Source organism: Nomascus leucogenys, chromosome 9, assembly GCF_006542625.1.
Source record: "Nomascus leucogenys isolate Asia chromosome 9, Asia_NLE_v1, whole genome shotgun sequence".
Lineage (NCBI taxonomy): Eukaryota > Metazoa > Chordata > Mammalia > Primates > Hylobatidae > Nomascus > Nomascus leucogenys.
Window position 1 is genome coordinate 48,983,313 of NC_044389.1, and position 144,179 is coordinate 49,127,491.

At 39.2% G+C, this 144,179-nt stretch overlaps 1 protein-coding gene and 2 pseudogenes across 2 annotated transcripts; all 3 read left to right on the top strand.

Moving 5' to 3' along the window:
- The first annotated feature begins 11,870 nt into the window (after positions 1-11,870).
- Positions 11,871-73,283, top strand: CHIC2 (cysteine rich hydrophobic domain 2). 2 transcript variants are annotated; one of them, XM_030818943.1, is made up of 6 exons: positions 11,871-12,385; positions 27,553-27,607; positions 27,748-27,819; positions 66,443-66,499; positions 66,666-66,725; positions 70,424-73,283. In XM_030818943.1, exons 1-6 carry the CDS (start codon positions 12,267-12,269, stop codon positions 70,472-70,474), a joined length of 414 nt encoding a protein of 137 aa, XP_030674803.1. In that variant the 5' UTR covers positions 11,871-12,266; the 3' UTR covers positions 70,475-73,283. The 2 variants fall into 2 exon arrangements, with proteins under 2 accessions (XP_030674803.1, XP_030674802.1); XM_030818942.1 differs by having other exon boundaries at positions 27,748-27,903; positions 70,424-72,193.
- A 19,516-nt stretch (positions 73,284-92,799) lies between these two features.
- Positions 92,800-94,180, top strand: LOC115836697 (annotated as a pseudogene).
- A 40,318-nt stretch (positions 94,181-134,498) lies between these two features.
- Positions 134,499-144,179, top strand: part of LOC115836661 — an 11,049-nt pseudogene continuing 1,368 nt past the window's right edge.

The window sequence follows — 144,179 nt, forward strand, 5'->3', positions numbered from 1 at the left end:
AATTAATTAATTAATTAATTAATTTTTTGAGACAGATTTTCACTCTATTGCCCAGGCTGGACTACAGTGGCATGATCATGGCTCACTGTAGTCTTGGCTTTCCTGGCTCAAGCAATTCTGCCTGAGCCCCCCAAATAACTGGGACTACAGCTGTGCCCTACCACGCCTACCTAATTTATCTGAATTTTTAGTAGAGACAAGAACTTGCTATGTTGCGTAGGCTGTTCTTGAACTCCTGAGCTCAAGCAAACCTCCTGCCTCAGCTGCCCAAAGTGCTAGGATTACAGGTGTGAGCCACCATGCCCAGTCTGAGTAAGTCATTTAACTTTTCTCTGAAATTTATAGAATGGGATGAATATCTGTTTACAACACTGGGGTATGGTGAGGGTCAGATGTGACATTGCAAATGAACATGTTTTATAAAATATTAAGCAGTATGTAAGTACTGATATAAATATGGCCAGCACAGTGGCTCACATCTGTAATCCCAGCACTTTGGGAGGCCGAGGCAGGCTTGAGGTCAGGAATTCAAGGCCAGCCTGGCCAAAATGGTGAAACCTCATCTCTGCTAAGAATACAAAAATTAGCCGGGCATGGTGGCAGGTACCTGTAATCTCAGCTACTCAGGAGGCTGAGGCACGAGAATTGCTTGAAACCAGGAGGCAGAGGTTGTGGTGAGCTGAGATGGAACCACTGCATTCCAGCATGGGTGATAGAGCGAGACTCAGTCTCAAAATAACAATAAAAATAAATAAATATTATTTCTACTTTTTTCTTTGCCTGATTTTTCCCCTTATTTTTCTGAATAAAGATATTGCATTCCTTTACATACATATTCATATGCAAATGTCCTCCAAATGGTGTGATTAACTATAGCATAAAAAGATAATAGCAAGATTTCTGAAGACGTTCACTTAAAACTATTTTGTTTCTCCAAAACTAAGTTATTCTTCCAGTAACTAACGTGTATTTAGTTTTCTGGACCTTCAGATTACCTCGTAGTCCATTACAGCTTCAAAGGACACATTGATATCTTTAAATATATCAAGTGCAGAGTCACCAGATGATCCTCAAAGCTCGAATTCAGGTATCTCTTTATGTGCTTAATGTCACTGAGAGCAAGGTTATACCCTGGATACTGACACCTTAAATAAAGTTAACTGACTTGAGAGAATTTATTTTATTTTATTTTTATATATTTTTGGAGACTGGGTCTCACTCTGTTGCCCAGGTGAGTGCAGTGGCACAATCACAGCTCACTGCAGCCTTGATCTCCCTGGCTCAAGTGATCCTCCTGCCTCAGCCTCCTGAGTAGCTGGGACTACAGGTGCATGCCACCATACCTGGTTAATTTAAAAATTTATTTTTGTAGAGACAGGGTCTCACCATGTTGCCCAGGCTGGTCTCGAACTCCTGGGCTCAAACAATTCTCTTGCCTTGGCCTCACAAAATGTTGGGATTATAGGCATGAGCTACTGTGCCCAGCTGAGAATTTTTTAAAACATTTTAGTTCTACATAAGAGTCACTCAGGTTAAGAAGAGGTTGAGATATACTAGCCAATAAAGTAGAAAAGAAAGAAATTTGAAAAGTATGAATTAAAAAAGTAGACATATTCAGAAAAAAAATCACATAAATATAAGAAAAAATAAAAAATAGGAAAGAAACACCATAGTAAGGCCTGTGTGTGTGTGGAGTGGGGGGTAGGTGGAGGTGGCAGTGGGAGAACATAGAAATAATTTCTCTTTTGAGTTCCCAGATGAAGCTCGGTACTTCCTAATCTCAATTAAGTGAGAAGCCCAACATAATTATAACTATTAAATCCAACTTTTCCCTGTACCATGTGCAAAGAACTACAGAAAACCTTAACACTGGTGTGTAAGAAGGCCATTGGCTTCAAGTGAGAGTTCCAAAGGATAAAGAGTAGATTTTCTCAGCATGCATTCAGGGGCCAAAAAAAAGTGTTTGTGCCTCTCAGATCTTAAAAGTGAAAACCAGCGTCTTAAAAGCCATGTTTTAAGTGTCTATGTAAGTTAAGTATGGCAATTAACAAAGACATAAAACAACTTAATTAAAAATATCCCTTAAGAAATTTTACACACAGACACAGAAGAGAAAAAAACCTGTGATTTTTTTTTTTTGAGATGGAGTTTCCTCTTGTTGACCAGGCTGGAGTGCAATGGTGTGATCTTGGCTCACTGCAACCTCCGCCTCCCAGGTTCAAGCGATTCTCCTGCCTCAGCCTCCTGAGTAGCTGGGACTACAGGTGCGCACCACCACGCCTGGCTAATTTTTGAATATTTTTTAGTAGAGACAGGGTTTCACCATGTTGGCCAGGATGGTCTTGATCTCTTAACCTTGTGATCCGCCCGTCTCGGCCTGCCAAAGTGCTGGGATTACAGACATGAGCCACTGCGCCCGGCCTAAAACCTACGACTTTAAAAATTAATAGTTTGATTTATTTTTCTTTGTCTTTCTACTGTTTCTTATGATATCCAGGGTCAGGAAGAAAGGGCTAAGTCCCTCTTTCTTCTAGCCTTGCTGTATTAGTCATCTATTGCTACATAACCAATTGCCTCAAAACTTGGTAGCTTAAAACAACAATAAACATTGGTCATTTCTGACAGTTTCTGGAGGTTAGGAATTGGTGAATGGCTGGGTGGTCTGGGGTTGCAGTCAAGATGTTAGTTAGGGCTGCTTGGCTGGGGCTGGAGGATCCAATTTTAGGGTGGCTCACTCCCATGAGTGGCAGAAAGCCTCAGTTCCTGTTCATGTGAGTCTCTCCATAGGCCTGTTTGAGTGTCCTCATGACATGGTGAGTGGCTTCCTCCAGAATGAGTTATTTAACGGAATAAGATAAAATGTGTCATGTCTTTTATAACTTAGCTTTGGAAGTCATATACTGTCACTTTCACAAATCCTGTTGGTCACAAAGGTCACCTCTATTCAGTGTGGGAGGGAACTATAGAATGGCTTGCACACAAGTTGATGAGTCTCTCAGGGACCATCCTGAAGGCTGGCTATCACACTAGTTAAGTCACACCATCTAGTCAGAGCCCCAAATGTTAAGAAGGCTGTTGACCAAACCAAGGCTGATGGGAGTGAGAGACTGCCTCTGCAAAGAGGCAGAGTAGAAACTCCCTTCCAGGAGGAAATATGGTTGAAGTAAATGGGCATGTTTAGTTCACAAACAAAAAAGATTTGGGATGCGAACATCTTTTTTTTTTTTTTTTTTTTTTTTTTTTGAGATGGAGTCTCGCTCTGTGGCCCAGGCTGGAGTACAGTGGCACGATCTCAGCTCACTGCAAGTGCGGCCTCCTGGGTTCACACCATTCTCCTGTCTCAGTCTCCCAAGTAGGACTACAGGCGCCCGCCACCATGCCCGGCTGATTTTTTGTAGTTTTAGTAGACACGGGGTTTCATCGTGTTAGCCAGGATGGTCTTGATCTCCTGACTTTGTGATCCATCCGCCTCGGCCTCCAAAGTGCTGGGATTACTGGCGTGAGCCACCACGCCCAGCCATGCACATTTTAACATATTTGAAGGACCATCATATAGAAGAAGTAGACTTGTTTCGTGTGTCCTCAGAGACAGGAATCAGAACTAACAGATGAAGATGTATTGAACGACTCTTGGATTCCAGGCGATAGTCAAGGGCTTAGACTACAAGAATAACGAAGTCACAGTTCTAGACATTAAAGAATCTAGTCTTTTGCGTGGAAGAACATAATATTTTTGTATATGTTCAATATGCTATAGATATTTAATACAATTATTGTAGTTGTTCAGCTAAAGGAGGAAGTACTGTGTGATGCAGACTGGTACATGGTTTTGAAGGCCAGTGTGGGCCAGATGACTTTTGGGTTCATTCTGGTTTTATGAACCTATGATTCTAGTAGTAATCTCCAGATCGTTGTGAACTTAAAAGATGGTAGTGAAGAGAGTTAAGTACAACTTGTGTTTTATATTTATGGTGTTGGTTTAAAAGATACTTTTTTTTTTTTGAGACGGAGTCTCGCTCTGTCGCCCAGGCTGGAGTGCAGTGGCGCGATCTCGGCTCACTGCAAGCTCTGCCTCCCGGGTTCACGCCATTCTCCTTCCTCAGCCTCCCGAATAGCTGGGACTATAGGCGCTCAGCACCACGCCTGGCTAATTTTTTGTATTTTTAGTAGAGACGGAATTTCACTGTGTTAGCCAGGATGGTCTCGATCTTCTGACCTTGTGATCCGCTGGCCTCGGCCTCGCAAAGTGCTGGGATTACAGGCGTGAACCACCGAGCCTGGCCAAGATACTTTTTTTTTTTTTTTTTGAGATGGAATCTCGCTCTGTCACCAGGCTGGAGTGCAGTGGCGCAATCTCGGCTCACTGCAAGCTCCACCTCCCGGGTTCAAGCAATTCTCCTGCCTCAGCCTCACGAGTAGCTGGGACTACAGGCACGCGCCATGACGCCCAGATAATTTTTGTATTTTTAGTGGAGATGGAGTTTCACCATGATGGCCAGGATGGTCTAGATCTCCTGACCTCGTGATTCGCCCGCCTTGGCCTCTCAAAATGCTGGGATTACAGATGTGAGCCACCGCACCCAGCCTAAATTAGATACTTTATAGGTATCATTATTATTTAGATTTAGATGTTACTTCAGGGGAATCTAAGAGAAACCACATGGATTTCATAGATTTATTATAACAACATTTTAGGGACCAACTTTGAACCAAATGTGTACATATAGTGTGAAATGATCTGGAAAATATGATTTTATACATGTAGCCATCCATGTAGTATTTATTTTTAGTACAGATGGGGTTTCACCATGCTGGCCAGGCTGATCTCGAACTCCTGACCTCGTGATCTGCCTGCCTCGGCCTCCCAAAGTGCTGGGATTACAGGCGTGAGCCACTGCGCCTGACCCCATTTAATATTTATTAAGCACTAATTATATGGCAGGCACTGTTGTAGGTGTTAGGAAGACTGATGTAAGGAACCCAGATATTTCTCTAGTGGTGTTTAAGACCAGTGTAGCATAGTGGTAAGATTATGGGATGAGGAAAGATCCTATTTTAGTTCAAGTTCTGGCTCTACCACTTCCTAGTTGCGTGGCCTTGGCCAAGTTACCTAACTTCCTTGTACTTCAGTTTTATAATGTCTAAAACAGGGATGAAAATGGTACCTATGTTATAGGGATGTTTATAAGGCTTATAAGGCTAAGTGGGTTGATTTGTACAAAGTGCTTAGAACAGTGCTTGGAATACTATATGTGCTATACAGGTTGTGTATCCCTAATCTAAAAGTCCAAAATCCAAAATGCTTCAAAACCTGAAACTTTTTGAGTGCTGACATGACACTCAAAGGAAAAGCTCATTGGAACATTTCATGTTTTGGATTTTCAGGTTAGGGATGCTCAATCTATATATGCATTTAGCTTTTTCTCCAAGCATAATTGGTTCTGCTCTCAGGAAGCTCCCAGCCTAGTTTAGATCATCTTCCTTCCCTTTCCCTTAGTGGCCACAGTTGTATGGAAGCCAAAGAGGATCTCTGTTGCTCCCTAAAGGCCTTTTGCATAGTTGTATTGCACATACATTAACGCTAAAGCATTGGAGCAGTAGTGCTATTTTCTATTACTTACACCGTGGGCACCAAAAACTCTAAGGTTGGGGCACAACCTGCAAATTTTAGGTCAGATGCCCGCTCTTAGAATTGGAGATATGGTCAGCTTAACCTAATCACATGTACTGAGGATGGAGGGGATATGATTTACTGAAAATCCTGAGAGTGTTGTTACAGAATGTGTGCCATTTACAGAAGAAAAGGCTGGGAAGTGGTGCATGCAGGCTAGGTTGGACTACTGTTCTCCCACTTAGGGGTTTAAAAATACACATCTGGCCAGGCCTGGTGGCTCACGCCCATAATCTCAGCACTTTGGGAGGTCGAGTTGGGCAGATCACCTGAGGTCAGGAGTTCAAGACCAGCCTGGCCAACATGGTGAAACCCCGTCTCTACTAAATATACAAAAATCAGCCGGATGTGCTGGTGTGTGCCTGTAATCCAGCTACACAGGAGGCTGAGGCAGGAGAATCGCTTGAATCCGGGAGGTGGAGGTTGTAGTGAGCCGAGATTGTGCCATTGCACTCCAGCCTGGGCGACAAGAGTAAACTCCGTCTCAAAATACATAAATAAATAAATAAATAAATAAATAATAAAAATGCACGTCTGATAATGTCACTGCCTGGCTTCACGCCCTCGGCTCCTTTACTTTTGGCATGCATTTAAGATTTCTTACAAAGGCCATCAAGGTTCCACCAGCCTCTTTGACTTCAACTCCAGTCTGGCTCTGCCTTCCTCACTATGATCCACCCACACTGGCTTTGTTTTGTACCTCATTTGAGCTGTGCTCTTTTCTCCTTCAAGGTCTTTAAACATGCTATTCCCACTGTCTGGAGCTTTCTCCTCTCTTCTCTCTACTTCCCTATCTCCATACCTTTGCTTAGCTCATCAGCTTACATGTCATTTTCCACAGAATAAATTCTGATTTCTTGGAGTGAGTTAGGTGGGTTTACTGCTCCCATGGACCCCCGTGCTTCTCCACAGAACTGATCACAATTCTAATAGTTATTTATTTTTATAATTATCTGTCAGTCCTCCCCAGTGGACTTTATGCTCACAAAGGCAGAGGCTGTGTTTGGTTTACTGCTAAATCCCTAGTTCCTGGCACACTGTGTGTCACATTAGATGCATTCAATGCAAATTTGTTGAATGAATGAATGAGTGAACAAATGAGGGTTTATATGCTTTCTCAAGTCAGCTTGGGCTGTGTGATATTGGGAAATACATATTTGGTTTTTGACCCTGTTTCCTGGCATACAACACCTAAAATGCTTAGAAACTCCAAAGCAATGTCTTTCTGTATTCTAGTGAGTTGACTGTAGGCTGGCAGCTCCTAGGTAGCTTCAGGATGACAGCTGGTCACCAGAAGGGGCTGAAGATTAAGTCAATAGCCAGTGGTTTAATCAATCATGCCTACGTAATGAAGCCTCCATAAAACCCCGAAGGAACAGGGTTCTGAGAGCTGCCAGACAGCTGAACACATGGAGGATTACAGGGAGGTGAACAAGAACTCATACATGTGTTGGGAAAGCAGAGCACCCCGACTCCGTGGGGAAGAGAAGCTCCTGCACCCAGGACCCTTCCAGACCTCACCCTCTGTGTCTCTTCATCTGGCTGTTTATCTGTAACCCTTAAAAGATCCTTCTTGGCTGGGTGTGGTGGCTCATGCCTATAATCTCAGCACTTTTGGGAGGCCAAGGTGGGTAGATTACCTGAGCCCAGGAGTTGGAGACTAGCCTGGGCAACATGGTGAAACCCCATCTCTACAAAAAATATAAAAATTAGCTGGTTGTGGTGGTGCATGCCTGCATTCCCAGCGACTTGGGAAGCTGAAGTGGGAGCATTGCTTGAGCCCAGGGAGGTTGAGGCTACAGTGAGTAGTGATTGTACCTCTGTCTCAATAAATAAATAATAAATAAATAACTATTGGACTGCAGTGAATGGTGACTGTACCTCTGCCTCAATAAATGAAATGAAATGAAATGAAATGAAATGAAATATCCTTCTTAATAAACTGATACACCTGTTTCCCTGAGTTCTGTGAGCCGCTCTAACAAATTAGTTGAACCTGAGGAGGGTGTTGTGGGAATCTCAATTTACAGCTGGTCAGTCAGAAGTTCTGGAGACCAGGACTTGTGACTGGTGTTTGAAGTGGAGGGTGCAGTCTTGCGGACTGAGCCCTCAACCTGTGGGATTTGATGCTATCTCCAGGTAGAGAGTGTTGGAATTGACTTAGGACATACAGCTGGTGCCCACTGCAGAACTGATTGCTTGCTTGTTGGTGGGGAAAACCCCCCAATGCATCTGGTCACAGAGAGTCTTCTGTGTTGGTTGTTGTTGTTAAGTGGGAGAATAGGAAAAAGCACATTGAGTATATTTTGTTTCACACAAATAGGTTGCCATACAAAATACCATAGACTGTGTCTTAGTCCTTTTGGGCTGCTATAATCAAATATCATAAACTAAGTGACTTATAAACAAACATTTATTTCTCATAGTTTTGGAAACTTGGAAGTCCAAGATCAAACGGCTGGTAGATTTGGTGTCTGGTGAGGGGCTTCGTCCTTGTATAGATGGTTGTCTTCTTGCTGTGTTCTAAGATAGTGGAAGGGGCAAACCAGCTCTCTAGGGCCTCTTTTATGAGGGCACTAATCCCATTCATGAGGGCTCAGCCTTCATAAATTAATCACCTCTCAAAGGCCCTAATATTTCCTAATACCATCACCTTGAGGGCTAGGATATCAAGATACAAATTTGTGGGCATGTAAACATTCAGTACATTGCAGTCTGGGTGGCTTAAACAACAGAAATTTAGCTCACAGTTCCTGATGATTTGGTTCCTGGTGAGAGTTCTTTTCCTGGCTTGCAGATTACTGTCTTCTTGCTGTGTCTCCATGGCACAGAGAGATCACAAACTATCTAGTATTTCTTCTTATAAGGGCACAAATTCCATCATGAGGGCCCCAGCCTCTTCACCTCATCTCAACCTAATTACCTCCAAAGGCTCCATTTCCAAATACCATTACATTGAGGGTTAGGGTTTCAACATATGAATTTGGGGGTGGGGGACACAATTCAGTCCATAGTACATGCATGATCTCATTTGATCCTCCAGAAACCCATGACATAGTTTCCATTTGAAGATGAAGAAAAGGAAGCTTAGAAAGGTGAAGCTGCCAATGGCCACTCTGCTAGGTAGAAATGGAACTGGGAAGTTTTCAAATCTAAGGAATTAACTAAGGAATATTTGCCTTAAAAACAAGTCTTGCTGACTCCTGAGGCCTGGAGACATTATCCAGTTTGGTTTTGAGCCATTTGGTCTGAAGGTAAATATGAAAATATGTGAGGCAAGAATGTAAAGAGAAACCCAATGAAGAAGAGGCTATGGAGGGATGGGCACTTAGCAGCGTGCAGGGGAGTACCTGGACACAGAGGTAGAGGATCCTGGAAAAGAGGCTTATCTCCAGGAAGAAATTGGGGGAGGAGTTTTACAGGAAACTGGATCTTGGAAGGTTGGCGGGGTGGAGGTGGGTGATTGGAATTATGATGTCAACTCTCATCAGAAAAATGTTTGACTCATGTTCGCTCACCCCTTTGGCCTTGTTCCTAGGTCCCACACCCTTTTGCTGGCTCTGACAGGTTTTTCAGAGCAGGAAAAAGAAACACACACACACACACGCATACACACACAGAAAGGAAAAAAGAAAAAGAAAAGGCAATTCCCTCCCTCCACCGTATACCCAGGCAGTGGGAGTTACAAAGATCTCTCTGTTGAATAGATCTTAGAATAAGAACATTTCTCCCACATCGAGCCAGTGTGAAGATAAGGGTGAGGTTCTCACAGTCCTCTGAAGCCTAATTAAGTCATAGTGTTCTGGAAAGAGCACTAGTAACACTATATCTCAATTCAGATAACATTTATTAAGCTCCTTTTCTGAAGCAGGAACTGTGGAAGGTGCTAGAGTTCTAAGGAGCTCTGTGTGGCTTCCTCTGTCTTTGGGAAGTTGTCAGCTATGTGATGATTTAGATACTTTGGGGCACTAGCCCCTTATCTTGGCCACTGTTTCTACATAAAGGTGAATTCTCAGCCACAGCCAGGTGTGGGCTGTGCCAGGACATATGACCTTATTTCCTCTTATTCTCTTTCTTATCTTCCCATTTGCAGCCGTTCCTTTGACTGAGTGCAGCCACTAGTCTCCTGGTTCCTGCCAAGAAGGAAATTCAGAGGCTAAGGAGGGAGGATCGCTTGAGCTGAGGAGTTCAAGGCTGCAGTGAGCTATGATGGTGCCACTGCACACCAGCCTGGGTGAGAGAGTGAGACGCTGTCTTATAAAAAAAAAAAAAAAAGACATTCAGGAAAGCTTGGCCCACCAGTACACTAAATTAGACCATTAAATCTTAAATCGTCACATGGCCTTTAGAAAGCCACATAGCATCTCTGAAATATAGCATATCATAGCATCTCTGAAACATAGCATATCTGAAAATAAATACACCCTCTTTGCTTACCTCACAGGTTCTTGGGGGAATGTTAAATGATATATTATCCATGTGCTTTATAAGCAGTAAAATATTACATAATACTGTGGTAACCCTCATAGGGTTGATAAGCTGGGGAGCCTTAAGCATCACCTATTATCACCCCCTATAGTGCCTCTTCTAGGCACTTCACAGATCTTAAGCCCTTGAATCTGCTGAGCATCCCAGTGGGGCAGGTACTGAACAGGGAGGTTAAGTGACTTGTCTAGGGTCACACAGTAAGTGGCAGAGCTGAGATTCAAGGCCAGTTAGTCAGGTTCCAGAACACACATTGTTAAACACCAGACCAAGCTGCCTCCTGTGTGCCCCACTGACACTCCCTGTGTCCTCCTCCATGAGCCCCTGGCAGAGATGACAATTGCTTGCCTTAACAATAGATAAGCTACCAGAAGGCAGGGCCCGTGCCTCATTCACACACGCCCACAGTGCCTGCCACATAGCTAGAGTTCAGTAGATATTTGTTGAATGAACAAATATCCTCCAGGGGAGGGATACAATAAGTCTCATACAACTACTTTATTTTTCCTTCATCTTTTCTTGGCTAACCACACTCATTTCCTTCAGTTGTTTTCAAAAGGAGGTTGGCATTTCTCGCTGTCCTCACTGACCTCCTTTGCACTTTCTTCACGTCAACAGTGACCCATCTAAAGCCGACTACTGTGACATGAACACTGCACTTGGAGAAGAGCCTGACCAGCGCTGGGCTCAGTAGAACTATCCTCCCTTCTCCCATGGTGTACCCTCACTGTCCAGGATTCTCTTCTAAGAAGCCCACTCCTTCCCCTGTACTGTTTATATGCTTAATGAAACCAAGGACCCAAAGTGACCCTTCAACTGTTACTAGGCAGCTAAGTAGACTCCATTAAACCTTTTCCTTCCTTCTTCCCCTTCTTCCTTTTTTCTCCCCCATTCTTCTTTCATTCTTCTCGTCCTTCTTTCTATCCTTTCTTCCTTCCTGCCTCCTTTTCTTCTCCTCCTCCCTTTCTTTCAGGTCTTTTTTGTGGTAGGAACTGGTAAGAAAAGGAGAGGAATTCCCTAAGATTTTAAGGAAACAACAACAAAAACCAGGTTATGTTTGGTGAGGGAGTTGGGGCAAGAAACTGCATCTTCTAATATGGAATCCAGGTAATTTATCAGTTTTTTTTTCATAGCATGACTACGGTGAGATTTCTTGTAAGAAAAAAAAAAAATACCAGCATCGTTGGCCTCATATATTGGATTATACTTAAGTGGATCAAGGGACAAGATGTTTGAATTTGGAGATGTCTTGGAAAATCCTGTGGTGGGCACAAATGTTTGCAGTGTCTCTGCTGGACTCCTCAAATTGAGAAAAAAGAGACTCTGGTACTCATCCTAAGACTCAAAACCTGAGGAAAAGCGAGATGCGATTATTAGATAAACTGGCAATGACACGCACAAAAATGTGTCTATTCCAGCCAGGGCTTTTCTTTTCAGTTGTTTGTTTTGGTTAGAGATGACTTTGGGGAACTGCATGTCCCACTGGACACTCCCAGCTGCGTTGTCGGAGTCGCAGGTCGCGGCCTCCAGTCAGCGGAGCCGCCGCCCCCAGGGTACGCCACCCAGAAGCCGGCGGGCGGGGCCGCGCCGGCGGGAGCGCGCGCCCCAGTAGCCGTCGGCTGGTGGAAGCAGAGGAAAGACGGCGGCCTGGGAGCGCGCGAGGCCGCACGTGCGCGCGCCCGCCCGCCCGCCAGCCGGTGCGCGCGCCCACGCGCCCACGCACGCGCCCGCTCGCCCGTTGGCCCGGGAAGTCTCGCGATGCCGTAGCCGGCTGCTCCCCTGCGGGTGGCTCGGGCTGTTGCTGTGGTTGCCTGAGTTGCTGCTGCTACGGCGGCGGCAGCGGCGGCTGTGCTTGTGGAGGTGTCGGCCTCTGGGCGGATGTTGACATTGTGTTGTTGTTATTGCTGATGGTAATGGCGGCGGCGGTGGCGGCGACGGTCCAGACCCCATCTCCTCTGTAGCCGGAGCCTAGACAGCCGACAGCGAACTCCGCGGCCTCGGAGCCGGCGGCAGCGGCGACTCCCCTCAGCCTCCGCTGTCTCGCCCGCCGGTACCCCGGCGCCAACCCCAGGAGTCAGGCCCTTTGGGCAGGGGAGCTCGGAGGCTCAGGATGGCGGATTTCGACGAAATCTATGAGGAAGAGGAGGACGAGGAGCGGGCCCTGGAGGAGCAGCTGCTCAAGTACTCGCCGGACCCGGTGGTCGTCCGCGGCTCCGGTCACGTCACCGTGTAAGGCCCAGAGGAGGGCGAGGGCGGGAGGTGCGGGCTGGGGTGGGCCCCGTTACTCCACGGGAGCCCCGTTTCCCCTGTGTCCGTCTGGTGTCGGGGGCCTTCGGAAAGAGTAGGCGACCAGGAAGTGAGAACTTGGCTTATTTTCATTTGTTTGGGTCCCCGAAGTGGGGACGGACGCTGTCCTTCCTCCTCCACACACCCCTTTAGCAGGCCCTACAGGCCCGGGCGATGTGACGATCCCAGAAGGCACGGGTTTTCATTAGGGTCTGCCCTGCGGGCCACCTTTCCCCTTCAAGGTGGAAGTACGTGTATTGACGGGGAGCCTCCTTGTTTTCTCGCCCAGTTATCCTGTGGTTGTCTGTGCCTTTGCACCCAGTGACATGGCTCAGAGGCCAGATCTGGGCCGTGTGAGACCCCGGTGACAATTGGCAGCGAAGCTCCGTTTCGTCTATTTCACACGTACCCACAGGTCTCCCAGTTTTTCCACAAATTTCCGCAAAACTAATGCAAGTTCTTGCAATTGTACGTGATAAAAATATATAGTTGAACACAAATTTAAGATATACAGAGAGAAATATGTTTATAACAACAACAACAACAACAAAACGACATGAGGGACATACACTCTGCTCAGGTTACTGAGGGAAAATTGTAGTCCTGAAGCTCCTCCTTGGGGCACGAACTTGGGGCTTCTTAATTTGGAAAGTCCCACTAGTAACATTAAAAGTCTGGTGTTAATAAGGAATGAAAGCTTTCGGAAAGACCATGACAAATAAAGGAATGTGAAGACTTGAACCAAATAATGAGCTGTCCGGAAGCAGGAAGTTTTGTAATGTTTCTCTATGAAGTCCACAGTTTTGTACCACTTGATATATTGATACTCTCTCATTTTAGATCTCTTGTTCAAATCATAGATCAAACTTCCATACTTGTCAGGTATCTGTGTACTTCTTCACCTTTTCAGTAAAATAAAAGAGCCAGCAAGTCTGAGAATGTCTGGAATAGTCTTCATTATATTTTGGTGAAGAGTGAGTGGGATGTGCTGTGCATAACTTAGGGAAACAGTAAGACTTCTCGTATAAGTTTGTCAGCAAAATAATTGCATTTCTCATATGACCAGCCATATTGTTGTTTGAGTATGCTTATGTAATGCTTTGATTTTTTAGCACCTGTTAGTTTATATTCAGGTGACTTAACAGGGTAAAAAACACTGCATAATTGCCATCACAGCACCGTGACAAGACAGTGGAATTTAATTCACCACAATAGTACTTTCTTAGTGTTGTCACCAGCTTAAGAAATATAACCAAATATCATGGATATTAAACTTTTAACATATATCACAGAATTCATAACCTGCCATTTGATTTTATTTTGACTTTAGGACCTTTTTGCATTGTTTTAAGCCTAAGGAGTATGTGGATGCTTAAAGAAGTGATTTCCAAACTTTGTCATGCCGTCTATCCCTCCTTCTACATTCCTCATGTCAAAGAAAAGCTAGAGAATTTTGTCATTTAAAAAGGCGCCACTGTAGTTGTAATGTTTCCTCTGTTAAGAAAAGCTAAGCACTTTGTTGGGCAAGTGGAAAATGCAATAGTGGGCAAAGTGCTCAGAACCTAGGTAATCAGTAAACTTGATTGTAGTTGGCTACGTGAGAGGTTAATAGGGTAGAAAATAATTATTAATGGTTTTCAAACTTAGCTGTCCATTAGAATCCTGGGTGTCTTTCAAAAAAGACCCTTGTCTTTGCTCCACCCCAGGCCGGTTGAAGGCCAAATACTAAGCGAGGGTCCTAGGCATGGATAGTTAAAATAATAAATAAATAAATAAATAAATAAAATCTCACAGGTGATTCTAATGTGTAGCCAAGATTGAAAACTATTCCAGGTTATAGGGAGGGACTATCCATCATCAATAAACAGTATGCCTTTCTATATTGTGAGTTAAATCTCTGATTTTCCTCAGCAACTTCCTTCTTCTCCCATTTATCTTGGTTCTAGGCTCTGGGTTAAAATCTATCTCAGCTACTTCCTGGATAAATTGTTTATTCGTGACCTTTAGTTGAGATGGGGATAGTTACAGTCGATACCTTTTAAGATTATTAAGGATTGAATGAGATAGTACATGAAAAGAATTTATTGCAGTGTGTGGTACTATGTTCAATAGATACTAGTTTTTATTATTCTCCTCTTCAGATATAGTTTTCCACTTAGAGAAACAGATGTAAAACAAAGTACTGAAAAATTAGAACTGCCATTGTCAAACATAACAGTGATTCACCTTAGTCTTATTTTTCCATTTCTAAGCAATGTGTACGTGCTTAAATTACTGGTTTGAAGTATTTTGATGACAGTAAGGATCTTTCTGCATTGAAAACTTAAGCCTGTTTTGTGGAGACAGAGGTAGTAATACAAAACTTTTTTTTTTTAAACATGGCTCTGTCATGCATAATTCCCAGGCACACTAGCACACCATGCCAGTGGGTAGCCCAGTTAGCACCTATAAAGGTTTTTAGAATTGGTGCATATGTGTTACTATAACTGTTGAGCACATTCAATTTTTCTTGCTTTAAATATAAATGGGAAGAGCTATTAGAACAGTTGTAGTAAGACTGGCTAAATGTAACACCCCCTCCCCCACCTTTTTTTTTTTTTTACTAGGTGCTGATCAGAGCAGTCTTCCCTTACCAATTTGAAAGTAATTGACCATGTAAACTGAATCATCTGTACTCTAGATCAGTCTAGAAGGATATAGATCAATCCATATGTTTTTCACAGATGTAACTTTTGAGTAGCCCTTTACAGTTGACTATTTCTGCTCTTTTTTTCTACTTTAATATATTACAATATTACTGTTTATTTTAGGAACTTGTATTCTCACGTGATGTGATTGGCATGTCATTGTGGTGATGCGAGAAAGTAAGTTGCCTTCATTCTCTAGGTTAGTCTCTAGGCATAATCAGATTTTGTGACGTAGGATGCAACATGTTTAATTTGCCTAAAGTCTGCTTTAAAGTGGCTTTTAATACAAATGTTTTCCTTTTTTTTTAATACAAATGTTTTCATCTTGACCCCCAAATCAGACTTATTTTTTATACCTCTCTCATGGTCAGTATTCTTTTCTGACATTCTTCTGTTTAAATGTATTTCCCTTCATTGTTAGATTTCTAGGTAGCAATATGGGGAAATCTTGTGCAGAAGCATATTTTGAGGAAAGTGGTATTGGAAGGAAGGAAAATAAATGATAAATTCCTATTATTGCGTAATATTTAGGTACATGTAACCTAAAAGGCTTACACTCACCATTCAATTAAAAGTAGATTTCCTTTTTGCTTTCGTGGTGACTTCTTATATAATTGACGATGAGGAAAAATATTTCTAAAATAAACAGTAATACTGTAAAAAGACTACCAGTCTTGACCAGATTGGTTAATATTTTAAAATTATGGAGTTCCTTAAGCTTCAAAATGTATTTGTAAAATATGTTGATCATTATTGAAGAGTTTCATTTTTCACAGTGATAACTCTAAAGGATGTGTCAGTCTAAAAGTTAGAATTTATAAGTAGTTTTAGGCCAATATTTCCTAGGTAATCTATCATTATAACAGACATTATTTGCTCCCATCTCCACTTTCTACCCTTCTTGTATCAGAATCAAACTTGGGGCTTTCCTAGAGTATGTATAATCTTTGACTTCTAACTCAAGCCCTGTCCTAGAGCCAAATTATTTTGCTGAGATTTGTTTCGGATGTTATTCTCTTGTAATTTTACCATGCCTTCATGTACCCTCTTCTGAGGTGTAATCTCACCATCTCCACAAATAATTCCTTATCCTTCAACACCAGTTTTTATCAATGGCTGTCGGAAACCACTTTTTGCTTGTTTTCATTCCAGATATGTTATGGAAGATTAAAGATTTAGAAATGTGACTTGAAAATGTTTGGGAACTACATTGGGATGGAATATGATTTTTGAATAAGAGACATCACAAGTACACCTTAGTGTTTATTGATCTTTCAAATGGTAGAGTTAGTAAAAAATTGTCTTGAAATGTGTCAGTATTTCAGGACTGCTACTAGATGCTGTGGTTAGCAGTAAGAGACCTGAATGTGAGTTGCCAAATTACAGAATCATTTCAATAAAACAATTTTGTTAAACTTTATAATTCCTACTTCTTTCTCCCACCCAGCATAATATTTAAGACATATTCTATTTATTTCTAAAGATTAAGCTTTCTGTTTTGAAATTTTTGAAGGCTTCATTGATATATCTCCACAGGCTATAAGTTCTTGAGGGCAGAGGTCATGTTTATTGATCTTTCTTTACTATTTAATATAGTGTCCAGAATATTATAGTTCCTATAATATTTTCTAAATGAATGAAGTAATTGTATACATCTTTGGATTTTGTCAGAATTGCCAAATGAATCACTGTTTTCTTCTCTTTCTGCACCTCCTAACAAAGGCAAACAATATTCTATTATAGAATACTTATCACATTGAAAAGATAAATGGCTCCTCTGTTTTAAAAAATGAAATCTGGTAATTGTGAGGAAATTATCAAATTAAGGTAGATTTTTTTTTTTATAACTCTTTTTTTTTTTTTCTCCAGAGATTTTTGTTTTCTTTTTTTATAGACAAAATCTTGCCCTGTCACCCAAGCTGGTGGGCAGTGGCCTGATCACAGCCTACTGTGGCCTTGACCTCCTGGCTCTAGTGATCCTCCTTTCTCAATCTCCCAAGTAGCTAGAACCACAGGTACACGCTGCTATGCTTAGCTAATTTTTTTTTAAATTTTTTGTAGAGATGGGGCTTCACTGTGTTGCCCAGACTGGTTTTGAACTCCTGGCTTCAAGTGTTCCTCCTGCCTCAGCTCCCCCAAATGCTGGGATTGTATGTATAAACCACCATGGGTGGCTTCCCAGAGATTTTTCTTATTCCATATAGTTTGAGAGGAAATTAATTTGATTATAATTTGATAATTTGATATAATACATATCTTTGGTAATATGAAGAAAAAATTCTATGCATTTTATTTGTACCAACTACTAAAACTTCTTAATGCATAGATTTTCTTGAAGAAATGAGACATATGATAATTAACTGAGGTTTCAAAGTTTTTACTGTATTTGAATTTGAGAATTTATATGACATTTGGTCCAAAGAGTTCAGTGTTGGATTTTTGCCTACCAAGGGATATGAAATTGATTAGTACTTAAAATTTTATATGACTAGCTAAGTGGAAAAGAGGGATTAAATGGTGAAAAGTAAATTATATGTAATTATTATGATACTAAATAATCAAATACTATTCTAAATGATTTAAATAATAATATTACTCTAAAGCAGAATTCCAGCTGGAGTTTATATTGTCAACAGGTTAAAGGTCCAGGATATTAGGCCAGCTGTATACTCAGAAAGAAATCTTTCAAATCTCTAATAGCTATGTCTGGCTTAGGTTTCTAATCTGCTATAAAGCTGTTTAGATTTTATTCTTAATAAAATTAAGCTTTAAATATAACATGTAGCAACAGATGCTCTTAAGTATCCTTCTAGTGTCTTCTGTGTGAGATTGTGTGTGTGTGTGTGTGTGTGTGTGTATGTGTGTATGTGACTTTTGACCCAGTCAGAATATTGGGTCTGGAAGGGAAGAGTCTAGGGATTTTTATTTTTGGTAAGAGTGTTATGTGATTCTATCAGACATATTTGGAAAGTAATAGATGGTACTGTGGAAAAAGTGTGGTCTTTGATATCAGGCAAATTGGTTTCAATTCTCAGTCACTTCCTAACAGTAACCATAAGCAAATTAACCTTTCCGAACTTCAGTTTTTTCATCTGCGAAAGAGGATAATATCCACCTTAGAGGTTACATGTGAGAGTCAGAATTTATCTAATTAATAGGCATTCAACAAATTGTTACTTATGACATATTTTGATGTTTAACCCTGCATGCACATTTTTTGGTTACTCTTTACCATTTTGTGGGAAGTCAGTCTAAAATGTGATGTATGCTTTTCTGCTTTCAAACAAGATTCTGAGCATAGATCAGAATTATCTAATTGACTAGAGGAATCATTTAATCAAAAGCGGCTATCAGATTGATACACAGTGATGCCTTAGTGGACCTGAGGTATGTTGGAGTTTGAGAACCTTCTCTAAATGGCACTTTCATTTAAATTTCATATGTGGGCTGTTCTTTTTGGTTTGCTTTCTTCTGTCTTTGTAATTGGTCAGCTGTACTTGGAAGCAAAACAACCAACCAGCCTTACTAGAACTGCATATAAAGTAAGAGAAGTTCATTCTGATTGTTGAATGTAGATGCTTGGGTTTCGATGCTTGGGTTTTAGTACTTGGGTTTTACAATATTTATTTTGTTTTCTCAGAGTATTTTTTGCTTAATCTTTGATTATCAGCTGTCTTATTGAGGTTTCCTGATAAGTAATTTAATGAGTATTTGTTAAATGCCCATTTTTCTGCCAGGTATTGCACAAGGCTCTGGGTATATAATGAAACCCAAAATGAAACACACATAGTTTCTGCCCTCATGGAGTTTACAGCTAGTAGACAAATTTTATCTGATAAAATTGCAGTGAAGGAAATGGATGAGATCCTGTGATTGAAAATAATGTGATTAGGAAGAACCTCTCTGAGGAAGCTAACATTTAGGAAGGATGAGAGTCCTGTCAAGAGCCCCTGGATCTGGAGAACAGCAGGTGCCAAGACTCCAAGCCAAAACAAGCTTGACTTGCCTGAGGAACTGAAAGGATACCTCTATATTATGGCTAGAATATAGTGAACAAAGGGGATAATGTCTTAAAATAAGGTTGGAGAGTTCAGTAGGGGCCAGAAAGGATTGTAAAGGGATTAGGATGAAATTTAGAAGGTTATTGAAGCAGCCTCCATAAGGTATGGTAGTGGCCCCAGCTAGGGTGTTGATCTCTAGATTAATGGAGTTATTACAGTTCTGGGTATAAACCATCAAATTTCACAGCTTTTCCTATGAGGTATGGAAATACATAGCAATGGCCACTTTTGCTGTCTAATTCCTCAGTTGTTATGTGTGTTTTGGTCTATTTTTTAATTTTAGCTTTGTGTAGGCTGAGGTTAAATAACTGGCTACCCTTACTGTTCACTGGGAATGATTTTGATGGCATACCTGCACTTTCTGTTCTGCTGCTGGGGCAGCTAGTTTGCCAAGAGAATAGCACGTGCCAAAAGTAGAGAGTCTTTCCCACAAGATCATAGATTTTGAAGTGGGAACCCTCGTAAACGTGATATCCTTTAGCTATAAAGTGTGTGGTATGTGACAGCCCTCAGTACATGATTCATTAGATTTGAGGAAAAAATTGTGTTTTTTGAATCTTACATTTAAAACCCAGTTGCATCCATAGGAGCTGAAATGTTCTCACAGTGTCCCTGAAGAATAGTTTTTTTGTTCTTAAGCTTTTTTTCTGTCCCACTATCTACTTAGGATAGAGTTGGTTGGACTTGAAGGTAACCTAACTTTGTTATTTTGATTGATAAAAAGTGAATGTACTATATATAGTGAGCTTCCTGCAAGAGCTTCTTGTTTTATTCTCTTTGATCTTGCATTGTAGTCATAATGTGGGCCTTGGTTAGTTCAGTGGTGGAGTTCCTATGTACCCAGTCTCTTTTCTTGGTCTTTTCTAAACTACTCAATTATAAATGTTACTTGAAATGAATATTTTTGTTAGTCTATATTGTAAACCAATTCAACCATATATTTTGCTTAAATGAACATAATTTAGCACCATTATTTTGCTCTTAAGATTTATAGAAGTATGAAGAATATTCTAAAATATGTATAAATCAGATATACAAAAACCTTTTTTCTTTAGTACAGAAAATTTAAAAGTTGTTAAGTTAGATCAGCTGCATCCCTATATTGCCAGAAGTTAGTTATACTGTGCATTGGTGTACACTTACATAACTTTTACTGCTTAACAACATATTTAATCTGTTAATAATGGAAATTATAACCTTAATAATTAAAAATTGATAAAATGCTAATGCTAGATTATTATAAGACTATGTGTAATAATGAGATTTATGATAAAGTAAATTTAACACATGCTTTAGAGAATTAAGTCTTTGATTTCACTAGTTTCCTGAATGAGATTAAACTTTCATAAAACCAGATGAACTCAAATATTGTTCAGAATATGGTTATGAGTTAAAATTTTTAGAATTATTCTGAAACCCAAATATACGTCTCCAACTCCAGGGTTTCTGTATCTTTTGGATAAATAGAGTGTACTTTCAGTTAGATCCCATCCTCCTTGAGCTACATTGATATTCAGACATATGTTGAATCAACCAGATAAACTTAAAGCATGATTTATATGCATCAAAGCCTGTTAATTTTTTTCCATAGTTATGACTTTATCTCCAAAACGAGCTAAAAATTTGAGTTCATTGAGCTCAAAGTTCAACATTAGGAAATAAGCACTCGCTTCATGTGCCATCTGCATAACCAGTGTGTTCAGTTTGAAATTTCTAGTTCATATGCTCATAGGTCTTGTCATATCTGTAGGAACATAAAAATTCTCTGTATCTATAGATTTGTACAGGTTGAATGTCTCAGAATCCAGAATATCCAAAATGGAATTCATAATCTACACCCCAAATCAGCTTCAACAGCAGCCTTCCATTCTCAGTTGATGGCAGATCGAGGACCCTGTTTGTTTAGATCAAAAACTTTTTGATGTATTCTTGATTTTCCTCTTTCTCTTTCACTGCATCCATTCTGTCTTGACATCTTGGCTCTGTCTTCAAAATCTGGCCCTATTTTGCCACCTACATGGCTGGAGTGAATTGCCAGTCTCCCTTCTGCCTTACACTTAATGTATTTCTTAAGTCAGGCATGGTGGCATGTACCTATAATCCCAGCTACACGGGAGGCTGAGGCAGAAAGATCACTTGATCCCAGGAGTTTGAGACTACCCTGGGCAACATAGCAAGAATCTATCTAAATTACAAAAAATATATATATATTTTTTTCTTCCCCGTCTCCACCTTTCCACCTTTGCCTCTCCTCTTATACAATCATTTTGGTAACATCTGCTATAGTGATCCTTTTAAGACATAAGTCAGTTCAAGTCTTTTCTCTGTATCAGGCCCCTTAAAGGTTCCCCATCTCCTTCAGAGTCCTTTTAATGTTCTACAAGACCCTCCCCGATCTGGCCCATCATTACTTGTCTGCTGATCTCAGTTTCTGCTTACTATTGGCTTCAGTTTATTTTGACTTCTTTTTTTTTTTTTGAGACCGAGTCTCGCTCTGTCGCCCAGGCTGGAGTGCAGTGGCGCAATCTCGGCTCACTGCAAGCTCCGCCTCCCGGGTTCATGCCATTCTCCTGCCTCAGCCTCTCCGAGTAGCTGGGACTACAGGCGCCCACCACCACGCCCGGCTAATTTTTTGTATTTTTAGTAGAGACGGGGTTTCACCATGGTCTCGATCTCCTGACCTCGTGATCCGCCTGCCTCGGCCTCCCAAAGTGCTGGGATTACAAGCTTGAGCCACTGCGCCCGGCGTTATTTTGACTTCTAATTATCGATGGCTTTACTACATCTTGACTTCAATTTAAGCCCTCTCTCTGTCAGCTCTGCGTGTTACCATCTATTTGTCTTATGTTCAGATACCTCAAGAGAGAGCTGATTGAATTAGTTAATGTTATCTAAGTTAGGCAGGACTGTTTGGCCTTGCCATTCCATGTGCTGCTGCCCAGCCCAGGCATTAGCTGTTCTTAAAGCAGATGCCCACTTGGTGATCTAATTAGCCAAAGTATAGGGAGTTCCTAGTTAGGCATGCGGAGTAACAGACTACTCTCTTTACATGGTTTTGAGCTGTGTAGCATCTTTTTAGATTGTTGTATTATAATTAATTTAATTATAAGATATTTCTGTTTTAAAAATTTCACTGTTAAAAATATCACTGTAACTCAGAAGAAAAGAAACATCGAACATATATTTTTGATTAAGGGCAAAACAAGTTGAAGCAGTGGATTCTTGCATTTCTGCATTTAAAAAGCAAAATTCGTTATGAGTTCAAAACATGTCTTAATTTAAAATGATAGTTCAGTAGTGAATGCCAAGAGACATTGTTAATATGAGGAGATACAAGGAACATAGAAGAAGTTAAAACTGAAGTAAGAAGGACAGAGGATCATATGGACTTGCACTATGGAAAACATTGAAATGCGTTCGAGAAAACTATTGATTAGTGAACCTGAATTTCCTTGTTTACTTATCTTAAAATACCTAGTTAATACCAAATAAAATATTCAAATAAGAAAACAAAATTAGGATGATATTGTACATTATAAAATATTTGTCTGCCGGGTGTAGTGGCTCACACCTGTAATCCCAATACTTTGGGAGGCCAAGGCGTGCGGATCACTTGTCAGGTGTTCGCAACCAGCCTGGCCAACGTGGTGAAACCCCGTCTCTACTAAAAACGCAAAAATTAGCCCATCATGGTGGTGAGTGCCTGTAATCCCAGGTACTTGGGAAGCTGAGGCATGAGAATCGCTTGAACCTGGGAGGCAGAGGTTACAGTGAGATGAGATCACGCCACTGCACTCCAGCCTGAGCAACAAAGGGAGACTCTGTCTCAAAAAAATAAAATAAAATACTCGTCAGTTATTTAGTTAGCAACAACTATACATTACTGAAAAATAGCTCTTATTTAAAAAAACAACAAATGACACAAAATGTCTTTAATACTCCCTCCCTAAAATAACACTACAGAATACTTGATTATTCATTAACATATCTGTGCCACTGCAGCTATTTTCTCTTGATACATTTCTGGAAGTAGAATTACTGGATCAAAGGGTAGGAATTTTTTTTTTTTTTTTTTGGAGACTGAGTCTCACTGTTGTCGGCCTGGGCTGGAGTGCAGTGACGCAATCTCGGCTCACCTCAACCTCCGCCTCTGGGTTCCAGCAATTCTCCTACCTCAGCCTCCTGAGTAGCTGAGATTACAGGTGCCCACCACCACATCCAGCTATTTTTGCATTTTTAGTAGTGACGGGGTTTCACCATGTTGGCCAGGTTGGTCTTGAACTCCTGACCTCAGGTGATCCACCCGCCTCGGCCTCCCAAAGTGCTGGGATCACAGGTGTGAGCCACCGCACCCAGCCAGGGTAGAAATATTTTTTAAGACCCCTTTTACATACTACCAGATGGCACTCCCGAAAATTCTATCAACTTGCAAGAGTTTTGTTCTTTTCAGTTAATATCACGGTATATTGAATTTTCTTCTTCAACATTTTCCTCCTTTGAGAAAGATGGTAAAAATACTAAAGATACATAAATAAATCTAAAAATGAAAGGGAGGGAAGGTAAATAAGTTTATGTTCAATGGTATTTCCATGTTTTTAGTTTGCAAATTTCATTTTTAATGGTTGTTTAATATTCTGTTATATTGAGATAAGATAATTTTCTTAACCATTCCTAAAATGCTATAAATAGATACATATTTATATTTGTGAATAAAGATTCAATGAACTTGTTTATGCATAAATTTAATCCACATTTCAAATTATTTTTAAGGTAATATTACATTTCTAAAGAGAAAACACTATGACAAAGGTATAAATATTTTCAATGCCAAATTAATCTGAAATGGTTGTAACAATTTGTAGTTCCATTGACAGTGTGTGATATTTTTCCATCTTGACCTTCTTGCCAACATAAAATATTTTTTTAAATTTAATTAGTCTTGTAGATAACTGAATTAAGATGCCACCTACTTTAAATCATATTTTTAAAAATTATCCAAGTGCTACTTCTAGCTTTTTGGATTAGTAGAATGTTTGGTTATTAGAGTCTGAAGGGGGTTCAGCTTCCTACTCAATGCAGGAATCATTGCTCTTCTTTCAAGTACATCAAATTATTATTTTATGGGATGGAACTTGGCCTTTCTAATACTGTGCTGAGCCAATTGTACTTTATCTTAGAATAAAGGAAATTATTTTTACCATATATAAAAACTTAATGTAAACTTGTAGGTACATTTATAATGCTGTCAATTGAAAACAAAACATATATGCCATTTTCATTCTAACAATCTCTGCCTCCTGCTGAACTTAAAAAAGAAGCCAGAACTAAGGTATTGTCAAAATTAAGTGGTTTATGTCAAAAGTAAATCATTAGAGGTGATATTTTACAGTTATATTATCAAACAAGAAGTGTGACTTTTCTTATCCATTTAATAAAATAAGATGGTCTTGCTAAAATTCTGCCTGATACTATTATTTTGGTTGGTCTAGATTTGGATTAAAAAACAAAAAAGAAGGTTTTGGCAGGGATGAAAAACATAGCAAAGGAGATATTTGCTGTGGCCTGTGCCAAATAAGAAATTCTGACATTCAAGCTCTTTGCCAGGAGAAAGCATGCTATATGAAAGAAGACTTGCTGAAAAGAGTTGTTTTCAACTACTCTGATGAGAACAGTCTTATTAGTAAAGAAGTGTGTAGGAAAGCCTGGATTGTGGTAGTTTGAATAATGAATAATGTAAAGATAGTTAATATAAAGGAGTCTTTCAAAACATTAATTGAGGAAGGAAAGAAATAGATGCCATCAGACATTGAGAGAGAAGAAGAAATAGGGATTCACATCCTCAGATGGATAGACTAATTCAGGTTTGTCGGCTATGTTTAAGGAGCCTGAAGTGAGGTAGAAATACAGTGAATTGCAGAGGAGACTGGAGGAGATGCACCCAGAAGTAAATGGTTAGTTTTTGGAAGCTTTCCTCCATTGAGAGATGGTAAAAATACTGAAGATATATAAGTAAATCCAAAAATAAAAGGGAGGGAAGGTAAAGCAGTTTATATTCAATGACATTTTTTTCTCTCAGAGTTGACAACTGTGGTTATTTGCAAAAAAATGTTAATTGTGAGGATAAAGTGGAGTACCTAAAGACAGGCACAACAACTACGGAGCATGGAAAAGGGAACTTATTGGGGATGATAAAGATTGTTACAATAATACTCACTGAGGTTAGAAATAAGATATGTATGTTATATGTATATATTTATTAATGGTGATACATTTATAGGTGTGATTTTTCTCCAGTAGCTCCAGGCAGTGTGAAGAAAGTAAACAATTTAATTGAACCTGTGTTGGCAAGGGACACTGTAGAGATGATTAAAGGTGTTTGTTGGAGTATGTTCAAAATGATTGACTATGTAGTTCTGGCAAATAAGGAAGGAAATGGAGTCGCAGGGAGCTATGGAGGGGTGGGATGCAATAAATTACAACCAGAGGCCAAAAAACAAATTTAGTAAGGATGGGAGAAATGAAATGATTGATGGCAGTGGTAAGAGAAGAATTTTACAGTTCAGAATTTCAGAGGTGATACAGTCCTAAGTGATGACAGTATGCAGAATGTATCACAGTGAGTAGGTTGCTGAATTAGATGGAGGTGCAGGAGGTAAAGTTCTTTAGAATAGATAAGGTCAGGAGTGAACTGTAGTTGAGGATTTCTAAGGAAAGAGTGGCATTTCAACAGAGTTTGTGGTTAAAGTGAAGATATATACAAGTGTGTGGTGCTTAACCATGGGGACTATTCTGATAAATGGGTCGGTAGGCAATTTCATCATTGTGCAAACATCACAGAGTGTGTATACAAACTTAAATGGTGTAGCCTACTACACATCTAGGCTATATGGTATATCCCATAGCCTTTAGGCTACAAACCTGTACAGTATGTTACTGTACTGTGTATTGTAGGCAGTTATAACACAGTGGTAAGTTTTTGTGTATCTAAACATAGAAAAGGTACAGTAAAAATACAGTATTAAAATCTTGTGGGACCACCTTCTAGTATGTCCTGACTGAAACATTGTTAGATGGCACATGACTGTATGTATTTAAGGTTTGTTTTGTTTTTTAAGATAAGATATAAGGAGGTATCCTGATATCTGCAGATCAACAGATTGAGGGTTTCAGAGGAAAATGTTAAAGGAGTTTGGAATGGAAAAGGTCTATCAGGAAAGATAAACTTGAATTTGATGATCATGAGAAAGCAGGATAACAGATTGGAGTGGTTTGCACTGAGTTATGACTATAGACTGGAGGAATATAGAGATAGTGAAATGGATGTATGTGGGATATGAGTAAAACAAGCCTGTTTGAAGGTTCCATTTAGATTTAGGTGTAAAGTTGGAGTCCCCCCTTCAAAACTTTACAGTGTATTACATGAACTTTCAAAATTATCTCAAATTATAGTAAAATTGGTCTCGTGTGTGATTTCTTAAGGAAACAAAGGAAGCTGTAAAAGCCATAAAAGCCTGTACTGAAGTGTTGCATGGAATGTGCTCAGTAGTTGTGATTTGAATGAATTCTCTTTTCTCCAAGTACTGGTAGACTTCTAATAGATAAAAGCAAAATAGGTTGTTTTTATTATGTCTTTTATCTTCTTGTTATATTTACCATTCTTTGAAAATAGTTTAAATCTTTTATCAATTCTAAAGCCATGGAATATTTTAACCATGATACAAGAAAAGATCTTTTAGGTAATAGGAATAGATATCGGTATAGTACACGTCTACATTTTCTTTCATACCATTTAATGCACTGACAAATAGGTGTTGAATGGAACCTAAGACAGTTCTTGGTAGCACTTTGTCCATTCCTACTTTTTTATTTTTTCTCTCCCTTTTTCCTTATTCTTCCCCTCCCCACTCTTTTTCCTGCATTTTTCCTTCTCATCTTATTGCTTGTGTAGAACACCTGCTAAAATTCACAGCTATTGTTTGTTTCCACCAATAACATTAAAGGCTGGAAAAAATCGCTATCCCACCCATTAAAATAATATGCTTTGTAGTTACTTTTTAAGATACAAAGGTGGTAGGTAGCTCAAATTAAATGAACCATTTATATTTTTGTTTACATACTGCTGGTTAATTAACATTCAGCCCCTTATCATTATGCAAAAGTTTCCATTTAACTGCTAAAATAATTGCTTGTTACATTTAATAAATTGCTTATTACAGTTATTTTATCTCAAACTTCCGTTTTATGTCTCAAACTTCCTCTGTATGTGAAAATGCTTTCTATTGACTTGACCTTTAAATTAAATGGTCTACATTTTTGGCAACAATAACATGTAATAACATATTCTTCTTATTTTTAAAAACAGGTTTGGACTGAGCAACAAATTTGAATCAGAATTCCCTTCTTCGTTAACTGGAAAAGTGAGTGTCTCATTTATGTACTATTTGTATGCCTCAAAATGAAGGTTTTTTTCTGAGAAAATTAGAAAAAAGTATGCTCATCAGTTATGTTTTTTGACATTAATATTGCATTGTTATTATTTCTTAAAATTTTTCTTTAGGTAGCTCCTGAAGAATTTAAAGCCAGCATCAACAGAGTTAACAGTTGTCTTAAGAAGAACCTTCCTGTTAATGTACGTTGGCTACTTTGTGGCTGCCTTTGTTGCTGCTGCACATTAGGTTGCAGTATGTGGCCAGTTATTTGCCTCAGTAAAAGAGTAAGTTGAATTATATATTTGAATTTAAATTTAGAAGTGGACAAGCAAGTCTAAATAAAAATTATGGAATTTTTATTTTTTATATTGAATGAATCACACTATCCTGAATACAATATGAAAATAATCTGATCCAGGAGAGGAGTGAGTCAGTAAAGTTACTATATATCCAAGTGCTGTTATTAAATAGCCATCTAAAAATTGTGTTTATAATTTTAGGAGCAAAGAGTAGTGTATGGCATTGTCTCTATCTGTACATTGATGGTGGTATGGTATAGTATAGTGATCAAGGATGCTGGCTTCAGCTCTACCACTTATCTCTGTGACCTTAGGCACGTTTCCTAACCTCTTTAAACCCTACTTGACACAACTGTAAAATGTTCACTTACTACTTGAATAGGATTATTGTAAAGGTAAAATGAAAATGTTTGGAAAACTCTTAGCTGGATAGCTCAAAGGAAGTGGTTAATAAGTATTAATTAATAGTATTCTTACTAACTGTAAGATAGTACCCATACAAGAAATAAAATGGTTACAATGGTTGTTTCTAGTTGGTAAGATTATGGGACATTCTTTTCTTCTTTTTATATTTTACAAGTTTCCTGTAGTGAACACAAAGTGATTCTGTAATCAGAAAAAGTAATTTTCAAGACTCATTGTTTTGACTGCTTATAATAAAAAATCCTGGCCAGGCACAGTGGCTCATGCCTGCAATTTTAACACTTTGGGAGGCCAAGGCGGGCAGATCACTTGAGGTCAGAAGTTCAAGACCAGTCTGGCCAACATGGTAAAACCCTGTCTCTACTAAAAATACAAAAAATTAGCCAGGCATGGTGGCAGGTGCCTGTAATCCCAGTTAGTCAGGAGGCTGAGGCAAGAGAATCGCTTGAACCTGGGAGGTGAAGGTTGCAGTGAGCTGAGATCACACCATTGCACTCCAGCATGGGCAACAATAGTGAAACTCTGTTTCAAAAAACAAACAGACAAAATTTTAAGATGTTGGTAGAGATATGACAAATTATTATAGATTAAATGTATTATATTTTTGTTAAAATGTTTAAAAATTGTATTTATATGTATAAAAATGATATTTTTAAAAAATTTTTTTAAAATAAAATTTTTTTTTAAAAAAACATACTTAAAAAAGTAGAGACACGGTTTCTTTTTTTTTTATTATACTTTAAGTTTTAGGGTACATGTGCACAACGTGCAGGTTTGTTACATATGTATACATGTGCCATGTTGGTGTGCTGCACCCATTAACTCATCGTTTAGCATTAGGTATATCTCCTAATGCTATCCCTCCCCCCTACCCCCACCCCACAACAGGCCCCGGTGTGTGATGTTCCCCTTTCTGTGTCCGTGTGTTCTCATTGTTCAATTCCCACCTATGAGTGAGAACACGTGGTGTTTGGTTTTTTGTCTTTGCGATAGTTTGCTGAGAATGATGGTTTCCAGCTTCATTCATGTCCCTACAAAGGACATGAACTCATCCTTTTTTATGGCTGCATAGCATTCCATGGTGTATATGTGCCACATTTTCTTAATCCAGTCTATCATTGTTGGACATTTGGGTTGGTTCCAAGTCTTTGCTATTGTGAATAGTGCCGCAATAAACATACGTGTGCGTGTGTCTTTATAGCAGCATATTTTATAATCCTTTGGGTATATACCCAGTAATGGGATGGTTGGGTCAAATGGTATTTCTAGTTCTAGATCCCTGAGGAATCGCCACACTGACTTCCACAATGGTTGAACTGGTTTACAGTCCCACCAGCAGTGTAAAAGTGTTCCTGTTTCTCCACATCCTCTCCAACAGCTGTTGTTTCCTGACTTTTTAATGATGGCCATTCTAACTGGTGTGAGATGGTATCTCCTTGTGGTTTTGATTTGCATTTCTCTGATGGCCAGTGATGATGAGCATTTTTTCATGTGTTTTTTGGCTGCATAAATGTCTTCTTTTGAGAAGTGTCTGTTCATGTCCTTTGCCCACTTTTTGATGGGGTTGTTTGTTTTTTTCTTGTAAATTTGTTTGAGTTCATTGTAGATTCTGGATATTAGCCCTTTGTCAGATGAGTAGATTGCAAACATTTTCTCCCATTCTGTAGGTTGCCTGTTCACTCTGATGGTGGTTTCTTTTGCTGTGCAGAAGCTCTTTAGTTTAATTAGATCCCATTTGTCAATTTTGGCTTTTGTTGTCATTGCTTTTGATGTTTTAGACATGAAGTCCTTGCCCATGCCTATGTCCTGAATGGTATTTCTAGGTTTTCTTCTAGGGCTTTTATGGTTTTAGGTCTAACATGTAAGTCTTTAATCCATCTTGAATTAATTTTTGTATAAGGTGTAAGGAAGGGATCCAGTTTCAGCTTTCCACATATGGCTAGCCAGTTTTCCCAGCACCATTTATTAAATAGGGAATCCTTTCCCCATTTCTTGTTTTTGTTAGGTTTGTCAAAGATCAGATAGTTGTAGATATGTGGCATCATTTCTGAGGGCTCTGTTCTGTTCCATTGGTCTCTATGTCTGTTTTGGTACCAGTACCATGCTGTTTTGGTTACTGTAGCCTTGTAGTATAGTTTGAAGTCGGGTAGCGTGATGCCTCCAGCTTTGTTCTTTTGGCTTAGGATTGACTTGGCAATGCGGGCTCTTTTTTGGTTCCATATGAACTTTAAAGTAGTTTTTTCCAATTCTGTGAAGAAAGTGATTGGTAGTTTGATGGGGATGGCACTGAATCTATAAATTACCTTGGGCACTATGGCCATTTTCACAATATTGATTCTTCCTACCCATGAGCATGGAATGTTCTTCCATTTGTTTGTATCCTCTTTTATTTCACTGAGCAGTGGTTTGTAGTTCTCCTTGAAGAGGTCCTTCACATCCCTTGTAAGTTGGATTCCTACGTATTTTATTCTCTTTGAAGCAATTGTGAATGAGAGTTCACTCATAGTTTGGCTCTCTGTTTGTCTGTTATTGGTGTATACATTTATTTTGTATCCTGAGACTTTGCTGAAGTTGCTTATCAGCTGAAGGAGATTTTGGGCTGAGACAATGGGGTTTTCTAGATATACAATCATGTCATCTGCAAACAGGGACAATTTGACTTCCTCTTTTCCTAATTGAATGCCCTTTATTTCCTTCTCCTGCCTGATTGCCCTGGTCAGAACTTCCAACATTATGTTGAATAGGAGTGGTGAGAGAGGGCATCCCTGTCTTGTGCCAGTTTTCAAAGGGAATGCTTCCAGTTTTTGTCCATTCAGTATGATATTGGCTGTAGGTTTGTCATAGGTAGCTCTTATTATTTTGAGAAACGTCCCATCAATACCTAATTTATTGAGATATTTTAGCATGAAGGGTTGTTGAATTTTGTCAAAGGCCTTTTCTGCATCTATTGAGATAATCATGTGGTTTTTGTCTTTGGTTCTGTTTATATGCTGGATTACGTTTATTGATTTGTGTGTGTTGAAACAGCCTTGCATCCCAGGGATGAAGCCCACTTGATCATGGTGTATAAGCTTTTTGATGTGCTGCTGGATTCGGTTTGCCAGTATTTTATTGAGGATTTTTGCATCAATGTTCATCAAGGATATTGGTCTAAAATCCTCTTTTTTTGTTGTGCGTCTGCCAGGCCTTGGTATCAGGATGATGCTGGCCTCATAAAATGAGTTAGGGAGGATTCCCTCTTTTTCTATTGATTGGAATAGTTTCAGAAGGAATCGTACCAGCTCCTCCTTGTATCTCTGGTATAATTTGGCTGTGAATCCATCTGGTCCTGGAGTTTTTTTGGTTGGTAAGCTATTAATTATTGCCTCAATTTCAGAGCCTGTTATTGGTCTATTCGGAGATTCAACTTCTTCCTGGTTTAGTCTTGGGAGAGTGTATGTGTCAAGGAATTTCTCCATTTTCTTCTAGATTTTGTAGTTTATTTGCATGGAGGTGTTTATAGTATTCTCTGATGGTAGTTTGTATTTCTGTGGGATCGGTGGTGATAACCCGTTTGTCATTTTTTATTGCATCTGTTTGACTCTTTTCTCTTTTCTTCTTTATTATAGCAGTCTATCAATTTTGTTGATCTTTTCAAAAAACCAGCTCCTGGATTCAGTGATTTTTTGAAGGATTTTTTGTGTCTCTATTTCCTTCAGTTCTGCTCTGATATTAGTTATTTCTTGCCTTCTGCTAGCTTTTGAATGTGTTTGTTCTTGCTTCTCTAGTTCTTTTAATTGTGAGGTTAGGGTGTCAATTTTAGATCTTTCCTGCTTTCTCTTGTGGGCATTTAGTGCTATAAATTTCCCTCTATGCACTGCTTTGAATGTGTCCCAGAGATTCTGGTATGTTGTGTTTTTGTTCTCATTGGTTTCAAAGAACATCTTTATTTCTGCCTTGATTTCATTATGTACCCAGTAGTCATTCAGGAGCGGGTTGTTCAGTTTCCATGTAGTTGAGCGGTTTTGAGTGAGTTTCTTAATCCTGAGTTCTAGTTCGATTGCAATGTGGTCTGAGAGACCGTTTGTTATAATTTCTGTTCTTTTACATTTGCTGAGGAGTGCTTTACTTCCAACTATGTGGTCAATTTTGGAATAGGTGTGGTTAGGTGCTGAGAAGAATGTATATTTATTTGATTTGGGGTGGAGAGTTCTGTAGATGTCTATTAGGTCCGCTTGGTGCAGAGCTGAGTTCGATTCCTGGATATCCTTGTTAACTTTCTGTCTCGTTGATCTGTCTAATGTTGACACTGGGGTGTTAAAGTCTCCCATTATTAATGTGTGGGAGTCTAAGTCTCTTTGTAGGTCACTAAGGACTTGCTTTATGAATCTGGGTGCTCCTGTATTGGGTGCATATATATTTAGGATAGTTAGTTCTTCTTGTTGAATTGATCCCTTTACCATTATGTAATGGCCTTCTTTGTCTCTTTTGATCTTTGTTGGTGTAAAGTCTGTTTTATCAGAGACTAGGACTGCCACCCCTGCCTTTTTTTGTTTTCCATTTGCTTGGCAGATCTTCCTCCATCCCTTTATTTTGAGCCTATGTGTGTCTCTGCACTTGAGATGGGTTTCCTAAATACAGCACACTGATGGGTCTTGACTCTTCATCCAATTTGCCAGTCTGTGCCTGTTAATTGGAGCATTTAGCCCATTTACATTTAAGATCAGTATTGTTATGTGTGAATTTGATCCTGTCATTATGATGTTAGCTGGTTATTTTGCTCGTTAGTTGATGCAGTTTCTTCCTAGCCTTGATGGTCTTTACAATTTGGCATGTTTTTGCAGTGGCTGGTACCGGTCATTCCTTTCCATGTTTAGTGCTTCTTTCAGGAGCTCTTTTAGGGCAGGCCTGGTGGTGACAAAATCTCTCAGCATTTGCTTGTCTGTAAAGGATTTTATTTCTCCTTCACTTATGAAGCTTAGTTTGGCTGGATATGAAATTCTGGGTTGAAAATTCTTTTCTTTAAGAATGGTGAATATCGGCCCCCACTCTCTTCTGGCTTGTAGAGTTTCTGCTGAGTGATCAGCTGTTTCTTTCTTTCTTTCTTTCTTTCTTTTTTTTTTTTTTGAGACAGAGTCTTACTCTGTTGCCCAGGCTGGAGTGCAGTGGCACGATCTCTGCTCACTGCAAGCTCCACCTCCTGGGTTCACGCCATTCTCCTGTCTCAGCCTCCTGAGTAGCTGGGGCTATAGGCACCCACCACCACACCCGGCTAATTTTTTGCGTTTTTAGAGAGACAGGGCTTCACTGTGTTAGCCAGGATGGTCTCGATCTCCTGACCTCGTGATCCGCCCGCCTTGGCCTCCCAAAGTGCTGGGATTACAGGTGTGAGCCACCGCGCCCGGCTAAGACAGGATTTCTATGCCCAGGCTGGTCTGGAACTTCTGGGCTGGAGCAGTCTGCCCTCCTTGGCCTCTCTAAGTGCTGGGATTACCGGCATGAGCCACTGCACCCAGCCAAAAATGATGTTTTGTTAAGTTGAAAATGAGTGAACAGTTTTATGTGGCTACGTTTTGACAACCAATAAGAGTAGGAAGTATGGATGAGCAAATTCTCTTTGTCCCTTGATTTCTGTTATAAAATAAAAGATATATTCCTACTAAAAATTTTTAAACTGGTACATTCTATTGTTAGGAAGGAGTTAATGCCTTTGTAATAGAATGACTTTTGTGATATTTACTTCAATATTTCTAATATTCCTTTTTTCTAAAAATGGTCCTTTTTTTTTTCATCATTCTCACCAGATTACCTTTACACTACAGAACATTTGTTCGTCTCTGGATCCACAGTTGATTTTGTTGCTCTTGTAGTTTGGATCCCCTCACTCCCTTCTGCTATGTGGGCGTTTCCATTGTTTCAATGCCTGCTATGTCTCACTTGGTTGGTAATTGTCATCATGTAACCCAAAAAATCCTAGGAGTATTAATACTGTAGATACCTTTGAGATCTGGCTTGTTTGTGTTGGTTTTGTTTTGATACCCTTTTTTTAACCTTTAAATGAGTAACAGGATATTGCAGTGTGTGTACGGTGTATTTAGAAAACAAAGGTAAATGAGTTAAACTTTGCATTCTTATCAACTTGAGATCCTTTTTGAAATGCCTTCATTAAATTCCTTCTTATGTGAGATGTAAGATTGACTTTTTTAAACTAGTTTCATCTGTAGTTTCTGAAAGTACATTTCATTTAGCATTGTAGTGTTTAGTCTAAGTTCTCTCTTTGTATTTTATATGACTAGATGGAATTTTATTTGATGCATTTAATTTTATATGGACTACTATCCAGAGAGCATAAACAAACATGACTTGCTTTTTAAAGAAGCCATACATATCTGTCCTTGGGTGTAAACTGTTACATAACCATGGTAAGAGTGACACTTCATGCATGTGTGAAGGATATTACAGGCCCTGGAGAAAGAGGTGCTTTGTAAGATGGGGGCAAAATAATTTGGATTTTTTTTTCCTTTTTTTTTTTTTTTTTAATTATACTTAAGTTCTGGGGTACATGTGCAGAACATGCAGGTTTGTTACATAGGTATACACGTGCCATGGTGGTTTGCTGCACGCATCAGCCCATCATCTACATTAGGTATTTCTCCTAATGCTATCCCTCCCCTAGCCCCCAACTCCCCAACAGGCCCCGGTGTGTGATGTTCCGCTCTAGAGCAGGGATTTTTAATGTTTTATTTGCCATAAATCCTTCTGATGGTTTAGGGAAGCCTATGAATGCTTTCTTAGATGCTTTATGTATATTTAAAAATATTTAATGTATTCTAAATGTATAAGGTAAAATACATGGATTACAAAGGAAACCAATTATATAAAATGTAGTTATCAAAATACTAGAAAACTTCAATGTGATTTATAAATATGTTTATTAATGCATACAAAATAAGAGCAACAAATCCATGGTAATGATAGGAAGAATCTGTGATTTCTTTAAGTGATGAAGGTGCAGGTCCTGTTTAGTCTATTGCAGTTAGTTGCATATATTCATAACCTAAGGAAATGTAATGCATTTCAGTTAGTGTTTAAAAAGATGTATTTTCATTTCACTCACTTTCACAGATTCCCAGAATTCTGTCTAGGTACTGTATGTTAAGAACCCTCGATCGAGAGGCATGAGTATAAAAAATTGCCAGCCTGTGAACTTCTGCTTTCTTTCTTGTGATGTGAAATCCTCTTATATGGTTAGAATGGTCTCAGACTCTAAGACGAATCAGGACCAAAGCCATACTTGATATGCAGCTCAGTGTTTTTACTTTCTTGACATTATTCACTGATTTGGAAAACTGCAGTTCTGTCTTGCCTTTAAAATCCATCCCCTCACAAGGTCAGGAGATCGAGACCATCCTGGCCAACATGGTGAAACCCCATCTCTACTAAAAATATAAAAATTAGCTAGGCGTGGTGGCACCTGCCTGTAATCCCAGCTATTCGGGAGGTTGAGGCCGAAGAATCGCTTGAACCAGGGAGTTGGAGGTTCTGTCTCAAAAAAAAAAAATCTATCCCCAACTTAGTGCCCTCTTTTTATGACCTATTATTCCCAAGACCTTGTTTTTATTCTGTTCTATTATTATTATTATTATTGAGACAGAGTTTTACACTTGTCATCCAGGCTGGAGTGCAATGGCATGATCTCTAGTCACAGCAACCTCCTCCTCCCAGGTTCAAGCAATTCTCCTGCCTCAGCCTCCTGAGTAGCTGGGATTACAGGTGCCTGCAGCCACACCCAGCTAAATTTTTTTTTTTTTTTTTTTTTTGAGACAGAGTTTCACTTTTATCGCCCAGGCTGGAGTGCAGTGGTGTCGTCTCAGCTCATCACAACCTACACCTCCCCGATTCAAGTGATTCTCCTGCCTCAGCCTCTGGAGTAGCTGGAATTACAGGCTCCCGACACCATGCCCGGCTAATTTTTGTATTTTTAGTAGAGACGGGGTTTCACCATGTTTGCCAGGCTTGTCTTGAACTCCTGACCTCAGGTGATCTGCCCGCCTCAGCCTCCCAAAGTGCTGAGATTCAGGCATGAGCCACCGTGCCCAGCTAATTTTTATATTTTTAGTAGAGATGGGGTTTCACCATTTTGGCCAGGCTGATCTCGAGCTCCTGACCTCTGGTGATCTGCTTGCTTCCCAAAGTGCTGGGATTACAGGCATGAGCCACTGCGCCCAGCCTGTTCTGTTATTTTGATTATTTTTTAGACCTTCCAAATTGCCTTTTTTCTTAACTACCTTTGCCTGTTTTTGAAAATTGTTTTTTAATATACAGTAAAATTTTTGTATACAGTTCTGTGATTTTTGATAAACGCATAGTTTTGTAACCACCACCAGAATCAAGATACATAAGTTTTCCATAAAAAACTTACTTGTGCTGTCCCTCTGTAGTTGAACTCTCGTCCTCTCTTAAACCCTGGCAACCAGTGATCTGTTGTCTATCCCTACAATATTGTCTTTTCTAGAATATTATATAAATGGAATAAAATAATATATATAACTTTTTGAGTCTGGCTTCTTTCATGTAGCTTAGTGCATTTGAGATTCATCTATTTTCTTTTATGTATTAATAGTTTATTCTTTTTTATTGTTGAGTAGTATTCCATTGTATGGATGTATCACAGTTTGTTTATCCATTTATCAGTTGAAGACACTGAGTTGTTTCCAGTTTTTGAATAAAGCTTGCCATGAACATTCACATGCATGTTTTTGTGTGAACACAAGTTTTCATTTTTAGGAAGGGGATTGCCGGGTTATATGGTAAGTGAATGTTTAATTTTATAAAAAATTTCCAAACTGTTTTCCAAAGTGGGTGAACCATTTCACATTCCAGCCAGCAATGCATGAGAGATCCAATTGCTTAGCATCCTTGCAGGACTTAATATGGTTAGTTATAGAAATTATAGTCATTCTAAAAGATATATAATAGCATCTCATTGTGGTTTTAATTTGCATTACCCTCATGAGTAATGATATTGAGCACCTTTTCATGTGCTTATTTGCCATTTGTACCTCTTTGTTAAAGTGCTCATTGAAATATTTTGCCTATTTAAAAATTATTATTTCTTGTTGAGTTTTGAGAGTTCTTCATATAATTCTGAAAATAAGTTCCCTGGCAGATATGTACAAATATGTATTTGCAGTCTGTAGCTGTCTTTTCATTCTCCAACAATGTCTTCGGCAGAACAAAAGTTTTTGCTTTTGATGAATTCATCGCTTTAAAAAAAAATAGATTGTACTTTTAGTGCTATATCTAAGAATTTGCCTAAACCAAGGTCATGAAAATTTTCTCCTGTGATCTCTTTACTTTACTTTTAGGTGTGTGACCCATTTTGACTCAGGTTTTTATATGAGTGTGAGGTATGGGTGAAATTTTTTTTTTTTTTTGCATATCACTTTCTAGGTTTTCCAGTACCATTTGTTGAAAAGACTATCCTTTTTCCCTTGAACTGTCATTGTACATTGTCAAAAATCAGTCAACAATACCTGTGTAGGTCTCTTTCCATACTCTATTCTGTTCTATTGATCTATATGTCTATCTTGATTAAATATCACAATGTCTAGTTTAGCTTTTTTTTCTTTTTTAATTAAAAAGGAGACAGGGTCTTGCTGTGTTGCCCAGGTTGGTCTCAAACTCCTGGGCTCAAGCGATTCTCTCATCTCAGCCTCCCAAAGTGCCGGAATTACAGATGTGAGCCCCTGCGCCCAGCCTGCTGTAGCTTTATAGTAAGTCTTGAAATCAGGTAGATTGAGCCTTTCAATTTTTTTCTTATTTTTCAAGATTGTTTTGGCTGTTCTAATTTCTTTACCTTTCTTTATAAATTTTAGAATTAGCTTGTCAAATATCTATGAGAAACACTGGTATTTGATTGGAATTACATTCAATTTACAGATGAATTGGAGAGAATTGACATCTTAACAATATTAAGTCTTCTAAACCAAGAACATGACATAGTCTCCATGTATTTAGGTCTTTGACTTTTTTTTTTGTTAGAGCTTTGTAGTTTTTGCGTAGCATATAGATTATGCTCATGTTTTATTAGCTTTATACATAAGTATTTCTTTGGGTTTGGTGCTATTGTAAATGGTATTGTTTTTTAAATTTTGATTTCCAGTTGTTCACTGCTAGTACATAAAATACAGTTGATTTTTGTATATTAACATCATGTCCTTCAACCTTGCCAAATTGACTTATTAAATTCCAGGAACTTTTTTGTAGATTCCTTGGGATTTTCTACAGAGATAACTATGTTGTCAGAAAATAATGACAGTTTTATTCCCAATCTGTGTACTTTTTCTTTTCCTTCTCTTTTTCACAGTGTAGGAGTTCTAATAAAATGCTGAATAGGAGTGATGAGAGCAAACTCCTTGCTTTATTCTTGATTTTCTGTGTTGTTTTTCTGTTTTGACTTCCATTGATTTTTTGTTTTTATTATTTCTTCTCCTTGCTTTGGATATAATCTACTTTTGTTTTTTAGTTTCTTAAGGTAGAAGTCATTTATTCGTCTTTTCTTTTTTTCTTATATAAGCATTTAATGCTCTTTCCCTCTAAAGCACTGTTTTGACTATATCCTACACATTTTTATATAGTATTTTTGTTTTCATTTGGTTCAAAGTATTTGTGATTTTCTGTCTGACTCATGGATTATCAAGAAGTTTGTTTAACCTCCAAATATTTGGAGATTTACCAGAAACTTTTCTGTTACTGATTTCTAGTTTAATTTTATTACTGTGAAAGCATATACTTGGTGTGATTTCAGTTCTTTTAAATGTGTTTTATTTTACGGCCTTGAATACAGTGTATTTTGGTAATGGCATGTTCAAAACTTTTATTTATATTTTACTAGCTTTATTGAAGTGTAAGTGACATACAATAAACTACACATATTTAAAGTATATTATTTGATGAGTTTTGATACACTTGTGTGCATCAAGATAGTGAACATATTCATCATTTCCAAAAACTTCCCTGTGCTAGTGCTGATCTGCTTTCGGGCACTATAGATTAGTTTGCATTTTCTAGAGTTTTATCTAAATGAAATCATACAATATGCATTCTTTTTTGTCTTCTTGTTTTATTTTTTATTTATTTATTTTTGAGATAGGGTCTCATTCTGTCACTAAGGCTGGAGTTCAGTGGCATGATCATGGCTCACTACAGCCTTCCCAGACTTCCCAGGCTCCACTCATCCTCCCACCTCGGCCTCCCAAGTAGCTTGGGCCACAGGTACGCATCACCATGCCTGGCTAATTTTTGTATTTTTGGTAGAGACAGGGTTTCATCTCTCAAACTCCTGAGCTCAAGCAGTCCACCCACCTCAGCCTCCCAAAGTGCTGGGATTACAGGTGTGAGCCTCCATGCTTGGCCAGCCCCTTTTTGTCTTTTACTTACTATGATTTTGAGATTCAACAATGTTGTTGCATCAGTAGTTCATTCCCTTTTATTGCTGAATAATGTTTATTATATGGATATGCCACATTTGTTTATCTGTTTACCTGTTGATGGACATTTTGGTCTGTATAAATAAAGTTGCTGTGAATATTCTTGTTCAGGTCTTTTTGGGGACATACACTTTTTTTTTTTTTTTTTACTTGAGTAAAAATTCCTGAGTAGAATGCCTTGGTCATATGTCATGTGTATGTTTAGCTTCCTTTCTTTTTTTTTTTTTTTTTTTTGTGGTGGTGGGACAATCCATGGAAATGCATTTAAGGAACTGAGAAACTGCCAAAAGTGGAGGTACTATTATTTTATGATCTCACGGTACTGTAGGATTGATTCTGTTCTGCTACATCCTTGTCAACATTTAGTATAGTCTTTTAAGGAGTTTGGGTATGTGTCCCCTCTAAATCTCATGTTGAAATGTAATCCCCAGTGTTGGAGGTGGGGCCTGGTGGAAAGTGATTGGATCATGGGGGCAGATAACTTCACAGCTTGGTGCTGAGTTCTCTCAAGATCTGGTTTTTTAAAAGTGTGTGGCACCTCTCCCAACCCCCTTGCTCTTGCTCTGCCATATGAGATGCCTGCTGTCTTTCATCTTCCACCATTATTGTAAGCTCCGAGTCCTCCCCAGAAGCTGAACAGATGCCAGTGCCATGCTTCTTGTACAGCCTGTAGAACCGTGAGCCAATTAAACCTCTTCATTATAAATTACCTAGTCTCAGGTATTTCTTTATAGCAATGCAAGAACAGCCTAATGAGATTTTAGTACCACTGTCTTGATAACTGGTAGAACTAGTAGACAGAAAATCCCTACAAATATCAGCCAACTTAACCTAATTGACATTTATAAAACACTCTAACCAACAATAGGCAAATACATATTCTTTTCAAGTACATACAGATCATTCAAAGTACATACAATTATTCAAAGTAATTAAACAAGTCTCAGTAAATTTAAAGGGATTCAAAACATACAAAGTAGGTTATCTGACCACAATAAAATTACATTAAAAATCAGTAAATGAAAAATCACTAGAAAGTCCCCAAATATTTGAAAGCTAAATAAAATGCTTCTAAATAACTCATTGGTCAAAGAAATCAAAAGGGAAATTTAAAAGCAGAATGAATTAAATGAAGATTAAAACACAAAATGTCAAAATTTGTGTGATACTACTAAAGCAGTGTTCAAGGAAGGAAATGTATACCACTGAAAGTCTACACTAGAAAGCCTCAAATCCATGACCTCTGTTTTCACCTTAAGAAATTAGAAAAACAAGAGCAAATTAAATCCAAAGTAAGGAGGGGGAAAAAAATTAATGGTCAAACTGAAACCTATGAAATATAAAGCATAAAATCAATAGAAATAATCAAACCTTTGAGAAGATCAATAAAATTAATAAATCTCTAGCCAGAGTGGGGAAAAGAGAAAGAAGACATAAATTAAGTTTCAGGAATGAAACAGGTGATGAGACTAAGAGGTTTTAAAGATAGTAAAAGAATGACTAATGAATACTATAAACTGTATGCCTGTAATTCAACACCTTAAAGTGGACAAATTCCTTGAAAAACAAAAACTATAAGGCCTAACCAAGATAAAATAGATGACTTGAAAAGTCCCATATCAATTAAGTAAATTGAATTTGTAATTTAAACACTTCCAACAAAGAAAATTCCAGGCCCAGATGCCTTTACTGGTATATTCTTACAAAATTTAAGGAAGAAATAATGTCTATTCTACACAAACTCTTCTAGAAAATGAAGAGAAAAGAACCCTTCCCAGCTCACTTTATGAGGCCATCATTACCCTGAGGCCAAAACCAGAGAGAGATATTATAAAAGAAAAGTCTACAGAAAAATGTTCCTCATGAACATAGATATAAAACTTCTAAACAGACATTTAGCCTATCAAGTCCAACAAAAACATGAAAAGAAAAACACACATGGCCAAGTACATTGTCCTTCCCAGGAAGGTAAGTAAGGTTGGTTTAACATCCAAAAATGCACTGAATGTAACTCAACATATTTCTAAACTAAAAAGAAAAACCACACAACAATCTCTAAAGTGGCAGAAAAGGCATTTGACAAAATCCAGCATCTATACTTGATTAATACTCTCACAACCTAAGAGAATAAAAATTCCTCAAGCTGATAAAGGATATCTACAAAAACCCTACAATTAACATGGCACTTAATAATGAAAGTCTGAATGCATTTCTTCTAAGATCAAGAACAAGCCAAGAGTATATTCTAACTACTACTAATCAGTGTTATTCTGGAGATTCTAGCCAGGGCAGTAAGGCAAGAAAAAGCAACAAGTATAGTAATAATACTGTCTTGATGGGCAGATGACATGTTTGTCTATGAAGAAAATTCAATAGGATCTTTAAAGAAACTCCTGAAACTAACAGGTGAGTTTAGCAAAGCTATACCCTATCAACAAAAAATAAAAAATTAAAATGAAAAAATACAATTTTTAAATAGCATAAAAATACTAAGTACTTATAGAGAAAGCTGAAAAAAACATATAGAAGACACATACACTAAAATCTACAAAATACCACTCAGAAAAAAACTTAAAAGACTTAAGTAAATGGGGGAAAATACTGGTTCATCTGTCAGAAGAGGAAATACTTTTTTTTTTTTTTTTGAGACGGAGTTTCGCTCTTGTTGCCCAGGCTGAACTGGATTGGTGTGATCTCAGCTCACCACAACCTCTGCCTCCCAGGTTCAACGATTCTCCTGCGTTATCCTCCCGAGTAGCTGGGATTACAGGTATGCGCCACCACGCCTGGCTAGTTTTGCATTTTTAGTAGAGATAGGGTTTCTCCATGTTGGTTAGGCTGGTCTTGAACTCCCGACCTGAGGTGATCTGTCCACCTCAGCCTCCCAAAGTGTTGGGATTACAGGCATGAGCCACTGCATCTGGCGAGGAAATACTTTTAAGTGGCCAATTTATCCAAACTGATCCATAGATTTAGTGCAATCCAAACTAAATTCCCAGCAGGACTTTTTTTTTTTTTTTTTTGTAGAAATTGACAGGCTGATTCTAAAATTCATGTGGAATACAGACAACCTACAAAAGCAAAACAACTCTGAAAAGGGAATACAAAGTTGGAGAACCAACACTACCTAATTTCAAGACGTAATTATAAAGCTACAATACTCAAAGTAGTGTGCTACTCGCATCAAGATAAAAAGATAAACAGAAGAGACAGAGCCAAAAAATAGACCCCTTTATGAACTGATTTCCACCAAAGGTAGAAAGGCAATTCAGTAAAGAAAGAACAGTCTTTTAAAGAGATGTAATTGGTAAAATTAAATAGCTATATATTTTTAAAAAATCCTTCAATCTGTACATTAAACCATATATTAATAGAAAGTTTAACTCAAAATGTAAAACCTAAACCTGTAAAACTCTAGAAGAAAGCACAGGAGAAAAATCCTTGTGACTTGGGCTTAGGAAGAATTACTAGGTATAACATTAGCAGCACAATCCCTAAAAGAACACCAGACAAATTGGACTCCATAAAAGTTAAAAATTTCTGTTTTTGAAAACTATTGGAGGATTTAAAGACAAACTACTGACTGGGAGAAATCTTTGCAAAGCAGATACTTTTATCCAGAATATATAAAGAATTCTCAAAACTGAACAATAAGACAAGAATTCAAGAAACATTGAGCAAAAATTTAGAACAGACACCTCACCAAAAAAGATATGTAAATGAAAAATTAGCATTTTTTGAGATGCTCAACATCACTAACCATTAGGAACAATGCAGATTAAAACCATAATGATAACATTACATACTTATTAGAAGGACTGAAATTAAAAAGACTATGTTAGTCTGTTCTTGCATTGCTGTAAGGAAATACTTGAGACTGGATAACTTATAATGAAGAGGTTTAATTGGCTCGTGGTTCTACAGGCTGTACAAGAAGCATGTCACTGGCATCTGCTCAGCTTCTGGGGAGGACTCAAAGAGCTCATAATCATGGTGGAAGATGAAAAGGAGCAGGCATCTCATATGGTGGGGCAAGAGCAAGGGGGTTGGGAGAGGTGCCACACACTTTTAAAAAACCAGATCTTGAGAGAACTCAGCACCAACCCGTGAAGTATCTGCCCCCATGATCCTATCACCTTCCACCAGGCCCCACCTCCAACACTGGGGATTACATTTCAACATGAGATTTAGAGAGGACACATACCCAAACTCTTTATAAAAGACTATACTAAATGTTGACAAGGATGTAGCAGAACAGAATCTATCCTACGGTAGTGTGAGATCATAAAATAATAGTACTTCCACTTTTGGCAGTTTCTCAGTTCCTTAAATGCATTTCTGTGGATTGACTATAATTGTGGGTTTGTATATTTGTTCATGCAGCTTATGCTGTATGTATTTTGGTACTCTATAATTAGGTATATAAATTTTCAGGATGTTTGTGATTGACCTCTTTATCATTGTAAAATTGACCTGTATTTTTCTCTGAAATTTACTTTGTCTAATATTCATAGTCATTCCATTTCTTTTGATTGATGTTAGCATGATATATCTTTTTCCATCCTTTTACTTTTTTAGCTTATTTGTTCCTTTTATTTAAAGTTTGTTTCTTATAGGCAGTGATGGGTTTTGCTTTTTTATTCAATCTGACAATCTCTGCCTTTTAATTAGGGATTTTGATCCATTTACATTTCTTGTGATCATCATTATGGCTAGGTTCGTCTTTCATTTTGCTGTTTTTTTTTAAATCAGATTTTAAATTTACATTTTTTTCTCATTTTTTGCCTTATTTTCTTTTTTTCACTTCTTTTCTTTCTTTCTCTTTTTTTTTGAGACGGTCTTACTCTGTCTCCCAGGCTGGAGTGCGGTGGCACAGTCTCAGCTCACTGCAACTTCCACCTCCTGGGTTCTGGTGATTCTTTTGCCTCAGCCTCCTCAGTCGCTGGGACTACAGGTATGCACTACCATGCCTGGCTAATTTTTGTATTTTTAGTAGAGACGGGGTTACGCCACGTTGGTCAGGCTGGTCTCGAACTCCTGACCTCAAGTGATCCACTTGCCCTGTTCTCCCAAAGTGCTGGGATTACAGGTGGGAGCCACCACACCCGGCCTTATTTTTTGCCTTCTTCTTTTTTTTTTTTTTTTTTTTTTAGACAGAGTCTCACTCTGTCATCTAGGCTGGAGTAAAGTGGCTCAATTTTGGCCCACTGCAACCTCCACCTCCTGGGTTCAAGTGATTCTCCTGTCTCAGCCTCCTGAGTAGCTGGGATTACAGGCATGAACCACCATGCCTGGCTAATTTTTGTATTTTTTTTTTTTTTTTTTAGTAGAGATGGGGTTTCATCATGTTGATCAGGCTGGTCTCGAACTCCTGACCTTGTGATGTGCCCACCTCAGCCTCCCAAAGTGCTGGGATTACAGGTGTGAGCCACCGTGCCCGGCCTGCCTTCTTATTTTTGAAAGTAATAATTAGTAAGGTAAAACTCATGTAACATAGCCATTTAAAAGTGAGCAATTCAGTGATGTTTAGTATATTCACAGTATTGTGCAACTCCCACCTCTATCTAGTTTCAAAACATTTTCATGACTCCACAATGGAATCACACCCTTACCCATCAAGCAATTTCTTCCCATTACTCCTTCTCTGTAGCCCCAGGCAGCCACCAGTCTGTGTTCTATCTCTATGGATTTATTGATTCTGGATATTTCATATAAATGGATCATACGATATATGACCTTTTGTGTCTAGCTTCTTTCACTTAGCATAATTTTTTGCAAGTTTATCTACATTGTAGCATGTATCAGTACTTCATTTTTTATGGGTTAATAATATTCCTTTGTATGTATATCTCAATTTATTTATTCATCCGCTGATGGGCATTTAGGCTGTTTCCACTAGCAGTTGTTGCTATTAAAATGGATGTGCATGTATTTGTTTGAGTACTTGTTTTCAGTTCTTTTGTGTATATACCTAGAAATATGGTAATTCTGTTTTTCACTTCTTGAGGATCCAGAATAGTGTCCTCGTGAGGTAAGACCCTCCTGGGTACTCTGAATTAAAACATTTTCTAGTCTGGCTGGTGGAAAGAGGCACTATGCTGGATTTTTTTTATTTTTTATTTTTATTTTTTGTAGAGATGGCGTCTTACCATGTTGCCCAGGCTGGTCTCGAACTCCTAGGCTCAAGCAATCTTCCCACCTCAGCCTCCCAAAGTGCTGAGATTATAGGCATGAGCCACCATGCTTTGCCTTACATAGGATCTTATCTGCCTCTGATAGTTTCTTTACTTGGTCATTACTCACCTTGATATTCAGTAAGGACTATCTGCAGATCTCTGGAGTTCATTCTCTGTTCAGCACTCTCCTCTGGTACTCGCTCTGTGACTTCTAGCTCCCCTGGTCTTCCTATTCTTTCACTTCTATCTTTTTAACTTAGGGAGTCCCTAGGCTTTGTCTGGTTTCTCCTGCTTTCTGTGGCCTGGAAGCTTTAAGTCAGGGAGTTTGGGAAATTGTAGGGCTTGTCCAAATTGTTTCTGGTTTCTCAGGGATCACTGTCTTTCCTTTTCCATGTCCTGAAAACTATTTCAGATATTTTGTCTTTTTTTGGTTGTTTCAAGTTAGAAGGTAAATCTGGTGTCCATTGCGACATCTTGGCTGAAAATGGAAGTCTAAACATCCTCTTTTTATAGAGGTGTTCTTGACATATATGTACTATGTTAGGTGCCAGGGATAGTATAAGTCTATACTAAGGCTGGGCGCAGTGGCTCATGCCTGTAATCACGGCACTTTGGGAGGCTGAGGTGGGTGGATCACGAGGTCAGGAGTTCGAGACCAGCCTGGCCAACATGGTGAAACCCCGTCTCTACTAAAAATACAAAAATCAGCTGGATGTGGTGGTACGTGCTTGTAATCCCAGCTACTCAGGAGGCTGAGGCAGTGGAATCGCTTGAACCCAGGAGGCAGAGGTTGCGGTGAGCCGAGATCGTGCCACTGCACTCCAGCCTGGGTGGCAGAGTGAGACTCTGTCTCAATAAATAAATAAATAAATAAAAGAAACAAAGAAAAGAAGAAACGAAGAAAGGGAGGGAAGGGAGGATAGGGGAGGGAGGGAGGAAAGGAAGGGAGGGAGGAAGGGTGGGAGGGTTATACAAATGTTTTCCTCAAGGAAGGAAGGGAGGGAGGGAGGGAGGGAGTAAGGAAGGGTTACACGAATGTTCTCCTCAAAGAGCATATAGTCTATTTAGAGAGCTGGCTACGTGGGTACAGAGATAGTGTAAGCTTGTAGGTACTTTTCTTGTTTTTCATGAAGTAGCTCTGATAACAGAAGACAATAAAAATGTGTCCTTAGGGTCTGGAAATATGAAATAGCCACCAGCAGTCACAAAATATATTTGAAATCTCATATCTTAAACATTCATTTGAATTTTACATTCTATTACATGGTATATATTTGTTTTAATAGACTGTTTAAAATGACTTAACATTGAGTAAAGTTGATAATCTAGGAAGATAAGCATATTCGTCTTATGAAATTGCTAGGTTTGCCTACCATTTCTTTATGCTGCTAGTGTGCTATTCTCTGCATTTCATTTGTTGATTGATTCAGTGAATATTCCTGAAGCAGCACTGTGGGCTTGGTACTGTTTCAGATGCCTAGGTTAAATGGTTTCTCTTGTGGACTTAAACGATAGAAAAAAGCAGGAAAATAAATTCAAGGTAGTTTCAAAGAGTAATCAACGCTTAGAAGTCAGTAAAATAGGAAACTTTGATCTTTTAGTAGGTTTCTTTGTAAGAACCTGAGAAACTTACAAGTGAATAAAATGCTTCAGCTTTATTAAATTTTATGACATTTTCTTTGTAAAGCTTATTTTTATTATACTTTGCTTCTTGGCTGTACCTGAATTAATAGTATTATAGCTTAGAAAATTTATATTCAACTAAATGGATATCACATATTGTACATGCCTTCAGCCTGCTCACTTTCTGAAGAAATGTTTCATAATTTTACTATATACTGTGTCATATTATGTTTTTGTTTTGGTTTGTCTTCCATCCTAAGCAACTGTTAGTTTCAGTCTTCAGTCTTCTAAGATTTTGTACATTTATTTCCTATCGCAACTTTAATGACTTTATAGACTTTGTTTATATATGCTTTCAGCCTTCATCATATCTGAGTAAAGAACCCTAAGTTTTAGACTGTTTATACACCAACTTCTTAACCTTGTTAGTTGTCTTATCTCCTTTATAAAAATGCTTTACTCTTTTAGATATGCTAACCAGAATTATGCCGCTTTCTAAAAGTGGTCTCTATATGGATTTATTAAAAATATTGCATATTTTCATTTCCTTTGTGCTTTTATTTATATTTAAAATTATATCAGGAAATCATTCATTTAGGAATAGGGAAGTGGCCTGTAACATGTGGTGGCTAGAACTTGTATTTTGGTGCTAGAACTAGCTGGATTGGACTGTGACACTTATCAAACCACTCACTCTAAACCCTTCTTTGTAGTGTTGTTTTAAGAATTAGAGCAAGTGGGCCGGGCACTGTGGCTCACTCCTGTAATCCCAGTACTTTGAGAGGCCGAGGCAAGTGGATTGCTTGAGACCAGGCGTTCAAGACCAGCCTGGCCAATATGGTGAAACCCCGTCTCTACTAAAAATACAAAAATTAGCTGGGCATGGTGACGCGTGCCTGTAATTGCAGCTACTCAGAAGGCTGAGACAGCAGAATCGCTTGAACCCAGGAGGTGGAGGTTGCAGTGAGCCGAGATGGCACCACTGTACTCCAGCCTGAGGCGACATAGTGAGACTCTGTCTCACAAAAAAAAAAAAATAGCAAGTACATGTAGGCTACTTAATATATTATTTTGCCCACAGTAGGTGCTTAGTTCAATGTAGTTATTGTTATTATCATTTTAGTATTATTATTCTCAGTGTTTGTCTTCTTAACTACTGTATCCTCAGTGCTCTCACAGTGCCTAGCATCTACTTGGTGTTCAATAAATATTTGTTGAATGAATGTATTCATCTGGCCTTTAAAATCCTGGCATTAGTAAGATCATAATGTTTCATAAGATATGGTACTTACTAATCAGAAGAAGATTCCCTGATAAATAGAAGCATCTTGCCTTTTAGAATAAGTAATAGGAGCTCCTACTGCTGTAGGAGCAGTGTGATACAGTATAAAGGATAGTAAACCAATGTTTGAAGCTGGGTGACCTTGAGAGAGTCGCTTAAAACCTCTCTCAGCATTAGGTTTTTTTTTTTTCCTTTCCTTTTAATCTGAGGAAAGGACAGGCCAGCTGATTTTTCAGATATTTTCCAGTTCCAAAAATGTGTAATCCTCTGAAAATTGAGCTTTGTAGGTCTATAAACTGTTTCTATTTCCATGCTTTAAAAAGAATCCAGGCGTGGTGGTGGCATGCACCTGTAATCCCAGCTACACAAGAGGCTGAGGCAGGAGAATTGCTTTAACCCTGGAGGCGGAGGCAGAGGTTGCAGTGAGCCAAGATTGCGCCACTGCACTCCAGCCTAGGCGACGGAGTGAGACTCTGTCTCAAAAAAAAAAAAAAAAATTCTCAATGTTAATTTTTATTTTAAAGCCTAAGAATTAGCATTTTAGGCCAGGTGCGGTGGCTCACGCCTGTCATCCCAGCACTTTGGGAGGCTGAGGCAGGAGAATCACTTGAACCTGGGAGGCAGAGGTTACAGTGAGCCGAGATTGTGCCATTGCACTCCACCCTGGGCAACAAGAGCAAAACTTCGTCTCAAAAAAAAAAAAAAAATTAGCATTTTAGTAAATATAAACATATATATGTGTGTGTATATATATATTTTATAGATTTATACATTTATGTATAGTGTGTGTGTGTGTGTGTGTGTGTGTGTGTGTATATATATATATTTTTTTTTTTTTTCTTTTGAGATAGGGAGTCTCTTGCCCAGAGTGGAGTGCAGTGGCATGATCATGGCTCCCTGCAGCCTGGACCTCCTGGGCTCAAGTGATCCTCCCACCTCACCCTCCGAAGTAGCCGGGACTGCAGGCACACACCACCATGCTTGGCCAATTTAAAACAAAACATTTTTGTAGAAATGAGGTCTCTCTGTGTTACCCCAGCTGGTCTTTAACTCCTGGGTTCAAACAGTCCTCCAGCCTTGGCCTCCCAAAGTGCTAGGATTACAGGCATGAGCCACCGCACCTGGCCATCATTGTAATAAATACTTTAATATAGGTTTCTTAGATTTTTTCTTTTCTGAATTTTTTAAAAGATAATTGCTATTTAGTTTTTGAAACTTTGGCTAAGATGCCTGTATTTCTCTCATGTAAAGTATTTTGCAGGCATACAAATAAATGGTAATCCAGTTCACTGTATTTTTTTTTTTAGTTGAGATGCTAGTTTACTTATGTTTCTTCTGAATATCTTTGCTCTCAAGTTCAAGTTTAGTTATCCAGTAATTGTGACTTACGCTGGTTAGGGGTATAGTAGTGTTGAGAATCTAAATGGGAGAAGTGAATAGTAAAGTTTTGTTTTTAAGTTAGAATGCAACTTTGTAAGACTTAAAGAAATTCAAAGGAAAGTGAACCTGGGGGAATCATAAGCAGAAAGCTAAGAATATCAGTATATGGGAGGAATATAAAATATCCTTATTCAGTTATACCGATGTATTAAAAGTTATCCAAAACTTTCAGAACTGATTTACTCTGTGTTTGGGATTGACCATTTATAGTCAGTAACTCTGAGTCATAAAATGAGAAAGGAACATTTGGATGAAGAATCAGATAAAGAAAAATACCTCTAACATACAACATATTACAGATACTGGAACAAGGCAGAACAAATTTGAAATTATATTGAAATTCTAGTGAAGTGAGAATCCCGAGTAATTTCTAGTGAACAAGGAATGATGAATGAAATGTAGTCTTATAACTGCTATTATTATTGATTGAAGACGTGGAAAATCAATGCTATTTTTTTAGGATGCTATCCAATTTGCCTTATTTTGGTAAATATAACAAATATTCATGTGGTCAATAATGGTCTTAATCTTCATTACCCTATATTTCTTGACTTTCATATGATTTTATTACAGAGGTTTTTCAGGAACCTGATCTTTCTTGTGCAGGGGATGTTTATACTGTTCTAATGTACAGTGATAGACTTAGCAATATAAAATACAACTTAGAGAAATTTCTGTCGAGTAAATTTAGAGAAACAAACTTGAGTTATGGTTTATATTTAAATCAGAAACATCTTATTTTTACACTTAATAAAAACTTTCACATCATATTTGATGTTTGACTTTTGTTTTTTTTTCTTTGAGATGGAGTATTGCGCTGTCACCAGGCTGGAGTGCAGTGGCGCGATGTTGGCTCACTGCAATCTCCACCTCCCCGGTTCGAGTGATTGTCCTGCCTCAGCCTCCAGAGTAGCTGGGGCTATAGGTGCGCACCACCACGCCCGGCTAATTTTTTGTATTTTAGTAAAAACAGGGTTTCACCGTGTTGGCCAGGATGGTCTTCATCTCCTGACCTCATGATCTGCCTGCCTCGGCCCCGCAAAGTGCTGGGATTACAGCTGTGAGCCACTGCACCTAGTCGATGTTTGACTTTTGCACCTACTTAAATGTAATTTAAGATAGAAACACTTAGTTTATAATACCAGTTATTCCAAATGGCTAAATTCCTGATGTTTAACTTGAAAGATTTTGCTATAAAATGGAAAATATGTGTTGATATGCAATGAAATAATAGACTACAAGGAACAAATGAAGAGAAAGATAATTATTGTATGCCGGCTATTAGCAAGGCACATTACATACATTCTCTTTTAATCTTCATAACACCCTATGTGGAAAATTTCATGGTAACATCAGAAAGTTGAGTCCTTACTCACTGTTTACCAGGGATGGAGTTAATCAATTTACATGTACTGTATTCTTACAAAATTACAAAAGCAGATATTCAGATTATTTTAAGGATAAGAAAACTGAGGCTCAGAAGTCAAGTAACCTATTTGAGATCTCCCAGTTTATAAAGTTAAGCCAAACTAGAATTCCAATCTTACAGCTCAAAATCTCATGCTTTTCCCACTATTTTAAAGAGCTACAAAAATCAAGCTATTTTTTATTATTAAAATTTGACTTTATACCTAGCAGCAGAGAGATAGGTTTTAGAGCTTTGGAAGGAATTTAAAAGATTTGATGAGTTAGGAAATTCAGGCCTAGGGGTTATAAATTTACCTAATTTGTCCAGTTGATTGATAAATGGTAACAATATCCAAGCATTATTATATTAACTTTTGAAGTACTTTAGTTTTTTAGCAGATATATCTTTGTAAGTATTTTTTCTTAATATTTAAATAAGTTTGTATTTCTTGAAGACACAAACAGTAAAGGAAAGAAGCTGTAAAGCAGGTAAAATGGGTATAGGAGAAAAATATACATTTTAAGCAGATTTTATACAAAGTTATAGTTGGACAACCAAGAGTTGATATATTGCTTTTGCTTCTGTTTTGCTTTTATAAAAACAAATGAAAATCAACATCCTGTCTTTGAAAAGTTATTTATTAGGTTCCTACTCCCTAGCAAATAAGTTTACATGACTTCTGGTAAAGTTATTTTTCTTCTAGTATTAGATCCTTTCTTGAAACTTGTGTATTTACTTTTAGAGAGATTGAGAATGACATGTAATGAGTTAATGCAGTGAAGATGGGACAAGAACTCTGAATGAAAGAACTGGGTTTTCTTTATCTAGCCCTAGGCATTTAATTTGTGGTTTCTTGCCCCTTCTTCACTGTCTTCCCTATTATAAGATACAGAATAATGAAATAGGTTTGACCTTTTTGCAATCTTATTTCAGTCCCTTTACAAAAGGGATCCTACATAAAAGATTTCTCATAACTAGACGAATACATTTACTACCATTCCATTTTAAAGAATGCTTTGGCCTTGAAACTTGAACAGATTCTTATGTAAATTACTGCCATTATTATGAACACTAGTGACAATTTGTTTTTAATTAAAATTAAACCGTGTTACTAAGTTTTCATCATAAAAGAGGATACTCATAAAAATGTAAACTTTGAGCCTTAAAAATGCAGAGGTAGCACTCTAAAGATGCTAGAATCCTTAGAAAATGTGTTTTGTCAACAGCTGGCTGACATTCATTTCTCTGTAAATATTTAGAACATAGTATTGGTGTGATGGTTTATAGAAAGATTCACACCTATCTTCTTCTGTGACCTGAGTTTTTTTTTTTTTTTTTTTTTTTGAGACAGAGTCTCGCTCTGTCACCCAGGCTGGAGTGCAGTGGCGCGATCTCGGCTCACTGCAAGCTCCGCCTCCCGGGTTCACGCCATTCTCCTGCCTCAGCCTCTCTGAGTAGCTGGGATTACAGGCGCCCGCCACCACGCCCGGCTAATTTTTTGTATTTTTAGTAGAGACAGGGTTTCACCGTGTTAGCCAGGATGGTCTCGATCTCCTGACCTCGTGATCCGCCCGCCTCGGCCTCCCAAAGTGCTGGGATTACAAGCGTGAGCCACCGCGCCCGGCGTGACCTGAGTTTTTAATATGAGATACTGTATTTTTCAATTCTAGGGTGTCCATCTGCTGTTTTTTAAAATAGATTCCAGTTCTCTTTTGAAATTCTTCATTTTTTCATCCAGCTTTCTACTTTCTTTACTTGAACACATTAATCATAGTTTTAGAGTAAGTTGATTATTCAAGGCCGATAGCCTTGTTAGTGGCTTAGATAACTTGCATGTCATAGATATGTTATTTGTCTCAGGATAATATCTATAAAAAAGTTCTGATTTACACAAATTTTTCTTTACAAAGTCATGAATGGCCTTGACAACAAATGTATGTAAAATATAATTGAAATGAAACCATTAAGATTTTGAAGTGAAGGGAAGAAGGGTGGATTCAGTGAAATGACTGCATTAGTCAAGAAGAGAAAGGCATAAAAGTAGACAAGAAAGAGAAGTAAACAGATTAAAATGATACTTAAAAGACAAAAACTGTCAGAATTTGGCGTACTAGGAAATAAAAAGGTGAAGGGCAGAGGAGGAGATGTATAAAGAATTATCTCTATTTGCCAGCTTTGTTTAGTAGATGTATACTAGGGCCATTCCTTTATTCGTCTCAGAATAGTATCTGTAAAATATCCATAACATATCTGTAAAAAAGAAAAGTTCTTGACAAAAATTCTTTTTTTTTTTTTTTTTTTTTTTTTTTTGAGACAGAGTCTCATTCTGTCACCCAGGCTGGAGTGCAGTGGCACACTCTTGGCTCACTGCAACCTCCACCTCCCGGGTTCAAGCAGTTTTCCTACCTCAGTCTCCCAAGTATCTGGGGCTACAGGTGCACACCACCACACCTGGCTAATTTTTGTATTTTTAGTAGAGATGGGGTTTCACCATGTTGGCCAGGCTGGTCTCAAACTCCTGACCTCAAGTGATCCATCCACCTCCACTTCCCAAAGTGTTGTGATTACAGGTATAAGCCAAGGTGCCCAGCCTACAAAAATTGTTTTTTTGTGATAGTATTATCATAGTTCTGTAGCATGATGAGAAGAACAGGAAATTGAAGGCCATTTAATCCTGGTTTCAGATCCGAGCTCCATCATTTCCTAGTATAGATTTATGTTTCTTCACCTCTGTAAGCTTTAGTTTTCATATGTAAAAAGAAAGTAGTCTAAGCCACCATATAGGCTTGTTGTGCAGATTAAGGTAATAAAAGCAAGACACTTAACGTGGGGTCAGACCCAAAGTGAGGATCCACAAATGCTGGTTCCTTATCTCTTCTTGTTTCTCCAGCTGTCTGTTATCATCCATCAGCAGGTGATTTTCTTTTACCCCTTTCTTCTTGTTTTTTTTAAAACAATTCCTTTTTTTTTTTTTTTGAGACAGGGTCTTATTCTGTTGCCCAGGGTGGAGTGCAGTGACACGTTTACTGCAGCCTTGACCTCCCAGGCTTGAGTGATCCTCTCACCTCAGCTTCCCAAGTAGCTGGGACCACATGTGTGCACCATCACACCTGGCTGATTTTTGTAATTTTTGTAGAGATGGGTTTTTGCCATGTTGCTCAGGCTGGTCTTGAACTCCTAGGCTCAAGTGATCCGCCCTTCTCGGTATCCCAAAGTGCTGGGATCACAGGCGTGAGCTATATTGTGCCTGGCCTTTACCCCTTTTCTACCTGTTGGTCCTAAGTGTCTCATGCGTCCGTGCAAAGAGACCACCAAACAGGCTTTGTGTGAGCAACAAGGCTGTTTATTTCACCTGGGTGCAGGCGGGCTGAGTCAGAAAAGAGAGTCAGCAAAGGGTGGTGGATTATCATTAGTTCTTACAGATTTTGGGATAGGCAGTGGAGTTAGGCGCAATGTTTTGTGGGCAGGGGTGGATCTCACCAAGTACATTCTCAAGGGTGGGGAGAATTACAAAGAACCTTCTTAAGGGTGGGGGAGATTACAGAGTACATTGATCAGTTCAGGTGAGGCAGAAACAAATCACAGTGGTGGAGTGTCATCAGTTAAGGTTGTCTTCACTTCTTTTGTGGATCTTCAGTTGCTTCAGGCCATCTGGATGTGTATGTGCAGGTCACAGGGGATGTGATGGCTTAGCTTAGGCTCAGAGGCCTGACATTCCTGTCTTCTTGTATTAATAAGAAAAATAACGTAAAATAGTGTTGAAGTGTTGGGGCAGCAAAAATTTTGGGGGGCAGGTGGTATGGAGACATAATGGACGCTGTTTCTCAGGGCTGCTTTGAGCGGGATTAGGGGCAACGTGGGAACCTAGAGTGGGAGAGATTAAGTTGAAGGAAGATTTTGTGGTAAGGGGTGATATTGTGGGGTTGTTAGAAGAAACATTTGTCATATAGAATGATTGGTGATGGCCTGAATTGAGAAACTAAACAGAAGATAGAAGGTCTGAATAAAAGAAGGAGAAAAACAGGTATTAAAGGACTGAGAATCGGGAGGACCCAGGACATCCAACTAAAGAGTGCCTGAGGGGGTTTAGCATAATTACTTGCTTGGTTGGCGAGTTTTTGGGCTCTATCCTTGAGTTTTATTATGTTGTCATATACCAGGCCAGATTGATTTAGAGAAAAACAACACTCTTCATTTAAAAATATACAGAGTCCCCTTTTTTTTAGCAGTGAGTAAGTCAGGGCCTCGGTGATTTTGGAGGAAAGAGAAATGCAAAGCCAGCAATTGTTTGTTAAAGAAGGATTAGAAATGGCTAGGAGAGAGTGAGTGAGATTGATAGTGTGATGGAGATAGCTGGGGAGAGGTAGTGGGTGGCATAAGAACGGGAACAAGAATAACAGTGAGTATAAAAGTAAAGAATAGGACTTCATCAGGGTGAAAGTATTGGAGTGTGTCCTGTCAGCAAAGATCATCTATCCACTCCAAGAGGCAGGCAAGAGTGGCGGATTGGGGATAGATTTTCACGATGGAAAGGAAATGAGAGGTTTTAAGAGATGGGCTAGTGGCTTGTAACCTACATGGAAGAGGTTATGAAATGACGACAGAATAGAATGGGCCTGTGAGGCTAGAAGGAGATATTTTCCTTGGTCCAAGAACCATTTGCCTTGTGTGGGAAGAGATTGATAGGTGGAAGTTTCAGTGGCAGAGTAGGTGGGAGTAACCAATGAGAAGGAGAAAAACTGGCCATGAGAGACAGAAGTTGGAACGCTAGCTGCTTTTTTAGCTACCTTATCAGCGTAAGCGTTGCCCTGAACTATGGGATCTGACACCTTTTGATGGCCCTTGCAGTGAATGACTCCAGCTTCCTTTGGAAGTAAAGCAGCCTTGAGAAGAGTTTTCATTAAAGAGGAATTAATGATGGAGGACCCTTGCATAGTGAGGAAGCCTCTTTCAGCCCATATAACAGCATGGTGGTGCAGGATATGGAAGGCATATTTAGAGTCAGTATAAATATTGATGCGTAGTCCTTTTGCAAGAGTGCGGGCTTGAGTTAAGGCAGTGAGTTCGGCTTGCTGAGAGGTAGTGGAGGGGGCAGAGCAGTAGTCTCAATGATAGATGTGGAAGATACTATATCATAGCCTGCCTTTGTTGGTGAGTGGCGATTAGGCCTGGTGGAACTGCCATCAATAAACCAAGTTTGATCAGGATGAGGAACAGGAAAGAAGGAAATATGGGGAAATGGAGTGAATGTCAAGTGGATCAGAGAGGATACAGTCATGGGGGTCAGGTGTCAGGTGTGGTATCCAGAATAATGTGGGAGGCTGGATTGAAGTCCAGGCTAGAAACAATGGTAATTGTGGGGGACTCAAAGAGTGAGTATAGCTGAAGGAGCTGGGGAGCAGAAAGTATATGCGTCAGATGGGAGGAAGAAAATAGATTTTGGAAGTTATGAGAACTGTAGAGAGTGAGTTGAACATAGTTTGTGATTTTTAGGGCCTCTAAAAGTATTAGGGCGGTGGCAGCCTCTGCACAGAGACATGATGGCCAGCCTAAAACAGTAAGGTCAAGTTGTTTGGACAGAAAGGCTGCAGGGCGCGGTCCCGGCTCTTGTGTAAGAATTTTGACCACAGAGCCCAGTACTTTGGCTGTGTGTAATGAAAAGGGTTGGGATGAGTTAGGGAGAGCTAGCTTCTAGGGCTGTGTGTAATGAAAAGGGTTGGGATGAGTTAGGGGGGCAGCTTCTAGGGCTGTTTTTAAGGAACGGAAAGAGGAGCGGTGAAAGGAATTAGGATGTATGGGGTCAGCTAGGTTTGCTAGGACAGAATAATGGGTTGTGGAGGGAGGTATTGAGGATCGAATATATGGGTTTGGCACCACAGGGTGGCTAGGCAAGACAATTTGGTTGCTAAGGCGCAGATCCTGAACTAACCTATAAGACTTGTCAGGTTCTTGGACAGGTAAAATGGGGGAATTGTAAGGAGAGTTTATAGGCTTTAAAAGGCCATGCTGTAACAGGCGAGTGATAACAGGCTTTAATCCTTTTAAAGCGTGCTGTGGGATGGGATATTGGCATTGAGCGGGGTAAGGGTGATTAGGTTTTAATGGGATGGTAAGGGGCGTGTGATCGGTTGCCAGGGAGGGAGTAGAGGTGTCCCGTACCTGTGGGTTAAGGTGGAGGGATACAAGAGGAAGACGTGAAGGAGGCTTTGGGTTGGGAAGAAGGGTGGCAGTGAGGTGTGGCTGTACCTTAGGAGTAGTCAGGGAAGCAGATAATTTAGTTAAAATGTCTCGATCTAATAAGGGAGCTGGGCAGGTGGGGATAACTAAAAAGGAGTGCATAAAAGAATGTTGTCCAAGCTGGCATCAGAGTTGGGGAGTTTTAAGAGGTTTAGAAGCCTGGCCATCAATACCCACAACAGTTATGGGGGGCAAGGGAAACAGGTCGTTGAAAATAAGGTAATGTGGAGTGGGTAGCCTCCATGTTAATTTAGAAGAAGACGGACTTACCCTCCACTGTAAGAGTTACCCAGAGTGTCTGTGATGGTCCAGGAAGCTTCTGAGGCGATCGGGCAGCGTCAGTCTTCAGCCTCTAAGCCGAGAAGATCTGGGAAGGAGTCAGAGAGCCTTGGGCCAGAGTTCCAGGGGCTCTGGGAGTGGCTGCTGGGCGAGTTGGACAGTCTGATATCCAGTGGGGTCCTGTACAAATGGGACACGGCTTAGGAGGAATCCCGGGCTGCGGGCATTCCTTGATCCAGTGGCCAGATTTCTGGCACCTGAAGCAAGCTCCTGGGGAAGAGGTTCTGGAGGAACCCCTGGCAGCTGCAGTTCAGGCATTTGGAGTTCTTGTGTGCTGGAGATGTAGCTGGGGTTTGTCTCACAGTGGAGGCAAGGAACTGGAACTCAGAAATACATTGCTACTTGGCTGCCTCTACTCTATTATTGTACACCTTGAAGGCGAGGTTAATTAAGTCCTGTTGTGCGGTGTGAGGGCCAGAATCTAATTTCTGGAGCCTTTTTTAATGTTGGGAGTGGGTTGGATAATAAAATGTATATTGAGAACAAGACAGCCTTCTGGCCCCTGTGGGTCTAGGGCAGTAAAACGTCTAAGGGTTGTTGCCAAATGGGCCATGGACTGGGCTGTGTTTTTATATTTGATGAAAAAGAGCCTAAATGCTAACTGATTTGGGAGAGGTGGGATAAAGAAAAAGGAGCATTAACCTTAACTATGCCTTCAGGTCCAGTCACCTTTTTAAGAGGAAATTGTTGGGCAGGTGGGGGAGGGCTAGTTGCGGAACGAAACTGTAAGCCGGAATGGGTGTGAGGGGAGGTGATAAAAAGATTATAGGGTGGGGGGGCAGCGGCTGAGGAAGAATTGGGACGTGGCTCAGCCTGTTGAGGAGCAGCCTGGGGAGGAGCGGTCAGATGGGTCTGTAGAAAAGGAGGATTCAAAGCACTCAGAACTTGGGGTGGAGACTGAAGGAACAGACAAGAGAGAAAGAAAGATTTGGGATGAGTCGCATTGGGAGCAGAGACTAGGGAGGGACCAATGTGTAAAAGAATGCCTGGATGTCAGGCATCTCAGACCATTTGCCCATTTTTCGACAAAAATTATCTAGATCTTGTAAAATGGAGAAATCAAAAGTGCCGTTTTCTGGCTATTTAGAACCATTATCGAGTTTGTCTTGGGGTCAAGCGGTATTGCAGAAGAAAATAAGGCATTTAGGTTTTAGGTCAGGTGTGAGTTGAAGAGGTTTTAAGTTCTTGAGAACACAGGCTAAGGGAGAAGAAGGGGGAATGGAGGGCGGAAGGTTGCCCATAGTGAAGAAGGTAAGTTTAAAGAGAAAGATAGAGACACGGAGAAGAGGGGTGGGGAGCAGCCCTGGGCTGCAATGTGGGTGAGCAGCCAAAGCAGGCATCCCTGCAATTGACTTGCCACCAAGGGAATGTGGGTGAATGACCAAGGCAGGCATCCCTGCAGTGATCAGACACCAATGAAATGTGGGTGAATAATCAGGCAGGTGTCTCAACACCAAGGGGAGGCTGTCTTCCTGAGTCCATGACTGGCGCCGGAGTTTTGGGTCCACGGATAAAATGTGTCTCCTTTGTCTCTACTAGAGAGGAAAAAGAACTGGAATTGGAAAGACAGGGAGATTGAAGGGTAGTGAGAGAGGCTGGAGAAGAGAGTGAAAAGACTGCTTACCTGATTTGAAATTGGTGAGATATTCCTTGGGCTGGTTGGTCTGAGGACCTGAGGTTGTAGGTGGATCTCCTTACGGAGTGAGGCGAGGACAGGGGACTGGTCTCCCGAAGGAGTCCCTCTGACCCGGGTCTTCGGTACCAAATGTCTCACTCGTCAGTGTGAAGAGACCACCAAACAAGCTTTGTGTGAGCAACGTGGCTGTTTATTTCACTTGGGCGCATGTGGGCTGAGTCCAAAAAGAGAGTCAGCAAAAGGTGGTGGGATTATCATTAGTTCTTACAGGTTTTGGGATAGGCGATGGAGTTAGGAGTAGTGTTCTGTGGGCAGGGGGTGGATCTAACATTCTCAAGGGTGGGGAGAATTACAAACAACCTTCTTAAGGGTGGGGGAGATTACAAAGCACATTGATCGGTTAAGGTGGGGCAGAAACAAATCACAATGGTGGAGTGTCATCAGTTAAGGTTATCTTTACTTCTTTTGTGGATCTTCGGTTGCTTCAGGCCATCTGGATGTGTATGTGCAGGTCACAGGGGATGTGATGGCTTAGCTTGGGCTCAGAGGCCTGACAGTAAGCACTGATTCTTCCTTTTGTAATTACATATATTTTTAAAAATTCCTGATAGCCGTACTTTTTATTTTATTTGCTTAGTGAAATTCCTTTGTCTTATGAACAGTTTTTCTAATATTCTGTGGTCAGTTGAAACTATATTTATTTATTTTTATTTTTTAATTTTTTTGGATAATTTTTTTTTAACAATAATAGTGACATATTTGCTGCCCAAATTCAAGGAGACCCTTCCTGCACCCTGCCCCAGCCCAAGCGCATTTTTATTTGACTAGATTATTGAAACCAAAAAAACCCTTTGAGACCAAGTGGGAAGATTGCTTAGTGGAAATAGGTCAGGCAGAAGGTGGGTCAGATGGGGACCTCAAAACTTAATTTTAGTTTTTTAAAATGTTAGTATTTTCTGAATTGTTACTCAGAGTTAGTAGATAACCCCCTTTAAATTGTGCATGTTTGTGTACATGTTTTTTTTTTTTCTCAAGAGAGAGAATCCCTATCTTTCATAATTCATAGCCAGTATAACCTAAACAAGTTAATATTCTCTCACTAGCCTAGATCGTAAACTTGATGAAATTCTGTTTAAGATTAGCACCTATTAAGACACTGCTCAGTACTAAGAGGATATTTTTGATTCACAAAATTTTAGCAATTTTTTTTAGCATATTTCTATCTAAAAATATTACTTTTAACAAATAGTACATGATACTTCAGTGAGTGTTTTAATATATCTAGATTATTTAAAAGTTAATGTTCATATTAAAATTTTAAAAGGTGCTTTAATGTACAAGAAGGGAATTTGTTTAAAAATCCTTTTGAGAAATCATATTCTAGTCTATTTTTTTGGTGAATCTAGGTTTTTCACGTAGCATAATACTGTGATATAATTATTTAATTTTCTGCACATTACTGGAATATAAAATTTCATATTAATCCAGAATGAACAGAAGTGAATAATATAATTTCTCTTAAGTTCTCTTATGTTAAAATAATTCATTTTAAATTATATATGATTTCTCCCTAATAACTTACAGCTAAAAACATTGTTTTACTTAACAAATTCAATTTACACAGATGTCTAAAGATAAATAGCATTCTTATTTGAAAAATATAAGTTAAAAACAAGATTATGAATACATTCAAAACATTATTTTAGTTAAAGGTTAATTAATGCATTATAGATTTAGGAGTTTAAAATTTAAGTAGGGAATTGAACATTTGAAATTTTGCTTTCCCATTTTGTGATGGTATGAATAAATCCAATTCAAATACATTTTAATTATAGGTTTAATAGATGAACTTTTATAAATAGCTATTAGTGAGATATTCTATACATTTTATTAGCATATCATAGCATATTTTTGTTTTAAAGACTGGTAATACTATTTTATTGGGAAATATTAAGATAAACTTTGTTGCAGTTTCTACACTTAACATTTTTTTCCTTTGGCTCTTAGTACTCTAAAATTCATGAGATTTCCATTGGTTTTATTAGTAACGTCTAGAAAACCACTTCTTTGTAAAACCATGTTTTCAAACAATTGATTGTGAATAAACGAGTCATTGGGAATTAGGAAACTCTTAAGTAATAGTGGTGGCAAAGTAGGAGATTAATACCTTAAAGATTTTCTAAATGATTCTTTGCTGTCCTGGAAGACTTATTTATGTCTAATGGCATTTAATTTGTTTATAGGGAATAACATTAATAATTTATTCCTAAGAAAGTTACAGTATTTAGGAAAAATTACAAAAGTACCTAATAATTCAAATTTGAATTTTCAGGAAATCTTAGTTTTCTGTTGCAGTAATTGAGTTTGTCTAGGTGTATGTGTGCTTTGCTGTTATAAGCTTACTTTAGATGCTTCTTTGGAAGGTATGTCTTATATGGGTATGTCTTATCTAATATTGCTGATTAATCATTACCTTATTAGCCATTTTATGAATTACTGAGGCCCTTTTAGTTCTCTTTCTGTTTTCATGTTTTTCCTTATTTTCACAATTCTACCAAAAATCTAAAAGGGACCAAAGGCAATATAAATAGAAGCCAAAATTTCTATTCTTATGTTACTACTACTTGTTGCTCAACTTAAGTCTGTTTAATACCTATTTAGTAATTGAAATTATATTTTTTTAATCTCCTGTTAATTTTTACTTTCACAAAGCTGAATGGCTGTATTAAAACTAGTTCACCAATGAGAAAAATATAACCACTAATATGTGGAAATGAAGAAATGTGTTTTTGGTTTTTTTTTTCAAGAAAAAGGGTTATTTAAAGTGAGCTGAGGGAGATGGGTGGGATCCAGATGCTTGGAGCTGTCTACTTCCAGACCAGGTTAGTAACATGACGCCATTCACACAAAAAAGTTGTTTTGCCTGCATGTTGTGAGTTGGTGGTCTTGGTCCTTTTAATTAAAGATAAGAATACTTGATAAAATCACATTTCTTGTTGATCATCTTTTGCAGAAAGACCGAGAATTCCATTGGTAAAGAACCACTAACCTGTCCCCTCACCCCCAGGGTGTGAGCAGTGAAAAGGATTAAGGCCCACTGTAGGGAAGCTTGCACTAAAGCCTGCACTGCCCTTTCCCCTGTTCTTTCAGCTAAATAGATTTTTAGTTCCCATGACTATCAATCTGGTGCTTTTCACAAGCACTAAATTCTCTTAGGAAAATTAAAGATGACTTATTTTTTAGAAACTGGCCTGGAATACTGAAAGATGGTGTTTTTTGGTACTTTGTTTCATGTTGACAGATCCCATACATATTATTTTTTTCTGATGCATGTTAATTTGCTTCAGCTTGTTTTGAATTTGGAGTTGAAATACACATTTAAAAACCAAGGACAGGTTGTTCTATGATTAGATTTGCTTGTCCACAGTTAGCAAGTGTAGAGTTCGACACTGTTGAATCTTACATTTCATTAGAAATAGCTACCTGACAGCCTTGTGGACATAAACTCTTTAACTTTTATCTAGATGACTACAATTATAAAGTGCTTTCTTTTAAAAGCTTTTAAGTAGCTTTTATAAATGCTGAAGTGTCATTTTTTTTTTAGTATCTGCCAAATTGGTATTGTATTTAATCTTGAAAATATATTTTGATTTTCTTAACTAAAAATAATTGCATAGTATTAAACATTCTCAGTAGCTCAACCTTTTTTTTTTCTATTTAATTTGAGCTTTTGTTGTTACTAACAAATAATTTGTGGCACAGTTTCTTTTTTTTTTTTAATGACTGCTAGAATCTATATACTTGTCACCTTAGTGTGCTAGAAATGTTCCACTCAAATCAAGGGTTCCTTTCTGGTTTTGTATGTTCTCACCTGCTCCTCACTGTAAATCATTGAGATGTCAAGTGCAATGATTAATTAAGCTGCACGTGCAAGTGCTTTTTTTTTCACCTGTCAAGCAGGAAAGAAGTCTTATAGCAAGATTAGATGGTACTAATTCACAGCTTTTACTTCAGACTGTGAAGTGTGTAGAAATATTTTATATTTATATGCTTATTCAGAATGTGGCATATCAGGGCTTGTTTGTTTTAGAATTCTTAAATATTGTAAGATACAATTATTATACCAAGCCCTATCATTAAACTCCTAATTATAAGCAAATAAGAAATTCAGAATTCCTACTTAAATATTTTGGGATTTAAGATTTATACTTTGTAATTACCTTTTATACAAATACTAGTAGTTGATTTAAGTTAAAGTAAATATTTTTAAGTTTTAAAATTGTGTGTATGTATGTGTCTGTCATAATGAGATCTATTCTTATTATAGCATGGATTTAAATTTCTGATGAAATGATGGTGGTAACTACATTTTTTTCTTTAATAAGTATTTGCAGAATGTAGTATTAAGGTTTTGGGTACTATTTTATACATTAATATAAAACAATGGACTTGGAAAACTTGTTCCGCTCTAGTTCTTTCATCATCCACTCACCCCCAAAATCATCAGTAAAAGTAAAACCTCAAATTGTATAGTAATCTTAATCTATTATTAAAAGGCCCTAGAAAGAAAGATTACAAGGTAGATTCAGGTTTTGAATCGGTTTTGCCATTGGTTTAGCAGCGGGTGGGCAGGCAGATGCCTGCTCAGAGTAGAACCTATTGCCATTTTTCACCATTGATAGAGTAGCCTTTCAGAGTCAATGAGCTCTGTCAATGTGAGCTTGTCAAGGCTACAACTTCATAGACCTGAGAGGCGGTTTGAGAGGTCAGCCCTTTTCAGGTTCGCTGTGATGCAAATGAACTTTAATGCTTAAACAACTATTGGAATTTTTATGTCTGCTCCTTGTTCTTTTTTCTTCACAAAGTCATTGACGAGACATTCAGTGCTTTTTAAATTGGAAGTTGCATTGTGCTAAAGACCTAGTACAGATTTACGGAGGGCTGAAAGCAGTTAGATCATGTTCTTTTCATGGTGCGATTAGAATCAAATCGATTTCCCTACAGCCTTCAGCATTCAGATGGCAATTTTAACAAAGCTTGGGGGCTAGACAAGGGACAAAACGACCGAACTGAATGTTAATTACACTCTGCAGCCTTATTTTCTTTTGATTTGGGGCTGACTGGCAACTAAATTAACAAAAAGTGTGACCATAACTGCTGCCCTATTTTCATTTAAAAGGAGAGCTGCCTCTAAAAGGCTATCTTTACAAAGAAACAAGTGAGGTCTGCTGATCATTGTTAACAAGGGCACATTTTTTTTCTTTAAAATTCTTGCCAAAAAGACTCTTCAAAAAAAGTAATGTAATACATTAGTCACTGGCATATTATTACCCAAAGAAGTAGTTGATTTTCTGATTTTTATGACATAAGCTTGGAAAATGTAAGACAGTAGTAGTTCATTGGTAGTTATGAATTATAATTGGCATCTATGTGACTTTGGTGTGTCTTTAGCATGTTTAATATGCTAAAAGGTAATGTAACAATTTAAAATAGATACTTTAAATACATATTAAAATTTTATTATGTAACATTAAACTGTTCAAACCCAGCTTGATTCTAACAGTTTTTCACCTAGCTAATCCTTGCTTGACACGCAAATTTTCATATTTGATTACTAGTACTTCTTTATACCACATTAATAGCGGTAAGATGTTTTTTCTTTCCCTTGCAAGAAAAGTGCAGCTGAACCAAGTTGCAAGTTGATCCTGGTGGCAACACTGTCATTTTTGCACCTGCAGTTGTGTCAGTCTCATCCTAACACCTGGCACCGTGAATTATCCTCTTTTATTCGTATTCTCAAGCAAGAAACATTTCATGCAGCATAGCATATCTTGTAACAACCAACTGAAGTAAATTCTCAGTTGATTCCTGAAACAGTAATGTTGAATTAAGAGTTTGATTTTACTTCAGATGACACTTTTATGTTGGTTTAAATAAAATTTTGGCTCTGTTCAAAAAAAATCTATTGGTAGAATAATCAGTAAGCTGGTTTTTAAATATGGGCATTATTTTAAGCATGATGTGAAAATTAGTTTGATTTTATAACTCATTGATTTTTTTAGTACTAACTTCCAATTTTTTGTTTTGGAACTTACTGAAAGGCCATTTGCATTTTGTTAACTAATATTTACTTTTGTTTTAAAATATGTGTTAAGGAACTTTCGTTACTACTTAAGTATTGGAAACATTTTTGAAAGAAGTGGGGATTTAATTTTATTTGGCAGATGACATTAGCTTTTTAAACCTTGATAGTTTTAAATCAGAGGCTAGTAAAGATTCATATGATAAAAATAAAGCCATATCTTTTTTAAGAAAGAGTACTCTTTGTGTTCAGGTTACCATTTAGTGCTTAGAACATCGATGGTGATGCACACCACACTATACTCAGTCACTGTCTTATACCTCTCCCCTTTTCACAGAAAAAGCAGCTGCAAAACAAAGTTTTCTAAAACCAGTCAAGAGTAAACTTTTTTCTCATTTGTCTTCCAGACACGAAGATCGATTGAGAAGTTATTAGAATGGGAAAACAATAGGTTATACCACAAGGTGAGTACCACAGGGAGCAGCTTCGTACTGTTGGGGTCTGAATTGCACAGTATGGAAACAGATGCTTTTGTTGAACTAAAAATATGAAAGATGGACAAATGGGTTAGTCTGTGTGCTGCAATAAAATAGAGCTCATTTTTCTTCTTTTACTCTCCTACTTGTCTAGCTGTGCTTGCATTGGAGACTGAGCAAAAGGAAATGTGAAACGAATAACATGATGGAATATGTAAGTTAAAGGGCTGTTTTGTGAGTTTCTCTATTAAATGATCATTTATTTTGCTTCTGATCTTATTCTTTCCATGATTATTAATCAGCAAAGGTGTCAGGAGCTTAATCTCCTGAGTGCAAGGATTTTCTACGGTTCACAGATGCATGGTTTCATGTGCAAGACTGATTTATAAAGTTATGAATGACTTGAAAACAAGGCTTCACTGTGTTCTGAAAAATAATAAATTAATTGCCAAGATAAAATAGCCTGAACATGTGTTGATGGAGTGTGAAATTTTAGATGCTGTATAAAGAATAACCACAACTTTGGTTACGCAGCAAGTCAGATATGGCTTTTTTATATAATGCTAATCAAGTTTCCAAGTATGGAAGAAAACCTTTCAGCCAAGCCATTGGAGCTTAAGAAACCTTTACCCTTTATAGATTTTAACTGCCCGTACCTCAGTGCCCTTTAAAGAATCTCTTTTAAAGTGTTATTAGAATACTGCTTTGTAAAAATTAAAAGTAAGCAGGAGATGAGATGTTGATCATCTTGTGTTTACTTGTTAAAAAATACCTAATTTGGCATATATATACAATGAATTTTAGAACTTACTCAGCATGGGATTTAATTTACTGACTCCATGATTTACTTGAACAGTTTTTCTCCTTTTGAAAATTTCAGAATACTCTAGAAAATTAAGAATTTTAATTCTCTTTTGAGCTTGGATATTTTATTTTAAATATGGCCAGGTTATTACTTTAAAAGAAAAGATCTAAGGAAGAGTTAATTGTTGAAAATAAAACTCAGAGCCTTTGTGAAGTACCTGTTATAACATTTCTGAGGAATTTTGTCTGTTCTTTAAAACAACATAGCCATCATAGATGTGTGTGTGTGTATGTGTAAAATATTGATTAAAACAGTGTTTAGTTGTAAATTATCATAAAATCATTTTTCTCTGTTAGCATTTTCCTGTTCTTTCATTATCACACAGTCAAATCCTATTTCTAGCCTTGAACATAAAAAATATTTTTAAAATGTCTTAGACTAGCTTTATTCAATGAACCAAATAATGTAGATTTTATCTTTACTATATCAAACATGTTAATTTATGATGATGAGAAAGACACTTGATACTTCTTTATAATCATAACACATTTGAGTAACTCGTTTTGAGGTGAGGATACTAGTTTTGTATTTTCATCTTAGTAAGAGGGTTTATGTATATATTTTGGGGAGAGGGATGGATAGGAGATGTAAAGAATTTAGTGAAAAACATATCTACTACATTTATAACACAAACACTAAGCTTAAAACTGAGGTATTAATTTTTTCATGCATTTCTAAATTTACTTTGGAAAGGAAAACATAAAAGTTATCCCAATGCTATGATTTCCAGATAGAACTGTATGACTATAATTTATTCATAAAATAATTTAGTAACCTTCCAAAACATTCTGAACTATATGCTTTGTTTGTAAAATAAGTTTCCTTGAATTTTTAGATAATTAAGCACTTCTGCTAAAGCCATTATATTATTTTCACTCCATCATAGAAGATATCCAGAAGAGTAGTAAAGATAAAATAAATATTTCAATTGCTAGGAAAAAGCTGGGTGTAGTGGGCATGCCAGTAGTCTAGCTGGGGAGGCTGAGGTAGCAGGCTCACTTGCGTCCAGGAGTACAAAGACAGTCTGGGTAATACAGCAATACCCACCTCTCTTAAAAAAAAAAAAAAAAAAAAAAATGCTGGGGAGAAAAAATGTGTTTTGCTAGATTTTCTTAGAGTATATATATATTTGTGATAGTTGAAAGTGAGAATAATGTAGCTTAAAAAATTCATAAAAATGAATTTTAAAAGTTAAACTAGCAAATAAAATTCATTTTATCTAATGAATTTAGGCCTTTTTAACCATGTGTCCCTCTTTTCCTCAACTTTTCTTTAACTTATAGAAATTTAATTTTGTTAAAAGAAAATAATTATCCTTGATTATAATTTGAACATTGGAGATACTAATATATATATATATATATATATATATATACCACCCTGGTGCTAACTTTTCTTTGTTGAGATATGGTAGAGATGGATGATTTAGAATAAATGAGACAAGTGGCCAGTCTCTATGTGTGGCTTCTGAAGGAAAAATTTGTAGAATATATTATTTAAAAACTAATAGTTCAAATGTAGGCAAAGATAGCCTTTATTTTATGTTATGTATCAATAGTATATATTGTAAAGTGTGGGGATGCCCACACCTGGGGACTAAAATTATAAAGACTGATTGAGGACATACTTGAAATACAAAATAATTTATTTAATGTTGACTCCTAAGTAGTTTAAACGTTTAATTGTCAAATTTTAAAGCTGCAAAGAATCTCATTATCTAGTTCGATGCCTTTATTTTATAGATAAGAAACCTGAGAAACAGGAAAATCTAGCTCAAATGAAGCTAGTTGGGAGAAAGTATTTTAAAAGGGAGCTAGTGAATATTTTGTAGGCAAATCACAGGTCAGGAGAGTGGCAAATGTGACAGCTAAGGCTTAGTGCAGGATACCTAGAGTAGGACAGGAATATTTCTGAGCCAGGTATAGAAGTGTATCACCTTTATTGAGGCAGATCAAAAGCCAGGAGAACTGAAGAGTGAAAATAAAGATTCCTGGCCCAGACAGCTAATTTGTAGAAGTATTGAAATCTGGAGGTCATATCAAGCAAGACACAGTTTCTGAAAAAGAATGATGAGTTCACCAGACTTAGAAACTTTTAAAATCAAATAATTTTTAAGTCACCATCTATTTAATACAAATTAGGAGCAAAAGAAAGAGTTGATTGTAATTTAAAATTCAAATTTGGAAAAATTAGCTCTGGTCACTTTATGTAATTCTGTGTTACCATATTTTGTTTTTGTTGGTTTTCCTTTAGTTTCCTGTTAAAAGGCCTTTTGGAACAAATTTTAGCCTTTAATTTTGCTAACCTAAGAAGAAATGGACTTTTTAAAAAATTGAGAGATAAAGGACCTTTTATCTAAAGATTACATATTCTGGTAGAGTAAAATGAGAGCAACTCTAGAACTTAGAGAAGACTCATGTAATTGGGTTGATTAAAAAGGAGAAAGTCTGAAGAAAAATGTTGGGTGAGTTGCAGTCACGTAGGGTGGTAGAAAGGGCAAGGCTTTGGAGTTAAGACAGTCTTTTATTCAAACAGTGACTCCACAATCAATTGTGATACAACTTCTCTGGATCATCAGTTTCCTCATCTGTGAAATAAGGATTATAATACTTGCCTCATAGAAAAGTTGTTGGGTTTAAAGAGACCCAATGTAGTATGGAACACCTGGTATATAGTTAGTTGTAAGTAAATACTAGCTCCTTTTCTCATGAGTGCAGGGGAGCGTGCATGTATGCATGTTTGCTCCTCCAGTGTATCAGGGGCACCATCTATATCACCCTTCTCAGACTTTGGTGATTTTACTTGCTTATTTGTCTTCCTTTTCATACAGCCAAGGTATTTCGTGTATTTGGTAAAGGTCCAGAAATAAAAAGAAAAATTATCAGTGATGGAACTCTGCATTATCAGATAAAGATCTGTTTGAGTAATGCAAAGTTGCAGTTTTAAAATGTGGATGGATTTTCAAAAACTTGTGATAGCATATAATTGAAGTTTTAAGAAAAAATTTTGTTTAAATCTTTTAAAAACTTTTTCTTCTCCTTTTACAGGTCATCCTCATAGAATTTTTACCAAAGACACCGATTTTTCGACCAGATTAGCATTTACTTTATTTATAGAGACTTTCCAAGTATGTTGTCTTTCCAATGGTGCCTTGCTTGGTGCTCTCCTGGTGGTGACATAACATTGGTTCTACAGAATCGTGTGGTGTTTTTTTTGTTTGTTTGTTTTTTAAAATAACCGCATGTTCTAAGTGTGCATTTTTGTCAATCTTTGCAACAGTTATTTCATACAGATGTTTAATACTTAAGTTATTGTGCTCTTTTCTGTTATGTATTCTGATTTTCAAGAATTACTTTTTTGTATTATCAAAAAAATACATTTGAACTTAGCATAAAAAGTGGCCAGCCTTTTTTATTTTGTCACCAAGGTACACACAGTCCTTTATTTATAAATTCCTTCACAGAGAAAAACACCTTTGTAAGGCTCAACTTACCTATTCCAGCAAGCACACTTTTTCTATCATTTTTTCTTTCTTTTAAAATTTGATACTGTCATTATTTTAAAATAGTAAGTTTTCTTTAATAATCTTTTGGAACCTAACATACCCTTTCTCATACAATTCCTAATGCTCTGTTTATGGCAGATAATCTGTAACATTATGAAGACCTATCAAAAAGTTTTAAAAGTATTTCTGTCTTCAAAGGTAGTAAGACAGGATTAAATTTTTATTAGAATAGACAAATCAGTGAATGGTATGCATGTATCTAGTGGTTACTAGAACTCAGGATCATAAAATATAGTAGCATCACGATCTGTGTATATTTTTGATCAAGATGATAATAATGGCCTTACTTGGGTTATTTTTATTGTTTATCAAATCTTACATACAAAAGAGTGGAAGTATTCCTTTACAAAATTTCTAAGGAAAATATTTCTTCCAATCTATCACAATTATAGAATGGATATATGTTTCTGAAAAGTTTTTGAAAGCAAAAGTTCTAGAACTAAAAGTAAGCTGATGTTTAATATCCCATTGATATTTAGAAAAGATTGTTAATAAGAAATGGAGGATGCATTTAGTACTATTTTTATCCACTAGTTCACTTTCAGTACAGTTATGTATACTTGTTTTGATTGAGAGTGTGACATACATGTTAAATCAGATGAGCTTGTTTCTTTTAAATATACATATACACAAATACATATAATTTTTTCTCCTTTTTGTTGTGCATATCTCTATGCATTTTTAAACTTTTAGATTTGTGAATGACCTATGTGTAAATTTTTGTTTTTATAAACCAGAAATTATACAAGTTTTAATGTGTGTCAAGAACTTGTTCCATACAACTGTGGTATCGAGCAATAATGTTAATAACTTTTGGAATTATATAAACTATGCTTAATAATTTGTATTGAGAATTGGTACCACTATACAATACTTTTTTCCTTGTATTAAATCTTTTAGATACCAGTTTCATTAATTTATATACCTGTATTTTTAAAAGTATTTCTTTGTACTTACCAAAGTACTGTATTCCTATATAAATTTGAATAGTCAAATGCCAGTATCTCATGTCCTATATCCTGTCTTGGATATTAGGAGCTATCTTAAAAACTAGGATTTAAAATTTTTGTTTGTTTGTTTGAGAATTATATGTTTTCCTTGTCCCCCAAGTAACAACTTGAATTTGTAGAACACTTTTCCTGTGAAGAGTTCAAAGTACAAATAATTCAAATACTTATTTTATTTAACTTGTATCTAGGGTGTGTCCTACCACCTTAAAGTAGTGCAATTAAAAATAATGCCATCTAGAAACTTCAATATTCCTCTGTGGTTTCAGTGTGAAAAATAATTGTATCTTCATACAATGCTAAATCTGCCTCAGGATTCAGAAAGATCAGAAAAATATAATGACTGTGTAAACTATGCAACACAGTGTTCCCTGTATAAAATTGTATAAATCCATAGAGCACCATATTGATAAGCTTTATAAGAAGAACTTATCTATTTACATAATTTATTCTCCTATTATTAGTCTACTGTGGATAATAATTTTAAAATTACTATATTCCCTTAGGTATATTTTAACTGTAAGATAATTTTCATAGTTGATGATATTAAGTATGGAATTTTTAAAAGCTTTTCTGATTTTTTTCAGCCACGTGCCATTTGCTTAAAGATTCCCTAGAAACATACACTTCCAATGTATATATAGAAAAGAACTGTGAATACTTAATATGTGGTATTATCATAAGCCAGTTATGCCTTGGGCATTTAGATTTTCATGCTTGGATTTTCATTAGTAGCCTGTAGTATAACTCTATCCTTTCTTGAACCATGAATTTAAGTGCCCACATTACTGGATAATAGAGATGCCCATATTAAGTAAACATCAGTCTAAGGAAATATTTAAAGTGATGATTTTTCTTCAGCTTCTGTTTTCTGACTTAAAGTTTCTGGGACATAAACCATAGAGCTTTTTAAACTGGCCAAGAAAAAATATTATTGACAGAAAGTTTGGTATATGGATTCTATGTAGGCTAAGGTAAATAACTTATGGTCTTTTTAAAAATACATTACTGGCATTTTACAATCAGTCACCATTTCTGTATAGAAACATTCTTTTTTCAACAAATGTACGTTGACAACCCTGTTATATTTTAATATATAACTCTGGCTATCTGGGTCAAAATGATACTCCAAAGCCTAATGACTATAGTAAAACTGATGTGACACATTTAGCTTCTAAGGTAGATGTTGGCCCTCCCTTACATGGAGATCACCTTACCTATCTAAAATGATCATCAGATGCTTTATTAAGACTCTTTAATGACTAGATTTCATTTATTTAAAATACAAACATGTAATTTTGCCCTAAAATCAACAAAATAAATTCAACAAAGCCTTGAATAATAGTAAACAATGATTTTCTTTTCTTATTAGAAAAACTAGTTTTATAATTGAATAATTTTAAATCAGGAAGAATCCAGCTTTCCCCAAGGTTTTGTCTTTAGTGTTATTTTTTCAGTGTTAGAGAGCTTCTGGTTGTTTCTTTATATTAATAGACCCAGGCCAACCATAAAAATCTTTGACAATATTCTGTCTCTATCTTTGGATGTAAAAGGACATTAAATAGTAATACGTACAGTTGGACCCACAGTTGCATGAGTTCAGACTACTAGTTTTGTATAACACTATGTACATAGTCAGACTGTTTCAACTTTTGTGGTATTTAGCTTCACAATTATAACCTTTAACTGCATGCCTGATGTTTCATTGTAAATATTTGCTTTGACTTGCTGTTGATGAGTAGTACTAAATGAAAACTACTGTGTGTTAAAGCTGCCTTGGACTGAACTCCAGCATCTAGTCCTGCATTCTCTTTCCTTTTATCCTTTTGGACACCATGGATTCTTTTGCCGTAAAGACTAGAGTCTTTACCTAGGCCTGAACATAGTTCAGAATTGCATTTTTATCTTTCTTCCTCAAAGCTCCCAGTAAGAACGGTAATTTTTTTTTTTTTTTTTTTGAGACAGTCTCACTCTGTTGTCCAGGCTTGAGTGCATTGGCACCATCTCGGCTCACTGCAACCTCCACCTCCTGGGTTCAAGCAATTCTCCTGCCTCAGCCTCCCGAGTAACTGGGATTACAGACGCCCGCCACCACACCCAGCTATTTTTTTTGTATTTTAGTAGAGACGGGATTTCACCGTGTTGCCCAGGCTGGTCTCAAACTCCTGTGCTCAAGCAATCTGCCCGCCTTGGCCTCCCAAAATAAGAACAGTAATTCTTTTGCATTCTTAGGTAGGTGTTTAGAAGACCAATTAAAGCAAGTCGCATTAAGTGATGAATGGCTGACACCCTCAGTTCTGCTAAGGTGGTACTTGCATTTTAAAAATGCATTTTAAAAAGAGATTTCTTAATTGATGCAGTGGTGCAATTGATGTTTCCTTCTGAAAAGACCCTAATGGTCCACACTTTCGAGGGAGGGAACAATAGGATGGTTGGACATGGGGTTGCTTCTCAAACCTCTGTTTTTGAAAGAAGGTGATTAATAATTAGTTTTTGGGAGGAAAGAATAGGCTAATTTTAAACCAAACTATTAATTGTCCCATAGCCATTTATGTTTATTTAACCCTTTCTTAAATAAAGTAACTCTTAATTTTTCCTTGATATCATGGCCAACTTTATGTTGTTTTTAGGAATATATCTTAACTTGAGATTTGAAGAATGTCTTTAAATCTTGAGTTATCTTGTTCTGCACTTCTATGGAGATCTTTAGATACTAATTAAGAGAAGCCTCAATATTATTGGTATTAATCATAATTCTATCTGTTTCTGTAATATGGAGCATTATCTCCTCCACCCCAATGGCATACTGAACTAACAGAGGTTGTTTGTAATCTTAATAGGTAGTACTGAAAACAGAAATTCAGGATGTTGATCCTGATTTGGAATTTATTTCTGATATTCTACAAGATCATCCAACTACTTGGCCTTTTTGCTTTCATTTTCATTTCCCAAGCAGGAAGATACTGTCACTACCTCATGGTGTTATCTTGTGAAGCAATATTTCTCAATAGTTTATTTTCCTGTTATTGGTCCTGTATAAAAGTAAGTAGTTAGATGTTTAATAATAACGATTGAATAGGTTTTTCAATTTATTTACAAAGTCAGCGCAAACTTGAATTATTGTCAGGTTTTGCATTTAAAATGGAAGAGATTGGGTATTCCCTGTATGTACTTATAGTGCTTTGCATGTTTAAAAATCAGGGAAACATTAAATATAGTACTTTGAAGAAAGTTTCTAATAAGATTTTTAAAAATATAGTAATGTCTGAGATACTTAAAATCATGCCTTTTTTTATATCCGCTCTATTTCATAAACATGGTGCTCTGATATTGAGTTGATTACTTTTTTCTCTTTATGAAAACCAGTATATTGCTTTCCTAGCTCTTTATCTTAGAAAGTATTTTGATGAACTGACCATACCCGGCATTCTTAATTTTGGCAAATAAGCTGTATATTGCTTTGTTGTTTTTTATTTAAAGAAACATAGTGTTAAGCAGCCTTCAAGAGACATAAACGATGGGTCAGTGTTTTGTCTACTCTACTTTATTGAGACATAATGTACCCTCAGACTGCAGAGTTCTATCCTATTGTGTCTTCTCCTGGTTCTTAATTTAGTATAACTGGTTCCATTTCTTTTTCTTGGCATAAATTCTGTATAGATTTAAAATGTTCTAGAAGGAAAGAGTATTTCCTCAAGAAACCTTTTGCTCTAAATTAAAGAACTCTTCTTTTAGTAGCAGCTATTTAATTAGGTAATTACAACAGTCTCATTACGTGGCCACCAAGTCTTTATAAACAGGAGCTTGTTTAACTCAAGTATCAAAGCACTTTTAAATTCTGTATTTCTTTTTATGTTTGTTGAGGTTATTAGCATTATGCCCTCTCAGAAGAGTTAAGTATTGTGAAACTTACCAGTTGCAGCAGTAGAAGCAAGGCAAACATGATTGGAAGGCAAGATGCTGAAATCTACTGGCTGAGAGAAATAACTGCATTATTATCCTACTCTTTGGTTTACAAGGGTGAACGTAATGCATTGGTCAGGAATTGCACACAGCTTTTTGCTTTCTTTATACATTCTTTATGTACAATGGAAATTATTTTTAAAGAAAAAGAAAAAATATTATTCTAGATAGAATTTTCCTTTATCATCATGTCTTTTGAGAAGATAATGGGAGGCTACCTTGAAACAAATATACTTAGATTTATCTTTTATAATATAAATGTGACCATTAAAAAAACAGGGGGTTCCAGGAATTTGTTCCTAAATCTTTTTTTTTTTTTTTTTTTTGCCACTAACGTCATTTATATCCTTAAATTAACATGGAATAGTTTTCATATAAGATAATCAGAAATTTCTGATGGTGAGCAGTTATGCAGAACTAAGAGCAGGGTCCCTAAAAATATGCTTTCAGATAATTATACAGCATTCAGGTAAGTCTAGTAACATTAGAAAATGAAGATAACTGGTAAAATATAAAGTTGAATGTCAAAGGTATGTATTATGTTTTTACTTTCATTATTAAGATATTAATCCCACTGCCAAATAAACATGGTTTTTTTTCTTTTTTTGAGACAGAGTCTCACTCTGTTGCCCAGGCTGGAGTGCAGCGGCACGATTTTGGCTCACTGCAGCCTCTGCCTCCCAGGTTCAAGCAATTCTCCTGCCTCAGCCTCCCAAGTGTCTGGGATTACAGGCATGAGCCACCAAGCCCAGCTAATTTTTGCATTTTTAGTAGAGAGTGTTTTGTCATGTTGGCCAGACTGGTCTCAAACTCCTGACCTCAGGTGATCCGCCCACCTCAGCCTCCCAAACTGCTGGGATTAAAGGTGTGAGCCACCACGCCCCGCCTGTTTTTCTTAAAATGAGATTGTTTTGTTAGATAAAAACTTGTTGGCCTTCATAATTATGAAGAAATACATAATGGGTTATATTTAAGGTGGCTTAGTTTTTGGTCCTGTGTTGGTTGTAGTATATTTAGTCTTGTAAAATTAAGTCTTCATTTATTGTATTGATTGTTCCTTTTTTAGTAAACAAATAGAGACTAATTTGAGCTAGGGATTTTTTTTTTTTTTTTTTCCCACTTTTGGCTTGCTTTGGCTAGTTGAGTTTTGTTGCTTTTAAGTGAGTCTACTACAGCATGTCATTTCAACACACAATTCCATATTCAAAACTAAAATATGGGCTAATTCACAGCATTTTGTCTTTAAAGAATATAATATATTAAATAAGATCTTAAGCCAGTGTAGTTGGAACTGGAAAAGGGAATCTGGAACTTAGATGAAATCACTTTAAAGGAAATTGGCCAAACTAATAATGTCTGTTAAAATGACCATATGAATGAATGAATACACGCACACACACCTGCTTCTGTAGATATGACCTGTACAATGTGTGGGGAAAAACTAATTAAATTGCCGTCATTATGAATATGAGTTTAGAAACTGTGTACAATGAATTTAAATAAAGTTTTATGTTGTGTGTTCATGAACTTACATCAAAGTTGGAGAAAAGAATAGGGGCAAAATGTAGCTTATATAATATTACCTTTTTTTCCCCACAATGGTGTTTTAGTTATCTCTTAAGTTTAAAATTAATGCAGCTTGTAAATAGGATTCTCAATTATCCTGTTTCAGTTTTTAAGCTTTCAGTAAGAGGCAGAAATAATTCCAGTTGCCACTTCTGTAAATAGATGTTTAGCACTATTTAAAATAGCTTTCTGTGGCGTTGTATCAAATGACTATTTGTAATACAAATTTTTCATTTTTCAATTGACCCAGATTCCAGTATAAACCTTTACTGATATAGATCCATATATGGAAATACACATACACATACACCCACAAAATCAAAGATGAAGTAACTGTGACTCAGTACACTAAGACATCTCTTTGCAGTAGACAGTAAAGGTAACTCCATCACCTGGATTGTTTCAGTTAAAATACAAAATGGCAGTTGATTCTATGTGAAACATAAAAACTAAAGGGAAATTTTGTGAGTTATTTTTGTTTCCTTGAGTCATCATTCTGTAGTTTTTAAAGAATTGATAACTTTTCTGAATTTGTATTCTTTTATTCACATTTTTCATCCTGACCAGAAAAACGTGAGCGTTCTCAGAAGTGACTTCTTTTTTCACATATAGAGACCAATGCAAAAAATGCCATTACTGCTTGCACTAGTTACTATCTTAGAATCCATCACAGAAAGCCCAAAAGATAGCCCAACCTTTTGTACCTACAGTCTTAGATATTGTTAGATAGCCATTGAATTTTCTTTGCATTGTGTATGAGATGAATATTTCTTGAGACTTTTTTGTTTGCTCTACTAAAGAAATCAACCAAGGGAAAAAAACCCCAAAAAACAAAACAAACAAAAAACACCCTCTAACTCATGTGAAGCATGCAGGGTGTTGTAATTTCAGTTTGCAAAGCGGTGTGATACAATGTTGCTGAGCCAAAAGCACACGATAGATTTAATGTAGCCAATTGTGTACTTTTGAAAAAAAGAGTAACTGTTCCCTGTGAGTTAATTTTGGATTTTTTCAAAATCTCTCTTTTAGGCTTTGTGCTGGATTCTTCCAGACAAATGCGTATTCCATGTGGGCCACTGTTCTGCTAAATGCTCTCAGTTCTCCTTTTGCAATCAAGATTATGTTGCTAAGGAGATTTTGCTTTTATTGCTGCCATTGATTTGTGTTAATACGTTTTGAATACCTCTCGGTATTCTTTCGTAGACAAGGCCAAAAGAAAAACTTCCCCGAGTTTCCCAATTTACATTACAAATGGAGCGGTGGTGTAATGAAGCCGATATAAAGTGGGCAGTTGAAAGGAAACTAAAGAAGGGCACTCAAGTGAGAAATGAAGAAATGTGCCGAGTGCAGTCTGTGGGCTGCCCTTGGTCCAGCTGCAGGAACTGGCTCTGGCCAGAGGTAGAGTGAGTGAGCACCTCCCTCTGCAAAGACCACCCACTTTCGGAGCCTAGGCTGCCACACCAAAGATTACCTCATTGATTAATACAGGGCTTGAAAATTTCTGAGGTGGCAAAATCACTTCTAAATCTCCTTTTTGAGTCCTTCCTAGAGCATGACTGAGGCCACACTTCCCATGCCTTATGACCTGAAGTTATCTTGTAAAGGATAACCTATGGATGGACCAGTTCTTTTGGTTCTGAGGACTAGTGTATTTCAAATGTTGGAATGTATTCCTAGGTGAGGAGGATATTAACTAGATTAAATTGGTTTTAGTTATATGCTTCTTACTTTGTGTCATATTTTAGACTCCAAAAACTGTCTCCCTACCAAAAAAAAAACAAGTATTCCGTCTGTGAGTGGAAAGAGACCAACTAGATGTGTCTTTAACCAGTGAAGTGGTTTGCTCAGGTTGCAGTGCATGGAGGTGCTAAAGAATAGCATGGGCCGGGCGCAGTGGCTCACGCCTGTAATCCCTGCACTTTGGGAGGCCGAGGCGGGTGGATCACAAGGTCAGGAGATTGAGACCATCCTGGCTAACACGGTGAAACCCTGTCGCTACTAAAAGCCAAAAAATTAGCCGGGCATGGTGGCGGGCGCCTGTAGTCCCAGCTATTTGGGAGGCTGAGGCAGGAGAATGGCATGAACCTGGGAGGCGGAGCTTACAGTGAGCCGAGATCGCGCCACTGCACTCCACTCCAGCATGGGCAACAGAGCAAGACTGCGTCAAAAAAAAAAAAAAAAAAAAAAAAAAAAGAATACCATGGTAGCACAGTCATACCCTTTAGTGGCTCACATTGTTCAAACAGCATGATATTAACATTTTTTTTAATTCAAAGTACAAATGCTTCATGCATATAACTTAAAGAGTTTTAGATATTTTAAGTTAGAAATGCCAAAAAATATGAAAACCGTGAAGAAAAATTTCTATAGAAGTTAGGAAATTAAAAATCGATCATAAGGGAAGCATCTCAAGTTTTTATTGCAGTATTTGGAGATGAAAAATGACTTTCTACTGACATGATTTGTTATTTCAGCAAAATAGAAGTCTGTCAGTCTAATGTTGGATGATCTGATAGTCTTTGCAAGAAATAATTGCAGAGACTTCCCGCAATCACTGGGAAATATGAAATCTATAAAAACATCTGAAAAAGGGCGAGACTGGGCCACTGCCTAGGGGGATAGCCCTGTTCTTTCTATGGAACAGGAAAAAAAAAAAAAAAAAACACTCTGAAAAGGAAATTCTTAATTCCTGTATTTACAGTGTCTTTTTCAGTAGATTTTTCCTGCAAAGGGTGCTTGTCAATTACTTTGCTTTAATGGATAAAATCTCAATTTCCAGGCCGAATGTAACTTTTTTTGGTCTTATATCTTGATTTACTTGTACTTATGAGATTTTCTCTCCCTGTAATATTTTTAAAGCTTTTAAAATTAACTTCAGCTTAAAGACAAAAGTTGGAAAATATAATTATGAATTTCTGTTTCCAGCCTTGTAGTTCTGACTGTATTTGTCAATGGTTTCTATATTAATGATACCATTGTTCCATTGTGTAATCCTAAAGTTAAAAATTCTAAGAATGAGAAAAACAGCTATGAATAAATTATAAGTGAAAGATAGAAAAAACACATATTTCTATACTAAATATTGAGAGCTTTGTATTTTTTCAAGTTGGAATCAATATATTGAGAACTGACTTTAAATTTTAAAACTCTTATGCCGAGAAAGCCTGACAGGTAGGTAAACCCGTTTGTCTACATAAGATGTTAGCAGTGTATTATTCTGCACATCAAGCATGTTACAAAAACTCTTAAGTTATTCTCTGAAGATACATAAATTTTACTAGAGATATTCTAGATTTATTAGTCCTGCAAAGCCAGCTTTTTATAGTCTTCTGTTTGTAACATATCTGCTGGATGGTAATTTCTGCCGTGATCATCTGACCCGTGTTTCTTCTATATGCATTTTAGAGCAAAGATGAACTAGGTCATCTATAAACAAATGCATTACATGTTTTAAATCTGTCTATCAAAACTGTCGACAGGTGTGTCAAGAAAGAGAGTGCTAAAGAAAGAGTGGGGGAGGAGGAGGGGAGAGGCATTTTTTGTTCGTTTGTTTCCCAAATTCTGTTAGCACTGGATCTTGCTTCTAAGCTACAGGCCACATCCATTTAAAAGAAGGTGGAGTCTCAGAGCTGGAAGAAACCTTGGAAATATCTAGTGGGGATGTGCATAAAATCAGCTGGGAAGTTTTTTTGTTTGTCTATTTATTTATTTATGAGAGTCTTGCTCTGTCGCCCAGGTTATAGTGCAGTGGTGTGATCAAGACTCACTGCAGCCTCCGTATCCCAGTCTCAAGCAATTGTCCCTCCACAGCCTCCCAAGTAGCTGGGACTACAGATGAGCACACCATGCCTGGCTAATTTTTAAAGATTTTTTTAAGAGAGTCTCACTATGTTGCCCAGGCTGGTCTTGAACTCCTGGGCTCAAGCAGTCCTCCTGCCTTGGCCTCTCAAAGTGTTTGGATTACCTGCATGAGTCCTTTGCTGGCCCTTTAAACAAGCTGTAACATACTATTCAAGTATCTAGGTTTTAACAGGGCCAGCTCCTTTGTTTTATCTTCCTCTTCAATTAAAACCATTTTCCAGTTGATTTTGAATGATTTAATGAATGTCATTTTGATCTTGATACAAATGCATTCCAAAACTGTAATTTTGATGAGTAAATTAGAATTTTAATATGGGCTTAATTTTTTTTTTTGAGACGGCATCTCACTTTGTCACCCAGGCTGGAGTGTAGTGGTGCGATCTTGGCTCACCACAACCCCTGCCTCCTGGGTTCAAGCAATTCTCCTGCCTCAGCCTCCCGAGTAACTGGGATTACAGGCGCCTGCCACCACGCCTGGCTAATTTTTTTTATTTTTAGTAGAGATGGGGTTTCACCATGTTGCCCAGGCTGGTCTCGAACTCCTGACCTCAGATGATCCACCCGCCTCAGCTTCCCAAAGTGCTGGGATCACAGGCGTGAGCCACTGTGCCCAGCCCAGTAGTTTGGTTTTAAAAATACACTTGGCTCTACCCTCCACATTAGAATTGGGAGGAAGGAAAGAAGACCATGTATATTTTCAATATTTTATCAATTACAAGACATCTTCCAGCTGGATGTGGTGGCTCACACCTGTAATCCTAGCACTTTGGGAAGCCGAGGTGGGAGGATTACTTGAGCCCAGGAGTTCAAGACCAGCCTGGGCAACATAGCAAGAACCTGTCTCTATTCTTATTTTAAAAATTTTAAAAAAAGATATCTTCCCTTCCCTCTCTAACCTAATTTTATAATGACAATAAGGCTTAGGAAGTTTATCACTTATCTTCCATTGCAGGTTATTAGTGATTTTTTAAAATCCTAAAAGTGATCATTTAGAATCCTTGTAAGAAAGCATGACCACAACTGGTTCACTGTAACTGAAAGAGCATCGCCTATGCCTGGGGCACTGAAAGGTAAATTGTTAGATTCCAGCCACTCAAAAATTGTTTATCTGTCTCTGTAAGTGGTTAAGTTTTAGTTCTATCTACTGCCCAATGTAAGAACTGTGACTTAGACATTTAATTATTTATTGCTTGTCCGTGTGAAAACATTTAGAATGGCTGGCAGCCTACCAGACCCCGAGTTAAACATTCTACAGCCTGACTAGACTGTCGGGTAGCCAACTTCACATCAGATTAAACACATTCTCTTCATGATGAATAGCTTGGAACCTAAAAACTTAATTTCGTTACAAAATGTGCAAGGGGTGTGTTGTTTTCTAAATTAAAATTATTTTATGTTTTACTGCCACCGTTCCAATTGTGGTTGTCAAATGTATTTTCTTTGGTGCTGGTAGGATGGAAGGGAAAGGGACAATGAGGTACTTTTGGGACTAATAAAATTTAAAAAAGGACTCCTACAAGGTTGGACACAATGGAGCCTAGGGATGAACATTCATGAATTTTGTACTGAAAAAATTTACATTTCATTAACATTTTAAATTACAAAGGCAGGTCTACAAATACCGATTTGTGTGTTTGTGTGTGTGTGTGCTCATTGCATTTTCCACGCAAACAAGTGAAAAATGTGCTAACTATATCCTTTGTTTTTTTTTATTTTTGATTTCTTTTTATTTTAAAATGTAAGCTGTGGTGTGTAGTGACATTAATTTTAGTAAAACCTACTTTACGTTCTCTATAGATATATGCACATAAAGTCTACATAATGTTTTCTTATGTAATAAATGCTTTGGGATAATGAAGGGTACTCGAGCATCATTCCTCAGCTGTGTAGTAAACCAGCTCTATAGAGACTTGCCCTTCTAATTCTGCAGCTACATGGGTAGAAATTAATCTGCTTGGAAATGAATTGGCATTATAAAAATGTAATATTTTACGATTAATATTAACTAGAAATTAAGAGTGAATTATTCAACTTCAGATTGCCATTCTTTGAAGCAAGTTATATTTTGGGAAGTTCTGTGAAGTTAGAAAAAGTTTGAAAGTGTGGTGCGGGAAATAGTGGCTGACTAGTGTAATGAATTGAAATGTTGGAATCAAGAACTCCATGCCCAAGGGACCTGGCTGTCCAGCAGGCTGTCATTTGAGGGTAAATGACAAGCAGGTGCCTGAGAAATGACAGGAAAGGCCCTACTTTTGGTCTTTGGCATCAGTAATAATAACCTTATGGCTTTAGACCATGATTGAGGAATATATTTTCTGCGAGCACAATTGTATATCATATAAATTTCAACTGTGTTAACTAGTAGCAGAAAACTACAATATCTAAAATTGCTTTTGCTGACCGAATGCCTTTTGACCAGAATCCCTCATTTAAGAGTTTGTAATTGTGCAGTTTGAAAATTTAGCTACTTAAAAAAAAAACTTTGGATATATTTTTGATAAAACTATAAAATACACTTGAAAAATCACAAAGTTTTAAACACTTTTATAAGTGTACTTTTTGCTTTATTGAATGCCTGGAGCAGTTTCAGAAACTTACATAGTTTGGGAGTTCTCAAAGAAACAGCCATCAATGACGAATATAGCCTTTTGATGTTCCAGAGTACTGCACTCTTTGACAGTTGTCTTTCTTACACTGTCTTCTTCCACCACTATGGTGTCCCTGTAATTATGCTTCAAATGTGCTGTCATTTTTGAATGCTACATTTTCACACATGAGTGGATAGACATGAACAGTGTTTTGGTTCTTTCCTTTGTTTCCCCTATTGAACTACTTTTTTAGTAAGTCCATGTTAAAATTCTAATGTTCTCATCAAAATTGCATTTTTGGAATAAATTTGTATCAGGATCAAAATGACATTAAATCATTCAAAATCAATTAGAGAATGGTTTTAATTAATTGAACAGGAAGATGAAGTAAAGGAGCTGACATTGTTAAAACCTGTTTACTGATAATTTAATAGTATGTTAAAATTTGTTTAAAGAGCTGGGTGCAGTGATTCATGCCTATAATCTCTGCCCTTTGAGAGGCTGAGACAGAAGGATCGCTTGAGCCCACCAGACCAGCCTGGGCAACACAGTGAGACCCCATCTCTAAAAAAACTTTTAAAAATTAGCCAGGCATGGTGGTATGCACCTGTAGTCCCAGCTACTTGGGAGGCTAAGGTGGGAGGATTCCTTGAGCCCAGGAGTTTGAGAGCAGTCTGGGCAACATAGGGAGACCCCATTTCTACAAATAAAAATAACATGTAAAAAATCTGGGAATGATGGTGCATACCTGTGGTCCCAGCTGCCAGGGAGGTTGAGGCTGCATTGAGCCGTGGTCATGCCACGGTACTCCAGCCTGGGTGACAATGAGACCCAGTCCCCCCACCAAAAAAAAAAAGTTATGTGGAGTATTTTGGGGTGATATATAAAATCGTAACAGCTTAAAACGGAAGGAATACAACAAAAACAATTTTTATTTTTAAATAGTTAAAAGTGTTGGTGAGATAGAGGAAGTCAATCATAGTCTTGTCTTGGAATAACATTTAGATTTCAGAATTTGAGTTTTTATGTTTTGACAAAATGGTTCTTTTGCTTTCTTCAACAAGAGGTTTAAGGCTTTGAACTTTTTGAAACTTTGATATAATTGTTAAAGTTTTTTAAACAAATCCTATAGAAATAAGAGACTGCTAATATGAACAAGATAGAACATACTATTACAGCAAATTTATTTACTCACAAAAATTGCTTTTCCAAGGTAATCTTTTTCAAAAACTTACTGACATTTTAATGCCAAGTGTGTTTTCTTTGTCCCTAGTTTTAACAGTTTTAAAATACATGATTAACCCTTTTTCCTGAAACTAAAAGGAATCTGGACCAATTTTTTAAATCTATGCTTAAAAGCCACTCTTTTGATATGTTTTTCTTCATAGGACAGCCCATTATATTTAAATAGATAAATTGTCTCAGTTATTTCACACTAGCTATATGACCTTATTTCTGTTATCCCCAGCAACTATTTTTAGCTTTAAAGAATATTTTTATTGCTTTTGCATCAATTTCAAGTTTCAATATAAAAAAGAGAGTAGTAGCTAGTTTCTATTCTCTTCAGTCTGCTTCCCCAAGTAATCATTCTACCGTGAGGTGTTTTGTTTTTGGTATTGGCATTTTGGTATTAGGATTCATTATTACTAGTTATCAAGGAGACTCATTATTAGACGTGTGTCCCCTAATCATGTATAACCAGTGGCCTGGCAAAGCAGATGAAGACTTCCTCAAAAAAAAAAAAAAAAAAAAATCATAGTTTACTTCAAGAGTTGACACTGCTGTAACCCAAAGACCTATTGAACTTACATTGCTGGTTGAGAAGCACACATCCAAAAAATCCAGTTATCTTCTGATCCACAATAAACTTTTGGAAAATAATCTGAAAACCAATTGTCCTCCGTTATGACCAATGCACAATTTATTAAACTTAGATTTTTTGAGTGCAGTAACAGAACTAGAAATGTGTTACTGTGTTACTCTCTTCTCGTACTGCTATAAAGAAGTACCTGAGACTGGGTAATTCATAAAGAAAAGAGGTTTAATTGACTCATAGTTCCACAGGCTGTACAGGAAGCATGACAGCTTCTGCTTGGCTTTTGGGGAGGCCTCAGGAAACTTATGGCAGAAGGCGAAGGGGAAGCAGGCACTTCCTACATGGCGAGAGCAGGAGGAAGAGAGAATGAAGGGGGAGGTACTATACATTTTTATAAACAACTACATCTTGTGAGAACTCACCATTACCAGAATAGCAAGGGAAAAATCTGCCCCCATGATCGAATCACCTCCCACAAAGCCCCTCTTCTAACATTGGGGATTACAGTTCAACATGAGATTTGTGGGGGAACACAGACCCAAACCATACCAATTACTAAAGAAATGGGAGACATTTGAATTTGGTTGAAGAAATGGTTTAAGGTCTAAGCTTGGCCCAATCTCGGGCATCATGCCAAGTATAAAGGATAGCAAAGAGAATAATGCCTTTTGGTTTCTGAAGAGTTGAGGCTGGAGGAATAAGCACGTAACGTGGTATGAAAAGTGCTAATAATCAAGGAAAGTAAGTGATAGGGTGGAGCTACAAAGGAGCAATATATTGGGTGGAAAGGTCATCAGTTGCATCGGTTGAAGCTTAACACATGCAAAGGCTGTGTTAAAAAAGTACTGAGGATTTCTGTATGATTGGAAAATATGGGGAGATGGTCTGGTACAAAATGCCTGTTTAATGAATTGTGCAGAAGCATCAAGAGATAAGGTCAGAAAAGGGAGAAGGGACAAGTGTATCGTCCTGAAATTTTTTTATCTCTAGCCTGAAGCTACTGAAAGATTTTGAGAATGTGAGTGGACCTGATCAAATCTGTCATTGATGAAGCTCATTCTGACCCTGAAATAAGCCAAAATTAGCAAGCTCCAATGTTAATTTGTTTTAACCTGTAAAGCTAGCAGTAAAAATTCCTTAAATAAAGAACTCACTGTTTAACAAATGAGACCAAAGAGTATGTAAGATGGAAGGAATAGAGGTATAGAAAGACTGTTTTGCCCTTTGTTAAACTGAAAGACTAGCCTACTAACAATTCTAAATAATTATCTGGAACATTATCAGGGAACCTCACTGGGGTCAGACTGGAATCTAATTCTGGTTCTGCCACTCTCCAGCTGTGTGACTTTGGAAATGTTACTTAACAGCTCTGTGCCTCCATTTCCTCATTTGTAAAATGGATTTGTTAATAGTACCTGTTTCAAGAAATACTTGTGAGGATTACATAATATAATGCATATATTCCACTGGTAATGCCACTCAACACAGGAGACCACTAGGAACACACAAGGAGTTGAAAAAAGTCGAGGTTTTTTGTTTGTTGAAACTAGAGAATACATTGTAGGGAATCCTGAGTGCTGGAAAGGCCTTCTTTTAGGATTTGGGCTTGTGTTGAGTGATTTGGGAAGGATTCAAGCAAGAGTTTGCACTGGATTTCAATTCTATAAGGAAGTGGGGTAATTTTATGATTGGTCTGAATAGATCTCATTTAGGAGGTGGGAGACATGAAGCTAAGTTAAAGCCATAATTTGTAAAGAAACAGCAGTCACTCATATTAGATGCTAGAAGGGGATGCTTAGTACGTTGTGCTTTGCACTGCGACTTTGTTTTTGTCTTATTACGCAAGATATGAAGAGGTCTTTTCTGTTTCATCATGGTCACAGAGTAACCTTGACTGATGGTCTTCTGTGAGATTGTTTATGTTCAACAGGAGAACACCAAGGCCTAGCTGGTAATAACAAGCCAACTCCTGGATGCCAAGGGCTGCTTTTCTCTTTCTATCACTTAGCACAATGCCTGGCATAAAGTTAAAGCTTAAGAAATATCCTAAGGAACAATTCTAAAAGAATTGAGCCCAACTCTCACATGCATTCTGACCCTAACATGAAGACCAGTTTGGTCCATTTTTGAGATTAATATGACAGTGTTGTTTCAACTTTGTTGGTCAGTACCTTCTTATTCCTTTTCTGTATGGATAGATTTGCCTTATGTTTTAGATGTTTACTTTGAGTTTGTATTAGTTGTATTCAAAACGGATAAATCAGAATGTTAAACTTCTAACAACAGATTCTCTTTGAACATTTTTACAAAAGTTTAAAAGTTTTACAAATCTGCTTTCAACATCTCCCTTTTATATAAGTATACTGGTCAATCTTCATGGTGTTTATCACAACTGAACATAAATATTAAGTTTAGTTATTTGTAAAATGTCTGTTTCCCCTGCTTTCCCATGAAAGCAGGTTCTTATCAGCCTTGCTATTATATCTTAGCACCCAGTATGTGCCTGGCACAGACTGTTTTGAAGAAATGATTGTTGAGTAACTGAACGAGGAAGAGAAATTGTACTTGGGAAGTGGAGTTGAAAACTAACATGTATTGAGTGACTGTTCAATGCCAGGTCCTATTTTAGGCACTATACAAAAATTATAATTAAATCCTCTCAGAAATTCTATAAAGGAAGCATTGACTTAAGTTCAGCGACTCACCCTTCTAGGAAGGGGTAAAGTCTGATTCCAGGTCTGCGTCATTCATCAAACATTTAATAAACACATGTCTTGGGAATTTATCATAGCCTATCATTAGCAATTGCTTTTTTGTAATCGTATCAACTTCATCTACTCTCTGTCATAGTCTCCTACCTGCGAGTCCTAACTTGTTTTAAGCACTGCTCCATCTCTTTACTCTGTGCTTACACGTAACGGCTGAATGGGGCTGGAGAAAAATCTAAAGCCAATGCTGACTAATTTCATTTTAAATCCATTACCACAAATTTCAAATAGGTACTACCCAAAGATCTTACTGTGCTTCACAAACATGTTTGTTCTCTTACTCTCCAAAATTACTGTGTCATAACTTCCCTCTTCAACTTTCCAACACCAGCCTCTGACTACTGGACCATTCCTTCAGCATACAAACATTTTCTTCTGCCTCCCATTTGTAAACAAAACGACACCCTCCCTTGACCTCACATCTTCTTTTGCCACTTCTCTCACACCTTCACAGAAACCTGCTCAAAAATTTCCTCACATTTCCAGCTTACCTCTATGGACCCTAACTAGGTTTTGGATCCCACCATTCCCTGAAACTGCTCTTGTCAAGATTACAAACACCTCCACTTTGCCAAATCAGTCATCTCTGTCTTAACTCCTGCCGCATTTATGCAGCTGGCCGTTAAGTCCTCTTCATGCACTGTCTGTCTTTTCTTGGCTTCTCTAACAGCATGCTCTCCCAGTTTCTTTCTTCTTGCTGTATCCATTGGCTCTAGGTCTTCCTCTTAAATCTTAAGTGTTGGTGTGCTCCAGGCTCAGGCCTAAGACTTTTCTGTTTTTCTACTGATCTCATCTAATTGCATGGTTTAGATACCACCTTATGTGCAGATTTATATTGCCAGTTCTGACCTTTCCACTGAGCTATAAATTTAGATACCTAAATGCCCACTTGACCCTTCGCTACTTGAATAATAAAAAGGTGTTTCATACTTAAAATGGCTAAAACAGTACTCTTGACTTTCTCCCTGTGAAAATGGTTCTTTTTTTCATTCTTCCTCATCTCACTATATGGCCCTTCTCCTTTCACTCATATATTTCACTCAGACAAAAACCCAGGAGCTGTTATTTATCCTCCATTTCCCATAATCCCATAATGTACTTCAAAAATACACCTGCAGTACATTAATTTTTCCTCTATATCCATCGCTTTTCCTTTTTTCTAAGTTTCCATTATCTTCGATCAGTTCTTACCTGAATTGCAATTGCCTCTTTAGCTGTTCTCCCAGCGTTCTACACAGTCTGGCCATTGCCTGCCTTTTGACATCATTTCTTATCATCAGTGTTCCATCCACTCCAGTCTGACTGCATTGTCATTTTCAGTTACTCAGAAAGGCAAAGTTAGTTTTCCCGTGGGGTTGTTTATTCATTGTTGTCTCTGCCTAGAATGACCCCCTCCTCTTAGGATTTCAGGTCTCAGCTCAAATGTCCCTTCTTCAGTGAAACGTTTCCCAACCTGCCAATCTGAATTAGCTCCTCTACCCTGTCACTGTGACATTGTATATTTTCTTCATTACACTTTTCACTATCTGAATTTCTTATTCATATTTTTGTCATTCTCTATTAGAATACCAGCTCCATGAAATTGGGTGCCCTGTCTGGCCACCTTAACTTTCACCACTATATTTCCAGAATCAAGAATATTGCCTGACACATGATAAATGCACCATAAATGTTTGTTCAATAAGTACATTTTGTAATCATACTTGTTTTAATATAAAATAGTTTTAACCCCACGACTTTAACCTGAGGAAAGTCATGTTTCTCCCATGGCCTTGTTTCTCCCATGGCTCTGTGTGTCCATGGCTTCACTGCCTTATTCCTTGCTTTGAGAAGCTTTGTCACTGCTTTCACCTATACCAGCCACTGCTAAAAAATAATAGCCCCCAAATCCCTTAGAATGAAAAGAAGGATAATAATGTCTTTGAATAAATATCAGGGAGGAAGTTCATCATTAAATCATCAATACAGGCCAAAATAAAAGATAGAGACATTGTCATGTTATAAAAAGAACTCCTCCCACACACGTGAGTATTTGGATTGACCCTTGGTTTAAATGAACAAGTATACTTCCCTGACGTGGCTGATAAAAGGTAATACAGTATCATGATGAAGAGAGATGACACTGAGGCTCCAGTCTACTTTAAAAATATGTAAATCTCTGATAGGTCATGATTTTAGACCACACAGACTGTCCTATGGGGAAAACACAGGGAAGAAAAGCAGCATAAACATTTTTATCCTTTATTGTGTTTGTCCAAAGCAGAGTTAAGAAGGTAGCCTAAGAGTATAATGCTTGCCTTTCCAACTACAGAATAATCTTTTCCTTTCTCTAAATTGTATAAGGTAGATTTTTTTTTTCAGTGAGTGAAACAATGAAACTTAGACTCACTTAAATGTATTTCCTAATGTAAGAATGTGTGTGTGCCAAGTAAATTTACTAAGCATTAGAACATGGAAAGCAGAGTATGATTAATACCCTCGTTTACCTCACTTTTTCCCCCATTTTTAAAATTTGTTTTCAAATACGGAAACTCTTCTGTACGCTAAAATGATCTTAGGAAACAGGTAGCTCATGGTCTAAAGTTTAGCAGTTCATGATTAAGGGTTGCCGCAATCTAATCTGTTAATGCACTGACTTTTGCCATTAATTTTTACTAGGTCTCTGCTTCCGTACCTGTAGAGGTCAATATTGTTAGGATACAAAATATGTGGTACCAAGGCATATTAGAAAAACTTTAAAAATTGGTTATTTGGATTTGGCCTACCCACTTGATTGTTATTTGTAAACAAACGATGTTGATATGACTTGGAATTTGACTATGCATTCAAAACAATGTTTTTGTCAAATGGGTTGGGTCATTCTAGAGAAAGAAAGAAAAAAAACAGACATTAACAATTAGTCATGAGGCTGAGTCTAATTCCAGCACGTTGGAAGGCCAGGAGTTTGAGACCAGCCTGGGCAACATAGGAAGACACTGTCTCTACAAAAAATAATTTAAAAAATTAGCCTGGCATGGTGGTGCATACCTGTAGTTCTAGTTATTTTAGAGGCTGAAGTGGGAGGATTGCTTGAACCCAAGAGTTTGAGGCTGCAGTGAGCCAGGATCACACCACTGCACTCCAGCCCGGGAGATAGAGAGAGACCCTGTCTCACAAAAAAACAAAAACAAAACAAAATAAAAAAAACAAAAAACCGAACACCAAAACTAGAGTCAAAGCTGGAAGGGATCTGCTTATCTTGTGGCCCAGGCTTTAGCCATCTCTTGGAATGTCTTCCAATTCCAATACCAATTGCCTAGTGTTATTATGTAAAGCTAATTTGGCCAGCTCTGGTCCTTATTTTGCACTCATTCCAGTAAACCCAACCACTATGGCACTTAATACTGCCATTGTCAGTCAGTCTGCAGTATTGATTGACTGCTTTTAGAGCTCTCTTTTGTGTGCCTTGTCCACTCTTCACTCACTGAGAGAGAGACCAAAGAACAGAGACCATCACCCTGTACTCAGCGTGGCCATTTGCAACTCTGCTAAGGAGTCACTGGAGTTAGATGAATCACACTGTATCTAAGAGAGAAGACTCAGGGAGAAGGGCTTAGCACAACACAGAAAAGCTTTAAACACTCTTACCTTTGACTGGAATTACACACACACACACACACACACACACACACACACACACTAAGGCTTTTCCACAAAGCCATAATGCATCCTTAAAAATAACACACAGCTCTGAAAAGTGAATGTTGGGGGTGAAGAGAGCCCTCCTACACTCCTTTTCCTAGTGATGACAAGGTTGTGGGGGCATGGCTGACTGTGACGAGCAGAAGATGAGAGGGAGATATCATTTTACTTCTTTGTACTGCAATAATAAAAAGAACAGATAGAATGGAATGAAGAGGCCAGGGGCGGTGGCTCATGCCTGTAATCCCAGCACTTTGGGAGGCCGAGGCAGGTGGATCACCTGAGGTCAGGAGTTCGAGACCAGCCTGGCCAACGTGGAGAAACCCCGTCTCTATTAAGAATACAAAAATTAGCCAGGCGTGGTGGTGGGCACCTATAATCCCAGCTACTCGGGAGGCTGAGGCAGGAGAATCACTTGAACTTGTGGGGCAGAGGTTGCAGTGAGCCAAGATTGCGCCACTTCACTCCAGCCTGGGCGAAAAAGCGAACTCTGCCTCAAAGAAAAAAAAAAAGAATGGAGCGAAGAAGCCAGATTGAGTCTTCTTGCAATGAGGCGGAGTATACAATATTATTTTTAAAAATGAGTCTAGAGTTTCTGAAAACAAGGACACACTAGGGGGAAATGGTGGAGGAAAGGAGAACACAAAGTAAAAGTGCCTATTTCTTCACGGGGACAAGGGCCACTTAGGCTGGGACCCTTTTCCTGGAAATGCCGACCATACAGAGCAAGGCCATGTGACTAAGAATCCACAACAGAAACAAACACAAGACACATATGAGTTAGGAAAGTTAAGGAAGCAGTCCTTCCTTTCGCCAAAACTGCCACCTTCCAGTAATTTGCCACAATGATCAACACAAAGGGAAAGAGGAGAGGCACCGATATACATTCTCTAGGCCTTTTAGAAAACATGGACTTGTTCCTTTGGCCACAAATATGCGAATCTATAAGAAAGGTGATATGGTAGACATCAACGGAATGGATACTGTTCAAAAAGGAATGCCCCACAAGTGTTACCGTGGCAAAACTGAGTCTACAGTGTTCCCCAGCATGCTGTTGGCATTGTTGTAAACAAACGAGGGTAAGATTCTTGCCAAGAGAATTAATGTGCATATTAAGCACATTAAGCACTCTAAGAGCCAAGATAGCTTCCAGAAGTGTGTGAAGGAAAATGATAAGAAAAAGAAAGAAGCCAAAGGGAAAGGTATCTGGGTTCAAGTGAAGCACCAGCCTGCTCCACCCAGAAAAGCGCACTTTGTGAAAGCCAGTGGGAAGGAGCCTGAGCTGCTGGAACCTATTCCCTGTGAATTCATGGCATCATAGGTGTTAACAAAATAAAAGACCTCTGGCTGTAAAACAAAACAAAACAAAAAAATCAAAAAACAACAAAAAAGAAAGCAGTGGAGTGCATTTTTAGATTTGGTACGTTAATGTGCCAGGCCCTCCATCCCACTTCTCTGAAAGCCTCTCTCCTGTGTGTGAGAGAGAAGGCATGGGGCAAGAAGGGGAAGGCCTTCCTTAAACAGCTGGTGGTAACATTGTCCTCAGCTCACCAAGAGAACTCTGAACAATGTGACTCCTATTAGAAATGAGAACAAGTACCTATTGTTTAGGCTTAAACAGCTCTAAGTGTTTCTTTTAGAGATAATTAATTTAATTAAAATGGTCCCTGAAGCCAAACTGAGCTTCATATTGAGCACTATACGCATTCCTTCCAAATTCCAGTACAAAGCTATTCAGAACTAGCAAGCTATCAGTCATGTAGCTCACATTTACTTGCACTGGAATGGAGGCCTTAGCACAGGGGCTGGGATAGGAGGCTTTTCCTGAGCTGGGGGGAGTAGCATTAGTTCTGATGCAGTTAGAGAAAAGATGATTTTTCATCTGTGGATTTAGTTCGAAAAATGATGTGGGCATTTTTTCCTTCATGGTAGTTTCAAGAAGAGAAATTTGGTTTACTGGCTGCATCCAAATCATCCGTCTACAGGATACCCTCAGCATGTCAGTGCTCAATAAATGAATGAATCAGTGGATAAACGGCCGGGCGCAGTGGCTCACCCCTGTAATCCCAGCACTTTGGGAGGCCACGTGACCTCAAGGCGGATCACTTGAGGTTAAGAGTTCTAGACCAGCCTGGCCAGCACTTTAGGAGGCCGAGGCGGGGGTGGATCACTTGAGGTCAAGAGTTTGAGACAAGCCTGGCCAACATGGTGAAAATCCATCTCTACTAAAAATACAAAAATTAGCCAGGCGTGATGGTGCGCTGCTGTAATCCTAGCTACTCAGGAGACTGAGGCAGAGGTTGCAGTGAGCTGAGGTCATGCCACTGCACTCCAGCCTGGGCAACAGAGTGAGACTCTGTCTCAAAAAACAAACAAAAAAAAAATGGATACATGAATGAAACCAACCTCTTTGGCCTGGAATAGATGAGCTCTTGGACCTGTTATCTTCTGGAGTCAGGAAGTAAATTGAGTAGAATTTGATGTTAGATCAAAACTACCAAGCTGTCATGTACCCCAAGAGGACACAATAAAATTCTGTGGCATTTGATGATGGTTTATTGATGGTAGATGCAGTTCAACATGTTTATTCCAAACCTTGAGGCAAGCGCAATTTAGGAAGGCCGCATGGCCTGGCCATTTAGCAAGTAGGCTGTGGAATCAGGAAGACTGGGCTCCTGGCTGTCTCTCTTTCTCGTGACTTGACCAGGGGCCTATTTTTAAAACTTAGTCCGTTTCTTCATATATAAAATAAAGATAATATAAAACCTAACACATGAGATTTTTGTGAAATTTAAACTATGACATTCATTCAGCATGGACTGAATGCCGACTGTGTGTCAGGCACTGTTCCCGGTGTTTGGGATATGTCAGTGAACAGAATGCAGATCCTTGTCTTTGTGGCATGTACAGTCTAGTGAGGGGAGGGGGATGGGAAGCAAATAAAACACCATAACCGTAAGAAAATATATTAATATGTTAGAAGTTCTGTGTGCTAAGAAAATAGTGGTGCAGGGTAAGGGTTCCAAAGGCAGGGTTCGGGGATATGGGAGGCTGGTAGTGGGTTACAATTTTGTATAGGGGAGACAGGGTAACCTCCATTGAGAAGATAACATGAGCAAAGATGTGAAGCTGGTGAGGGAGTAAGCCATGTGGATATCTAGAGGCAGCAGGTTCAAGGCAAAGGGAAGAGCCATTACAAAGGCCAGAGGACAGGAGTATGCGAGGCATGTTTGACAGCAAAGATCAAAGAAGACAGAGTGGTTGGAGAGGCAGAAGTGAAGTAACTGCAGATCAGGTTGTATAGGACCTTGAGGCTATTGTCAGAGCTTGGTGTGAAATGGGGGAGCCCACCTAACTAATCATTTAACAGATTGCTGATGTGGGTGGGTGGCTATGGGAGGTTTGTGTTGATGATCTAACTCTGTGAATGATCGGGTGAAATTTGATGATGCAGGAAAGAGGAGAATGTGCTTGAGTACGTGAGAGGGTTTGGCGTCAGGGACTCACAGGGAGTTTTCATAGGGACTAGGCAGGAAGGCTGAGAGTGTGGGTACAGTGACTGGTAGGAGAGTATGTGGTTGTGGGAGTCTGTGGAGGTTTTCTTCTGTTTCTCTCACTTTTCTTAGAGAAATAGGTAGCATAGTAATCACCTAAGAGTAAGTGGGGAAAAGAGTATTCTTGAGGGGAAGAAGGAAGTATGAGCTTGTTCTCTAGGAGAACAGGAGAGTGAATGGATGAAGGGAACCTCATCCTGCTGTGAACCTCATGCCTGGTTATGAATGCCAGGCAGCATTAAGGGCCCAGTTAAGGGTTAATGACTATGAACTCAAAACAAGATCAGTCAGCATGGTTTTCACCAGACATATTCAACCATTCCAGTACAGGGAAAGAGGTGGGTTTCACCAGGGTTGTGTTTTGCTAAACAAATAAGTCAAAGCCAGAGAAGGGCAAGGGATTTGAGCGATTCTGAAGTGAGTATTTACAGCATAATAATTGACCAAAGCATTTAAGTCAGGTAATTATAGAGAGAAGATAGGACCTCAAGTGCAAAGTGGGAGAAGGACCAATGGTGGAGAGACCCTTGGTTTAAAAGGTTTGGAATTGGGGTAATGAAATTAGTGAGCTGGAAAGATAGTAGGTGAGGTCAGAGTGGAATGTGTCAAGTCAAAGTTATGAAAATGCATCTAAAATTGTAGCACAATATGTGGTGCAAAGCAAATGCCCAGTAATTAATGACTATTATTAGGGATTCATAAAACTTGTTATCCAGAACCCTTGAGACCAGATTTGTTTTGTAACACAGAATTCTTCAGACTGTAGAAAAGCTTCACGGTTTATACACCTCCATGGAGGTCCTGGAAAGTTTTCTGTAATCCAGCACATCAGTGTGCCTTCAGGAAAATGTATGAATATTCATATTAAGTAGGATGTATAGCCTCATGTTGGTGTAGGACACATTTTGCTGTGTAAGTTTAGGCACTAAATTTTTAAAAAACAAAACTTTGGATTTTAAGATTTCGACTTTGAGATTTCAGAATTGCAACAAAAGAAGGTGAACCTGTACTGACATTTTCACTAAGCATCGTGAACTTAGGGGAAATACTTCATTTCTCTAGAGGACTTTGAGTTTGGAAATTTCTGAACTACTTTCCTGCTCAACATTTTATGATTCCTTGATACCCTTCACTGGACTCAATTCCCCATAAGACAACTGAATAAAAAGGCTGGGCCTAAATTGTATACAGGTTGGGCATCCTTAATATGCAAACCACAAATCCAAAATGCTTGAAAATCTGAAACTTCTTGAGTGCTGACATGACACCACAAGTGGAAAACTTCACATCTGACCTAATGTGATGAGTCGAAGTCAAAACACAGATGCACAACACACAATTCCTTCAGTGTCCCCAAGCAAAGAAACACCCTCCAGGCCCTTTAATTGTGATGTATCTTTTCTAGGCATGCCCAGATTCCTTCATGCAAGCACACCCACAAAAGGTAATAACATGGCATGTGTGCAAGCCAGATATGCCAACAGCAGGTTCCCCATGATGCCCCACATCGGACCAAGACCCACGTGCATTACTTACTTTATTTTTGCTTATTCTCTGTAAAGATATTGTTGAAAATATCAAAAAGCCCTATAGATACCCCTATGGGTAACGGTGGTAAGAGAAAGAGGAAGAATATTTATCTGTAGCACAGAGAGTCAAGCTATTGGACAAACTGGACAGTGGTATAAGTGTGAAACATCTTACAGCAGTGTGGTGTTAGAATGACCACCCTATATGACATGAAGAAACAGGACTGTTGAAGTTCTATGCTGAAAGTGATGAATAGAAGTTAATTAAAAATAGAAAAACACTGCATAAAGCTAAAAATAAAGACCTCAATCATGTATTGAAAGAGTGGGTTTGTCAGTGTTGCAGTGAACAAACACATGCCACTTCATAGTATGTAGATCATGAAACAAGCAAAGACTTGTCACGATGAATTGAAAATTGAAGAGAACTATGATTAGTCAATAGGCTGGTTGCAGAAATTTAGGAATAGACATGGCATTAAATTTTTAAAGATTTGTGGTGATAAAACTTCTGCTGATCATGAAGCAGCTGAGCAATTCATTGATGAGTTTGCCAGCATCAGCTGGATGCAGTGGCGCATGCCTATGAGCCTACCTCTTTGGGAGGGTGAGGCAGGAGGATTGCTTGAGCCCAGGAGTTTGAGACCAGCCTGGGCAAAATAGGGTGACCCAATTGCTACAAATCTTTTTTAAAAAAATTAGCTGGGTGGGGGTCATGCCTGTAGTCCTAGATACTCCAGAAGCTGAGGCTGGAGGAACACTTGAGCCCAGGAATTTGAGGCTACGGTGAGCTATGATCATGCCACTGCACTGCACTCCTGCCTGGATGACAGAGTGAGACCCTGTCTCTTAAAAAATAAAAAAAATAAAAACACATAAAAGTGTATCAGTTTGACAAGGTCATTGCTGATGAGAGTCTTATCCCAGACAAAGTCTATAATGCTGATGAAACATCTCTGTTTTGGCATTATTACCCCAGAAGGACTCTGACTACAGCTGATGAGGCAGCTCCTGTAGGAATTCAGGATACTAAGGATAGAATAACTGTGCTGGGATGTGCTAATGCAACAGCCACACAGAGTGTAAACTCACTGTGATAGGCACAAACATGCATACTTGATGTTTACAAGGAGTGAATTTCTTACTAGTCCATTGTTATGCTAACAAAAAGGCATGGATCACTAAGGACATTTTTTTCTGGCAGTTTCTCAAATATTTTGTACCAGTGGTTCATGCACACTGCAGAAAAGCTGAACTGGATGTCCAGTCAAAGATCTTGTTATTCCTTGACAACTGTTCTGCTCATCCTTCACCTGAGATCCTCAGCAAAAATAATATTTATGTCATATACTTTCTCACAAAGATGACTTTATTAATTTAGCCATATGACCATGCTATCCTTAGATCGATAAACTTTTTGAACGGCATGCTAGCAATAGTGAACAGACGCATGGCTGTGGAAAGTTTTCAAAAGGAGTTTAGCCTGAAGGATACTATATATGCTATTGCCAGTGCTTGGAACACAATGAATAAACACACGGTTGGGCATGTCTGGCACAACTTCTGGCCTGCAACTGTGTTCAGTGATGATGACGAGCAAGGTGACAAGTTTGAACGATTCTGTATGTCAAGTGAGAAAAAAATGATGTGTGGCCTTCTTACATATGCAAAAAATATACCTTCGGAGTCCATTAGTAAAGCTGGAAGAAATTTTTTTACTTTCTTCTTATGTTAAAGAAGTTTTTTCGTTTGGGGGTTTTATTTATTTATTTATTTATTTATTTTGAGACAGAGTCTTGCTCTGTCTCCCAGGCTGGAGTGCAGTGGCTCGATCTCGGCTCATTGCAACCTCCACCTCCCAGGTTCAAGGGACTCCCCCACCTCAGCCTCCCAAGTAGCTGGGACTGCAGGCACCTGCCACCATGCCTGGCTATTTTTTGTATTTTTAGTAGAGATGGGGTTTCACAATATTGGCCAGGCTGGTCTCAAACTCCTGACCTTGTGATCTGCCCACCTCAGCGTCTCAAAGTGCTGGGATTACAGGCATAAGCCACCACGCCCTGCCATTTTTGGGGTTTTTGAGATGGAGTCTCGCTCAGTTGCCCAGGCTGATCTTGGCTCACTGCAACCTCTGCCTCTCTGGCTCAAGCCATTCTTGTGGCTCAGCCTCCCAAGTAGCTGGGACTACAGGTGCATGCCACCATGCCTGGTTATTTTTTTTGTGTGTGTGTGTTTTTAATAGAGATGGGGTTTCACCATGTTGGCCAGGCTGGTCTCAAACTCCTGACCTCAAGTGATCCTCCTGCCTCGGCTTCCCAAAGTGCTGGGATTACAGGTGTGAGCCACCATGCCCGGCCTATTGAAGAAGTTTTGTTTTGTTTTGTTTTTGAGACAGGGTCACACTCTGTTGCCCAGGCTGCAGTGCAGTGGTGTGATCATGGCTCACAACAGCAGCAACCTCCTGGGCTCAAGCGATTCTCCCACCTGAGCCTCCCAAGTATCTGGGACTACAGGTGCGTGCCACTACACCTAGGTAATTTTTGTATTTTTGGCAAAGATGGGGTTTCTCCATATTGCCCAGGCTGGTCTCAAAGTCCTAGGCTCAAGCGATCCACCTGCCTCAGCCTCCCAAAGTGCTGGGAAGACAGGCGTGAACCACCATGCCCAGCCTGAAGAAGTTTTTGACATCGATAATGAGGCTGCAGTTGTTCGTTCACCACCTGATGGTAGAATAGCCAAAATGGTTCTGAATCAAGGTAATTCTCATAATAGTCATAAATTTCATGTTGTTAACACTACAGAAAAAGTGCCTATAGACAACATGGTGAAAATGTGTGATGGGCTTATTGAAGGACTAGAGCAGCATACATTCATTCAAGAACGAGAAATCATGACAGTTTACAAAATGAAAGAGACTTCTGAGACAACAACCGTTGTTAATGAGGCAGAAGAGTCTAGAGGAAACATTTTTAAAAGGCATTCAGCAGAATGCCTCCTAGTCCCTAGAAGACCCACTTCTTGGTCCTTCGACTTCTTCTGATGTTTCTTCTCACCTAAAAAAATAAAATACAGTGGACAGTAACCTTTTAATCAAAACACAGCATCATAGGTGGAGGCTGAAAGCCTGCTGTTATTTGTTACTACTGTTGTTTGGCAGCTGATGCAGGTGTTCTAGTGAAGCCTTCTGTGTTGCTGAGTTATCCTGAACATATTATTTTTTAACTGTATTAATGGGATTTTTTTTTTACTGTTAAGTACTTTTGTGTGAATAAGTGAAAATGATTGTTAATTTGTAGCATATAAATTCAAAGTCAGGATTGAGGATGATGTCAAACAACCACAGATTGTCCACATGAGTGGCTGAGATAATGACACCTTTGCTGTCTGATGATTCAATGTACACGACTTTGTTTCATGCGCACTATTATTAAAATAGTGTATTAAATGAGCTTCAGGCTGTGTGAATAAGGTATACACAAAACATAACTGCATTTTGTGTTTAGTCTTGGGTCTCATATCTCATTATGTATATGCAAATGTTTCAAAATCCCCCAAAATCCCAAATCCAAAACTCTTCTGATCCTATGTATTTAGGAAAAGGGATACTCAAATTGTATTAATAAATGAGCTTATTTTGATTGATTATTATAGTCCTGTTTAAACTAATACTAATAAAAGAATTTGGAAACTTCCTTTTTCATATTCAAAGCTAACAAAAAACGTAAGTCAGTCACAGGTAATTCAGCATCTGTCAAATTTGGTGAAACCTTATAGGTGAGATAAATTACAAGAAGGTCAGGCTAACTTAATATAACTCAATACAAAGTTAAAAGGGAAGGGCTTTTAAAAAGCTGCATTGCGTAATTCAATTCAAATTTATTTTTATAGTGGCTGTTTCCTGGTAGATGTTAAGCCACAACTTGTTTTGATGACTAGATGAGGTTGATTTTTAATTTTATGCGTCATATAATTTGCATTTAGTGTGCTTACAAAATGCTGAAAAAAAAAGTGTCCTTGAAGTAGATTAGGTACATCTGCTTTTGGTTGCTCTATTAGTTATCTCAGCAAATTCTTTCTTTGTAGATGCAGCAAAGGTAAATATCAGCAAAGCTTTGTCCAATTATCACATATTCCTCAGGGAAGCTTTCCACTATGGAATTCACTTTCTAAAAGTAAGCACAAGTGTAAAAGATGGAGCAAAATCTCAAATACTAAGAAATAGGATGTTTTGCATATCTCAAATTACCATTGCCACTTGAATTAATGACTTTTTCTTCAAATTATTTTGCACAATGGCTTTTCTCTTTCAGGATGTTCTCTTACCACCCTTTCCTTCCTTTTTGCCTGGCTAACTGTTATTTATTCTTTAATATCCACGTTAGGTGATAACTTCTTAGGGAAGCCTTTCCTGTCCCCACCCCAATTCCATTCCCAAAACAAGAGTGGGTGCCTTCCTAAATGCTCAGAGGAACACTGTGTGTTCCCCCATTGTAGTAGCCATACCTGTAGTGCCCAACAGCTTGTCTCCATCTCTCACTGGGCCGTCTCAAGGGGAGGGACCCTGTCTGTTTCACACCGCATTGCTTCTCTGGATCCTATCTGTGTTAGACTAATTTACGATGAAGTTTATCATTCCAGAGGTAGGCCTTTGCACTGCAAACCCAAGACTGGGTAAAACAAAGCAAGCTCTCATCCCTCTCCTTGTGAGGTCTAGAAGAAAAGGAAAAAGGTAGATTCTTGGCAGGAGAGAGAAGTTAAGAATGATAGTTTCTTGGACCGAGTATGGTGGCTCACGCCTGTAATCCCAGCACTTTGGGAGGCCGAGGCAGGCAGATCACCTAAGGTCAGTCAGGAGTTTGAGACCAGCCTGGGCAACATGGTGAAACCCCCTCTCTACTGAAAATACAAAAATTAGCCAGGTGTGGTGGTTGGCACCTGTAATCCCAGCTACTCAGGAGGCTGAGGCAGGAGAATCACTTGAACCTGGGTGGCGGAGGTTTTGAGCTGAGATCGCGCCATGGCACTCCAGCCTGGGTAACAAGAGCAAAACTCTGTCTCAAAAAAAAAAAAAAAAAAAAAAAAGAATGACAGTTTCTCACCATTCCAGGTACAGGCACGTGTGTTGATGTAGAGGAAGGTGGAGTGGTTCCTGCAGCTGATTGGTCCCTAGGGAAACTGAGTCCTTCATCTAGTCAGGTCTGTGACAGCGCTTGTCTTAGAAGGACTTACCAGGTAAAAGGAGAAAAGGGATAAAAGATAAAGATTCTGTTTTCAAGGCATTCATTCAATAATACAACAAATATTCACAAGACACCTATGCCAAACAGTATGTGGTGGTATCTATCTAGAGAGCTCCAGGACATTCTCTTTTGTGGGGGAACTCCCGAAGCAAAGAATGTAGGGATTCAGATCAAATAAGACACCTATCTAGCCCTATTTACAGGGTTACCTACATGTATCATGTGTATCCCTGATCCTTTTTTTTTGAGACGGAGTCTTGCTCTGTCACCCAGGCTGGAATGCAGTGGCACGTTCTCAGCTCACTGCAATCTCTGCCTCCCAGCTTCAAGCGATTCTGTTGCCTCAGCCTCCCAAGTAGCTGGGACTACAGGTGTGTTCCACCACACCCAGTTAATTTTTGTACTTTTAGTAGAGATGGGGTTTCACCATGTTAGCCAGGCTGGTCTCGAACTCCTGACCTCAGGCAATCTGCCTGCCTTGGCCTCCCAAAGTGCTGGGATTACAGGCGTGAGCCATCGCGCCCGGCCAATGTATCTCTGATTCTTAGGAAAGGGGTTGGGCTGCCCAGGCATATACTTTTCAAGATTGATCATTCACCTATGTACAGATAGCTAAACACTAACCATACTGTTACATTGCAAACGTAACACTGGTTCCCAAACTCAAACTGCTGCATTACAAACAAATTGTTTCAGTCAGCGTTATATTTAAAACTCAAAGAGTTCAGCTAATTAGTTCAGGGGGCTGTGAGGTGACTAGAGAAAGGACATTTCATTATAAAATGGTATTTTCTTAGGCGATCCAAGCCCTCAGAAGAGGATGTCCTGAGGTTTCCTACCTAGATACTACCACATAGTGGTTTGGCATTGATGCTTGGTAAATATTTGTTGCATTATTGAATGAACGCTTTGAAAATTGAGTCTTTATCTTTTATCTTTTCCTCCATTTAACACTGTTCCCTGGGTTAAACTGGCAAGTGTGCAGGTCACTGATGAATGCACAGCTGAGACTCCCTCTTTGGCTGAAGAATCCGGCCGTGATCCCCATCAGCTATGACTATTATTTATGTGAATGAGGAAGCAGTGAAATAGTTTCTTTGCAGAGTCAGTGAAATAGTTTATCTGCAGGGTAGCCTACAGCCTTGCTACTCAAAGTGTGATCCTTTGGCAAGTAGCATCAGTATCACCTTGGGAGCCTATTTGAAATGAAGCATCTCAGGTCCTACCCCAGACCACCTAAAGCAGAATGTGCATTTTAACAAAATCGTTAGATATGTAAGCACAGTACAATTTAAGAAACAGTCTCCTAGAGACCCCAAGCAGAATCAGAACATGAACCCCCACATGCAGATTACCAGGCAGACAACTAAAAAAGGACACATAGGGGAATCTGGAAGGAGGACCGGAGCCCAAAGATAAGAAAGATAAGACAGTCAGCCCAAGGGTGGTGAAGGTGTTGGAGGCACAGAAAAATCAGAAGTGACATATGGATTATACCAGGTCTAGAGCTAGAACTCTGAGAGGAACAAGCAGGACCAAAATCAGTTTTGGACCACAAGTTAGTGTATGATGGATCATGGCTTTGGGCTCAGAAGAGTTTTAGAGCTAGACTTCCTTATAATTCAAATCTTAGCTCAGTTGTATATTGTTCCATAATAAACCATCCCGTAACTTACTGGGTCAAAACAATAAGCTTTATTTTCCATAATGTGTAGGCAATTTAGGCCGGTCTCAGCCTAGGATGGCTCACCTGGGCTCACTCATATGTCCACAGTTAGCTTGTAAATAGGTTGAAGGATGGCTGGTCCCACACAGCTTCACTTGCCTCATATGTCTGGTTTGGCTGCCACAGTGGGATAACTGGGCCTCTCTCTCTGTAAAGTCTCTCTTCCTCAAGGAGGTGAGCCTAATTTTGTTCATGAGATAGCAGTGTTCAAAAGGCAAGAGCAGAAGCTACCAGCCTTCTTGAGGTCAAAGTTTGGAAGTCATTTCTGCTACATTCTATCGGTTAAAGCTACTCAGAAGGCCAGCCTGGTGGGATGAGCTTCAAAGAAGTGTGGACATCTGCCACTCCGTCATGTACTAATGCTTTGACCTGAAACGAGTTACTTAACCTTTCTGAACCTCAGTTTTCTCTTCCTTTAAAATGTGACAATGATACCTTTTTCATAGGATTATATGAGATAAATACTTCTAGTGACAAACATGTGATCAGCACATAATAAACGGTCATTATTATTAACACGTAGCTGAAGTTTGTGTTTACTATATGTATTAGTCTGTTCTCATGCTGCTAGTAAAAATATGTCTGAGACTGGCAATTTATAAAGAAAATAAATTTAATTGGCTCACAGTTCCCCAGGGCTAGGGAGGCCTCAAGAAGCTTACAATCACGGCGGAAAGGGAAACAAACACATCCTTCTTCACATGACCGCAGCAGGAGAAATGCCGAGTGAGGGAGGGGAAAAGCCCCTTATAAAACCATCAGATCTCATGAGAACTCACTCTCGCGAGAACAGCATGGAGATAACTGCCCCCATGATTCAATTACCTCACACTGGGTCCCTCCCACAGCACATGGGGATTATGGGAACCACAATTTAAGATGAGATTTGAATGGGGACACAGCCAAACCGTAGCATTATCCCAGTGTTCTCTCTATATAGCCTTCTTTTCAAGTCTGCGTACAGAGTACTTTTCAAGTGACTAAAGCGTTAGATTCTCACTGGCAGGTTTGAAAAGGGTTAGGAAAAGGACCTGGTGTGTGTGTGTGTCAGAGACAGAGAGAATACTTGTGAAAAAATGAGCTGGGAAATCAAAACCACAATAAGATACCATCTCACAGCAGTCAGAATGGCTATTATTATTTTTATTATTTTTTTCTGAGTCAGGGTCTTACTCTCTCACACAGGCTGGAGTGCAGTGGCACAATCTGGGCTCACTGCAGAAAATAGCTATTATTAAAAAGTCAGATAATAACAGATGCTGGTAAGGCTGTGAAGAAAAGGGAACACTTATACATTCTTAGTGGGAATGTAAATTAATTCAGCCACTGTGGAAAGAAGTTTGAAAAGTTCACAAAGAACTTGAAACAGCTACCATTCAATGCAGCAATCCCATTACTGGGAATATACCCCAAAGAAAACAAATCATTCTACCAAAAAGACGCATGCACTTGTATGTTCATTACAGCTCTATTCACAACAGTAAAGACATGAAATCAACCTAGGTGTCCACCAGAAGTGGACTAGATGAAGAAAATGTGGTACATATACACTGGGGAATACTATGCAGCCATTAAAAAGGAAAAATCATGTCCTCTGAAGGAACATGGATGCAGCTGGAGGCCATAATCTCAAGTAAATTAATGCAGGAACAGAAAACCAAATACCTTCTGTTCTCACTTATAACTGGGAGCTAAATACTGGGTACTCATGGACATAAAGATGGGAACAATAGGCACTGTAGACTACTGGAGGGAAGGGAGGGAGGGGAGTGTGTGTTTGAAAACAACCTATTGGGTACTACGCTTAGTACCTGGGTGATGGGATCTGTACCGCAAACCACAACATCATGCAATGTACCTATTTAATAAACCTGCACTTACACCCCCTGTATCTAAAAGGTGAAATTATAAAATAAATAAATAAAATGGTTAATTTCATGTTATGTGAATTTTACACCAATAATTTTTTTTAAATTAAAAATGTAAGCTGAGGACCAATGATTGACGAAAGAGACGGAAGGACTTTAGTGAAGGGAAACAAGATGTCTGCTTGCATAATTCATAGAATGGAGGTGCCAAGTTGACCCTACAGTTCTCGTACCATCAACTATGCAGTCTTGCTATTCAATGTGTGGTCTGAGGACCAACAGATCAGGGTTGCCACAGGGTTGTTCATAAGGAAGAGTCTTGGGCCCAGGTCAGACCTACTGCATCAGATTCTGCACTTGAATGAAATCTCAGTGGTACATATGTACATTACAGTTTGAGAGGCAGTCTTTAAAGGAGAGCCCCTTTCCACACCTCGCTTGATCTCTTGTGTCTGAACTTGGGTCAGTCCCTTTGGGAACAATCAAAGAGACTTATGTGTGAGATGGACCTAATGGGAAAAGGAAGAGAACATGTGTCAACCGTCTCTCATGTTGTGAGACCGGCTGGATCATGTGAAGGGGACCAGCTTGGTTTGAGGCCATCAGTTAGAGCAATGATGAGAGATGTGCAGAATTTTATAGGATATCATTTAGATATTTATGAGTCAGAATGGAAGAATAAGAAAAACATTCAGAATGTAATCAAGCATAAATATTCTTTATTCCAGTGAATAAAGTGGTAAGCAAACTGGTGCAGGGTCTGGGTTGCAGATAGACTGGTAAGGTTGTATCTTGAAACCAGGTAAAACCAGTGATGTTTAAAGGGCATGGACTTGGAGTCACTTTTGCTATGGCAACTATAAAAAGAGTTCACTGTGTTGCAGGTCATTACCATGGAGAGAATCGAATCTTATGCCTCAGCTAAAAACCTCTGGCCAATATGAATGCTTGTTCCACTAAAGCAGTGACTTCCTTTTGTGTGGGGTGGTGTAGCTATTTTCTTAATCTGTCTTTTAATTTTGTTGAGGTTTAAAGTAGAGCGGTAGAGAAGTAAATCAAATCTATAGGGTTAGCATTTTTGTGTAAAGTCAGGAAGAGATTTTTATGATCTTGAGGATAATATATATTTGTTTGGTATTTCAAATATTAGTAAGGGAGGATTTCACCTTTTAGGGAATTATCCCAGTTTAAAGAGTCTAATTTGTAATTTTTAATTGAAACACATAAGGAGGCCTTTAAAAACCCTTTTACTAAGGCTCTAAACCATTACTATAGTTACATTTTGCTAGAGTCATATATTTGAGAACATTTTGTTTAATAGAAGCATTTGAAGTGCTAAAAAAGATCCAGTATATTAAGTATGTAAATGCAGTTTGAAATTTTTAACAGAATTTAATTAACTCAATATGTAAATGACAGTGTTTGGGAAAGTTAGTACCTGCAGCTTTAGTTGACAGAACTTTAATTTCCTTGAAACTGATGGTTAAACTCTACTCAATTTATAAATGGAGTAATAAGGTTTCTATGTTGAACTTCAAGGTTTAAGAAAACTAGGTTTTAGAATTAAAATGTGTTCCTTTAATTAATTTTATATTATTTAAAAAACCCAGTGTATCTGCAAATAGTCTTCATTATGCTCTGAAGTTTCCATTAAGGCCACCAAAAATTGATATTGACAGAAACAATTCAAATTGTTATCAGTATCTAGCAAGTTTAGAGACATTTTAAAGCAAAAAATATTTTTTTAAGTGTGGGACACACCTCTTGGGCTAAAACTTTCAAAGGCATAAGCTTCAGGTTTTTCCTGAAATACTCCTGCATATGATCTGTAAATAACTGGCCAACAGTCTCCACAAGTGGCTCCCAGTCACTGCCACCACCTGCTTCCCTCCCAGAAACCCATCACAGGCAGAAGGGACAAGCCACCTGATAAACCAACAGGCTGAAGTTCCTCCAGGATGTCTGCCAATCTATGTATCAATTAGAGTCCCAACAATTTGTTCACTTTCCCCTCTCCAAAAAAGCCCAAGTCTATATTACAAATTGCAAATGGTCTGGAAATTCTATTTTTAAAATGATGCTCAGTTTTCCGAGGATTTATTTTCTTTGAAGCATGAGGCTTCTTTCCCGATGATGGGGAGCCAGCCAGACACCTGAATAGAAGGAAGACTCGGGCTTCCACAGGCTGCCAAAAACTACCTCTCTTTCAGACAGAGGATTTTGATTCTGTTAGCTCTTCTGGGATCTTAAAAAGAGAAAAAAAGATTCACCACCAACCCTTCCTATAGAAATTGCTTTGCCCCTGAGAGCAGGATAATCCAGCTGTCTTAATAATAGAAGTCTCCGTGGAACTAGTCTACTGATGCCCCACTGGGTACTTAATGCTGACAAGTCGGCCTCTTTCCTCACTTTGTAAAGAATTTGAGCTAAGGAGAGAAGGAGGTTGTGGGTTTGTCATAAATAGCTCTTATTATTTTGAGATACATCCCATCAATACCTAATTTATTGAGAGTTTTTAGCATGAAAGGCTGTTGAATTTTGTCAAAGGCCTTTTCTGCATCTATTGAGATAATCATGTGGTTTTGTCTTTGGTTCTGTTTCTATGCTGGATTACATTTATTGATTTGTGTAGGTTGAACCAGCCTTGCATCCCAGGGATGAAGCCCACTTGATCATGGTGGATAAGCTTTTTGATATGCTGCTGGATTTGGTTTGCCAGTATTTTATTGAGGATTTTTGCATCGATGTTCATCAGGGATATTGGTCTAAAATTCTCTTTTTTTGTTGTGTCTCTGCCAGGCTTTGGTATCAGGATGATGCTGGCCTCATAAAATGAGTTAGGGAGGATTCTCTCTTTTTCTATTGATTGGAATAGTTTCAGAAGGAATGGTACCAGCTCCTCCTTGTACCTCTGGTAGAATTCAGCTGTGAATCCGTCTGGTCCTGGACTTTTTTGGTTGGTAAGCTATTAATTATTGCCTCAATTTCAGAGCCTGTTATTGGTCTATTCAGAGATTCAACTTCTTCCTGGTTTAGTCTTGGGAGGGTGTGTGTGTCGAGGAATTTATCCATTTCTTCTAGATTTTCTAGTTTATTTGCGTAGGGATGTTTATAGTATTCTCTGATGATAGTTTGTATTTCTGTGGGATCAGTGGTGATATCCCCTTTATCATTTTTTATTGCATCTATTTGATTCTTCTCTCTTTTCTTCTTTATTAGTCCTGCTAGCGGTCTATCAATTTTGTTGATCTTTTCAAAAAACCAGCTACTGAATGGGCAAAAACTGGAAGCATTCCCTTTGCAAACTGGCACAAGACAGGGATGCCCTCTCTTACCACTCCTATTCAACATAGTATTGGAAGTTCTGGCCAGGACAATCAGGCAGGAGAAGGACATAAAGGGTATTCAATTAGGAAAAGAGGAAGTCAAATTGTCTCTGTTTGCAGATGACATGCTTGTATATTTAGAAAACCCCATTGTCTCAGCCCAAAATCTCCTTAAGATGATAAACAACTTCAGCAAATTCTCAGGATACAAAATCAAGGTGCAAAAATCACAAGCATTCTTATACACCAGTAACAGACAGAGAACCAAATCTTGAGTGAACTCCCATTCACAATTGCTTCAAAGAGAATAAAAGACCTAGGAATACAACTTACAAGGGATGTGAAGGACCTCTTCAAGGAGAAATACAAACCACTGCTCAACGAAATAAAAGAGGACACAAACAAATGGAAGAACATTCCATGCTCATGGATAGCAAGAATCAATATTGTGAAAATAGCCATACTGCCCAAGGTAATTTATAGATTCAATGCCATCCCCATCAAGCTACCAATGACTTTCTTCACAGAATTGGAAAAAACTACTTTAAAGCTCATATGGAACCAAAAAAGAGCCCACATTGCCAAGACAATCCTAAGCAAAAAGAACAAAGCTGGAGGCATCATGCTACCTGACTTCAAACTATACTACAAGGCTACAGTAAACAAAACAGCATGGTACTGGTATCAAAACAGAGATATAGACCAATGGAACAGAACAGAGCCCTTAGAAATAATACTACACATCTACAATCATCTGATCTTTGACAAACCTGACAAAAACAAAAAATGGGGAAAGGATTTCCTATTTAATAAATGGTGCTGGGAAAACTGGCTAGCCATATGTAGAAAGCTGAAACTGGATCCCTTCCTTAACACCTTATACAAAAATTAATTCAAGATGGATTAAAGACTTACATGTTAGACCTAAAACCATAAAAATCCTAGAAGAAAACCTAGGCAATACCATTCAGGACATAGGCATGGGCAAGGACTTCATGTCTAAAACACCAAAAGCAATGGCAACAGAAGCCAAAATTGACAAATGGGATCTAAGTAAACTGAAGAGCTTTTGCACAGCAAAGGAAACTACCATCAGAGTGAATAGGCAACCTACAGAATGGGAAAAAATTGTTGCAATCTACTCATCTGACAAAGGGCTAATTCCAGAATCTACAAAGAACTCAAACAAATTTACAAGAAAAAAACAAACAACCCCATCAAAAAGTGGGTGAAGGATATGAACAGACACTTCTCAAAAGAAGACATTTATGCAGCCAAAAAACACATGAAAAAATGCTCATCATCACTGGCCATCAGAGAAATGCAAATCAAAACTACAATGAGATACCATCTCACACCAGTTAGAATGGCGATCTTTAAAAAGTCAGGAAACAACAGGTGCTGGAGAGGATGTGGAGGAATAGGAACACTTTTTACACTGTTGGTGGGACTGCAAACTAGTTCAACCATTGTGGAAGACAGTGTGGCGATTCCTCAGGGATCTAGAACTAGAAATACCATTTGACCCAGCCATCCCATTACTGGGTATATACCCGAAGGATTATAAATCATGCTGCTATAAAGACACATGCACACGTATGTTTATTGTGGCACTATTCACAATAGCAAAGACTTGGAACCAACCCAAATGTCCATCAGTGATAGACTGGATTAAGAAAATGTGGCACATACACACCATGGAATACTATGCAGCCATAAAAAAGGATGAGTTCATGTCCTTTGTAGGGACATGGATGAAACTGGAAACTATTATTCTCAGCAAACTATCACAAGGACAAAAAACCAAACACCGCATGTTCTCACTCATGGGTAGGAATTGAACAATGAGAACACTTGAACACAGGAAGGGGAATATCACACACCAGGACCTGCTGTGGGGTGGGGGGAGTGTGGCAGGACAGCATTAGGAGATACACCTAATGTAAATGACGAGTTAATGGGTGCAGCACACCAACATGGCACATGTGTATATATGTAACAAACCTGCACATTGTGCATATGTACCCTAGAACTTAAAGTATAATAAATAAATTTAAAAAAAAAAGAGAGAAGGAGGCTCATACAAAGAGCATGTTTCTTCCGAAAGGCAAGATCTTAAGGCTTTTGCTTCTTTATTTATTTATTTATTTATTTATTTATTTATTTATTTTTTTTTTTATTATTATACTTTAGGTTTTAGGGTACATGTGCACAATGTGCAGGTTTGTTACATATGTATCCATGTGCCATGTTGATTTCCTGCACCCATTAACTCGTCATTTAGCATTAGGTATATCTCCTAATGCTGTCCCTCCCCACTCCCCCCACCCCACAACAGTCCCCGGAGGGTGATGTTCCCCTTCCTGTGTCCATGAGTTCTCATAGCACGTATACACCATGGAATACTATGCAGCCATAAAAAATGATGAGTTCATGTCCTTTGTAGGGACATGGATGAAACTGGAAAACATCATTCTCAGTAAACTATCGCAACGACAAAAAACCAAACACCGCATGTTCTTACTCATTGGTGGGAATTGAACAAGGCTTTTGCTTCTAAATCGATGTGCCTGGTGCAAGGTTTTGTTGTGGTCCCCTCCCCTTCTTTCTGAAGACTTTCTTTCCTGCAGCCTGTCTTCTTCAGTATCTTGTCATATCACACAATACTGGGCTTTGTGTGTACTTATTTATCTTCCTCCCACCTCAGAATGCTTCAGAGCAAAGCCTGGGCTGTGTTCATCCTTGTGTTTCCCTGTGGCTTCTTCCAGAGAAACTTGCATGTCATAAGAGCTCAAAACATATTTGTGGAATGAACAAATGAATGAGCCGTCATAGCCTCTGATCACACAGGAAGGTTTACAGAGAGGAACATGGAAGTGCTATGTTCTCAGTTTGCTTCAAGTTCTGAGTTGTTTTTTTTTTCCCCTACTTTAAATTTTAAATGTAGGGACCAGGCTCAGTGGCTCCTGCCTGTCATCCCAACACTTTGGGGGGCCAAGGTGGGAGGATTACTTGAGCCCAGGAGTTAGAGACCAGCCTGGGCAACATGGAGAAAACCCATGTCTACAAAAAATGCAAAAATTAGCTAGATATGGTGGCATGTGTGTGCGGTCCCAGCTACCGGAGAAGCTGAGGTGGGAGAACTGCTTGAGCCCGGGAGTTTGAGGCTGCAGTGAGCTGTGATTGTGCCACTGCACTCCACCTCTGGGTGACAGAGCAAGACCCTATCTCAAAACAAACAAACAAACAAACAAACAAACAAAACACAAACATTAAATGTAGGATTAACCATACCGTCATGACTATGGTGTATTATCAAATATGTGCATATTTTATGTATAAAATCTATTCTTAATTGTCTGCACTGATGGAGAGAGAGTTACAAACTTAATTGGAATAGGTCTTAGAAATTATCTAGCTGGCTAATAACTGTTATTATTAATGTCTATTGTTTGTTAAGCATTTACTATATCCCAGGTCTTGTGCTAAGCACTGTATATACATTATTTCATTTAATGATGGAAACAATCTCATACAATAGATAGTATAATTATTTCCACTTTACTGATAAAAAATACCCCATGATATTATATAACTTACCTTGGATGGCAGAGATAATTTAAATATTTTTATATCTTACTTTGATTACAGTAGATTTATCTTTCCAATAAATTTCATCCAAGCTAAAATGAAAATCATTTACATTTTTAGAAAATAGAAATTGATGATGGCAAGAAGTGGCCCAGAAGTGGTTGCAGCCAGTAGGAAATTAAAATTAGCTTCAAGTTATGCATTTGTCCTTTTAGAGAATGTTATTGAATACTTAGCATGTGTAACACACTGTTCTGGGTTATGTGGGTGGATATGGGAGGCATGAAATTATTTAGGACAAGGTTCCTTCCCGCAGAGAGCTAAACATCTAATAATGGGGTTATGCCCTGATTTCAAATAATAATAATACAAGATAGAGCATGTTGGTCCATGAGGAAGAAAACAGATGCCCAGGTTCTGATAAGGGAAATATCACTTACAGCTGGAGGAATGAAGGGGTCTTCAGAGAAAAGGGCACTTAAGGGGCCTTGGAGTATGCAGAATCTGGTTTGGAGGTGATAGGGGCAGGGGGACGAAGGGGAGCCCTTGTGACAGGGAGAAGAGCATCAGCATGTGCAAAGCCAGCCTGACACAGTCATCCAGCGCTTCAGCCACTCTCTTCCTAGCACCGCCACTTCTGACCCCACAGACAGGGTTTACAGCAGGAGTACGAGGCCAGCTGCCACACCTGCACACTGATTTGTCTTTTCCTCCCTCTCTGATCTCTCTCTGTCTCCTGGTTCTCTCCCAGTAGCTCATACACATGTTCAGGTTTTCTCCATCTTTAAAAACAAAATTCCTTCCACAATTTTGTATCTCCTTGTGGATATTTGTTTTTTTCTGTCACAGTCTTCAAAAGCAAGTCTCTGTTTGTGGTCTCCATGCTCTTACCCTCTATTCTCTCCTCATCCCAGTGAAATTCAGCTCTTTTACTCGGTACCCTTACTCTACCCTCCTGGGCACCCCACCTCCCACCTCGTGCACCTCAAGAGAGAGAACCACTTGCCAAGATGATCGATGACCTCCTCATTGCCAACTCCCATGGACACGGACACGGCCTGGCTGGCAGGTGACATGCCACATTCTTTTTCATGAAAACTTTATTCTCCTCGGCTTCTGGCCTCCAGCTTGCTGTCCTTCGCTGGCTCTTTCTATGTACAAGTTTAGAGTGGTGTCTCTAACCTTGGTATTCAGCCTGTGTTTAGTCTCCGTGCACACTCAGTCCTCAAGTGAATTTACTGAATCTGGTGGACTCAACCACTATCTCTGTTCAGATAAGTACAAGAGAGCTCTAACAAGGACTCCCAAATCTGTGCTTCCTAAACTCCCTTTATGCACCAGGTCTCTGGTGCCTGAATGCTCATACTCTTTTCTGAGCTACCGGACCATACATCTCCACCTACACAGGCCACAGTTCCTCAAACTTGTCATGCTCAAATGGAGCAGATCCTCTCTTCCCTCATTCCTTAATCTAGATTTCTACTGACTTCCCCATCTGTATTAGTGGTACCATTCTTCACCCATGTGTCCAAGGAGAAAAATCTAGATCCTTTTCTCTATATCTCTTTGGTGTCTTGTTAAAGCTATGTCTCAAAGCTCTCTGGGAACTGTTCTTTCTTCTCCACTCTTACTGCTATCCCACCTGAACATCTCCTACTTGGACTATCCTGAGTCTCCTATATCTTCCCACCTGCTGCATCTTTTCCTTCAAATTCATCTTCCCCTGTGCCGTAGGAGTAAATTTCACAGTCATCACCAAGCTGTATTACTCTGCTGCTTATGATGCTCCATCACATGGGGGACAAAGACCACATCCCTTAAAAGGACATTTAAGGCCCTGGGTGCTGGCTCAGCCTCCCCTCCCTTCATTCACCCATAGCCACCCAAGTTCTAGTCACACCCGACTACTTAACAGTTCCCCTCTCAAGCCTTTTGTGTGCCCTTTTTGTGGTTCTTTCTGGCTGGGATGTCCTTGACTCCTGCTCACCTGAAAAACTAACACTCCCCTTGAAAACTGAGACATTCCTGACACCTCCAAGAAGAGCTGGTGATCTCCGACGGTGAGGAGCCCCTACAGGGTCAGACTGGGACTCATTTTTTAATATCTAGGGTTGATACAGAGAGGCCTTAGTAGATGTTGTCTTAGTTTGAGCTGCTATGACAAATTACCATAGACTGGCTGGCTGAAGCAGCAAACACTTGTTTCTCACTCTCCAGTACTGGAGGCTTGGAAGGATCTGAATCTGGATCCTTCCCAGCCTCAAGAGATCCAAGATCAAGGGACAGATGGGTCCGGTGTCTGGTGAGCGCCTCCTTCATGGCTTGCAGATGGCTGTTTCTCTTTGTATCCTCACATGGTGGAGAGGAGAGAATGAGAGAGAAAGGAAAAGGGAGAGAACCCTCTTGTGTCTCTTCTTATAAGAGCACTAATCCTGTTCATGAGGGCTGTAACCTAATCACCCCCGAAACACTCCACCTCTTAATACCATAGCATTGGAAGTTAAGATTTCAACCTGTGAATCTTACGGATACACACAATCAGTCCATAACAAATGCTACAGGAAAATGAAGAGTTAACAGTCTCAAGCTTCTACCCTAATGCTTTAAGGATTTAAGCAGCAAGGCTCCAAGAGGAGTTTTGTTTTGTTTTTAATTAATTCAAAGAATCATCTGATAAAGTACGTGATCAGTGATAGTAAAGGGTGGTTTTCACAGGATCTTAAACTTACTTTTTCTCTTGTTAGGTTCCTTACTGGAGCTTGGCATGAGGGAAGTGAATTCACTCTGGGTGGGAACAAGAAAGCCATTTAGGAGCCCTGCCATCCCCCCTGCAGCCTCTCTGATCTCTGATAGCTCAAGGAGTTGGCTCCCCCCAACTCTCCCCTCTACCCCCCTAATATTAGAAATGAAGCTGAGATGGAAATTATTTCCTTTTTTGAAATCTCACTTCTGTAGGTGATCTGCCACCTTGCAAAGAGATCTCTATTGTTACACAACATCATTAATGAGAGCAGCCTTGTGGAGGATTAAACTGTTATCCATCTTTCATTTTTAAGAACGCTTTAGATTTGCAACATAGAATAGTAAATTTGCGACATTATAGAAACCAAATAAAAGATTAGTGTGATTAAACGAAAACCACCACCAATTAATTTAATCTAGACTAAAAACTGCAAAATGGTTACTAATACTTCTCATAATTACAATATCATTAAGGCGCCTTTTTGGGTTGTTTTTGTTTCTTTGTAAATGGGATTTAAGTAACATACCCTATGAAATAATAAATCTAACTGCGTGACTACCAGGTGCAAGAATTCTATTTGTGTGGCATGAACAGGGCTGCTAATCCCTCACTCGTTCTTTTCTGTTTGGCAGCTAAACATTTCCTGGTGTGCCCTGTAATAACAGGCAGCTGTCCTGTCAGCTCCACTGAAAAATGAGATAATAAGGCAGGCAAATGATGTCCTTTATGTCCCGAATCTACTACTTCCTGCAGTTTTCTTCTCAAATGCTTTAAGTAACAAGGATCTGTGCAATTTTCACACTGTTTCTTCTTCTCAAAAAGTTTGTCCAAATTCTTGGTGAATGTCATTTCCCTTTGGGACATTTGGTGGAAAAAAAGGCAGCCTGCTTCATTGCACCAGGACAGAAGGCGTCCAAAAAGCCTCTGAATGGGGTTTGTAAATGAAAATCCCCCCTCAAAAGCAACTGAGGTGATCGGAACTGTAGCTAGGGCCTGGAGGGATGGGTTTGGCTCCCATAGAAGACAACCGTTGTGGACCTTTCTGTTGTGCCACTGGAATAACTGGCCCTTTTTTCAGAAGCTGCAGTAAGAGCAACAATATCCGGCAAGTCTTGAAAAAGGGCTGCCTGGCTAGGAAAATGGCGCCAGGTGGGGAGGGTCTTCTCAACCCTGAGAGCTTGGGGCAGTGTACAATGTATGTAAGTTTGGGGGATCTTGAAGGTCACCTGTGTCTCTGCCACATTTTACCAAAAAAGGAAGTTGAGATTCATGCTGGAGGGCAATCTTGGCTTGAACCCAGGCATCCCAATGACCAGTTTAGTGTTGATGCCTTTCCCTAAGAAAGGGGTGCATTTTATGATCTGTGCTGACTCAAGACTGATAACACAATGGATCCCCCCTGCTTTAAATCCTGTTGCTAATGTTAAAGATGCTTAGTGTTCAGAAAACATACGTGATAGAAATGGATTTTCAAGGTCTCATTCAAAAATCATTCATGAATCACTCAGTGGGCAGAGGTTACAGAGACAAATAAGTCAATTGATTTTGCTGCTCAAAGTAGTGTCTCAGGAGGTGGTAATAACCAGAGAAACACATTCCAGACAGCCTAGACACGGGGGTGGTGTGTGTGTGTAGCAGGAGGGGCCTGCAGTCTGAATTAGTAAACTCCTCTTAAACAGCCCACGAGAAAAATACTTGCTTCGCTTCATCAACTTAGTCTAACTATACAGACTCCACTTTTCCTCGGGAAGGAGGATCCTGCTTCTGTGACAAAGTTAGATTCTTCTTTCTCACCCTTTGCTGGGATTAGCCTTAAATACAGCTGCAGGACAAGGACTGCCCCGGAGGCTGGAGACACTGTGCCTGCTGTTTGCCACAGGCTCTGGGAGGCCTGTGCAGCCACCTGGGCATAGAGGGTGAAGACAGTGGCTGTTCTGAGCGGGGCTTTGTCTGGCCTGGCCCCGGGCAGGGTTCAGGCAGGTCTGCAGGAGAGGCGCCCTGCTGAGCTGCTCACAACCCTATCATAATTTAATAAAGAGCTGAAGAGAAAAGAGGAATTTAATAAAGGGTTGAAAAAATTGACTTTCCAGGCAATACTTTTGCCTCCCCTATCTTTGTAAGACTGCAGTCAAGGTAAGCTCTATGCAATATTGAGAGGCTATTGTGGTTTGGTAGCACTCTGCCCTACCCTTACCGTGGGAATAAAGCACCCTTTTATTCACTCACTACTTCCTTTCTCCATCCTTCTCCCCTTCCTGACCCAAAGTTTTCTTTCCTCTCCATTCCTGTTCTCAGGAAAGAATTCCATACCTAATATTTGTTGAGCTCTAATGGCATGTTCAAACACTGGTTCAATTGCTTTGCAAGTATTAACTCACTGAATCCTTATAACAACCCAACAAAGTGTTTCTATTGTTATCCAAAGTCACACAGCTGGCAAGTAGAAGGAATTAGGGTTCAAATCCAGGAAATTTGGCTTCAAAGTTTCTTTCTATAACTCCCTTGGGAATGGATGATCAATTCGTCCAAAAAATACGCTGTCCAATACAGTAGTCACTAGTCACATGGAGCTATTGAAAGTCACATCTAAATTAATTAAAATTAAGCAAATTGTACAGTCAGTTGCTCAGTCACACTGATCACATTTCAAGTATCCAGCAACCACAAGTGGCTGCCAGCTACCGTATTGGACAGCACAGGTCAAGAACATCTCCAGCATCGCACAAAGCCTGAATGGGCAACACTGCCCTAGACAATCCCCGACTTCCTATAATTTTACTCTGTTTAATAAAGGCCAAGAATGATAACAAAAACAATAAAAACCCATGATCTTCTAAAAGTATAGTAATGAAATGTAACTTTTGAAGATTTTTCAAGCGATATTTATAGACTGAAAAAAAGTTATTCCTGAAAAGATGTTTCTAGTGTATCCAATGGGGGGAAAAAACCCAAATACCACAGCAGTACGTAATGTGGGATGACATTTTTGTTAAAAACAACAACAACGCACACACACACACTTACACACATGTACACACAGAGAAACATCTAGAAGGACAACCACACATTGTTAACCATGGTTATACTTCTTGTGAAGTAGATGCCAGGGAAATGATGTATAGCTAGGAGTAGATTTCCTTTTATATTTGTTTAAATTTTTAAATAACATTTATAACTTGCTTTGATATAGAAAAAAATCTAGAAAATAAAATCCATCCAGTGAAAAAAGATAGGAAATGTGCTTTGTAAAATATTCTGATTTGGTGTTTGGATGATAAGATCCCCATAGTCATAATTTTTAAAGTGCTATCCCATCCTGAGGACATTTGCATTTTTTGAGAAGACAAATTCTTATAAGCTTAAGTCACAAGACAGAAGTTGTGAGGGGAGAATTTCAGGTGGCAGGAACCCAGGCAGGACCCAGGAGAGAACTGGGAACCTTCCTCATGCCTGAGATGCTACCACAGAGACTGCCGCTGTGTCCTCCCTGATCCAGCCACACCTGTGTGTCCCTGTGACATCCGGGACAGCCGTCAGAGGCTCTTTCAGCTTGTACTGGGAAGTACAAGGTGCAGAGAGCTGGGAGAGTGAGAGGCAGATTGGGGTAGAGTCAGTGCAGGGGCGGGGTATGGGGTGAAGGCCCAGGCTCGGGACTTCAGATCCAGGAACACAGAGCTCATGGCTCCTGCTCAGGCCCTCACCGCTCTTAGCCACCCTCTCTTGTCGTCCCTTCACATCCTGCGCCAATCAAGACAGCAGGGGGACTGAGCATTGGAGGTCAAGGATTGCCCTCACTTGCTTAGCTGAGTACCTGGCTTCTTCTTCGTCTCTATTTACCCTCCTGCATTTTCTTCAGGCTTTTTTTTTTTTTTTTAATAAAGAAAATCCCAGCTAGGTCTAGTGGCTCATGCCTGTAATCGCAGCACTTTGGGAGGCCGAGGCAGGCGGATCACTTGAGGCCAGGAGTTCGAGACTGGCCTGGCCAACATGGTGAAACCCTGTCTCTACTAAAAAGACAAAAATTAGCCGAGTGTGGTGACACGTGCCTGTGATCCCAGCTACTCTGGAGGCTAAGGCAGGAGAATTGCTTGAACCCAAGAGGTGGAGGTTGCAGTGAGCTGAGATCACACCACTGTGCCACTGGACTCCAGCCTGGGAGACAGAGTGAGACTCTGTCTCAAAAAAATAAATTAATTAAAAAAAAAAAGAAAATCCCAGTACACACACACGCGCACACACACACACACACACATTTTAACACTTGCTAAAAATATTTGCAAAAACAATTTTTAAAAAGAAGAAGAAGAAAATCTGCACTGTGATATGTTCCAACATTCCAAATTCATCTACATCGGCTGGCTTTAGGGGCAAGCACAAGTGTGGGTGTGCTCCGGTTCATCCGTCCCTCCACAGCTGGGCTGGTTCTCCTGTTCTCCCCGTCGAGCAGTGGCTGGGTTTTTCTGCCTCACAGCAACGGGGCAAATGTGACTTCTCAGACAGAACTCTTAGAGGATGTGTTAAACAGGCAGGTCATCCACAGGCAAGCGGAGAATGGTGCATATATCTGGGGCCAGGGGGAGGGGCTGAGAAAAGGCCTGCTAGAGACCACCCGCCAGAGCTGATGTGGTCCTGATGGCTCCCTGGGGGCAGAGGAAGCTTTCCCCCTCTTCTTTCCCCACCAGAATGGGCAGACTGCCCGAGCAGTCAGTCGGCTGAGGAAGAGAAGAGAGTGTTGTCGGCACATATGACAGGCGGGGGGTGTAGGGGCAGAAAGCAGAAGAGAGTGCTGGTCACTTGCATGTCCTTTCAACATGAAGCACATTTGTGGTTTATAGCTTCTGTCGAGGGATTGAAAGGCCTAGGGTTCAAACCCTCGTGTCTCAAGGGAAAAGAAAAGGACTCTTATTAAGAAAACATTTCTAGCAGCTCATCTTGAAGGATGCACTGGTGAGGCCCTAACTCTCGACCCCTGTGTGAGAAAGTGTGTCACTAAGTAGAAAACCGGAAGGTCCGTGACCCCAGTCCCCAGCTACAAATTCCTCCCTAGGCTCAGCCACACAAACCGCTGTGCTTGGAGCTGCAGAGGCGCTGGGAAGGCCCTGAGGGAGGCCGGGCTGAGAGGGCCCCTCAGCTGGGGGAGGCCTCACTGAGGAGGCCTTTCAGCTCTTTTCTGTGAGAAATGTGTGTCCGAGATGTGGTGTTCAGAATATGTGGCATTTACAAGTCTAGGGAGCAGTGAATGATGGGGAGGGAGCCTTCTTTTTATCTCATGAATTTAAATGGAAAGAAAAGAAATTCACAACACTTAGCTGACAAGAAAAATACAGGAGAAAGGGACTCTGTGTCACCTTGAAATGCTTTCCTTCCAGAAAAAACAAAACTTTTAGCTGACATTTGCGCTAACAATTTTGACAAGCAACCTATCTGGTACTACTGCTTAAAAATAAACACGGGATTCCCGTTGTAGGCTGCGTCTTCTAAGGATGACGACGAAGCTGTACCAGGCTTCTATAGGGGCAGTTGTGTCCTGGTGTCACTGGATTGATTCTCGCCAGGACATTGTCAGGGTGCAATTCCAGTCAGAATAGGTTTTCAAGGGACAGAAACAGTTCATACTAAGTGCCAAAGAAAGATTTCCCTCTGTCGGTGACGAAATTAAACTCTCTTGGCCAGGCACAGTGGCTCACACCTATAATCCCAGCACTTTGGGAGGCCGAGGCTGGTGGATCGCTCGAGGTCAGGAGTTCGAGACCAGCCTGGGCAACATGGCGCAACTCCGTCTCTACTAAAAATACAAAAATTAGCTAGGCATGGTGGCGGGTGCCCATAATCCCAGCAACTCGGGAAGCTGAGACAGGAGAATCGCTTGAACCCAGGAGGCGGAGGTTGCAGTGAGCCCAGATCGCGCCAGTGCACTCCAGCCTGGGTGACACAGCAAGACTCTATCTCAAAATAAATAAATAAATCAATAAACTCCCTCCAGTTTGCCAGAGTAGGATGAACAGCGCCCTCTGGAAACCTCCATCAACGCGTTTCTGCCCTGAGCCAAACCTCCTGCTGAGGATTCCACCTGGGAAGTCTATGTGGAAACGTTTTAGTGAAATTATTCCTTACTTAGGTGCCTCTTTTAAGAGTGTTGCATTCACATCCGGAATCTGCTGAAGAGGACAGAAAAAACAGTTCGGACAGAGAAAGCAGTTGAGACAGAATTACTACAGAGCTGCTTTTATCTCAGTTTCCGGAACAGCACATCCAATCCTAAACGGGCCATCCCATTCGTGGCTTGTCAGTGACAATTTTGGACCATGCCTGTAAAAAGGTTAAGAAGTAAAGATTTTGAAAAACATTTCTGAGTATTTTCATCGTAATTCTTTGCAGCAGTCACGCCAGGGGCCCCTGTGAGCGTTTCTTAGGAATGGCGTTAGGCTGAGCAAGTTGCTTGGTGGAGACCGAGCACAGTCTGTTCTTGTTATTCGGGTAGTTAGGTTCTGTAGAGTCTCTGCAAATGCTGAATTAGAGAGTAGGGAACTATTACTTCTGGGGAAATACAGGGTTAGGTTCTTCAAGCCTCTGGTCACAACATTTTCATCAATGGATCAATACGTAACCTTGTTTTGTGTGTGTTTCTGTTTAGGGACACCTTATTTATTTTTTTTGAAACAGAGTTTCGCTCTTGCACCCCATGCTGGAGTGCAATGGCACAATCAATGGCATCCTCCACCTCCTGGGTTCAAGAGATTCTCCTGCGTCAGCCTCCCGAGTAGCTGGGATTACAGGCACCTGCCACCACGCCCGTCTAATTTTTGTAATTTTAGTAGAGACTAAAAATGTATTTTGGCCAGGCTGGTCATGAACTCCTGACCTCAGGTGATCTGCCCCCCATCGGCCTTCCAAAGTGCTGGGATTACAGGCGTGAGCTACTGCGCCTGGTCCACCTTATTTAATATATATTGTTGATTCATCAATGTTGAACTCATGGCCAGTAGCACTATAACTCATGCTTGACCTAAGCTTCTCTAACACACATACTTTGTATTTCCTCTATAAGGCCAGACAGCATTGCACTGTAGTGGGGGCCATTTTATACAGTGAAACTAATAAGAAGCACAAATATGGGAAAAAATGTGACACTATGTAGACCTAGGAAAGGACACTTGTTAGAATAGGAGCTGAAACAAGAAGGCAAAGTGTTGCCTTGTTCAACCTCATCTGGGAACATTCCCATTGGGCAACTCACTTTTTTTGTCACAGTGCGTCTCCATGAATGATGAAAAAATCCCTGCCAAGTATTGGTTTTGCAGTTACCAATACATTTGAGCAAGGAGGCGAATTCACAAATATGGAAATCTATGGATAATGAAGATTGATAGGGTAAGAGTCTATCAGCCCTGTTCTTGTTCCGTAATATTTCCCTGACAGTTCTAAATTCATCATTGTTACCTTGCCTATAGAAAGGCAACAACCTCTAGGAAGGGAAACAAATTATGTTATTTTAATCGTTGGTATCTTCTTATGGATTTATTTATCAGCCTCTTTGCTGAGAAGGAAAGAGGCTGATATATACCCTTTCTAAATCTAAGTCTTTCTAAATCTAAATCTTTCTAAAGGGTATATAGAAAGATATACCCTTTCTGTATCTGAAGGCAGGTATAGAAATGGGTAGTGTTTGGAGTTGTGGGCTAGAGTTGATAGAGAACATGAAGATAGGAAACTAAGAAGGCATTATTCATGTTAGAATGTATCTTCATTCCTCCTGAAAGATGGTGGGACACTAGAAGACCACTTTCCTATGGCCAGAGGACCCACCACCCCATCCAGTTCCCTCCCTCCCCTCCCCCACCACCAGACAATTGCCAGAATTCAATTGCACTTCATTATCTTGTCCTCAGTCAGCCAGACATTCTAACCAAATGCCACTGATTTGCTTGCTTCTGAAAACACTTCCTGCTTATCATGGGGGCTGGAAACATCTGTTCTGGGACCAGGTTTACTCTATGTAATGATCCCTGAGATCTTAACTCATTCAAGTCAGTTTGATGCAACAATCGTTTCTGAGTTTCCTTTCACACCAGGCAAAGACCTATGGCCCCAGTGCTGAGTTAGCTGAATCTGAGTGGACAGGGAGAGAGTGGATGAGGGAGCTCATCTTACCTGGTAACCTGCACTCTGAATTCTGTGTCCTCACTAGTGAGGCCTGAGTGCCTGTCCACGTCTCTGTCTCCTTGTTTGACCAGAATTTTATGAACTGTAGATTCCTTGGCCTCAGGCTAGACTTCCTGACTTCTATGCTGACTTGTGACTGACCTCTGCCCCCAGAATTGTCCGTGGTCCTGTCCTCATTTTCCAGTTTCCTGACCTCTTGCTTGGGTTGATCTGTAGCAGCCACAGGCTTTGTAGCTCTCAGCTTGCCTGCTCAATGACTTCCTAATGATGCTAAGTCCTGCTGGTGTCATACCCTGCCCCCCAGGGTGATGCTGCAGTGGTTCAAGTGCCTACCTGGGAAGGGGTCTGGATTCTACGCCCATCACAGGGCATTCTGCCAGATGCGTTAAATCAAGGAAGAGCCAAGACTTGGGAAATAGCCTTGCTTGCTATTTTCGGGTCTGTCATTGGCTTACTAGGAACTGCTGAGCAGGAAATCTGCAGCGAGGGTGTTACATTTTCTTCTGTGTCAATGATAATCATACATTGTTAACACCAGAAAAGACAATTTCTTCATGTCAAAGATAGAAAACTGAGTCCCAGAAGAGTTGAAGAAATTTTCCCAAAGTCATGCAGCTATTAAATAACAATTGGGACTAAAAAGCCAGGGTACCTGATCCAAATGTAATCCCGGGTCCATTATACTATGTGGTGGGTCATTTTAGCTGAACGGGGCACATAAGAAAAGAAAGGTTGCACCTCTTATAATTATCTGAGTTCAAGTGCAGATAATAGAAAGCACTTTAGATACTTCAAGGAGAAAGGGATTTCAGAAGGGCTCTAAGTGCTTACAATGTTGCTGGAAGGGCTGGAAAAACAGGCCATAGGTGGGGGCTTCTGGTGAATGGCTTCCAGAAAGACACGTTAGAATTGGCCTGTGTAGGGGACTGCCTTCTCCATCTCATTCTGAGGACTCAGAGAGCTGCTATTCCAGCCACTGGGTCCAGGTCCCCTGCCTTGACTGTGATCTGGAGATTAGAAAGCCACTCCCAGAACTGTAAGCCCTAGTCTGCACTACAACGATCTGCAAAGCAGAGTCTTGCATGCCACTTCTCTCTGCCTAGATCTGTCTCAAAATCAAGTCTCTGGCCAATGAAGCTTATTGATGCAACCTAAATCATATCAGGAATGCTATCTACACGAAAGTCTGGGATATCTGGACTTGAGCTTTTCGGGCAATCCAACACAGGAAGGAAACACACCAGAAGGAGGCCAGAATGGACTTTGAGTGAGTGAATCTACATCGTTCTTACCCCACAATACCTCAGTTTCCTTGTCTCTAATGGGAAAACTGATTTTGCCTACTTCATTGTTAAAAACAATTAGTAGTTTATATTGTAAGTAAAACGCTATTCCTGGGACATCATGAATTCTCAATAGGTAGTAGTTATTATTTTTAAAACTTCAGCTACGAACTTTATGCAGGTTTCATAGTCCACTTATATTGAACTTGTTTTCAGTTCATTTTTCTGTGTACTAAACCTAAGCTTTCAATCTTTTTTTTTAGACAGAATTTCACTGTCACCCACACTAGAGTGCAGTGGTGCAACCTCAGCTCGCTGCAACCTCCACGTCTCAGGCTCAAGAGATCCTCCCGCCTCATCTTCCTGAGTAGCTGGGACTACAGACGCTTGCCACCATAGCTAATTTTTGTATTTTTGGTAGAGATGGGATTTCGTCATGTTGCTCAGGCTGGTCTTGAACTCCTGAGCTCAAGTGATCCACCTGTCTCTGCCTCCCAGAATTCTGGGATCACAGACGTGAGCCACAGCAACTGGCCACTTTCAATCTTCTTCAGCCTTGTGAATTTATTAGGTGTGGCTGACCTTGTAAAATTGTTTGACTAAAAAAATAAGTTTTTGTTAAAATAGGGCTTGGATTCTTACCCAATTGAAATAAACTTTTAGCAATTATCTTAATTCTTCATTTTACAAGGAGAAAACTGAGGCCTTGATCAAAATAAAATCATTAACTCATTTTAAAGCCAGGATTAGGAATAGGCTAACACTCCTTCTCATATGATTAACCAAAAATACTAATGTTGAGGGTTGAATCTTCAATTTTACAAATACTATCAAAAATTGTAGTTGAGTTCCCATTTTCAAAAGTCACTCTGTTTTTGCAATTATATACAGATTGGGAAAAATATTCATTATACTAAAAGAAAAAACATAATAAAGGCTGTCTCAAGCAACAGTCAACGTTCTATGTAAGTATTAAATGTTAGAGGAACTCCATTTAACATAAAAAATGAGATGAGGACACCGTCTATCATCACTATCATTTGTTGTTGTAGAAGTCCAAGCTAATTCACAGAGATAAGAAAAAGAAATTAAGTGTAACTGTCAGTAGAAAGCAGACCAAATTATCATTGTTTGCAAATCTTTAGTGTTATACATAATGTATAATTGTCTACCAAGAAAACCCAAAAGAATCAATTGAAAAATTATAGTATTAGATACACGTAGTAAGAATCCAGTTACATGGCCAGTTCCAAAATAAACATTTAAAGTTAACTGCTTTCTTTCATCTCAGTAATGATGAGTTAGAAATTATAATACAAAAATAAAATCCTATTCTCAGTATCAACACAAATCATAAAATACCTAGAAGTAAGTTAGCAATAAACACTGGGCCCTGGAAACAAACAAACAAAAAAAGATATCGCTTAGCAAGAAATGTGCTGGACCTACAAGAAGAAGATAACAGTGTTTTGCTAAGGGACAGAGTAGAGGCTTAAATAAATGAAAACATACTTTAGTCCTTAGAGGAAAAAACTAATAATGTAAAGATGTCAATTCTCCCCAAAGTAATATATTCCTTTAATGCCTCTCCAATAAAAATCCAAAAGAAGAGTCTACGGGGATTTTGTCATGATTCTAAAATTCATCTAGAAGATTATTTATGTAACTGAAAACTCACAAAACAATATGATATTTTATTTATGGGCAGATATATATGAAGTTAAAGTTTTAACACATGGCCTGGAAGTTTCCATGCCAAGTTCATGCTGGTGGTTACTTCTAGGGTGGGAGGAAGGGGAGTGAGTGGGAAAACCAAGCCTAAGGGACTTTGAATCAATCTGTCATATTTTATTTCTTTTCCAAGAAACATGTCTGAAGCAACTATGTTAACATATTAACATTTAATAATATGCGGTAGGTGGTATCAAAGTATTTGCTGTAATTTTATGTTTTTATTTTATTCTTTTCAAAAACAAGACTGAGGGGGACGAGGCGGCTACACTGCCAGATATTTTGACTTCTCCATGATGAATATAGTAGTTTTTGCATACAAATAAGTCAATGACACTAAAAAACAAACAAATAAAACAAACTAGAAACAGATCAAGGGGGAGGAGTTAAATAAATCAGTGAGGGAAAAAACAAAGGTCCCTACTGATGTTCACATCATCATCAATTTTTTTTCCAGAGAGGTTTAAAAAGAAGAAAATAAAATTGAGCAAGAAGAAAATATCATTGTATATTTATCGGATTTCAGGTAGAGAAGGTCAAAATCTCTGAACCCAAATATACTCTTTAACAAACAGGCTATCAAATCCTTGAAGTAGGACCAGAAACAGGTACATTTGAACTTTGTGAGCAAGAGTGAACTTTGTATAATCTTTTGGGGGGATTAATATTTTAATATCTTTAATGTTAATATGCCTTGGCCTAATAATTCCATTAGTAATTTATCTTAAAGTAGTAATCCGAGATGTACACAAAATGTTATGTGTAAGATCTTTGCTTGTATATAACTTAAAATACAGACTTATATACAATAACAAATACTGAAAAAACAATCTAACTGTCCAATACTAAGAAACCGGCTAAACAAATTATGGCACTTAGGTTATACTACTTTGTGCCTTAAAAAGTCATGTTGTAAGGCCGTACGTGGTGGCTCCTCTTAGATTTTTCAGCAGTGCCCGAACAGCACCTGCACTTAGCGGTTTATGCGCAATAACTCCTATAATCCTAAAAGCACTCATGCAAGGTAAGTTTACTTTACAGATGAGGAACCTGAGGTTTAGCAAAGCACGAACTGTAATCTTCTAGAAAGCAGGATGCTGAGCTTTGCAACCATAACTCTCTGACTTCAACATCTGTGTTCCTTCCTTTTCATCACATGGCATCCAGGGGACCATTTATATGGTACCATGGCAGCTGGTCAAATGGTTGTTGCTCCAGTATCTATCAATTTAGTGAATGGGCTGGGGAATTAGTCCAATAAACTGACAAAATGAGTGGCATGTAGACAAAGCATGTGACTGGATGACAAAGGTTTTCCCTTTTGATGTTGTTGTCCATGTTCTTCCTATGTTAGTGCATGGCCCTACCATGCATTCGGCTGTGCAAGGCAGGGATCTAGGAGACGATCTCATTACCTCCCATCCCCAGCCTGCACGTCCATTCTATCACCCACTAATTTTACCTGCCAGATATCTCTCACATCATCCACATCACCATAGAAGTTCAAATTGCCATCTTCTCAGCTGGGCGTGGTGGCTCACGCCTGTAATCCCAGCACTTTGGGAGGCTGAGACGGGTGGATCTCTTGAGATCAGGAGTTCGAGAACAGCCTGGCCAACATGGTGAAACCCCGTCTCTACTAAAAATACAAAAATTAGCTGGACATTATGCTCATGTGTGGTCTCCTCAGGGTTTTTGTCTTTCTGGCCAATGCACTCAGAAATATGGTTCTGAGAATGAAGTGATGTGAAGTCACAGTCATAGTCACCTATTCATGATGGGGTATATAAAAGAGCAAATGACTGATGTGTGTGAACAGGCAGCCCCTCTAAAGGAGATGGTGGAGGGAAGTCTGAGATGGGCGCACACCTGTCTGAGCAGGGCTGCCTTGTTGGAAGGATGAGAGGGAAGAACACTTACTTCAAGCCCACAAGGAGGAAAAGGTGAGGTTTTTCTCCGAGTTGCACAGTTACCCAACAAAATCAGTGATTCCACCCCACTGGGTCTCAGATCCCGGGATGGCCTTGGAGGTAAGCCTATGGGGTCTTAAACTCAGATGACCACCAAACATTGTTTCTGGTTGAATAAATGCTCTGTCTCACACACACACACACATCTGGCTGTGTCCCCACCCAAATCTCATCTGAATTGTAACTCCTGCAATTCCCATGTGTTATGGGAGGAACCCAGTGGGAGGTAATTGAATCATGGGGGCAGGCCTTTCCTGTGCTGTTCTCATGATAGTGAATAAGTCTCACAAGATCTGATGGCTTTAAAAATGGGAGTTTCTCTGCACAAGCTCTCTCTTTGCCTGCAGCAATCCACGTAAGATGTGACTCGCTCCTCTTTGCTTTCCTCCATGATTGTGAGGCATCCCCAGCCATGTGGAACTGTAAGTCCAATAAACCTCTTTCTTTTGTAAATTGCCCAGTCTCAGGTATGTCTTTATCAGCAGTGTGAAAGCGGACTAATACAGCAACCTTAAACTCCAGGGCTCAAGTGATCCTCCCACCTCAGCCTCTGGAGAAGCTAGGACTACAGGCACATTCCAACATACCTGGCTATTTTTTAAAAAAACTTTTTAGAGAGATAGGGTCTTCCTATTTTGCCCAGGCTGATTGAGAACTCCCAGCCTCAAACAATCCTTCTGCCCTGACTTCCCAAAACACTGAGATAATAGGTGCTAAGCCACTGTGCCCATCCCGTCCTGCCATTTTTAAGACACATATCAATACTGTTAAGGCCAATAAAATACATTTAAAGCATTATTGAATTTAGTGAGTTTTTTTGGTCTTATATGTATTTCAATCAAAGTTTTAAAAATACACAATTATTATCATGTTGGAGGGATCTAACAATTTTTTGAAGTAATTAAGGGCTATTTACTGTCACCAAAAAGTACAAGGAGTCATTGATCTAGATGTCATGATTCAAATGATTAAAGCTTCTTTCTCAATATCTGTCATAATTAATTGATCAGAGGCAATTTCACCCAGCAGAAAAATGACACCAAGCAGTCTTGAGGTGTAATAACAAACAGTAGCAACCTTTTATTGAATGCTTACCATGTACGGGGCACTGTGCTTTATATAAACTATCCTATTTAATCTTCGTGATAGTGCTGTGAGGTATTATCATTCATTTTGCAGATGAAGACACTGAAGCTGAAGTTACTTGCCCAAGGTCAAGCTGTTAGAGTCATTAATGGAGCTAGGATATAATAAGCCTAAATCTCACATATCTTTTTCCTTTTTTTTTTCTTTGAGATGAAATCTCACTCTGTTGCCCAGGCTGGAGTGCAGTGGCACAATCTTGGCTCACTGCAACCTCCACCTCCCAGGATCAAGTGATTCTCCTGCCTCAGCGCCCCAAGCAGCTGTGAATACAGACGAGCTCCACCACACCTGCCTGATTTTTGTATTTTTAGTAGAGATGGGGTTTCACCATGTTGGCCAGGCTGGTCTTGAACTCCTGACCTCAAGTGATCCACTCATCTCAGCCTCCAAAAGTGCTGGAATTATAGGTGTGAGCTATCGTGCCCAGTCCTAAATCTCACATTTCTAGCTGCCGTGTTTTATCCAGTCAACCAGGCACTGTGCTGGGGTGAATAGTGCAGGTCTCTATCTTGATGGAACTGACAGATGATTGGGAAAAACAGTCAGTTAATGAGCATGCAAATTGTGCAAATTATGATCAATGTTGGGAAAGAAGGAAGTTGGGTGCTAAGCTAGAACATGATGAGAGTTCCTATGTTACACAGGGTTACACAGGGAATTCTTTCCTGAGGAAGTGACCTCCATGCCTCTTGAAGGAATTGCACTTTAAAATATTTTTGGAAAAGAGTAAACATATCACATCTTTTTCTTTGACCAAAGGTATTCACCTGGAAGTTAAGGGAATGGTGTGAAAGCGTACTCTATGGGGAAGCAAACTGGTTTCAAATCTCAATCTCATTATCTCATTAAATATAACTCACACTCTTCCTATTTACAGACTCTTGGATCTAACCATATTGGTTTGTTCACTGTCCCCCAAATGCTGTGAGTCTGCCTCCTCTTAGCGTTTGCTGTCCATGATTTCTTTCCTCTACCTCCCACTCCCCAATGTTCTCCTCCTTCTCACCTGTCCTTCAAGTTCAAGTCCTTCCTCCACAGGGAAGCTTCCCTTGATGACCCTGAACCACAGAGATATCCTCCTTCATGACCTCATATTTATCCATCCACACACCAACCCACCCACCCATTAACCCATCCACCCATCAACCCATCCATCCATCCATCCATCCATCCATCCATCCATCCATCCAACTTTCCATCCATCCATCTACCCATCTATGTTAGTCAGTGTTCTCCAAAGAAACAGAACATATATTTTATGTTCTAAGCCTATATAAAACTATTGAGCCTTTACACAAACATATGAATATCAAGCCCTAAAATCTAGAAACAAGCTGTGAAAATGTTTTGTGATGAGCTGTTTCATATCACAAAATGGGACCTGAGTTTTGATTCAACAGATTCCAAACTCTTTTTTTGTAGAATATAAGAAGTGACATTTCTGAGCCTACTGAGCCCTTACATATATAGACACACACACACACCTACATGTATAAATTATAATAAACATCCTCATAAATTTCTTTATGTTAAATTATATAATTTAGCATATAATATAATATATATTATATATGAGAGAGAGAGAGAGGGAGATTATAAGTAATTGGCTCAGGTGGTCATGGAGCCAGGCAAGTCCCAAGACCTGCAGGGTGAGTTGACAGCCTTGAGAACCAGGAGGAGCAAATAGCTCAGTTTGAGTCTGAGGACAGTAAAAATCGTGATGTCCCAGTTTGAAGGCAGTCAGGCTCAAGAATTCTCTCTTAGCCTTTCTGTTCTATTCAGGCCTTCAATTGAATGGATGAGGCCCACCCACAATAGAGAGAGTAATCTACACAGTCTCCCGATTTAAACGTTAATCTCACACAAAACACCCTCACAGACACACCCAGGGCAATATTTGACCAAGTATCTGGGCACTCCATGGCCCAGTCAAATCGACACATAAAATTAACCATCACACCATCCATCCATCTAATGTATTTGTATTCAATACTATGTACAAAGTGCTGCTACGTCACTACACTTACTGTCTTTGTTAGTCTGAGTCCTCTAGAGGTGGACACCAAGATGGAATTGAATATGCAATATTTTAGTAGGGAAAATGCTCATGCAAGAGCAAGTGAGGAGGGATCTGGAAAAGGCAGAGAGAGCCATTGACTGCAATGCAAATCTAATCTTCCAGTGAAGGAGAGAGGGTGGGCAGAAGCATTCTAGACCCCTGTCCAGTCTAAGGGCAGTTTGGCAAAGGTCCCTGGAGAGGCTTTGAGCACAATTTGTCAGAGGAGCCCTGCATTTTCCAGGAAAGGGTCTGCCTTAGCACATCGATTTCAGGGAGCAGCTGCTGGGGCCCTTAATCAGTGATATTCTCTGAGGTTGGAGGTTTGTGAGGAGCCTTCTCATGGCCACCACGGTCCACTCCTTTGCTACACAGACGTACTTCTCCATGTAGATTTTGGGAGCAACTGTTCCATGATTCCCATGATCCCCTTTGGCTGAGGGGACAGTCCTCACCAATGACGAATGAGGGTTGCAGTATATACACCTGGCTGCCTCACCCCTCTGGTAGGATACCTCCACCCACCCAGCAGTTATCAGTTGCCAATAAGCCTGCACTCCAGCTGCCCACAATGGTCTCCTTCTCATGAATGTGCACCGTATTGGGCTCATGCCCTTTCCTGGCTCACTGTCCCTTTCCCCTCCCTGACTTCCTGGGATCACTTCCTGAATCAATCACTTGTACTCGTTCTGTCTTGGGATGTGCTTCTAGGGGAACCCAGACTAATGTAATAAGGAAACCTCTAATAATATGTTTCAGAAATAGTTGCTCTTCTCTAAGGATACACTTAGGCTTCAATTTCATGATTCAGTGAGGATCGCTCTTAATACAAATTATCACACAGAATACTTAATAGGCCATTTGAGAGGCTCCTTAAATTTTACAAGTTCTTTTGTATTCACCATCCTCAGTTATTTGGGGAAAACTCTTCAAACTGTTTTTCCTCTGCTCTCACACCACCACCACAACCACCACCACAGAAGAAAGCTGTGAGCAAAGGCATGGGGGGTTTTCCCCACACACCAAGCAGCAGACATTGATGCTGGAGTAGCATCAGATCCCACAGAGTGAGAACTCAGTCCCCAAAACTGCCCCCCACTCTGCCACCTCCAGACCCCAGTCGCAAGTCCAGGCCTCCAGAACTTCTGACTGACTGGCTTCAAGTTGAGGTTCTCACGATTCCCTCTTTGGGTTGGATTAATTTGCTGGAGTGGCTCACAGAACCCAGGGAAACATGTTTACTGGTTTCCTATAATGAATATTCCAAAGGATACAGATGAAGAGATGCATAGGGTAAGGTATGGGGAAAGGGCCACAGAGCTTTCATCCCCCACTGGAGCCCCCCACCCTCCAGGAACCTCCTGAGTTCCGCTGTCCTGAAGCTTTCCAGACCCTGTCCTCCTGGGCCTTTATGGAGACTTCATTACATAGGCATGATAGACAACCATGTAGAAATGTGATTGGACAAAAAGCACATTATCGAAACCCAGCAAGGCCTGTGTGTTTAGGCTTTTCTTGGCCTCTCTGTGCAGCCTTCCTTCCTCTAGGGTATGGGGCAGGACCCCTCTGGAACGAGGGGCTTCTGACCTATAATCACTTTTGAGTCCTGCCTTAGGCAGATGAAAGGAGGACAGGGGAAGGTCAGAGAGAGAGATTCTGTTTCCTGAGACCTGCTGCTGAGGCCTACAGCACCCCAAAATTATAACAAAAGACTATGGGGGTTATGATCCAGAAACCATGGATGAAGACCTATATATATATAAACACCATGGCTGTGTAGAAAATTGTTACAGGTGGGCATGGTGTCTCACGCCTGTAATGCCAGCATTTTGGGAGGCCAAGGCAGGTGGATCACTTGAAGTTGGGAGTTCGAGACCAGCGTGGCCAACTTGGTGAAACCTAGTCTCTACTAAAAATACAAAAATTAGCTGGGTATGGTGGTGTGCACCTGTAATCCCAGCTATCAGGAGTCTGAGGCAGAAGAATTGCTTGAACTCTGGAGGCCAAGGTTGCAGTGAGCTGAGATCACACCACTGCACTCCAGTCTGGGCGACAGAGTAAGCCTCCATCTCAAAAAAAAAAGAAAAAAATTGTTACATTTAAATCATGTGGTCTCAGTCTTCGAAAAGCAGGCAATACTTTGTGCAGTAATTCAGTCCTTATAGTTTGTTTAACAAATGCCAAGAAATTTTATGTTAAATAGCATAAATTCTATGTCAGCTTTGGATTTTTATAGGTGAAGGGGAAGGATTGTTTATTATCCACATGCGTCTGAGCTTTAATGATACTGATAATTCATAAATACCCTGGCAATTTTCAAGCACATAACCAGATTGAAATGAATTAAAGTCACAGATCACATGGTGTTAACAAGTCCTGGGATGGCTGATTCCTTGAAGAGGAGGGACCATGGGAACGTCCGGCTTTCAGGAAAGAAGCGAGGCTGCCTGGATGTCTGTGACCACAGCGAAAAGGTGAGTTTGGGAAAGTAGAGGTTTCTCTCAGAATGCAAGAGGCACTTTTGAACATTTAGACTTGTAATGAAATCCTCATTTTGATCTCACATTAGTACCCACTAGGACTGATCACTAGATATGCTATTTCTGCCTTTTGAGTACACAGTAAAATTGTAATTCTTGGCCCTCTCCCACTTCTTGGGTTGGGGTCATGGGACCAGTTCAAGATCAAGCTTTTAATGGCTGATTTGAGACCCTCCAGAGCTCTTTTTTCCCTCTGTCATCATTCCAGTTAGTGGGTGCTTGATCATCCTGGCTTTCAAGATAACCCATGACAGATATACAGCCCTGCAGTGGATGTGTAGCACAAGCAAGAAACAAACCTTTATCATTTTAAGCCACTAAAATTTGGGGTTTATTTGTTATTCCAAAATAGCATTGACTATCTTGATTGAGACATACTCTTTGGGGAGGCTACTGAGGAGACTGCTGTCCAGCAAGTCCCCTACCCCCTCTAGGAATTCTCTATAAGGCACAATGCTTACTTTCCACGTCATTTTCTGAGAGTACTCAGGGAGAGAGTCTTCCTCACTCTTCCTGTTTTTAAGATGGTCAATTCAAAGTTAGGATTCGGTAAACCAAGCTTCAAACCACATCTAGTTTTAATGACTAAGTTCCATGAAACCTTTAAGATTTTTCTAGAAAATTCAACCTCATTTAATCCAGAATGACATTTACTCACATGGCTGCTGCACTAGTTACAAAAACAAAAAAATTAAATCATGAAACATTGCTGAACAGTTATTAAATAGTACCTAGTCCCTAATGGCAAATTCATTTTCATTTAATAACAAGTTATTGTGGAGCGTAATGAAAAATAGAGTGGCATGCAAAATAAGCTGGCCCCTGTTTTCATTGACATCGTGCCAGTTTCTTGGGTGCAGCATTATAATACTATCCATCTTCATAAAGCACTCTTTAGAAGGCATTATTAAACAGCAGGAAGGAATGGCAGATGACAGCTTCATTAGTCATGACTAGGTAATCCTGGCCAATTTCTCCTGGGAATTATTAACACATTCCTTAACACCCTTTGGTTGATGGCATCTAGAAGAGAAGAGGAGGAGATTAGTTGTAAAGACTTGGACACTATCCAAATCTGGCTACAACTTTCTTTAAGTCACAGAGCAGTCACTCTTCCCCAAGGCTCTCTGTCATGCTTCTGGGGAATGGGGCCTTCTGAGCAACTGTGGACCAAGACCTCAAAATTCTTGCCCATTGCTGAATACCCGATGAAAAGAAAAAAATCTACACAGCATCTGCCTGGTACCAATTTAGGCTATTCTATTTGATAAATGGATTAGTCCCCAACTCATTCTTGTCTGGTTAGTGAATAGGAGCTCCAGGAGGGTGTCTTTGGGAGCCCAGTAAGTGTATAATAAACACACCAGAATCTGTCATATTCCTGTGAATCCCTGTAGCCAGGGGTCCCAAGTTAGCTAAGGATTTATGAAATCCCCTAGAGCTTGGGCACAGCCTGGGAGATTTTAAAAGATAGTTGCTGTCAACCGAGATTTTCCTAGTGTTTCTGTAACCTTCTCTTTTTTTTTTTTCCTTTCTTTTTTTTGAGATGGAGTCTCGCTCTGTCACCCAGGCTGGAGTGCAGTGGTGAGATCTCAGCTCACTGCAACCTCCGCCTCCTGGGTTCTAGTGATTCTCCTGCCTCAGCCTCCCGAGTAGCTGGGATTACAGGCACCCGCCACCATGCCCGGCTAACTTGTGTATTTTTAGTAGAGACGGGGTTTCACCATGTTGGCCAGGCTGGTCTCAAACTCCTGACCTCAGGTGATCCACACACCTTGGTCTCCCAAAGTGCTGGGATTATAGGCATGAGCCACTATGCCCAGCCTCTGTGACCTTCTCTAATGACACTACCTTTCAGTTTCTTAGTAAGTCAGCTGGATGTGGTTTTGAGGATGCCTGGCAGAGGAATGGTTTACTCTGCAAATCAACAGTTTTAATAGTGGGTTAAAAACAGTGAGAAACTGTTTTTGAAACTCTTTGGGTGCTTCATGGTGTAGCAAAAGGGCTTAAGAATTAGAATGAGACTCGAGCTCAAATCATTGCCCTGCAACTTACTAGCTGTGGAACTGTGGGCAAGTTAATTAAAGCCTCCCAGCCTTAGTTTCCTCATCTGCAAATTAGGGATAATGGTATCTATCTCATTGAGTTTTTGGAGGATTAATTAATATAATTAAGTAAAGCACTTGGCAGAGTGCTTCAATAAATATTTTTTCTTTTGTATGTTCTGTGTAAGCTATGTCTTGCTTAAAAAACAAAAGCAAAAATAATCAGATTTATAGAAGAGACATTAGTATGAGTTGTCCATATTATCCTGCCCATCACCCCCAACTAAATTGTAAGTTCCTGTTTTTATTTACTTTTAAAAGAAATGCAGTGATGGCTAAATAATAATAAGCAACACTTATATACTGCCAGATGCTGGTTTAATTCTCACATCAACTGTATTATTATCCCCACATTCCAGTTGAGAAAACTGAGGCACAGAGAAGTAAGTTGCCCAAGGTTACAGAGACAGTCAGTTTTGGAGCTGGGATTGAAAACTAATCTGCCTCCAGAGTTGGTGTTCTTTTATGCTTAACTTCTATTTTAGGTTCAGAGGTACATGTGTAGGTTTGTTACATAGATAAACTTGTGTTAAGGGGTTTGGTGCACAGATGCTTTTGTCACTCAGGTGCTAAGCCTAGTACCCAAGAGTTATTTTTTCTGCTTCTCTACATTCTCCCACCCTCCACCCTCCAGTAGGCCCCAGTGTGCACTGTTCCCCTCTATGTGTCCATATGTTCCCATCATTTAGCTCCCACTTATAAGTGAGAATGTGCAGCATTTGGTTTTCTGTTCGTGCATTAGTTTGCTAAGGATAATGGCCTCCAGCTCCATCCATGTTCCTGCAAAGAACATGATCTTATTGTTTTTTGTGGCTGCATAGTATTCCTTTGGTCTATGAGTCTGGTTTTGTACCAGTACCATACTGTTTTGGTTACTGTAGCTCTGTAGTATAGTTTGAAGTCAGGTAACTTGATGCCATCAGGTTTGTTCTTTTTGCTTAGAATTGCCTTGTCTATTTGGGCTCTTTTTTGGTTCCATATGAATTTTAAAATAGTTTTTTTTTCTTTTTTAAATTATATTTTAAATTCTGGGATACATGTGCAGAATGTGCAGGTTTGTTACATAGGTATACATGTGCCACAGTGGTTTGCTGCACCCATCAACCTGTCATCTACATTAAGTATTTCTCCTAATGCTATCCCTCCCCTATCCCCCACCTCCCCACAGGCCCTGGTGTGTGATGTTCTGCTTCCTGTGTCCATGTGTTTTCATTGTTCAACTCCCACTTATGAGTAAGAATATGTGGTGTTTGGTTTTCTGTTCCTGTGTTAGTTTGCTGAGAATGATGGTTTCCAGCTTCATCCATGTCCCTGCAAAGGACATGAACTCATCCTTTTTTATGGCTACATAGTATTCCATGGCATATATATGCCACATTTTCTTTATCCAGTCTATCTTCGATGGACATTTGGGTCATTCCAAGTCTTTGCTATTGTGAACAGTGCAGCAATAAACATACATGTGCATGTGTCTTTATAGTAGAATGATTTATAATCCTTTGGGCATATACCCAGTAATGAGATTGCTGGGTCAAATGGTATTTCTGGTTCGAGATCCTTGAGGAATCACCACACTGTCTTCCACAACGGTTGAACTAATTTACACTCCCACCAACAGTGTAAAAGCATTCCTATTTATTTCTCCACATCCTCTCCAGCTTCAGTTGTTTCCTGACTTTTTAATAACTGCTATTCTAACCGGCATGAGATGGTATCTCATTATGGTTTTGATTTGCATTTTTCTAATGACCAGTGATGATGAGCTTTTTTTCATATGTTTGTTGGCAGCATAAATGTCTTCTTTTGAGAAGTGTCTGTTCATATCCTTTGCCCACTTTATGATGGGGTTGTTTGTTTTTTCTTGTAAATTTAAGTTCCTTGTAGACTCTGGATATTAGCCCTTTGTCAGATGGATAGATTGCAAAAATTTTCTACCATTCTGTAGGTTGCCTGTTCACTCTGATGATAGTTTCTTTTGCTGTGCAGAAGCTCTTTAGTTTCATTAGATCCCATTTGTCAATCTTGGCTTTTATTGCCATTGCTTTTGGTGTTTTAGTCGTGAAGTCATTGCCCATGCCTATGTCCTGAATGGTATTGCCTAGGTTTTCTTCTAGGGTTTTTATGGTTTTGGGTCTTACATTTAAGTCTTTAATCCATCTTGAGTTAATTTTTGTATAAGGTGTAAGGAAGGGGTCCACTTTCAGTTTTCTCCATATGGCTAGCCAGTTTTCCCATCTATTAAATAGGAAATCTTTCTTCTATTGCTTGTTTTTGTCAGGTTTGTCAAAGATCAGATGGTTGTAGATGTGTTATTTCTGAGGCCTCTGTTCTGTTCCATTGGTCTATATATCTGTTTTGGTACCAGTACCATGCTGTTTTGGTTACTGTAGCCTTGTAGTGTAGTTTGAAGTCAGGTAGCATGATGCCTCCAGCTTTGTTCTTTTGGCTTAGGATTATCACCCTAATTTCTAAGAGCACTCCCGGCATACAGTAGGTGCTAAACGAATGGTGGTGGACTCAGTGACATTTGTGTCTTTGTGGTTTCCTGGGTAGACCACGGTGCTGATGGCTTTGGGTTTAGCTGTTGTTGCCTGACCCTGGCCTGAGCTGGGAGCTCCTTAAAGTAGCCTATAAAGAGTGCTCACATTCAAAGTCCTCCTGGGAGCATTTCTCTGATATTTCAAAATAGAATTCAGGAGCAAGAGGAGCAAAGCTGAGGCTTAATGCAGCATGTTAAAGAAACAGGCAGAAGGACATGGCCAAAATCAACTCAGAGGCTTCCAAATGAGGGGACAGCTGCTACCTCTGGCAGGCAACACTCCTTCCCTTCCTCCTTTCCTCCAGGTAATGGCACACAAGATATTCAAGCAAAAGAGGGGTGAGAACTGGGCATGAATCTTCCTTCCTCAAGCTGGTTGGACTGGCATTCACCAGGCTTTGCGTCCTGCATCTACTACCGAAGACTTAGTCTCAGGCCAGTCTCTCCTTTGCCTGGGGTGTAAATCCAGGGTTTTTGGATCCCAGGTTGGAAGAGGTGGATGGGGAACACATGTGTGCCAAATGGCTGCAGCTCTGGTTGATCTTGGCTTGGGAGTGATTATTTGCTGATGGTGATGGGGAGAGGGCACTGGGAAGAAAGTTCACTTCTCATTCTTTAGTAATGTGTAAATGTATTGCCATTGGCTCTTATTAGGTAGCTCTAAGCCAGTGATGGAAAAATGTTTTCATTGGCAGGAAAACACGTTTTACATCCACATACATGCATATCTACTTTTTGGCAGATGCAGAAATTTTGTGGCTTAGACTCCCTTCCTATTCCTCTGCTTGTTGGATCCCACCAATGACTTAAGGCCTCGCTCAGTGCCTGTCTCCTACAAGAAGTTTTTCTCGACAACTCCAGTACACACTGCTTTCTCCATGAGCCTGGCTCTTGTTGCAGTGATCTTCTTCACCACAATCAGAGTAGATTTTCTAGAAAGGAGCTGAAGCTTTAAGACCTGCTAGTTATAAGAATGACTTCCAAGATCCCAGAAGCACCTTTGCATGGGTTCACATGGTCACATGCTTTTGGTAAAAATGTAAAAGTAAGATTTTAGCTGTCATAAACTAAGGATGCTGTTGACTCTGATTGCCCCTGCATCACTTTTCCCTTGAGGAGTTGTGTGGTGATGGAGAGGCATGAGCATTTTGGGGAATCCAGCTAAGGAGAAGTTGAGTTGGAGATTTGTTTGTTTTGAGTCGAATGGGATCTATATATATGGTTCACACTTCCATGTAGAGTCCAGAAATTGTTGGTTATTCTAGGGTATTCTAGGCTTCCAGGAACCCTCTTGCTCAGTGCATGCTCTGTGGCATCATGGGTCTTATTACGATTTAAATATTTCCTATGATGCCTGACACTGGAAGCATGTGGGAGTGAAGAAGAAGCAAGAGTTGAAATGTGCAGAATGAGAAGCTAGTCTGTGGAATGTTCTTTCAATCATCAGCTGTACACAATTCTGAGCGAAATATTTGGTTCTCACTGATGTCTAGTCAAGACAGAAATTATCTTCAGGAAAACACTCAGAAATGTGGTATATACAATTATAATGTACCATACTATCATACTTTTAAAGTAGGAATCAGTGCAAAATAGAGTTGATTAGAATTCTTGTGTTTGTAGAGCACAAAGCTGTAGCAATACTATAAACTGTGAAGTATCATTTTTATTCATGCCAAACTGCATTTTATGTCTACCAACATATTCAATCAGTCTTAGCATATCTGATATAACTTGTCCTGATGAAACCTGGCAACACCAGACAAAAAGACATTCAAAAGCACTCAAATTGCAGGAAAGTACCCTAAGTGTTCTGGTCACAAAGCTCCCAAGCATATTCATCCATAAGCTATTGTACACAGCATCGGGGGAATTCAATTAAACAATTATGTAGCTCTATCCAATATAATGGCATTTTAAAATGCATTTGAATTGCTTTGTCTTCTTTCCATGAAAATGATATTACACAGTTGTTATGTGAAGAGCTGATCATATGAAAAGTATGCAGCCAAAGAATAGGCAAAAATATTGTAGAGGTTATGTCATTTTTCAGGATTTTGTTATATTTGTGGTATTTGTCACTTTTCAAAAATGTGTGGCCGGGCATGGTGGCTCACGCCTGTAATTTCAGCCCTTATGGAGGTGGAGGTGGGTGGATCGCTTCAGCTCAGGAGTTTGGGACTAGCCTGGGCAACATGGCAAAACCCTGCCTCTACAAAAAATACAAAAATCAGCCAGTTGTGGTGGTGGGTGCCTGTGGTCCCAGCTATTTGGGAGGCTGAGGTGGGAGGATCACTTGAGCCTGGGAGGTGGAAGTTGCACTGAGCCATGATAGTGCCGCTGTGCTCCAGCCTGGGTGACACAGTGAGATCCTTTCTCAAAAAAAAAAAAAAAGAAAAAGAAAAAAAAAAAGAAAAAATGCGTAATTTGTTACGATTTCATATTTCAGTCTAAATAAACTTTCACTCTTTTTTTGAGACAGGGTCTCCCTCTGTAGCCCAGGCTGGAGAGCAGCGGTGTGATCATAGCCCACTGTAGCCTCCAACACCTGGGCTCAAGTGATCCTCCCACCTCAGCCTCCCAGTTAGCTAGGACTATCCCACACTCAGCTAGTTTTTCTAACTTTTTTATAGAGATGGGGTATCACTACGTTGCACAGGCTGGTCTTGAACTCCTAAACTCAAGCAAGCCTCCTGCATTGGCCTCCCAAAATGCTGGGATTACAGGTGTGAACCAGTGCACCTGGCCATAAATATTTACTTTTATACGTAATTTTGTACTTCTATCTTTAATTCTTATCCTTAGAGTCTCCTTCTTTCATAAACAAGCTTCAAAACCCGCAATTCCTGAATTAGCCTTTGACCACAGTTGAGTAGTATTTTATGCTCTTATATTATTCTTATAAAAAGTATTGAATTTAAAAGCATGATAGCTTATGCCTGGGGACAGAATTTTCAACAATACAGAGCTTTGTGTGGAATGTAAATAGTGTAGTCTCCCAGCACGCCTGACTCCCGGGGGTCACCACTGTTGGTTTGATGTCATTCTGTTCTCCTTTTTCTTGAGCCAGTTCATTGTGATTAAGTGTGGCTTTGGAGCGAGCTACCTGGGTTGACTTATGCCTCTGACCCTGTGGCCTTGGGAAAACTATTAAATCTATTAGTGCCTCCTCTGAAAGGAAAGATGTAATTGTACTGTACCTGTCTCATAGGGAGGACAGTTTAGGGCTTCGGGGAGCAACCAACATGCTGTACTCATTTTATGTTAGTTTCATTTGGGAAATGCATATATTAGCATTTCTTTGCAGATATTTCATGTGCCTAAGTATACTGGTCCTCCTCTCCCAAGTCTGTAAACTCAAGGCTGGGAACTAATGGAAAACATCTTGAATGTTGTTGCCCAATTCCTCAGAAATGTGTGGATGTGAGCGCCATCTAGCTGCATTATCTGTGGTTCTACTGTGACCACCAGGCACAATTCAGCCCAGGTGGCTGTTCTGGCTCAGCAGTTGTTGGATTTGTCAGGAACTGGAGGATGACAGTGGTGTGACCAGCATATCAGGAGGCACTCAGGAGAAGTTAGCGATCCAGTGAAATGAAGAGTATCTCTCAAATGAGATGAGATGGAAGGCCACATCCACGGAACATAGAATAGTTTGAGATTTATACAAAACTTGAAGCTGCACAAAGCAAAAGCTGTCTCCGTGTCCCATTGTAAAGGCACTCAGGGCCAGGCGTGGTGTCTCATGCCTGTAATCCCAGTACTTTGGGAGGCCAAAGCAGGAGGATCACTTGAGGCCAGGAGTTTGAGACCAGCCTGGCCAACATAGTGAGACCCTGTCTCTGCAAAAAATAGAAGAATTAGCCAGGTATTGTTGGTGTACGCCTGTAGTCCCAGCTACTTGGGAGGCTGAGGGAAGAGGATCACTTGAGCCCAGGAGTCTGAGGCTTCAGTGAGCTCTGGTTGTGCCACTGCACTCCAGCCTGGGTGACAGAGCAAGACCCTGTCTCAAAAAAAAAAAAAAAAAAAAAAGAGAGAGAGAGAGAGAAGAAGAAAAAAGAGAGAAGAAAAAAATCACTCAGAAGTGTCACTAAAATGTGATTTTCAAGAAAGGCATGGTAAAAATGTGAAAAGGGAGTGGGTAGACATGAAACCTTTCCAAGATAACACAGCTCAACAGTTATGTACAGAAGCGGCTAAAACAAAATAAGTGTGGATGATAAAAGATCAAAGGATGGAGACATTTTAGAAAGAAGAAAGAAGGTTGTTTGGTATATACCTTATCATCTTAAAAGACTTTCTCTAGTTAACAAATACTTTTAGATTTCAATCATAGACTGTGTAATGGAGTATACAATTGTTACTCAGTCCTCCCACAAATTCACAATCTGATATTCAGTGAAAAAAGACCATTCCAGATGAATATGAACCCAATTTTGTTTAAAAAATATATGTAAGTACACAAGACTAGAAAAAAGACTGGAAAGAAAAATAGTAAAATATAAACTGTGGTTATTCAGAGGAATGCAATTATGGGGGAAATTTTTGTTACTTGTGCTTTTATGTAATCCCGCCTTTATTTATTTATTTATTGAAACAGGATCTTGCTCTGTCACACAGGCTGGAGTGCAATGGTGCAATCATAGTTCACTACAAGTTTGAACTCCTGGGAGCAGGCAATCCTCCTGCCTCAGTTTACTAAGTAGCTGGGACTGTAGGCCTGTGACACCACACCTGGCAAATTTTAAAATTTTTTATAGAGACCAGGTCTCGCTCTGTTGACCAGGCTGGTCTCAATCTCCTGGGCTCAAGTGATCCAACCTCCTGCCTCAGCCTAAAAAGATATTCACTTTTAATTAAATGTAGCTCTGATTTCTA

Coding starts and splice junctions, on each gene's coding strand:
- CHIC2 (XM_030818942.1), top strand. CDS start 12,267: ATGGCGGATTTCGACGAAATCTATGAGGAAGAGGAGGACGAGGAGCGG. Junction 27,904..66,442: donor TTATTTGCCTCAGTAAAAGA/GTAAGTTGAATT, acceptor TTTGTCTTCCAG/ACACGAAGATCGATTGAGAA. Junction 66,500..66,665: donor ACAATAGGTTATACCACAAG/GTGAGTACCACA, acceptor CTACTTGTCTAG/CTGTGCTTGCATTGGAGACT.